The sequence below is a fragment of the Delphinus delphis genome, chromosome 13 (assembly GCF_949987515.2).
Source record: "Delphinus delphis chromosome 13, mDelDel1.2, whole genome shotgun sequence".
Classification (NCBI taxonomy): Eukaryota; Metazoa; Chordata; class Mammalia; order Artiodactyla; family Delphinidae; genus Delphinus; species Delphinus delphis.
The window spans coordinates 56,216,002-56,360,180 of record NC_082695.1 but is presented as its reverse complement, the minus strand read 5'-3'; positions in this window follow the sequence as shown (position 1 = coordinate 56,360,180).

The window sequence follows — 144,179 nt, the reverse complement described above, 5'->3', positions numbered from 1 at the left end:
AGTTCTGTGAAAAATGCCATAGGTATATTGAAAGGGATTTCATTGAATCTATAGATTGCTTTGGGTAATGTGGACATTTTAACAATATTAATTCTTCCAATCCATAAGCATGGTATATCCTTTCATTTATTTGTGTCATCTTCAGTTATTTTCATCAGTGTCTTATAGTTTCCAGAGTACAGGCTTTCATTTCCTTAGTTAAATTTATTCCTAGGTATTTTATTCTTTTTGATGCAACTGTAAATGGGATTACTGTGTTGATTTCTCTTCTGATAGTTCATTATTAATGTATAGAAATACAAGTGATTTCTGTATATTGATTTTGTATCCTGCAACTTTACTGAATTCATGCATTAGTCCTAGTAGATTTTAGTAGAGCCTTTAGGGTTTACTATATATAATGTCATGTCATGCAAATAGTGGCAGTTTTACTTTCTTTCCCATTTACCTATTTTATTTATTAAAGATGGCCTTTTATCTCTCTTTCTTGTTTAGTTGATGTGGCTAGGACTTCCAATACTGTGTTGAATAAAAGTGGTGAGAGTGAATATCCCTGTCTTGTTCCCAACCTTAGAGGAAAAGATTTCAGCTTTTCATCATTGAGTATGATGTTAGTTGTGGGTTTCTCATATATGGCTTCATTTTGTTGTGGTATATTCCCTCTATACCCATTTTGTTAAGAACTTTTTATCATAAATGGATGTTGAATTTTGTCAAATGCTTTTTCTGCATCATTTGATCCTTCATTTTGTTAATGTTGTATAACATGTTGATTGATTTGCAGATATTGAACCTTCCTTGCATCCCTGGAATAAATTCCACTTGATCATTGTGTATGATACTTTAATGTATTATTGAATTCAGTTTGCTAATATTTCACTGAGAACTTTTTCATCAGAAATATTGGCCAGTAATTTTCTTTTTCTTTTTTTGTAGTGTTTTCACATCTGGTCCTGGACTTTTCTTTGTTAGGATATTTTTAATTATTGATTCAATTTCATTATTGGTAATTGATGTGTTCATATTCTCTGTTTTTCCCTAATTCAGTCTTAGGTGATTGTACATTTCTAGGCATTTGTCCATTTCTTCTAAGTTGTCAATTTTATTGACGTACAATTGTTCATAGCAATCTCTTATGATCCTTTGTATTTTTTGTGATGTCAGTTGTAAAGTCTCCTCTTCCATTCATTTATGATGTTATTGATTTGAGCCCTCTTTTTTTTTTTTTTGGATGAGTTTGGTTAAAGGTTTATCAATTTTGTTTTCTTTTCAAACAACCAGCTTTTATTTTCATTGAACTTTAAGTATTGCTACCCTAGCTTTCTTTTTGTTTACATTTGCATGGAATATCTTTTTTTATCACTTCACTTTTAGTCTGTGTGTATTTTTCGATCTGAAGTGAGTCTCTCATAGGCAGCATAAAAATGGGTTTTGTTTTTATATCCATTCAGCCATGCTATATCTTTTGAGTCCATTTACATTTAAAGTAATTGTTGATAGATATATTGTCACTTAGTTAATTGTTTTCTGGTTGTTTTTATAGTTCTTCACTGTTCCTTTATTCTCTTGTTCTCTTCCCTTGTGATTTAATGACTTTCTTTAGTGTTATGTTTGTATTATCTTTCTCATAATTTATTTATTTTGGTATCTGTTACAGGTTTTTGGTTTGTAGTTACCATGAGGTTCACAAGGTTCATATATAACAACCTATGTATTTAGCAGTCTATTTAAAGTTAATGGTTGCTTAAATTCAAGTACATTCTAAAAGCACTAATTTTTACTCCCTCCTCCCATGCTTTATATTTTGACACAGCTTCTAAATCATTTTATTTTGTGTATTGCTTAACTAGTTTAGCTATAGATGATTTTAGTACTTTTTGACTTTCAACCTTCATACTAGTTTTATAGGTGGTTGATTCACCACATTTACTGTACTGTTACCTTTACCAGTGATTTCTTTTTCTTCTATAATTTTCTTGTTTCTTATTATGACCTTTTCTGTTTAAAGAATTCCCTCTAACATTTCTTGTAAGGCTAGTTTAGTGGTGATGAACTACTCTAGCATATGCTTGTCTGGGAAGCTCTTTATCTCTCCTCCAATACCGACTGATTACCTTACTGAGCAGAGTATTCTTGGCTGTATTTTTTTTTTTTTTCCTTTTAGTACTTTGCATATGTCATGCCAGTCCTTTCTGGCCTGTAAGGTTTCTGCTAAAAATCAGCTGATAGTCTTATGAAGGTTCCCTTGTATGCAACTAGTTTTTATTTTGTCTTGCTGCTTTTAAGATTCTGTCTTTAACTTTTGATATTTTAATTATAATGGGTGTTGGTGTGGGTCTCTTTGGATTTGTCTTTTTGGGATTCTATGTGCTTCCTGGACTTGGATGTCTGTTTCCTCACCAGGTTAGGGAAGTTTTCAGCTATTATTTCTTCAAATAAGTTTTTTATCCCTTTTTTTTCTCTTTTCTTCTCCTAAAACCTCATATAATATTAACATTGGTGCATTGGATGTTGTCCCAGAGGTCCCTTAAACTCTCCTCATTTTAAAAATTTTTTTTACGTTCTGTTATCTCAATTGGGTGATTTTCACTCAACTGTCTTCCAAATTTCTGATCTGTTCTCTGCCTCCTCTAATCTGATGTTGATTCTTTCTAGTATATATATATATATATATATATATATATATATATATATAGTATCAGTTATTGTATTCTTTAGGTCTGATTTTTTAAAATATATTTTCTATCTCTTTGTTGAATTTCTCACTGAGTTCATCCATTCTTCTCCTGAATTCAACAAGGACATTTCTGACTGTCTTTGAACCCTTTATCTGGTAAATTACTCATTTCCATTTCATTCAGTTCTTTTCCTGAATTTTGTGTTTTTCTGAGTTTTTTGTTTTATTTGGAAGGTATTCTTTTTTCTTCTCATTTTGCTATTTTTCTTTGCTTGTTTCTATGTATTAAGTATATATGCTACATCTCATGGTCTTGAAAAATTAGCCTTATGTAGATGGTGTCTTATGGGGCTCAGTGGCACATTTCTCCCTGGTCACCAGAGCAAGGTACTCCTTGGTATCCCCTGTGTGGGCTGTGTACAACCTCTTCTTGTGGTTGGGCTGCAATTGTTGTACGTGCACTGGTGGGAGTGGTTTACCTCCTGGCTCAACTGCTAGGGGTACATCGGTCAGTGAGGATGACCCCCAGCTCAGCTGGCTGAGAGGTTGGCTCTTGACTGAGGCAGCAGTGCTTATGTTTAGAGCTGGCCCCAGCACAACTGACTGCAAGGCTGAACTGTGATTGTTGTGGGCCTGTCTGTGTACTTGGATCACCCCCGGAGCAGGAGCTGCTCTGGAGGGGCTGGCCAGAATGGGTGGTTTGGGTGGTGCTGCTCCTCAGAAGAAGACTGGGGTAGAGTGTACGGTGTTATCTAGGTTGATGGAGAGTGACAGAAAAGGTGCCTGCCAGAGCCAGACCAGCTAGATGGAAAGACAGTAAAATTTTTAAAAATACCAACACTTTTTTCCCCAAAGAAAATTCCACCAGATTCCTACCCTTCTGGCACATGACCTAAAATTAGTCAATGAATCTCCATCTTATGTGATCCAGGCACTTTTCAAGCTGCTGCTTTGGTGCAGGAACTCACAGTGAGTTAGTTTGTGTGTGAGCTTTTAAGAGCAAAATCTTGGTTTCCCACAGCCCTCTGGCTTTCCCAGATGTAAGCTTCACTTTCTTTTTTTGGCTGCACCATGCACATGGTGGGATCTTAGTTCCCTGACCAGGGATAGAACCCAAGCCTTGGCAGTGAAAGTGCTGAGTCCTAAGCACTGGACCACCAGGAAATTCACAACTTCACTGGTTTTTATAGCCACTTCACTGGTTTTTATAGCCAGACATTGTGGGGACTCATCTTCCTGGTACAGGTTCCCCAGGCTGGGGAACCCAATGTGGAGATAGTCCCCTTGCTCCTCAGGGGGAACTTCCACAGTTGTGATATTTGTCCTGCTTGTGGGTTGCCACACCTGGGCTGTGGGTTGTGGTTAGAGCGCATCTCTGCCCTCCTACATATAGCAATGTGTCCTTTTCTTTATATCCTTAGTTGTAGAAAGTCTCTTCAACTAGTCTTCAGGTTGTTTTCAGAGGTACCTATTTTATGTGTAGCTGTGGTTTTGGTGTGTCTATGGGAGGAGGTAAGCTCAGGATCTTTCTACTCTGACATCTTGATCTGCCCTTGATGTACTTTAGATATTTTAGCTGAACACAGCTTTAAGTATATGCATCATTTTTTCAGCAATGAAATATTATAAAATAATGAAAATAATTGTGTGTTTTTTTCCTGATTTGGAGTTGATTATACAACTTTGTCTTTGCAGAGTAGTGGGAATGGGACTACAAAGTACATTGTGACTGCACTTCCTGAAATGTTCTGCAAAGCAAATATAAGATTGCCCTCCCTTGTGTCATTTAAATATTATAAAATTCTTATGAAAAAGAGGAATTGGAAATGACAGAAGAAGCTACTAAAATCACATAGCCAGTTAACCATGCAGAGATCTGTCATTTGTCAAGTTTTAGAGATTTATTAGTTCTTTTTTTCCGTATCTCTCCCCCTTCTTCCAGAAGTCTGAATTGTAAAGGCTCATCTGGCACTAGAATTTTCAAGGGCAGGAACCACATACTTCTATTCCTTTATTAAAGAATTCTGGTGTCATACTTTGAATTTCATATACTTGGGATGGGACAGTCAGACCCTTTTATTGCTTTGCTGATCTCTTGAATTATATCCTCTCTGCAAAAAGGCTCCTGTGGCCTAAACTCCTCTTCTTTCGACTCTTTAGATCCAGCATCAGAGACAACTCAAAATGTCTGATTTTATATAACAGATAATAAATGGGTACAAATAGATTGCAAGGTTATAAACCAATCAGGATTTTAATATATACAGGGCATGAGTATATTACCAAGGTCTCATCTAATCAGCATGTAGAAGGAATCATGAAAGATTAGCCCATTGAGGATTCAAATATTATGTTATTGTTACCACTGATGCTGCAGGAGAACACAAATAATCTTATAGAAATACTGGATGCAGGCTACATAAATATTCCTAGTGTCACCCTCCATATACAGGTAATCTGTCCAAGTCTCCAGTTTTGATTCTGTAAACCCACTTTTATCACATGATTCATTTGCTAAAACTTTTCTTGAATACCCTTTGTTTATAGAAGTAAGTAAGGGGCTTCCCTGGTGGCGCAGTGGTTGAGAGTACGCCTGCTGATGCAGGGGATGCGGGTTCATACCCCGGTCTGGGAGGATCCCGCATGCCGCGGAGCGGCTGGGCCCGTGGGCCATGGCCGCTGGGCCCGCGCGTACGGAGACTGTGCTGCGCGACAGGAGGGGCCGCGGCTGTGAGAGGCCCACATACAGCAAAAAAAAAAAAAAAGAAAAGAAGCAAGTAAAACTTTCAGGCTTTTGTCTTTTCACCCACCTGTTACACACTTCAGTCTTCTCTTCCATTAACCTTACCCTCCAGATGGACTCAAATGTTTACCATCCATACCTCAAATCAAAAAAACTTTTGAAGAGTAGTGACAATAACCACCACCCCAAATTGAAATAAAGCCACTTTACGCTCCTTTACACTTGTGCATGTTCAATTATCATGTCTTTTCATCTAGTCGCATACCCCAACCACAGCTTGGACCAGGGTGTCCATTGACCTATAAGTAAATTCTCTGTCAGATGGATATAAGAGAGTTTTATGATCTATGAGGTAACTTGACCATTTTCCTTGTCATAAAAACACCCATGTTTGGATCTTTTGTGTGAGTGTGATGAGGTCTTAAGATTTCCTACTTCCCACTGGAGAACCTAGGCACCTCTCTATTGATATTAGCAAGAACTCTCTGTCTTACATCACTGATTACAGCCTACTATAAGACTTCCCTCTTTGACCTCCTGGATCAGTTTTATTCAGATCCACTTATTTGATATTAGTCATGTGTCAGCTTTTGACAACATTTCCACCACAACCTGTGTTAAATTTTCACTGTATTTATATTTCCAGTGGGCTTAATTTTGATTTCCCAACTATATTTTAAATACCTTGAGGGTCTAGGGTATGTTGATTACAGGGTATTTTGAAACAACTGCTTTGATTTCTGGTATCTTTTGATTCAGCTTAAAAGCAAATGTTAAATTACTGGGAAGAGGAGTTTATGGTGGCCTAGGATTAGGATGACAGATGATCAATTTCAGAGATGACGTGAGGTTCAAAAATGGTATGAAGAACAGTGACAGGGCTTAGACACGGATGTGATTCAGATATGAGGCAAGGTTCATGAGTACATGTTACTGGCATGGTTAATTAGGTAATTTGTATGTTTTACTTCCATTATTGGGCTATTTACATAGAATGTATAAAAATGGTGTCAGTCACAATGTTCAGCTTTGGAACATGCCCTGAGCCTTTTGAACTCCCCCAAATAATGACTAGTTTCTCTAAAACCACGTATCACATGGAGTATTAACTGACTGACTATAGGGCCTCCTAGAAGAGGCAATTCTTATATCATACACACAGTTAAGGATTCATTACCTTGAATTATGCTTGTATTCTTGTTGAATAGTGCAATTGCTCAGCTGTAGTTAATGAATTTCAGAATCATTTATACACTGTTCTTAAACTACCCAGAGGCTGGGTGTAAAGGTGGCAGTAAATGCAAGAATAATTAAGGAAACCCCAATAGAAAAATATCCCTAGGTCATTAAAATGTCTTCTAAGAATGGGACAACCACATGTACATAATGAGAATGTTGTATCTCTCCATAGGATATGCAGGTTGGTGGGTGCATTCCTAGCTCCCTTTGTTCTCTTAACTTATTCTTTTATTTGTTTCAGAGCATTTCTTTGTGGGACTGTTTCAATCCTCATTCTCACCTCAAGTTAGTCCAACTTAAAATTGTCTTACTGGAGCATAGGGGCCCAGATTTGTTTCATTTGGTGGCAGTAGGTTCTAGGATCTGACACATTTGTCTTCAGGAGACATAAAATTTCTCAGGTTGTAGCTGCTGTTACTTGTAGGAATTGACTGAGTTGGAAATCATTTGAGATTCAGCGTGTTGGGGGCTCTTAGTGAATTTTTAAAATCATTTGCTTTTACTAGTGCCCTATAGTTTTATGGCCTCCTTGTGTGAATTGGAAAAACATGCCTTCCTTCTGTGAATCCATGGTGGGGAGAGTGGATATGCCTTCCTGAAATTTAAAAGGTTTGCCTCCCTTCTGCTGGCTGCCTCCTTATATCAGATGCATAGCTTGGTGAGTCACCACTCACCCTTTTGGCTATATCCTTGCAGGAAACACAATCCGCACAACCATATATGACAGTCCTGACTGGTTAGTGCAACATTATAGGCATCAGTCAGAAAATATTGGTATTTTGTATACAATGTGTGTGTTGATTTATATAAACATTTACATATTGTTTACATATATTTATGTATTTTTTAGCCAAATAAACATGTGTTTCTTTTGTTAATACACATCCCCAATCTTCTAGAAGTTCTTGTATTGGGGTTATATATACTAACTCCAACAAGTAGGATAAAAAAACATGTAACAAGAAAACCATCAGTAGTTCTAAGGGAAAATATCACCATCAATCTAAAGGGAGCTAAATAAATACACAACTTATTTTTAATGGGTTTATAATAATAGTAAAATGTTAATAGAAATTGGAGGCATAGTTTTAAACATAACAGGTCTGCTTAGTATCTACCATGATTCCCTCCTTTTTAAGAAGGCACTTCCTCTAACAAATACAGCTTACTTGATTTTCTGCATCATGTAAGTCAACCAATGTTTTCCCTATGTTCTAGCAACCACCTACCATTAACCAGTGTGTCCCAAAGGAACATTTGATTGACTCCTTAGTGTTGAGCAGTAGGAGTATCCGAAAAAGTAGAAAATGGGTCTCTTTCCTTGAAGAATTTATATATGGTTGGATCCATGATGGTACAACACAAGTCTTATAGTAATCAAGTATTAAATTTCATCTTATTTTTGATCTAGCTGTCAGATCAAACTCATTATTAGGATCCAGATGTGCTGAGTTTCTGGATAAGATAATTTAAATGAGTATTTATTTTTACTATTGCTAGATGCTAAAGATAGACAGCTGCACTGTCCTAGGGTCTCATTCCTGGAATAGAACAGTAGCAAAAGACTAGATCACCCAGCCCCTGCTTCCTTAGTTCTGACAACAATAGTGATTCTCTCAGATACCAGTTCAGGTGAGAATTAGCTAATAGAGGCAATGGTAAGAAGGGAAGTTCTTTCTCCAGAAGTGCATGTATGTGTGTGTGTGTGTGTGTGTGTGTGTGTGTGTGTGTGTGTGAGAGAGAGAGAGAGAGAGAGAGAGAGAGAGAGAGAGAGAGAGAGGTGTGCAGTGCACATATCAGACTTTTAGAGCTGAAAGATGCCTTAAAAACTGCCACATCTCATACCATCATTTTAGAGATAGGACACAAAGACCTTGGAGTAGTTAAGTGATTTGCTCAAGGTCACACATTTTAGTCTTCAGATCATAGAAATTATTGTTACTTTTGGTAAAGCACAATTCAGCACTGTTCCAAGGGACCAGAACTCTATCCCAAACTTTCTCTTTCCTTTTCCAGTCTCATCATAATCTGCCACTCTTTACTGTGGTTCCTCAGGAAGAAGTGAGGGAGTCTTAAAAAACATCCAGCTCTCCAGATTCAATTGGCAGGTTAATCGAAAACAAATTTTTTATAGCACAATAAAGGACCTGGGAATAGTGACACATTAATATTTGTTTCTCAAAGAGTGGACCCTGAGAGAATAAAGCTGCATGCAATTGAATTATGGTACCCAGAGTGTGGGGGATGCATTTTGCGTTGCTTTATTTTACACCACCATTAATCAAGCAGCAGAGAGTAAAGCCTGCCTCAACAACTGCTGCCAGGGCACCCCAAGAGAAATGTCACCCCCAATTTGGGGGAAGGAAGACAGCTCTCTGAAGTATCTTATGTGATTACAATATAGTTTTCATGATGTTTTCTTAATAAAACAAAAGATGGCCTTCTGACAAAAATATCATCTGGTTTTTATAATGTAAAATACAGCAATTTTATCAGCATTAACACTGATTGGCTGTCATTAGACCCTTGCCTTCTAATAAAATTTATGATACCTTTCAGGAGCCCAATTTGATAGAAAGTGAAGTGATTGCACCCTGCTTAGATATCTCTCTGGCATCTATTCCAACAATAATGTGGTAATTTTATGCATGAAATAGCACAATTGGCATAAATAGTTATAGTACTGAGTGCTGTCTAAGGAAACTGGCTGGTGGAAAATTAAAAAGCGCTTCACACTTTTGAAACAGGTAATTAGGATTTTTCTTCATGCTCATACAAGGCAGACTGGAGTTTCATTTTATATTTCATGTTTCATTAAAACATAGATGTTAAAAATAAATGTTGAATTTAAAACTGCACATATTATGAAATTAAAGGTATAGTTCAAAGGTAGGGGGTGCAAAGTATGTGATGGGACCTGGGAATGTTATATCTAGTTACAGTGGGATATCATTTTTTAAAATAGTTTTGACGGGTAATATAGCCTTATTTCAAGTATGTTACTTTGGAAAGAATTGGTTTAGAAATAAGTTGCATTCAATCTCCAGGTCTTTAGCCAAACAAGCAGAATGTTGCCTGGATTGAAACTCTAACTGAGGATGATGCCTTTCATTTAATTGGCAGGTGAAGGTAGGCTTTGGGTCATGTGGGATTTGCTGAGCAGTTTTGAACTTTGCATTGGGCTCAACTGTTCCCTGTCTATTCCACAATTCCACCCTGACCTTGGCTGCTTGATCAGACCTGAGCCAAGCCCCAGTGGAATCTTTTTGATTCTCTTGAACTGTGCTGTGGTTTTGGGAGGCAGGCAAAAGGCTGTAATGACACCATTGTATTAACCTCCACTTATGACCCAGCTGAGGGCAGGCTTTTAAGTTTTCCCAGCTGTGTCATTAAATTTGTTGCTCTGGCCCCACTGACATGACACCGTCACAATCCCAGACACAGACTAATGACCACAGTTGTGAAGGCAGCATGTTATAGAAGAGAGTACACAGGGCTAAGAGTATAGAAAACTGGGCTTCTGACTTGATTTTCCACAACTACACATGTGGAATTAGGAAGGACCTCAAACCTTTGTATGCCTCAGTTTCCTCCTATGTAAATGGAAATTGTGGCCACGTTTCCTTTTTTAGAAGTTTGTGTTTGAATATAGTTGCAAAACAAGTTGAAAAATGATAAAGCAAAATAGCACTCCACATATGCACAGGGTATTGCTATGTTGTAATGAAAAACTGTATGCAAAATGAAAAGAATTGTGTTTTTGTATAATAAAAAATGTTTTTTCTTATAATGTTTGGAGAGCAAGCTGTGTCAGTGATTTAGGAAGATATTACAAAATGTTCTCATATGTACATGTATAAGAACCATACCATAGAAAGAGCAGCAGCATTCATTGTGACAAAGTAAAATTGCAAAGTCCCGGGCAGTTTCAATAGAAAATCATGAAGTAGGAAAGAAATTCAACATTGCTAATAATCTCACTGTAAATTCTGCTTATTTTTCCTATCATATTTTCTAGTGATTGCAGTATAAAGCTGTGGCCTGTTAACATTATAATATGTTCACATTCTCAAGCAATTCTAGACAAAATAATCTAGTCCACCAGAGAGGTGATAATGCAAAGGATATTGGGGACAAACACAATTCTCATTAACCGTTATCAGTGATATTAAGTTCTAGATAGAAGTTCTAGATAGAAGTCACTTCACATTATAGTTATTGTGCATCCATAATTAGAATAACTTGCTCAAAGATTTTTGAGTATCTTTTATAAAAGTCATTGAGACTAATATGGACTTCTTCACTTTACCTTTCTTTATGCCAATAGGATGATGTTTCTAATTCACAAAGTTGATTATATTATTTTTCACATGTTGTGGAGAGAACTTATATTCCCCAAGAGGGAATGTCATGTGAGAAACATGCTAGCCTTCTTTCTCCACACCCTCTCACTTACTCCGCCCTGAAGGAAGAGGAGAATGGTTCAATAATTAATGAGACTAAGAGAAGAGCCTGTCTCAACATACCCTCTTTCCCATTTTTCAGATCTGCCTGGCTGAAGGATGGGTCTTATCAGCTTCTGTTTCACTGTAGTGAGAAATTTTGAGTCCGATTATTTTGTTTGGCTCACTATATTATCTACAGCATTGAGAACCTGGCACATAGTAGATGCTCAATCAATATTTCTTGGACAAATAAATGAGTAAAAACACCAGTGTGTGTGGGGGGGAGTGAACCTGGGTAAGTGTATCTATCAACCTTGAAGACAAAATTCTCCCTGGAGTACGTTGTCTTGAGGTGTAAACTAGGAGGAAAAATACTAGGAAGACTGATTATGGCCATCTATTTAAGACACATTCTCAGATCCAATTTTGTCAGATATAAAGAGGGTACTTGCTCATCAGCTTGACTCTTGTGTCTTTATTTTTTCAATTTAGTTCAAAACTTGTATAATAGGGGACTGTGATATACTTTTATCCCCACATACCAACTTTCATTAACTGCTTGAAACTAATAATTCTACTTGAACTAATAAAGTTCAAATTTGTTAGAATGATCAAAAAGAACTTTCATGACTTCACACAATTTTTCTGTAGGAGGAATGGTGGAGCTAGGGTGGGTAACTGAGAGACTCAATTAAAGGTAAATAAATGAACAGAAGCTTATGAGGAAGACTCACAAGAAATAGAGAGTAGAATTGGTATGTTTCAATAAAACATACACAATAAAAATTTGTTGATCAAAAATAATTACATAATACAGGAAAATATTGACATGATATGCTAATAATATATACAATTCTTATGTATTTTAATAACCTCTTTTCATCAATTTTAAACATGATTACATCTGACATTTTTCTCAGTTTCAAGATGGTTCAGTTTAAGCTCAGACACCTGGGGTCGGTCCATGTGTTTGTATCTCTAATATGAACTTTGGCTCCAGTCATGAAGAAACATACTATTACAATTCCAATAAAATAGTGCAGAATATGCCTTTTGAAGAAAGAGACTCATGCCATTGGGAACTGCCTTTTAGATATCTCAGATCCAGGCAGGAGGTTATTGCAAACTCTCTAAGGTATAAGTTAAGGAACATAAGAGTTTACAAAAAGGAGTCTGTTTTATTTCATCTAGATGGTATTCATCACACTGATTCACTTTGAAAATTATCAATGTGCCATATGCTCTAAAGAAAGAGAAATTGATCCATAGAGGAAGGAATTTCCACAGACAAGAATCAGAAATTATTGGTACACAAATTTCAGAGAGAACTAGCTACATTTAGATTTTGCTTTGAGTCACTTTCCCCAAAGAACAAAGTTTCCATATGTAAGACGAAAGAGCTAAAAAGAAACTGAGCTTATACTGAAACAGTTCACTCATTCATTAGTTTATTTATTAAGTGAATGCTTTTTGGGAAAAACAGTGGCATCATGAAAAAATGAAGGCTGTAATATGAGACAACTCACTTAGGTTTGGGCATTTGCTTTGTTCATAGTTTATTTGGCAAATTATTTACCCTTTTCTGGACTCATTTTCTCCATTTCATAAGCCAAGGATAATAATAACTTCATTATGTTATTGTGAAGATTAAATAATGTAAAAGAATCAGGTATAGTGTACACACAAAATTATTCCTTTTTATCTCCTTTCCTCACTCAACTCTTCCCCATCTCCCTATTCTAAGTGTTGGGAAAGCAAAGATGACCCAGATATTTCATTGCCCTTAAGTTTTGGCAGTTTAATGGAGGAGCCACGCAATTCAAAGCAAAATCACTTATCAATGTGGTAAGTGCTATGCATAGGACCCTGTATGCAAATCTAACTCTGCTTGGAGCTTCCAGAGAAGCATTCACAGAGGAGGTGTTACAGAGGCAATGGCACACACTAAGCCACAGGAGAGAGAGAACATGACAAGGCCAAGAAACAACAGGTATGTTAATATAACTAGAGCATAAGGTGCTTATGGAAGTGGTAGGAAACAGAGCTGAGTAGATAGACTGGACAAGCCATCCAATGACGTATAGGGGTTGTTAGAAGCAGGAGATTTTCCTCTGCAGGTGATAGGGATTCACAAAAGTGTTTAAGTAGAGATTAGCTGGGTCAATCTCATTTTAGAGAGCTCACTCTTGTGAACACATGGAAAGTAGAATAAAAACTGATTAGGAGGGCTTCCCTGGTGGTGCAGGGGTTCAGAGTCCGCCTGCCGATGCAGCGGACACAGGTTCATGCCCCAGTCCTGGAAGATCCCACATGCCGCGGAGCGGCTAAGCCCGTGAGCCATGCCTGCCTAGCCTGCGCGTCCGGAGCCTGTGCTCCTCCGCAAAGGGAGAGGCCACAACAGTGAGAGGCCCACTTACCGCAAAAACAAACAAACAAACAAACAAAAAAACACACAAAACTGATTAGGAATCGTTCAATGAGTTCAAGAAATTTTTTTAACAAAATAAATGCAGAAAAGGAAAGACAGATGTGAGAGACATTTAAAAGGTATAAGAGAGAGCTGTGGAATTGGAAATGTTATGAGGGACACACCGGGTACACTCTTCACTAAAGTAAAATGCAAGTATTAAAGTTGGGATCTAGCTGGTAGAAGCCATTGACATTGCACTGCCAAAGCCACAGGGGACTTACATACTTCTGTGCTGATTGCCTCTATTGCTAAAAGGGAAAGTTTAGTATTGTTTATAGCGCCATAGGTTACCTCTATGCAAAATGTCATTAGACAAACCCTAATAAGTTAAATGAGGGGTATGAAGAAGAGAGTTTTATGACTGCTCAGAGACAATTTATAGTGACAACAAATCCCAACATTTGTGTGTTAGAAGTAGCATTTGTACATGATTAGTTTTCTTCTGCTAATGTACTTAAACCATACTGGCATCTGGTTAATTAATTTTTTACTCAGTTATGTCTTCCTTCATAATATCCAGAGAAATTTGCTGCTTGACACATATACATTGATCTAGACAATTGTAACTCCTCTCCCACATGAGTGGATCTCCCTCTTCCCATTATGCTCCTCCCCTTCTTGATCCTTATTCATAGGTGATTGCACCTCCCCTTTTCCCTACTCCACTGTCCTGGAGATCGATTGGAAAGATGCACTCAGTATACCAAGGAGACTCTGAAATATTAACTATCCAGAACAGACATTTTTTTTTTTTTCTTAAACAACTTCCAGTTGTTATTTTCTATAATCTCCAATGTTAAGTCCATAATATTTTAAAAAAATCAAAATTCAACATCCTGGAAGTACTAATGTGTTATGCAAATACAGTTATTTAATATTGCACTTTGCTTAATAATCTTATCAGAATATTTTTGTAGTATTGACAAGTTTAGTGGCTGATGCCTTTTATGGAATTGAGGTGCATAGGCTTTGCCCTAGAGCCAAGAAAATGGAAAGCTATTTCAGATAATATTAAAGTGTTTCTAACTCTGGGATCAGAAATAATTGGAAGAAGCCCTTAATGCTTTAGAAGTACTGTCCTTGGGCTTTCCTGGTGGCGCAGTGGTTGAGAGTCCGCCTGCCGATGCAGGGGACACGGGTTCGTGCCCCGGTCCGGGAGGATCCCACATGCCGCGGAGCGGCTGGGCCCGTGAGCCATGGCTGCTGAGCCTGCGTGTCCGGAGCCTGTGCTCTGCAACGGGAGAGGCCACGACAGTGAGAGGCCCGCATACCACAAAAAAAAAAAAAAAAAAAAGAAGTACTGTCCTCCTTTACTTTTAAAGTTCTGAACACAATGTGAGGAACTAAGAGAGATAGTAAAGTAGACGTGGTTTCTGTGTTCAAAAGTCTTTGCCGTTTAGATGGGATAAAATATCCATGTATATGTAAAGCACCTATTATATAAAACAATACACAATGTTGTATGATCAACTGGTAGATTGTGTGGATATATGCTAAATAAAAATATAGAGAGTGAAAACACATACCTCTCAAACAATTATATAACAGAATGATGTTGAACTAAAACTTACAAAACAAAACTGTTCAAAGATGAGAGACTATCTTTCATTTATTTATTGTGAAAACCAATATTTACTACTAGGTGACAGATACAGTTCTATGCACTGGGATACAGTGGTAAATGACGTAGTAAAAGCTCCTGACCTGATGGGATTTATCAACTAGAAAGAAGAAAATAAACAAATAATTACGTAATATCTTTTGGGGAAGTGATGTGAGGTAAAGAGGCAAATAAAGAATCATAATTGGAACTAACTGAAATGTGGGACCATTTATGAAGGTGGGGAACAACTGTATTTGGATAAGAGTATGAAGTGGCAAAAAAAAAGGCCTCAAGAGTTCTGTATTCAACTATGTTGAGTTTGATGTTTATTAATCAGTCAATTTTTTTTTTTTTTTTGCGGTGTGCGGGCCTCTCACTGTTGTGGCCTCTCCCGTTGTGGAGCACAGGCTCTGGATGCGCAGTCTCAGAGGCCATGGCTCACGGGCCCAGCCGCTCCGCAGCATGTGGGATCTTCCCGGACTGGGGCATGAGCCCATGTCCCCTGCATTGACAGGTGGACTCCCAACCACTGCACCACCAGGGAAGCCCTAATCAGTCAATTTTAGAGTTAAGGGGAGACATAAATGTGAAGGTGTTAGTGAACAGATGATGCTCAAAGCCATGGATTGATGGATGATCCAAGGCGGAGAGTGATTGCTGAGAGAAAAATAAAGTCTAATCTCAGGTTGGGAAGAGGAGGAAAAACCAGCCAAGGTGACAGAGAGCAGCCAGTGAGGTAAGTGGAAAACCAGGAGGCTGACATGTCCTGGAAGCAAAGTGAATAAGTGCTTTAAGGATGAGGAAGTGATTAAGTGTGCCAAATGTTGCTATAGAGTAGAGAAAGATTAGAACTGAGAAGGGACTAGTGATTCAGCAACATGAAAGTTTTTGGTGACTGGACAAGAACAGTGCCATTGGACTGGATGGAAGCTTCACTGGAATGGCTTCAAGATAGAACTGGAATTGAGGAAATGGAAAGAATGAGCTTAAATAACATTTTCATGAATTTTCCTGGAAGAGGAGAGACATGTATGAGGGGAATGTAAGGCCGAGGAAGTTGTTAAAATGAGAGGTATTATGACCGGTATTTAGACTGATGAGAAGAATACAGTGGAGAGAGTGATTGATGGCACAGAGAGAGAAGTAAAATCGCAGGAACAAAGTCCTTTGCACATTTTACAGAGTGTGGGATGCAGTGTGCAAGGGGAATATTTGGCCTTCAAAGTGAGCAGGAAAAGGTCATTCACTGTAACAGAAGGAAAGCATTGAAATGAGAGTACAGGTATTTTGGTGACTTTGTTGATGGGGACGAGGATATTATTCTTTTATGATTTCTCTGTTTTATCACTAAAATTAAACATGAAATCATCAACAGGGTGAGGAATTGGAGAAAGTATTAAAGTTCTGAGGAGAAGGGAAAAGTAGTGACAGTGTTCTAGAGGATATTTGTAGAGTAGAAGAACTAGGGAAATGGAGAAAGACTGCAAGGACATTCTGAGAACTCACAAGAGATGGATGGTTATAAACTTAAAGTGAAACCAATCAGCATTATCATGTTGTTTTCATTTTTTCCCAACCCACATTCATAGCTTTAGTGGGGTAGGTGAGGAAATAAGTCTCACCAAGAGGAGAGGGGAAGGCAAAGGAGATGGGGTTGTTATGCAAGGGAACAAGTGATTGACCCTGGAGTCTAAGCTGGGGAAGGAGGGAAAAGAAGACATAAGATGGGTTTTGGACAATGAAAAAGGGATGGGCTATGGATTGGAAAACAGTGTTCATGAATTTTTGGTTTGGAGGTAGGGGCAGAAATGTATTGGGGGTTCATGAAGTGGGCTTACAGCTGAAATTTTGGAGGAAATGAAGATACTCATAGGGTAAATTCTAGGATGTGGTATGAGAAAGGGAGGAATTTTTGAGGTGGGAAAGTCACATGGTCAGTATAATCATGTTTGGGAATGGGTATTATGGGGAAAGGCAGATGTGAGTAAATATGTGAACAAATAGATTAAGCCTAAGTATTCATTTGAAGAGGAATTATTATTTTTTAACATTTTTATTGGAGTATAATTGCTTTACAATGGTGTGTTAGTTACTGCTTAATAACAAAGTGAATCAGTTATACATATTTTCCCATATCTCTTCCCTCTTGCGTCTCCCTCCCTCCCACCCTCCCTACCCCACACCTCTAGGTGGTCACAAAGCACCGAGCTGATCTCCCTGTGCTATGCTGCTGCTTCCCACTAGCTATCTATTTTACGTTTGGTAGTGTATATATGTCCATGCCACTCTCTCACTTTGTCACAGCTTACCCATTCTCCTCCCCGTATCCTCAAGTCCATTCTCTACTAGGTCTGTGTCTTTATTCCTGTCTTACCCCTAGGTTCTTCATGACATTTTTTTTTCTTTAGATTCCATATATATGTGTTAGCATACAGTATTTGTTTTTCTCTTTCTGACTTACTTCACTCTGTATGACAGACTCTAGGTCCATCCACCTCACTACAAATAACTCAATTTCGTTTCTTTTTTGGCTGAGTAATATTCTACTGTATATATGTGCCACATCTGCTTTATCCATTCATCTGTCGGTGGATACTTAGGTTACTTCCATGTCCTGTCTATTGTAAATAGAGCTGCAATGAACATGTTGGTACATGACTCTTTTTGAATTATGGTTTGCTCAGGGTATATGCCCTGTAGTATGATTGCTGGGTCATATGGTAGTCTTATTTTTAGTTTTTTAAGGAACCTCCATACTGTTCTCCATAGTGGCTGCATCAATTTACATTCCCACCAACAGTGCAAGAGGTTTCCCTTCTCTCCACACCCTCTCCAGCATTTATTGTTTGCAGATTTTTTGAAGATGGCCATTCTGACCAGTGTGAGGTGATATCTCATTGTAATTTTGATTTCCATTTCACTAATGATTAGTGATGTTGAGCATTCTTTCATGTGTTTGTTGGCAATCTGTATATCTTCTTCGGAGAAATGTCTATTTAGGTCTTCTGCCCATTATTGGATTGGGTTGTTTATTTGATATTGAACTGCATGAGCTCTGTGCAAATTTTGGAGATTAATCCTTTGTCAGTTGCTTCATTTGTAAATATTTTCTCCCATTCTGATGGTTGTCTTTTGGTCTTCTTTATGGTTTCCTTTGCTGTGCAAAAGCTTTTAAGTTTCATTAGGTCCCATTTGTTTATTTTTGGTTTTATTTCCATTACTCTAGGAGGTGGGTCAAAAAGGATCTTGCTGTGATTTATGTCATAGAGTGTTCTGCCTATGTTTTCCTCTAAGAGTTTGATAGTGTCCGGCCTTACATTTAGGTCTTTAATCCATTTTGAATTTATTTTTGTGTATGGTGTTAGGGAGTGTTATAATTTCATACTTTTATATGTAACTGTCCAGTTTTCCCAGCACCACTTATTGAAGAGGCTGTCTTTTCTCCACTGTATATTTTTGTTTCCTTTATCAAAGATAAGGTGACCATATGTGTGTGGGTTTATCTCTAGGCTTCCTATCATGCTCCATTGATCTATGTTTCTGTTTTTGTGCCAGTACCATACTGTCTTGATTACTGTAGCATTGTAGTGTAGTCTGAAGTCAGGGAGCCTGATTCCTCCAGCTCCATTTTTCCTTCTCAAGATTGCTTTGACTATTTGGGGTCTTTTGTATTTCCATACAAATTGTGAAATTTTTTGTTCTAGTTCTGTGAAAAATGCCAATGGTAGTTTGATAGGGATTGCATTGAATCTGTAGATTGCTTTGGGTAGTAATTTTCAAAATGTTGATTCTTCCAATCCAAGAACATGGTATATGTCTCCAGCTATTTGTATCATCTTTAATATCTTTCATCAGTGTCTTATAATTTTCTGCATACAGGTATTTTTTCCCCTTAGGTAGGTTTATTCCTTGATGTTTTATTCTGTTTGTTGCAATGGTAAATGGGAGTGTTTTTGTAATTTCATTTTCAGATTTCTCATCATTAGTGTATAGGAATGCAACAGATTTCTGTGCATTAATTTTGTAAGCTGCTACTTTACTAAGTTCATTGATTAGTTCTAGTAGCTTTCTGGTGGTATCTTTAGGATTCTCTATGTATAGTATCATGTCATCTGCAAACAGTGACAGCTTTACTTCTTCTTTTCAGATTTGGATTCCTTTTATTTCTTTTACTTCTCTGATTGCTGTGGCTAAAACTTCCAAACTATGTTGAATAAGAGAGGTGAGAGTGGGAAACCATATCTTGTTCCTCATCTTAGTGGGCATGCTTTCAATTTTTCACCATTGAGGACAATGTTGGCTATGGGTTTGTCATATATGGCCTTTATTATGTTGAGGAAAGTTCCCTCTATGCCTACTTTCTGCAGGGTTTTTATCATAAATGGGTGTTGAATTTTGTCAAAAGCTTTCTCTGGATCGATTGAGATGATCATATGTTTTTTCTCCTTCAATTTGTTAATATGGTGTATCACATTGATTGATTTGTGTATATTGAAGAATCCTTGCATTCCTGGGATAAATCCCTCTTGATCATAGTGTATGGTCCTTTTAATGTGCTGTTGGATTCTGTTTGCTAGTATTTTGTTGAGGATTTTTGCATCTATGTTCATCAGTGATTTTGGCCTGTAGCTTTCTTTCTTTGTGACATATTTGTCTGATTTTGGTATCAGGGTGATGGTAGCATCGTAGAATGAGTTTGGGAGCCTTCCTCCCTCTGCTATATTTTGCAAGAATTTGAGAAGGATAGGTGTTAGCTCTTCTCTAAATGTTTGATAGAATTCGCCTGTGAAGCCATCTGGTCCTGGGCTTTTGTTTGTTGGAAGATTTTTAATCACAGTTTAAATTTCAGTGCTTGTGATTGTTCTGTTTATATTTTCTATTTCTTCCTGGTTCAGTCTCAGAAGGTTGTGCATTTCTCAGAATTTGTCCATTTCTTCCAGGTTGTCCATTTTATTGGCATAGAGTTGCTTGTAGTAGTCTCTCATGAACCTTTGCATTTCTGCAGTGTCAGTTGTTACTTCTCCTTTTTCATTTTTAATTTTACTGATTTGAGTCTTCTCCCTTTTTTTCTTGATGAGTCTGGCTAATGGTTTATCAAGTTTGTTTATCTTCTCAAAGAACCATCTTGTAGTTTTATTGATCATTTCTATTGTTTCCTTCATTTATTTTTGATCTGATCATTATGATTTCTTTCCTTCTGCTAACTTTGTTTTTTTTGTTTGTTTGTTTGTTTTTCTTTCTCTAATTGCTTTAGGTGTAAGGTTAGGTTGTTTATTTGAGATGTTTCTTGTTTCTTATGGTAGGATTCTATTGCTATAAACTTTTATCTTAGAACTGCTTTTGCTGAATCCCATGGGTTTTGTGCTGTCGTGTTTTCATTGTCATTTGTTTCTAGGTATTTTTTGATTTCTTCTTTGATTTATTTAGTGATCTCTAGGTTATTTAGTAGTGTATTGTTTAGCCTCCATGTGTTTGTATTTTTTTACAGATTTTTTTCTGTAATTGATATCTAGTCTCATAGCATTGTGGTTGGAAAAGGTACTTGATACGATTTCAATTTTCTTAAATTAACCAAGGGTTGATTTGTGACCTAAGATATGATCTATCCTGGGGAATGTTCCATGAGCACTTGAGCAGAATATGTATTCTGTTGTTTTTGGATGGAATGCCCTATAAATATCAATTAAGTCCATCTTGTTTAATGTATCATTTAAAGCTTGTGTTTCCTTATTTATTTTAATTTTGGCTGATCTGTCCATTGGTGAAAATGTGGTGTTAAAGTCCCCTACTATGATTTTGTTACTGTTGATTTCGCCTTTTATGGCTGTTAGTATTTGCTTTATGTATTGAAGTGCTCCTATGTTGGGTGCATAAATATTTTAAATTGCTATATCTTCTTCTCAGATTGATCCCTTGATCATTATGTAGGGTCTTTCTTTGTCTGTTGTTAACAGTCTTTATTTTAAAGTCTATTTTGTCTGATATCAGAATTGCTCCCCCAGCTGTCTTTTGATTTCCATTTGCATGGAATATCTTTTTCCATCCCCTCGCTTTCAATCTGTATGTGTCCCTAGGTCTGAAATGGGTCTCTTGGAGGCAGCATATATACAGGTCTTGTTTTTGTATCCATTCAGCTAGTCTACGTCTTTTGGTTAGAGCATTTAATCCATTTACATTTAAGGCAATTATCAATATGTATGTTACTATTACCATTTTCCTAATTGTTTTGGGTTTGTTACTGTAGGTCTTTTCCTTCTCTTGTCTTTCCTGCATAGAGAAGTTCCTTTAGCATTTGTTGTAAAGCTGGTTTGGTGGTGCTGAAATCTCTTAGCTTTTGCTTGTCTCTAAAGATTTAAATTTATCCATCTAATCTGAATGAGATCCTTGCTGGGTAGAGTAATCTTTGTTGTAGGTTTTTCTCCTTCATCACTTTAAATATGTCCTGCCAGTCCCTTCTGGCTTGCAGAGTTTCTGCTGAAAGATCAGCTGTTAACCTTATGGGGATTCCCTTGTGTGTTTTTTGTTGTTTTTCCTGTGCTGCTTTTTATATTTGTTCTTTGTGCTTAATTTTTGATAGTTTGATTAATATGTGTCTTGATGTGTTTTTCCTTGGATTTATCCTGTATGTGACTCTCTGTGCTTCCTGGACTTGATTAAATATTTCCTTTCCCATATTAGGGAAGTTTTCAACTATAATCTTTTCAAATATTTTCTTAGTCCCTTTCTTTTTCTCTTCTTATTGTGGGACCCCTATAATTCAAATGTTGGTGCATTTACTGTTGTCCCATAGGTCTCTGAGACTGTCCTCAGTTCTTTTCTTTATTTTGCTCTGCAGTAGTTATTCACAATTTTTTATCTTCCAGGCCACTTATCCGTTCTTCTGCCTCAGTTATTCTGCTATTGATCCCTTCTAGAGAATTTTTAATTTCATTTATTGTGTTGTTAATCATTGCTTGTTTCATCTTTAGTTCTTCTAGATTCTTGTTAAAAGTTTCTTGTATTTTCTCTATTCTATTTCCAAGATTTTGGATGATCTTTACTAACATTATTCTGAATTCTTTTTCAGGTAGACTGCCTATTTCCTCTTCATTTGTTAGGTTTGGTGGGTTTTTGCCTTGCTCCTTAACCTGCTGTGTGTTTTTCTGTCTTCTCATTTTGCTTAACTTATTGTGTTTGGGGTCTCCTTTTCACAGGCTGCAGGTCGGTAGTTCCCGTTGTTTTTGGTGTGTCTCCCCAGTGGATAGGTTAGTTCAGTGGGTTTTGTGGACTTCCTGGTGGAGGGGCTAGTGACTGTGTTCTGATGGATGAGGCTGGATCTTTTCTTTCTGGTGGGCAAGTCCACATCTGGTGGTGTGTTTTGGGGCGTCTGTGGCCTTATTATGATTTTAGGCAGCCTCTCTGCTAATAGATGGGGTTGTGTTCCTGTCTTGCTAGTTGTTTGGCATAGGGTGTTCAGCACTGTAGCTTGCTTGTCATTGAGTGAAGCTAGGTTTTGGCGTTGAGATGGAGATCTCTGGGAGATTTTCGCCTTTGATATTATGTGGAGCTGGGTGGTCTCTTGTGGACCAGTGTCCTGAACGTGGCTCTCACACATCAGAGGCACAGCCCTGACACCTGGCTGGAGAACCAAGAGTCCTTCATTCACACGGCTCAGAATAAAAGGGAGAAATAATAGAAAGAAAGAAAGAAAGAAAGAAAGAAAGAAAGAAGATAAAATAAAATAAGTTATTAAAATAAAAAAACAATTATTAAGAAAAAAAAATTTTAAAGTTAAAAAAAAAAAAAATGAACAGACCGAACCCTAGAACAAATGGTAAAAGCAAAGCTATACAGACAAAATCACACACAGAAGCATACACATACACACTCAAAAGAAGAGAAAAAGGGAAAAAAAAAAAAAAATATATATATATATATATATATATATATATATATATATATATATATATATATATATATATATGTATGTATATCGTTGCTCCCAAAGTCCACCTCCTCAGTTTGGGATTATTCATTTTGTATTCAGGTATTCCACAGACACAGGGTACATCAAGTTGATTGTGGAGATTTAATCCGCTGCTTCTGAGGCTGCTGGGAGAAATTTCCCTTTCTCTTTGTTCACACAGCTCCCGGGGATCAACTTTGGATTTGGTCCCGCGTGTAGGTCGCCTGAGGGCGTCTGTTCTTTGCTCAGACAGGACGGGGTTAAAGGAGCAGCTGATTCGGTGGCTCTAGCTCTCTCAGGCTGGGGGGAGGGAGGGGTACGGATACGGGGCGAGCCTGCAGCAGCAGAGGCCAACAGGACGTTGCAACAGCCTGAGGCACGCCGTGTGTTCTCCTGGGGAAGTTGTCCCTTGATCACGGGACCCTGGCAGTGGCGGGCTGCACAGGCTCCCAGGAGGGGAGGTGTGGATACTGACCTGTGGTTGCACACAGGCTTCTTGCTGGCTGCAGCAGCAGCCTTAGCGTCCCATGCCCATCTCTGGGTTCTGCGCTGATAGCCGCGGCTAGCACCCTTCTCTGGAGCTCCTTTAAGTGGCTCTCTTAATCCTGTCTCCTTGCGCACCAGGAAACAAAGCGTCAAGAAAAAGTCTCTTGCCTCTTCAGCAGCTCCAGACCTTTTCTAGGACTCCCTCCTGGCTAGCCGTGGTGCACTAACCCCTTCAGGCTGTGTTCACGCAGCCAAACCCAGTCCTCTCCCTGCGATCCGACTGAAGCCCGAGCCTCAGCTTCCAGACCCCACCCGTCCCGGCGGTGAGCAGACAAGCCTCTCGGGCTGGTGAGTGCCAGTCAGCACCCATCCTCTGTGTGGGGATCTCTCTGCTTTGCCCTCCGCACCCCTGTTGCTGCGCTCTCCTCCACGGCTCTGCAGCTCCCCCCACCCACCCTCCACCTGCAGTCTCTGCCTGTGAAGGGGCTCCCTTGTGTGTGGAAACCTTTCCTCCTTCACAACTCCCTCCTGCTGGTGCAGGTCCCATCCCTATTCTTTTGTTTCTGTTTTTTCTTTTTTCTTTTACCCTACCCAGGTACGTGGGGAGTTTCTTGCCTTTTGGGAAGTCTGAGGTCTTCTGCCAGCATTCAGTAGGTGTTCTGTAGGAGCTGTTCCACATGTAGATGTATTTCTGATGTATTTGTGGAGAGGAAGGTGATCTCCACATCTTACTCTTCCACCATCTTGAAGTTCCTCAGGAATTATTTTTAATGACAATGAAAGGTGATCTTGATACCTGAGTGATAACATTGGCATAAAAATAATGATCATTTCTATTCTCAATCTCTTATTAAAACAAGCAAAAGCATATGACATCAGGAAGAAATACAATCTCCATGAAATATATTCTAAAGAATCGCTTTGTTTTCTTCTGAGTTCTTCTAATACCATCTGTGAGAATTAGAAAGCATCTGATTTACTATATATTGATGTAAGTGAATGCATACTTGTTTCTAGCAATGCTATCTTACTTTTGAAGTCCTATAGCTACTGCAAAATCATAAATAAAAATAATTATGTGATATTTAAGAACATATAGGTAAGTCCATACTGAAATTAAAAAAAAAAATTGTACAAATCAACAGAGATTGAAAATGCTTCAGGAATTAGCAAGAAAGATAACACATTGTATACCTAAGTCTTTATTTCTTTAAAACATATTTTAAATGTTGATATACTTGTTTATATTATTCAACAGTTCTTACTCTAGAAAGAATTTTAATTTAAAAGCAAGTTATCAGCCTCTCTTTTATCTATTCCCATTTTAAAACCTGAGTCTTTGTGCCATAAGACTCCAACCATGCACTGTTCTCTCTTTTACTTGTTGATGTGCCAATGGAAGAAATGCAGTGTCAGACTTGTGCCATGAATTATAAGGTGAAGACAAGTAAAGTCACCCAGATGTGGAATGTCTACTTGCCAAAGGCTCCTGTGACTCTTTTACCCCAGACCAGTCATGAGAACATTGCTATGAAAACAGGAACATATGCTCAAGGTACAATGATATTCACTAATAAAAAAAAAGCTGATTCAATTAATAAGTCAAACACTGCCCAAATAATGTTCTAAATATGTATATAAATACATATATATTATTCATATATATAATTTTTCTATGTACTTAAATGAATTAATTTTAGTTGAGAAACCATAATGAGCCTGAAAGAGCCAGTCTGGTCTCTGGGTTAAATACTTAATTAGGTTGTCCTGCCAGGTGCCTTCTGAGCAGACCTACAGCAGTTTATTGCATTGAGACAGGCTCCACTGATCTCAAAGGTAATGGTGGCCCAAGTGAGGACAGTTGATTAACTTAGCTACATTCCAGAAACTTCTTGAGTTTGCACACTTAGACTAGCCTACTCATGAAATTAGACTCCCAGGAACTTCTCTTCTTAAATGAAGGGGCCATCTGCTCAGTTCCTGGTTATAAACAGAATTGTAAGGTAAACACAGTTCTTAATTTCACTAAATGTGTACATTTGAATTTGTCTATCTACAAGTTAGGTTTTCATTTACTCACAGTGCTTTTTACGGAAAAATGAGGGAAGGGGTAAATGTTTATTTTTTTTTCAACACATTCTATGTGCCAGCCACTCCTAAGCAGTTTTCATACATTATCTCATTTAGGAATCTCATGTTGGAAATAAACAGAAATAATGGTCTCAATCTGCTTCTCTTCCATTCACTGCAGAACTTGTAGTTTTGACAGAAAATAAAACATAGACAAATTAACTAGCGGCTAGCATATTGAGTTAATGAAGTGTAAGACTCAGTTGTAGGCTATGGATTATGCATGTATGGTAAAGAAGGAGTATATGATTGCATTGGAATTGGTACATGAAGAAAAATATTAGTCTTGAATTAGAACAATGTTTATGAATTAAAAGATTTGTTGATGGATATGTGGAACAGAGGCACATACATACCAGAACTCATATAATCAGGATTTGAATTGGGGGATGGAAAAAAGAGAGTTAAAAATCTATCACAGTCTCCTGAACTTCTGGGTAGATGAGAAGAGCACCTCATCCTCTAATCAACAGAGCTTAAAATTGTTCTAGACTATTTCACAAACAGATTAAGAAGACTGGTCTTACTCATAGGATAAATCTTACCTACCATGGGGATGATATTCAATTAGATACTGTTTATGTAGTGTTTTCTCTCTGAACTTACTTTCTTAATGCAAATAACTTTGGGAAGAGGATCAGTTATGTCTGTAATCTCAGAGTAAACTAGTTTCTAAAGTCACTTTCCTTCTTGCCAGAAAAATAGCTGCATGAGTGAATTGGGTACATGTGGTATGTGCCTGCAGAAGCTCAGGACTCAGGTGGACCTGCCTGGTTTTTGATCTCAGCTCTGCCACTTATGTAGCTCTGTGTCATTGGGCAAATTCCTCCACCATATTAAGTCTAGTTTCCTTGACTCTCTGAAGTCAATACAAAAGTAATAACCAATTTCGAGTTGTAGTTGTGAAGATCAAAGGGCTAAATTATGAAAAGTTTTTGGTGTAGTTCCTAGTACATTTTAAGCAATTTTAAATGTTTGCTATTGTTATTTTTATTATAAGAAATGATGGCTAGAGAAAGAACAGTGAAGGGCATAAGGACTTAGGCATCAGAAATGTCCCAAGGATGCTGGCACAAAAAAAAAAAGAGAGAGAGAGAGAAAAACAAAGAACACTTCAGCTAACTTTATAATTTTCCATTGAACTTCCCTGTAGAGTAACTCAGAAAAGTGTTTGTGGCTGGCCACAGGATTTCTTACCAATATAATCTTATGCAAATTAGTAGCCATAATATCATGCACCTGTGGTATTCTAGAATGCCTCTGTCCCTTTTGTCCCTTCTTTTCTCCTCATGGCTCTCTGATGATCTTTGAAAGGTAGTGTATCCAGCACCCACTCCACCAAGTCTGAAACCATCACTCCCATGCAGCAAAGGCTCACATGCTGCTCTGGTCCTGGGGACAGAGGTGGCAGCAGGTTGCTGACCATGTGAGTGGTATTTGTTATTTCCCCACATAGCATCATCAATCACAGGCTGGCAGATGATCCCAGTACTGCCAGGAAAAGTCATACCAATTTATTAGCAAAAGGAACGAAGACAGAGCAAAAGCTGGTGGTATGGGCGTTGTTCAGCTTTATCAGGAATTTCATTGTTTCGTGGTTGGGACAACGTGGCCAAAGCAGGTTTTTGAGGCCAGCTGCCTCCTTGATCTTCCAAAATAAGTTTCTAATGAACTTGAGACTACATGTTGCTTTGGTCCAGGCAGTAGGACAATGTTTTCTTCCCATTACAGGAGTGTGGAAAATGCTCGAAGTTAATTTTTTCCTCCACAGGATGAGACATCTCAAGCCAGTTTGAAATATTTATTAAAAAAAAATCATATTTTATTTTAAGAACATTATTTCAGTATGCTTTCATTCATTTAAAATAAAAACCTTGTTGCAAACTCTCTCAATAATGCTAAGAATATATTATTTTTTGAGCAGAAAATATTAATTTTTTAACAATCCTTTTAAGGTTATCATTTTAGATATAGACTTGTGGATGAGTTATTTAATGTCTTGTGAGTTTGTTCACCTTTAAAATAATAACACTTAAAATATATTAGTATGACCAAATTTCAAGTTAAATAAAGTTCTAGGAAGTTCCCCATCTTTGATGGGTTTGCGTACAGGTTGGGGAGAGAAGAATACAAACAGAAAATAATTAGAGAACCAAACAGGAAAATTCTGATCTAGTGCCAATTTGTTAGTACTGAGGATAATTAAGGTGGGAGGATACACGTGGGAGGGATTAATGTCAATTTAGTAGCCAGCTATGGTTTCACAGAGGGTGTGAAATTAAACTGGGCTTTGCCAGATGGATAGACTATGGGTTGATGTGGAGAACATAGGAGGGCAATAGATTTAGAGATAACAGCTTAAGGAAAGATGCAGGGTTGAGAAGGAGCACAGTAATGTTAATAATGGCATTCACGCGTGCCATTAAGCAATACAGCTGAGACAGTATTCAGGCCTGGAGAACATTCCATCGATCATAGTGCTAAATATTCTCCATGTGCTTTACAAAATCCTTTCAAAATATAAGGAGATGGCATTGGCCAAAGCAGTGCTAAGATTGGAGTCAAATAAACCTGGGCTTCACTTTTAGCCCTGCAAATTACTAGCTGAGTGATCTTGGCCAAAGTATTTAAATCTTTCTGTATCAGTTTACTCGTTTCTAAAATGACAATAATAATGTGTCTATCTCATAGGAATTTTGTAGAGAGTGAAAGAGGGATGTAAGTGAAATATAGTGCTCACTCTGAAAGATCCATGAGTGGTTCCCGGTTTTATGATTGCCATTGCTGTTATCAATTTTAGGAGTAGCGATAGTGTTCTGACCTTTACAGTAAGATTAGATTGATTTTAAGTGGTGTTGGGATATGATTACGTGCATACAGTCTCAAATACAAGGTAGGGGGCTTATGTCTAAGGTGACCAGATACCCCTGTTTACCTGAGGCAATCTTCATTAACATCTGTGGTCTTGACATAAATATTGAAAGTGCTATTTTTTCACTCACAAATGTGTCCTGGTTTGGCCAATAAATTACATGGTCATATCTCATAACCAGTGCAGGACAATAAAAAGCAGTGTAGCTTTTTTTTTTTTTTTTTTTTTTTTTTTGCGGTACACGGGCGTCTCACTGTTGTGGCCTCTCCCGTTGCGGAGCACAGGCTCCGGACGCGCAGGCTTAGCGGCCATAGGCTCACGGGCCCGGCCGCTCCGCGGCATGTGGGATCTTCCCAGATCGGGGCACAAACCCGTGTCCCCTGCATCGGTAGGCAGACTCTCAACCACTGCGCCACCAGGGAAGCCCAGCAATGTAGCTTTTTCAAAAGGAGAAATGATGGGACAGAAGCAGTGTTTTAGGAAGATTTCTGTGGTCACGGCACTCAAGAGGCTTAGAGAACATGAAAGGCAGGAAGAAAAGCAAGAAAACTGCTCTTCCTGACAGCACCCTGACATTGCCCATCAGGCAATGATGGCAGAGACAAGAGAGGATTTCAATATACATCCTAGGAACAAAAGCAGGGCCCAGGCAGAAAGGGGAATGCTCTTCTTCCTAAACTGACCCCTAACCTCTGACCCCTCACATCCCTTAAGTAGTTCTCAAACCCTTCTTAATATTGATAGAACCCTAGGTAGAATCACAACTCTTTATTGAAGAAAACCCTATGATCAGGGAGCCAGCTCTAGTCCATCCTGAGAAGGGGAATTGAAGCTTCTAATCACTCTGACTTGATATAAGACAAATGGCATAAACAAGGCAGAATTATGTAAGAAATAGTTCTTCTGCAATGATCTCTGACCTTCATGGGTATATTATAACTTTTCCTTGTTCAAAGTGCTCTGAACATTTATGTTGAATGACCCAGCATCATGTTCCAAACTTGGGTCTGTCCTATTTGGTATTTCAGAGCATGCAACTCTTAAAGGGAGTAGACTTCCCCATGATGGTGGGGCAGTTTAATTGAGACAAAAATATCCACTTCTTATATAAAAGAAAAAAGCAGGAGGGGTAAGAGACGGACTCTGGTGGCTGGACAGCTCACTGAGCACAGTGATGGATGATAGTAGGAGGTAGAAGCTGGACTGAACAGGGCAGAATTCTCTGCTTGATTCGGGTGAAGGCAACGGGGACAGACTCCAGGAGGGTGGAGACCAGAGGCCAAAATCTGGGCATTGTGTTGGGGAGAGCAGGGAGGAGAGGATCAGTGAATTTGGAGAGAAACTTTGGAAAGATGCATCTCTGTTCTGGGTATCTGTATTGTGTGCTATGGGGTATGCACTGTAAACCTTTCTCCGTCAGCCAAATGTAATTACTAGAACATAGAAAATTCTACGTTGCTGTCTTATGCTTTCAGTGCTGGGCACTATGAGGAAGAGCAGGGTCCTGTGGCTAAGTGAGGATAGTGATGACATGGGGTGAGTCTGTTCAGATCAGGTGCAATAGACTCAGAGCTACACTTGCAGGTACCTTACCGAGATGAAATCTGGACCAGGAGAAAATCAGAAGCAAAAACTCTGGTTTTGGAATATTATGTCTTAAATGTTTTGTGCACAGACTTTTGACCAGTCAAGTCTGAAGAAGACCATTGTGTCTGAATGAGGCATTTCTTCTTTGGGAGTGTTTTCCTGAAAGCTCCAAATTAATTAAGCTTATAAACTTCCAAATGCTGAAGAGGAGCTCTTAATTTAAAGAAAATCTAAAGTGAACCCTCTAGCAAAGCACAGAATCCTTTTGTAATGCAAATAACCCCTCCCCAGTGCCATTACAAGTGCCATCTTGTGAGTTTCTGAGTTGGGAAAATGCTGGACCCACCTGTATTCCAGTCACAGCACAGTGAGAAAGCGGAGCATAATAGATGGTGAGCCCTAGGAATATTTCAACCCTAGCAGCATGGTTCACTGTTGTCTATGACATGTTGTTAAATTATTGATATTCAGCCAGGCTTTGGGACACAGGCTTTGTTGTTCAGAGCTAACATAGCCACCTGAGAGAATGCATGAGAGAGCAGGGACTTGGCCATGATGGGGTGAGGTTTCTGGGTGGCGAGTCCTGCCCAAAACAGGAGAGAGCTACAAATTATTTGGATTGACCATCCTTGCAAAAAAGAAGAGAAAATAGGTGCATTAATGAAATTCTTACAACAGATGGCAAACTGTCCTTGGATCCTCTGGTGGGGGAAAAGGGGAAAAAAACTCTCAAAGAATATTTTATATGAGTATATCACACAGAATCCACTTGCTCTGAGGACACAGAGCTAAGAGACATTCAGTTAAATTATTTAACAGAAGATGACAGAAAAGAATTAAAGAAATTTTCTCATCTCAAGTTAAAACAACAGTCCACTGTCTATCCACGGGTAAATCTCTGGGTCCAGATGGTTGCCCAACAGAATTTTAGCAAACATTTGGAGAGATAATAAGGCCTGTAACAGTAGATAATTACTCACGTATATATGGCTCAGTGCCCCCTCATCTACATTAGTTTCTATAGTAGGTTTTTGCCAAAAGAAAGGAAGCAGACCCCTGCTCTATTTTTTCATTTGTAATATTCTCTTGCTATATCTGTGCAGTTGCCAGGAACCATCCTTTTTATTTCAGTGTCCTTATGAAGACCTTTGAGAACAATGGGAAGGTGAGGAGATATTTAATATTACTGAAATAGGATACAAAAATAGCTACTAGGAAGTCCTCCAGGAAAATAGGTAAAGGTCCACTTTAAGATTTTCAAGAAACCTTATCCGATTAATCTGTTTAGGGGAGGGCGCTCCCATTTACCCATTCCCTCATTTTCGCCACTCAATTTCCCAAGGAGAGGAGTAAACATTGGCATTTGAGAAGTATGTAGGATTGAACATCCACCCTGGAGCATAAAGAGTGCAAAGGTCACAGATGTTTCTTTAGCAACCAGTTCACAGCCATTTTGCCAGGGGCTTAATGGAGGCTGATGAGATTAGCTACAATCTGTGCTCTAAGGCTGAGAAGCAAGGGTGAGGCTCCCAACTGCAGGCTTCACTGACCAGACTGGCTATAAATGTCTCTACAAATTATAGATGTTTCTGGGAGACCATAATCTGTAGCTCTTGTGGATGATTTTCACCTCTGCCGAGCATTTTACAAAGACGAAATAATTTATCCTCTCACCAATCCAATGATTTCAGACTGAGTGATTTTTCCCATTTTATAGATGGAGAAACTGAGCATCAAAAGTCTTGCCTTTTAGTCATCAACACTTTGAAGATGAAGCAAATATGGAACAGCCAATAATTACGTAGTCATTTCAACCTCAGACAAATATGTCTACCAGACATCCATGCACAGAAATCACAGTCATGTTTATTTATTAAGGCAATGATAACAGTTACCATTTATTGAGTATTTCATATGCACTGCACTGCCCATATGTTAGATTGCTCAATCTTCACCATCCTTTAGAACAGTTACTCTCATACTTGGCTGTGTGTTAGGATACACCTGGGGAGACATAAAAATCCTGATGCCCACTTCCTAGATCAATGTAATCAGAATCTCTGGTAGGTGGGGACCAGATATCAGTATTTTTTAAAGCATCCCAGGTGATTTTAATATGCAATCAAAGTAAAAAACATTTTGGATAAGAAAACTAGAAGAGAAATAGAGAAAGAGAAGGATATTCAGATTGAATAATACAGTGTTGTATTTTATTTTATTTTTTTCGGTGAAAGAGACTTGAGTTGTGAGATGAGTAGAAAGGGCTAATGGAGAAGAAACATAAAGGAAACAGAAGAGAAGGGGTCATTAACAGACCGATTTCCCAGAGGAAATAGGAGAATGAGGATTAGCCACTTCCTCCTTTATGTCTCTTTGTGCACTTACAGATTTCTGTTGGAGCATCTATTACCCTAAATATTTCGTTTGCACGTCTGTCTTCTTTCCAGACTACAAATTGCTTGAGGCATGGAACACTGGCCTCATCATATATATGTCCAGCACCTTCAGTAATGTCTGAGATATAACAGGCTCTCAGGTGCTGGATAAATGAAATAATGAATTTGGGAAATTAAAAAAAAAATCTTTACTTTGTAGAAAAGACACTCCAATTGTCTTTCACACAGTGTTTAAAACTCATGCAATGAATCACTCTTTTAGACTAAAGCTCTGATAACCTGAGTTAAAAATTGGTTGCAAGGACATTACAGTGCAGTGCTACCTTCAGCCATTTGTGCTTCTGCATAAATTATTTTGACTGATTGGCCTATCAGTCACCAAGAGGAACCAAAGGGAATGAGAATCAGGACACGATGGGGTTAAGAACAGGAGAGGGTAGAGCCCAGAGCACTGGGGTCAGCTTTCAGACCTCTGGGAGGCAACAGAGAGGTTTGAGACACCTAGAGCCAGGATAGCTGAGGCAACTCTGTGTGTGTGTGTGTGTGTGTGTGTGTGTGTGTGTGTGTGTGTGTGTGTGTGTGTGTGTGTGTGGTATTAAGGGGATGGTCAGGAAAGTCAGGTGCACCCAAACCCCTGGTATCTCAAAGGCTGTCTTGGAGCCAGATTTAGAACCGTACATCATGCTATCACGTAGCATCATTTGTGCTCCCCAGTTTTCTATGTACAGGCTCCTCAGGAAACTGATGAATAATAGACAATGCCACATTTCATTCAGATGGACCAATTCATCCCAGAGGGAACATTATTTGGTGATTTGTGGAACATTCTGTGAATGCAGAGAAACATCCCATGCAATGCTCCAGCTCACAACTATTGCCAGCAGGGGCCCTCACTTCATGGCATCACCCAACGTTGAGTCCTGCCATTGTTCTATACCCAAGGGTTAAGTCCATCTTGCTCTTACCCACTTATGGGAACTTGCACCATCTTGCCCAAATACTCAGTACTGCCTTGCTTTGACTCTAACCCAAACCCATTTTTTTCCTCTCTGGAATTGTCTGTTCTCTGATCAATATTCATAGTCTCAAATTCTTTCTTAAATATATTTTCCAGCTTCTTACCTTAATCATGAAACAATTTTACCTCCAATAGTTCAAAATTATTGCTCTCTGGCTGAAATTTCCCACCTTTCCTGCTTGCTTATTCAAGTAGCCTTACCATGAATATTCAGACCTTTACTTCTTTGACCCCTATTAAAAATTTTTTCCTTTTGGCTATCCATTGACTTTTAACCTGCTTTCACTCTCCTCCCTATCCAGCTTAGATTGTTTGGCCTATCATCACAATTAAACTTATTTACACAAGTGGTAAATTCCATTTCCCCTCTGTTCCTTATTGTGTTCATCTGGGACAAATTCAGCTCTTGGATAAAACTATTGCCAGGAAATGTCATGTTCTGTTGAAAAAGATATCACATAACAGAATAGTGTAATTCCACTGTGAATTTATGATTGTCAACCTCAACTGAGTCTCGATAATAGTACTACCCAATGATTCTATTATGTTTATCTGGTCAATTTTCTCTCCAACTTTTACAATGGCTATTTTAGACTTATTCCATTTTCATTAATCTTCTGACTCTCCCCTTCTGCCCCTGCCCATTCTCAGCAGAGGATTTTTTACTCATTTAACAGGGAAAATTGATGGGAGCTCCTTTGTCTTTCCACCTCCATGTCTATCTGTACTCATTCTTATTTCTCTCTGGCTTGTTAAAAAAGAGGAATACTTATCTTCTTATAATATCAATTCCTTTCTATGTATTTCAGAACAGTATATTCTTGGTCATACATTCCATCTACTGGAACATCCACCAGATCTTTTTATAGGATCATCCTAATTCTCTGTTAAACAAGCTCCAGTCTCTAATAAATAAGATTTTACTTTCAACTCCACTCTCACCCTTCAATACTACCTATATCCCTCCTTACATCAGAACTAAAATTTTTGAGAGATTTTCATGTTTCAATTTCTTTATATCCCATGAATTCTTGAGCTCATTTGATCAGGTTTGTATCAAAATCCCTATTACTCCACCAAATGCTCTGGTTGCCAAAGTCTACCATGTCCTAAAATCAATTTAACATTTTTTTGTTTCCTTTTTTCTTGACTTTTAAGTAAAATCAGACACTTCTAGCTTCTCCTCCTGGAAATTCTCTTTCTGTTGTTGACAACAACATACTTTTCTGTATTTACTCCTACTTCTCTGAAAATGCCTTCTCAGTTTTGCCTTTAAATATCATAATTCTTTAATATTTAATCTTAAGTACTCTTCCCTTTTTTTTTTAACCTTACTCTCTACTCTCCCTGGACAATTATATTCAATCATAGAGATTTCTCATTTGTTCACTAATGACTCAAATTTTAATTCTTACCCTAGGTTTTTCTCTGAACTTTATACCCATATATTTAACTGTCCAAGTGACATTTTCAATCATATATTTCATAGGTGCCTCGAAATCTTGTGCAGAACTAAATCTCTGATGTCCTATTGCCAATATGCTCATCTTCTATGATTTTCTTTCTTTCTTTCCTTATACTGACTGTTTTTCTTGTTATTTCATTGACTGGAAACTCCAAAAGAATTAGTAGAAGCAGTGACAGTGGACATTCCTAAACTATCCCTGTCTTTAATTGAAATGCTTCTAAAATGTCACCATTAAATATATGATGACAGTAATCCAGTAGTTGACACTGCTAGTTAGCTATGCAATATTCATTACTGCTTTCCTTTTACTAATAGATAATTGCTTTCAAAAAGGGCAGCAATGTGTCCATAATAATAATAATAATAAAATATTGCTTTTTCAAACTCCATTGCAGCTAAAAACACAGTTATGTTTAATGACATATAAATTGAGGGTTTCCAGGAGAGGTTTATGCATTCTTGACATAGGCACTGCCCCTTCGCCTTTCCACTTCCTTCTTTCTGCCTAGGATACAGATATGATGCCTATGAAACTAGCAGCCTGTTTTTTTCCATCAAAATTTATGTGGCAGAAAAGGAGAAAGATCTGGAGCCCCTGATGTCATTCTTGTATTGCCATACTGTCATGGGCTACTACTTCGTAGGCCTCTTATAGCATGGAACAAATGAAAACTTAACTTATTTAAGCCTTTTCTGATAGGATTTTGGTTATTCTCAGCTAAAAATGAACCTAATTTACATGTACCTGTGGCAGATAGAAGAATGGTCTCCCAAAGATTTTCACATCCTAATCTCCAGAGTCTGCAAATATATTACAATGCTGGCAAAGGGGGTTTAAAATTACAAATAGAATTAAGATTGCTAACTTTAACTGAATTTAACATAGGTAGATTATCCTAGATTAATCAGATGGACTTAATGTAATTACAAGCATCCTTAGAAGTTGAAGAGGAAGGTAAAAGAGAAGTTCAGAGGGATTCAGTGTGAGAAAGACTCGACCAGCCATTACTGGCTTTAAAGACAAAGAGGCCACAAGCCAAGGAATGTGGGCAGGGTCTAGAACTTTAAAAGGCAAGGAAGTAGATTCTTCCCTAGAGCCTCCAGAAGGAATGCAGCCCTACTGACATCTTGATTTTAGCCCAGTGACACCTGTGTCAAATTTCTAACCTACATAACTGTAAGATAATAAGGATATATGGTTTTAAACGATTAAGTTTGTCATAATATGTTACAGCACCTCTAGAAGACCAATATGAAATTCCAGAAGTTTCCTGCTATTTTTGTTAACAAAATATTTTATCATGAACAAATCTAAAAGCTAACCACCTGCTTTTCTGGTTCTACTGAGAAAAAATATGATGAGAAGATCCTATTTTGTATTTCTTCTCTTAAGTATTAATATGCTAGGTTACATTGGGATTACTTTAATAAATGTTCTGTTTTAATGATCACTGCATTCCTCAGATAAACAATATATGACATGATGAAATTGGTTTGTTAACATTTTATTTAGGAGTTTGGCCATATGCTCATCAATATGATTGGCCTGTAATTATCTTATACATTTTTACTTTTGCCTAGTTTTAGGATTAAGGTTAAATTAACCTTGGAAAACAACTTAATAACATTTCCTAGTGTTTAGAAATTCTGAAGATCAGATATACTTTTTAAGAGTTTGACAAAACTTGGTTATATATTCATCTGGGACTAGTTTCTTTTTGAAAGATTTTTATTATAATTTATATTTTTTAATTGTTATTGAGTTTTTATTGAGATACTTTGGTAATTTATATATTATTTTGGAAAACTATTTGTTTTCTCTAAATTGTATATTAACATTTTTTCTCTATTACTCTCTGTTATTTTTTGAAATCCTTATTATATCTATAATTTATTCCCTGTTTTAATTCTAATATTATAAGCACATGCCTTCTCGCTCTCTCTCTCTTTTTGTCTCTCTCTGTCTCTTTACCCACCTCACTTTTTTTTTTTTTTTATGTCCCCCTCCTTTTTTTCATCAGTCTTACTGGAGATTTGGCTAGAAATTGCTTTTAATTTCATTATTTTTTCTCTTTCTTTAATGTGCTGCTCTTATCTTTATTATTTCCTTCTTTATTTTTTTTTCCTTTTTCCTAAATTATTGCCTCTAGTGCTAGATATACCACTAGTCCTATGTTGGTTGTAACTTCCAAGCTTGGTCACATCAGCTTTAATTATCATTCAGTTCTAACTATTTTACAATTTTCATTGCAATAATTTTCACTTTGAGACAAGATATTTCAAAGTACACTTTTAAATACACACACACACACACAGACGAACTTGGAGTTAATTTATTATATATTGTGTAAGATGGAAAATCAAAAAGCATTTTTTCCCACAAGTACAGTCAATTTTTAAAAACTCCATTTAATAAATATTGTCACATATGTACACTGGTATGCCAGGCCACATTTGTCATCTATAATGAGTTGATTTTGAGGTTGTCTTTTTATTCTTTTTGTCATTTTTTTTTTGCCTATGCCAAGCCTTTAAGGACTTAATTCTTATAGGTTTATAATACAATATTTGGTAGCACCAGTCCCCTCTCCTCGTTCTTCTTTAAGAGTCTTGACTATTCTTCACTCTTTTTTTTTTTATATGTATGTTTTAAACTACAGTTTATCAAATCTATAGGTAAATTAGAGAAATAATTGAAAATTTTATAATTTCCTCTTTGAATACAGTATTTTTCTACTTCTTTAATAACTCTAAATAAATAAAATATTATAATAGTCTTACTACAAATTTTTCTTGTCTTTGCTACCTTTATTTCTAGATATTTCCTACTGTTCTTTTATGATGTTGTCTTCCTTTTAGTTACATTTTCTGGTGTATGGAAATGCAACTGACTTTGATCATCTTATCAACCAGCCATCTTGCTAAACTCCTCCATGATTCTAAAATTTATTCATAGTTTCTTTAAATTTTTTCATATAAAGTCTCATATAATTTATAGTAATGATATTTTGATTACTCTTTTCTAAACTTTAAGAATTTTTGTTTCAATTGCATTAGCTAGGATCACCAATACAAGGTAAAGGAGCTGTATTGATGAAAATGTGTGCATCATTTCATTCACCATTCTTCTAATATTCCTGCTTATAATGATACTTGTTGTACAGACACACACACTTTTTTTTTAGTGTTAAGACATCCTCTTCTCTTTTTAGTTTGCTGGAAACTTTTAACATGAATTTATACTTAATTTTATTTAGTGTATTATGGAGTCTATTGAAACATTTATATGGATATTCTTTTTTCATCTGTTAATGTTCATTTCTGTGATAAACCCAAATTGGTCATGGTAGGTTTCCTGTATGATAATGGTTTCAAATGGTTAACATTTTGTTTAGGATTTTTGCATCTGAATTTTTGACTTAAATGGGTCTATTGTTTTATTTGTTTTAGTATCTTAGACTAGTTTTATCTCTTTGTTTCTCTGTGCTCCATTTTGGGGATAAATTTTTCTATTTTTTCCCCAACTGTCTAAATACTATTTTGGCCTATTTTGAGTTTGCATTACTAATACATTTTATATTAATGAAAATATTTGATCAAACAAGATTTTCTACTTATTTCTTTTTTAAATACATGCTACATTATATCCATATGTATTTGTTTTATTTCTGCCCATTTTTTCATAAGTTTTTCTTCTAAAGTAATGAAAAGTATGTCATCTGTTATATCTTTAAATATCCTAAACACAATTATCTTAAATTCTTTATCTGACTATCCCATAACTTTAACTTTTTATGGAGAATTTATTACCAAGTCCAAGCTCACTCTGCTCGCCACAGGACAGGCCAATAAATTGGACATGAGGTGTTGAGGCAAGGAATATGACTTTATTCGGAAAGCCAGCAGACAGAGAAGATGGCAGAGTAAAGTCTCAAAATAACCATCTTATCAGGGTCTGGATACCAGTTTCTTTTATAGAACAGAGAGGCGGAGGAGATGAACAAGTAAAGTAAAAAGGCCGTAAGTTTTGCAAATATCACCTAGAAGGGCTAGCCTCAGGAAGGGGATGTGTTAATTTCTTCTTTTTTGAAACTTCTTGTAACTTCTTTCTTGCCCACAGGTAGACAGGGTTCGATGTTTACCTGAACAAAGGCACTTCAATTTAACATTCAGGCACAGGAGCAGGGTTCCCTGAGGTAGGCCATTAGGTATAGACGGTATCGTTTTAGTGAACAAAAGCAGTGGAAACCAAAGGTTAAAGTAGAAGAAACAGATCCAACATGTAGTCAGATTTGGCTCTTCCCTGTTACAAAATGACCCTCCTGGTAGGTTTTGTTTGTTGTTGTTATTATCTGTTTGCTTCTTTTTTATTCAATTGATATTAATTTTTTTCATGTGTTTAAAATTTTGAGTTATAGGTATATTTTTTTGTGGAGACTATTTTTTCTCTAGTCTTCTCTCTACCCCTACGCTCATCTCTTACTTCTAGTCATTTTGCAGCACCCTCTGTCTCCCTCACAGGACCAGGTCTCAAAAGTGTGGGAATGGTTTCCTGTTTAGTAGTAGTATTAAAGGCCTTGCAGATCCAGCCACACAGCCAGTGGGTGTCTTGGCTCTGTTCCTGATATAGCGTCTATGTCTGTGCCTTTCTGCACATCGGTATAAGAGCCACAACCCAACTTATTTTTTATTTTAAAATTAACCTATAGTAAAATTCACTGTTTTTGGTGTACAGTTCAGGATTTTGACAAATGCATGGGATCTTGCAATCAATACCACAATCAATATATAGAACAGCTTCATCATAACACCACCCGCCCCCCACCTACACACATTCCTTTCTGCTGTCTTTTTTTTTTTTTTTTTTTTTTGCGTTATGAGGGCCTCTCACTGTTGTGGCCTCTCCCGTTGCAGAGCACAGGCTCCGGACGCACAGGCTCAGTGGCCATGGCTCACGGGCCTAGCTGCTCCGCGGCATGTGGGATCTTCCCAGACCGGGGCACAAACCCGTGTCCCCTGCATCGGCAGGCGGACTCTCAACCACTGCCCCACCAGGGAAGCCCTGTCTTTTTTTTTAATAAACTATTTTTAGAGAAGTTTTATATTCACAGAGCAATTGAGCAGAAGGCACAGTAATTATCCATATACCCTCTGCCTTCACACGTGTCTGCTCGCTCCTATTATCAACATCTCCACCAGAGTGGTATATTTGTTAAAATCTACTCCCAATCTTTGACTTGTCTTTCCATTCTCTAGATAGTGTTTTTTGTAGAGAAGAATTTCTTTCTATTTTAATGAATTCCAGCTTATTGATTCTTTCTTTCATGGAACGTGGCTTTGGTGTCATATCTAGGAAATCATTGCCCAAACCCAGGTCATCTAGGCTCTCAACTATGTTTTCTTTTAGCAGTTTTATAATTTTGTGTTTTACATTGAGATTTGTGACTCATTTTGAGTTAATTTTTGTGAAGGGAGTAAGTTCTGTGTCCAGATTCATTTTTTTGCATATGGATATACAGTTGTCTCACCACTATTTATTGATAAAACTACTTTTCCTCCATGTTTTGCCTTTGTTCCTTTGTGAAAGATAAGTTGACTATATGTATGTGAGTATATTTCTGGACTCTACTCTGTTCCATTGAGCTATCTGTATGTTCTTTCACCACACTTGCTGTCCTTTTATAGTCAAATCCTCCAGCCATTCAACCCACAGGAACCACTGATCTGTTCTCCATCCATGTAGTTCTGCCTTTTCCGGAATGACATATAACTAGAATCATAAAGTGTGTAGTGTTTTGAATCTGGATTCTTCACTTAGCTTCATGCATTTTAATTCTATATATGTTCTATGCATATTTTATTCCTTTTTCTTGCTAAGTACTATTCCTTTGTGTGAATGGACTGGTTTGTTTAATCATTTTTCAGTTGAGGGCCATTTGGATTGCTTCCACTTTGGGCCAATTGCCTATACAGCTTCTATAAACATTTGGTATAAATAAGCATGTAGGTTTTCATTTCACTTGCTAGAAACCAGGTGTTAATAGTCAACAGTTTGTGGGTGTTTTTGTAGCTTATTTGTACCAATGAGGGGGCCCCCTCTTGTCCTTTCAAACAAAGACCCTGGATCCAGTCACCTTTCTAAAATCCAGGGCATTAAGTCTCACCCCATAGAAGCAGAATTATTGGCTACCATTATCTGTCTTTAATCTGCATTGAGAAGACCTACAGCTTTATTTTCTGTCTTCACCTTGTTTTCCTGTTCCATTTCTGGTCCATTAAGATATTGGTTTTCTCATGATATGTTCTGTCCATAATTACTATGTGACCAAACAGAAGGGGTGATCAAAGTGTCAGCACACTGGAACAAAAGCCCCTGGAATTCCCGGAAAGCCCTGCTTATGTGAATTGCATCATCATCCATCCAACTGAGCAAATCAGAGAACCGAGAATATTTTTGCTTCCATATCAAGCACAAAATTTTATTGGTTTTTACCTTATTCTTCCACTCCCTTCCATCTCCTGTGTCTACTCTGATCCAGGCTCTTGTCATTTCTCACTAGGCCTCTGCTGTGGATTCCTAAGTGGTCCTCCCCATTTACTCTTCTCCTCTTTTTCTTGCTTTAAATATTCTGTGGTTTCCATTGACCTTCCTTTATAAAGGAATAAGACCTGGGGAAGGGTTGGAAGGCTCTGTCTGTTGCCTACCTTATTAACCTTTTGTGGAGACCATTCTTTCATGTGTGTTCTATTCATACCAATCTCTTCTCAGTCAGTGCTTTGTAAATGGCAAGCCGGTCTTGCTTCAGGACCTTCACAGGTATTAATCTTTTCTCTTGAAGTGTTTTTTTTTTCTTTCTTGTCAAACTCCCTTTCATATATAATTTCTACTAAAACTTGGTAAGAAGCCTTCAAGGAAACACCCCCTGACTCCTCAGACTTCTTCACGTTCTGATTACATACTCTCATGACACTTTGTACTTACAGCAATTCTTTAATCTACCGTTGAATGTCTATCTTGCTTTCCTTGTTCATGACTGTAGCACCTTAAGCTTGACAACACTAAGTTCCAAACTAAATACTTCTATGTAAATTAATAACTAGCTAGGAAAACACTTATGTATTTGAGGAGTTATTTAAGTGGTATAATTTGATGGATGCCAAATAATTCTCTGTCTTCAAATATGTCACCGGCTGTTGTCTGAAAGTTTATCAATTTTCACTGCTTTTCATTAACCACTGCCCTGTTCAGACTCCTCTTTTAAAAGGCTATTCCTTCTAGTAAAGCTAATTCCTAAGTGTAATGAGATTATGAAATTGCTTTCATTCCTAAGGGACAGACTGTCAGATGACATAGATAACATCACAGGAAATTTCCCACGTTAAGCTCTTACAAAATTGGGGTGGTGAGGTAAAAGTGAAACTACACTGCCTAGTTCTTTCCCAGAGTATATATTTAGCAAATGCATCAGTTAGTTTTATTGTGATGGCTTCACTCCCACCCTAGAATAGTCAGCACAATTTGATTGAATTGATTGACGATGGTGTCTCTCTAGGCTTAAACAATGACACTGTTTGTTCAGAGTGAGTTAATCTCTTTGGGGCAAATGCTCTTAGAGAGCCTAGGATTGTTTCCTTCGACTTATTCTTGGAATTGGGTCATATATTTAGCATCTATGACCCCAACAATTTGGCTTATAACTTGGAAAAGTCCATCTTGCTGGCTGACATTCTTCTGAATGATCAGTGACTGTTTCATGACACACAAATTGCAGGATAAATACCAAGCTTATTATACATAGCTTATTATGACTTTTAAATTTTTATTTAATTTTATTTAATTTTTATTTATTTATTTATTTATTTATTTATTTATTTATTTATTTACAGTACGCGGGCCTCTCACTGTTGTGACCTCTCCCATTGCGGAGCACAGGCTCTGGACGCGCAGGCTCAGCGGCCATGGCTCACGGGCCCAGCCGCTCCGCGGCATGTGGGATCTTCCCAGACCGGGGCACGAACCCGTGTCTCCTGCATCAGCAGGCGGACTCTCAACCACTGCGCCACCAGGGAAGCCCCTATTTATTTATTTTTATAAGCAGATATTGAGACAAAGGACTTCTGAAAATGTTTATAATGCCTCTAAAGGAAGAGGTCTTCCTTTTTTTTTTTCCTGGGAGCTCCAGAATCTTGTTACAAGGGAGAATGATTGTTAAGAAATGTGTATTTTATTAACAGCTAACATTAATTGAGTATAGAATATGTGCTTAGTGTTACAAATAGCTCTTTATATTGTATTATTATATTTAATCCTCAACTCTACCGTCAAGCTGCTGTTATTACCTCTTTTTTTTTTTTGAGGAACATAATGATTTATTTCACTGAATTTATTTCAAAGAATGGAAAAATGATAGTAATCATTATTTGTAAAAGAGAAGGAATCAGTATAATTACTCTTGAAAAAATACATTTTACTAAGAATAAAATCCAGAATTATTTGTATTTTTATAGAGTATTCTTCATTATACCAAGGATTTCATAATACATATCCCAACTTACTCTATATCTGAAGACAAAATTTAAATGATTGAGCAAGAGTAATGTCTGGAGGTGAATGAGATTAAGTGGTTAGTAAAGTGGAATTTTAACATCCTTGGGGTCAGCCATGTTGTCATTTAGACCACTCTCCACTGCAGTCCTCACTTCTGTGTTTTTCACAATATATTGGGGAGGAATGGAATGCTTATAGCATTTAATGTTCTGAGCAAGGCTTTTAAAGTCATAAGCTCCAAGTACTTTGTTAGCTTATTGACATACTTGTATCCAATGCAAAAAAAAAAAAAAAAAATGGGGATTAAAAATCCCAAGGATTTTTAATTAATCCCAAGGATTAATAAATCCCAAAGGATATTCTTGCTGGATTATATAACAATACACATCGATGTAACTCATGTTTAGACTTCAGATCCAAACAGAACAAAGTTGGTTTTGCCACGGATAATATCCATCATATAAACATTGCACAACTTTGTATTGGCAACTTGATTTTTTTTTCTTTTCCTTTTGGTACGCGGGCCTCTCACTGTTGTGGCCTCTCCCGTTGCGGAGCACAGGCTCCGGACGCGCAGGCTCAGCGGCCATGGCTCACGGGCCCAGCCGCTCCGCGGCATGTGGGATCCTCCCGGATCGGGGCACGAACCCATGTCCCCTGAATCGGCAGGCGGACTCTCAACCACTGCACCACCAGGGAAGCCCTGGCAACTTGATTTTAAGTGATCTTTGGAAAGGTGTAGGAGTACTTTTGTAAGACCTCTTATGTGTCCAAAGTAGAAGGCTGGAGTAATGCAAAAATAGTTTTGATTCATTGAGTCCCCTCTGGAAAGTTATAAAATGCTGTAAGCAACAACAGATATATTATGTAGGGGCATTCCCAAGACACTATTACCTCTATTTTATTGATGAAGAAACTGTGTCCCAGAAAGGTTAAATAACTTGTCAAAAGTCAACTTGCCAAGTCAGGGTTGAAAGCCCCCAGAGTGATCTTCTCCCTAGGTGCCAACAAAAGTTCCAAGAGGCTTGGTATGCAGCCAGTCTCAGATGATTCTAATGTGGCTGACTTCCAGAATCGTGCTTGCTGTGAAAGAAATTATTGAAGAAAAAAATAGTCAACATTGTTACAGATATGAGTCATATGGATGAACTGAGAAAAAAGAAGCAAAGTGGTGCAAAAACTTGAGGTTAAACATTTGCTACATCTCTTCCAAATGTAGCCATTTGCTCCAGAGCATGGACGATGTGGCCTGGTTCTGGAGTTGGGCTCAGTGCAAAGGAAATGAAAACCTATTGTTTGCTTTTTAAGAAACAATGCCTAAAGGGCTAGAAAATAAATATAATTTTCTATAATGCGAGGACACATATTTAAGGTTCAGAATTTAACCCAAGGACTAACCTCTTGCCTCTGTAGCTTGATCTCAGGAATCTTGAAATGCCAACATGAATTTCTCACCCTTCCCAATGCCATGTGCCTGAAAACTTGCTCTTCACACTTTATTCCTTTAGTTTTATGCTCTAGTCCCTGTGACAATGCAATTTCTTCTTCAGAAGCTTCTCATTTAAAACAAGTGATTCTAAACCAGCACATATGAAAAATATGTCACATTCCCATCAGCAACTGTGGTTCATTATGGCAGCAATTGTCAGATGTTCCCACAACTTCTGAGTGCAGGAGATATCAAATTTCAGGGTGAGGAGTTGGTGGGGAGAAAATAGGAAGCCACACTGTCAAGACAGGAGCTAAATATGCATTTAAGTGAGGGGAAAAAGCCAGTAGTGGGCACCTGGAGCAGAAGGGTAAAGAAGAGAGTAGAAACCATAACAACAAACTATTTTGGCTTCACAATTTACCAAAGATGAATCTGTTAAATGCAATGATAGGACAATAGTTTACAGGTTTACTTAGGAGCATCTGGTGTCATCTAATAGATCTCAAGGCCACTTGAATTATGATACCAATGTTCTCAGCACTGCCCTTATTATGGGTGAGAAAAAAGGTGGACTTTAGCAGACAACTTAGATTCTAATCTCTGCATCATCATAGATTGGCTCAGTAATCCTGAGTATATTAATTAAACTCTCTGAGAATGTTTCTACTATACCACGGTACAGATGGGTAACAATAGTTACATGAGTGACCTGCTCAATCTATCCTTAGCAGTCTTTCAGCTAGGACTTGAAATGTTTTCATTTATGTAGCGTAAGTTGGACTTAGAAATATTGCTACCCTACTTTTGAATTTCTTTTCATGGTCCATTATGACCTACTCATCCCCCTTTACAATCTAATTATTAAGACTTGGAGTTTGGAGTCAGACAGGTATGAGGTTTAATTCCAGCTTCACCACCAACTAACTGTTATTTCACCCAAGGATGAGGTGTGGGGTTGGTGAGGAACAGCACAGTTGGCATCAATTAGTAGAAAGTGAGTGAACTTCGGCTCAATGGAAAAAATAACTTTCTCTTATACTGTGAGTCATTTACCAATGGAAGAGGCCACTTCACTGAAGTAAAATCATGTAATTTTATTGCCAGAGGCTATTCTGAAATCATGTTAGCTCCCTTTCTCAACTGACTTGTGAGATGACTGAAGCCAGGTTGTGTTTAGTGGCTTTCACAGAACCACAGAGGAGGGATATAGAATCAGGAAAGCTGGCTTGAGTCTGTACTCACTATTCTCTAGCTATGAAATCTCATTTCCACTGTTCTGATTTCAGCAGTCTTGAGAGAAGCTGAAGGTGTTAAGAGCCTGCTTCCCTTCATCAAAAATGTGGCTCGGGGGGCTTCCCTGGTGGCGCAGTGGTTGAGAGTCCGCCTGCCGATGCAGGGGACACGGGTTTGTGCCCCGGTCCGGGAAGATCCCACATGCCGCGGAGCGGCTAGGCCCGTGAGCCATGGCCACTGAGCCTGCGTGTCCAGAGCCTGTGCTCCGCAATGGGAGAGGCCACAACAGTGAGAGGCCCGCGTACCGCAAAAAAAAAAAAAAAAAAAATGTGGCTCGGAAAGCTTGGAGATGCAAGCAGAGCAGGGGAATGATGCTTTTACATCATAATCATATTAGCTTTGTTGTTTCAGCTGTAATTAAAGCAAAGAAATATGTAAGTAGGAATAATATTGATGTCTTGTACGTACCACTTTTCAAGTAACTCCTCAATTATTGTGAGAATCAAGCTTTGACCTCCTCTGTCAGAAACCAGGTGAAGAATAGCTTTGATATTTATCAGAGAGGAGAGTAAGAAAATTATCAGATGTGTAAATAGATTTAGGCCTTAAAAATTTCCGTGCCATGTTCTAGGAAGGGGAGAAGGGATGCAGGAGAGGGTAGTGATAGAAGAGAGAGCGTTGCAGAGGGTGGAGACAAAGAGGTGAGGGTTGGGCATAGAGGAGCGAACACTGAGGCCAAACCTAGAGGCCTGGGGGTCATCCACTGGCCCCTCCAGAGACTTAGGCAGTAAAGTCACTCTCTTTTTTAATGTTACAGACAAATTAAGTAACTAGAGGAGGAACATCATCATTCCATCCCTCACTCTACCTTGTGTGGCTTTGAACCTGACAAATATATGGACATAAAAGTTCTGAAATCTTCCTTGGAGCAAACTTCACTAGTTTCTGTGAAAGAAATAGGGATAGTCCCTCCTGTTTGGTTAACTAGGGTGTCAGGTTCAGTGTGGACAGTGAGACATGCCAGAGGCAGTAGCCAGAGAGGTTGTAGAGTCAAGATGTTTTATTTCTTATTCCACCCTTCCAGTCCACAGCGTTGATGGAAAGCAACCATGAGGGGCAAAATGTGGCCATCTCATGAGTAGCAGTTGAGAAAGTCACTAAACTTAGTAGGTTAATTTTCCTATTTATGAAAATAGTACCATGGCTGCAGGTCTTTTTTGGTTGTTATTTTATGCTCACATTAGATAATGTGCAGTATTGTAATGATAAATTTGACCCATCTAGTAGAGCTGTTCACACTGGAAGCAGTCAAAAGATGGGTTATCTGGTTCTCTGGCATATGAGGATTGTGATTCTTACATTGGGTGGGACATGGCAATCATATGTGTGAAGATGCTCTGAAAACAAAAAAACACCACATATTTAAAGACATCTTTTTTTTTAAGAATGAGAGAAGAAGGAAAGCAGCTTGGTATAAGAACAAAAACCTAAGATTTGTAATTTGAGGGTCTATCTTTCAATTTCAGTTTTCTCATTGTTATTTGGATAATTTTGGACAAGTCTTCCTAAATCTCAAATGATGGTAACACTTACACCCAACTGAGAAATAAAAAAGCTGGTGGGCTTAAAAGTGTTTTGTTAACTATAAAGTGATACACTACTGTTATTTAGAGCAAGGAAGGACACTTATAAAGCATCTAGTAACTTACTATGTTATTATTGTAAAAAGTTTATCCATAAGATGTACAGAGATAGATGAATACAGAGTAGCTCATCATTTATCTCAGTCTAGACAGACTCAGCCAGTACAGGCAAAATATTAGATTCATGTCTTATAATATGAAGACATAATAGGTCAGGGAGAGAGTTTTATTTACTGCTTTCCTTCCTATAAATGTGGGGCTCAGACCTACCCAAACACTTGTTCTAACAACTGTGACCCCAAAAATTTGCTATTCTAAGATCTAGGAGGAGAGATTCAGATATACTTTGGCTTGGGTATGAACAGGGGGAGGAAAGCTATGTTATAGTGAGGTGCCACTTCAGAAACTTCAGACTTCCAAGACAGCCCAGTGATCCTTCGCTCTGTATTCAGTGCACGGCTCTCTGTGGTGTTGGCTGTATCAGCTGCTCTTAGCCATGAATCAGAGCATCTTGGAGAGAATCTACTAAGTAAGTACTGGGTCTGTAGCATGGAAAACATGTCTGTAAAGTTAATAGAGAGCTTCTGTTTCTGTGGGCTGAGATATTTTAATCACTGCTATTGTCAGTGAATGGTGATGACTGGGGCCATGGTGTATCCTTGTCTGGAAAAAAAAGAACAGGAGCTTAAAAAAAGACAACCAAAAAAAGAAAAAACCCAACCAGCCCAAGTAGGTGCCAGGTCCAATTGTGAGCTGTGACAGGTGTGTAAGCTGACTGGAGCTGGACCAGTTTCCTCTGAGGGAGGGTGTCCCTCCTGTAGGGCTATGCAGCTCACCACAGCTCCACTGCTTAGAAACAGGGGGTTAATTAGCCCAGCGTTTAATGAGAGTGTCTGGAGGAACTGCTGAGAAAATACTAAAAAATAAATGAGATGGAGACACAATGAAGAAAAGGCAGAGGGCTGTGATGTGTTCTCAAATGGCTAGTGGGAGAAATAACATGGCTGAGACAAATTGAGAATGACTGTGCAGCTGAGGCCTGACCCCAGCACCACAGGAGGTGCACTCTGTTAATAAACCAGCAGCACAGAGACGGGGGAACTTGTGAAGCTGGGAAGCTCTGGATGGTGAATCGAAAGTGAGAGTGTGTGCGTAAGGGGTAGTGTAGAAGGGGGAGAGCTCTGTTTTCATTTTGAGGACTTGAGAATCATAAGACTTCTAAGGCAAAGAGACAATTATCTTCTATTCCTCAGATTATTTTTATTGACTTTCTATCAAGCTTGGTTCTTAGTCATTGAAACTAAATATTTGTGGAATAAATGAATGAATAGAAAATGAAACGACTTTTGTTAAGTCAATGCCATGATTTCACGGCAGTGATTTTCAAACCATTCTCTGAATAGTCCAAAAGTTCCATGGAAGTATGTCAGAAAACTCCATGAAACTGTTGGCCAAATTGCTTGGATGAGTGTATGGCTCTTTGGAGAAGTGCTTCAAAGACCAGAGACTCAAAAGTGTTTGATTTCGAATTAAGGTCTAACTGAGCCAAACTTCAGCACAGCCATCAGAGCCCAAGGCCATTGGGAGAGCAAGTAGCTTAGTTAAGGAGTAAGTCAGGAACTTCTGATTTATGTTCCAGTGCTCTTTCCAATTCATCAGGCTTGAGTCTGCATAAATATTAGAAAAATGAGCCCAAAATACACTAGATATTCATAAAAAAATTGTTAGTGCCTTGGAAATATGTCAAGACTTAGGAGGGCAAAGTGAGAATTTAGCCAAACTTTCAGGCAAATGAGTGTCTAGAAATAGGGACTTAGACAAAACCCAAAGGAGTAAGGACAGAAAATACAGTATAGTGTGAGACAAATGGTTCATGGGCCTGTTTCATTGAACTGATATTTAAAAGGAGTCACAATAGACAAAGAACCACCACAGTCACCACAAGAGATGACAAAATATAAGAGTGAGAAATCAGAAAGAAGGTAAAACATGTAAGCAAGCCCACTTCATGCAGGGAAACCGGGCAAGGGAGTAGGAAGCAGGCAGTTACCACTTTCTCTGAATGTGGAACTTCTTTAGGTTCTACAGAAACAAATTGAAGAGTTCTCTTTTTGCCCCTAAATCCCTTAATGTGCTTTCAAACCAGTGATGTTCTCTGTCCTTTGGTGTCAGTTACATCTTCTCTGATTGCTTTCCAGTTTATAGAAATTTTCAGACATTTCTTTTAAACTGATGATTCTACTCACATTATATTTGCTGTCAGTTTTTACATTTTGTGTTTGTTTTTTATTGCCTTTTTTAAAACAACATTTTTAATTTTTGCGGGGTGTTGAAGAGAGGAGATGAGCAAAAGATGAGCATGAGTATTGATCCACAACCTTCAACTAGAAGACCTTGCTTACAAAAGCAAACACTTTTAATTTTAATGAAGTTCAATTTATGAATGTTTTATCTTATGGCTCACACTTTTGTTGTTGCCTTAAGGAGCTTTTAATATGATATCATGCTTAAAGCCTTTGCCTGAATATCCATTAGATATGTTAAGTGGTATATGAGTAATATAAAGTTCTATAAGTGTTCAGGGGAGGGAGATATCACTTAGAAGTAGGTAGTTTTGCAATGTTGCTTAACAGTTTTCCAATAAGCTACTACTAACTCCTGAATTTTCTAAGTATTGAGATATATTGTTAATGTTTTAAGATTTGGTTTGGGTACATTAAATTTTAGAAATGTATCTATCTGTGGCCAGTGAGCTCTAAACAAAATCACTTAGTGATAAAAAGAGCCAGGAATGTTCTTAAGCTCTCAGACTCTGCCCAGCACATCCACCCTTGCCAACCATATACTTTTTTATCCCACAGGAGTTTCTTTAACATTTCAATGGATGCTTTAGGTTTCATACATTCTCTTCTTTGATTTATGAGGAATAAATCATCTGCTTATTTTACTTATTGCTGTGATCTTTTTTGCTACATTGAGATCTTATATTCTGTTTATTTTGAACATACTTTTGAGGGACTGATGGCATGTCTGAATAAAGAAATATATTTTTTATTAATAAATGCCCTATCATAGCACTATGAGTACTTTGAGGTCTCAGTGTTTGCATTGTCAGAATTTAGCATATAGTAGGTACTCAATAAATCTTTCATGAAAGAATGAATAAGTGATTGAACTTCTGACACAGATCGGAAGAGAGCTGAACAAAACTTTTAATCCTATACCTCTATTTATCTATTCATATCGATATACATATGAGCAGTAAAACCAAGGCTGCTATGGAAAATTCTGACGTTCAAAGAAATGTTTTGTTTCCCTAATGCTGCAGAGAAAAAATCTAGTTTCTCTAGTTGTAAAATGAAGGACATTTTTTTTCTTTTAGCTATTAAAAAATATCAGCTTTATTATGAATGCTACTTTGCTTAGCTATTTCTAAGTTGAAGAAGAAATCTAGGTGTGGTAAAGGAAAAGAAGCCCTAGCATCACTGCCTCAGTATCCATCATTGATTGCAGTGGTCTGCAATCAAGCCCTGGTCCTTGTCTTGCACTGGTCACTGTTTGTACTCATGCTGGGGGAACACAGAGCCCCAGCCCCTTCTTTTACTTGCAGCTTCCCAACAGTGCTCGTAACTAGCATATGCTCTGGCTGAATGACCTGGCTTCATTCACAACTAAATCAGTACTAAAACAGTCTGGATGATAGATAGCAGCTTATCAATAATTGAAAAGAAAGGCTCAGAGATGTCCCATTATCTGAATAATTAATGCTCCATTTGGGCTTTGTAATTCCTTAATAAAACTGACTGATTGATTTGCTTAATTAATTCCTTCTTTGACAGGCGTATTGCTTTCTTTGGAGACAGGGATGGGCAAAAGAAAAAAAAATAAAGATAATTTAAGCTAAAAGGAAATATTTAAAATCTTCATAAACTTTAAACTGCTTAAAGCATTATGAAAACAAATTCTCCAGCAAACCTCCCCCAATCTCTGCTCTGCCATAAAAGACCCTCAGACTACTGTCAATAGACACCACATGTCACTTGGGTGTGTTTGGGGTGGCAGCTGATGAAACATTATGCTGCATTGTAACGGCCTCAACCACATCTGTAGTAATAAACTAAGCTCAGCCTTAAACACCTTTGAATAAGTGGATCTGAATGAATGTTTACAGCGGACTTCCATTTAAAGCAATGAACTCTGAGCAAGGCGGTGGCAACTACCTCAGTGCTGAATGAGCTGATGGCTTTGCCTGCACAAAGCATCCCTCTGACTTTATGTGCACCTGATAGCTTCTGTCACTGGAATTTGGTCCCTTACCAAGTCTGCTGCCATCCTTCCTATGATGACTGGTGTTGATCAAAGGATTGAATCACTACAGAAAATTAAATTAAAAATGGAAATAAACAGGTCATATAGGTTAAGGGTTGGACGGTGGGGATTGAGAAAAAGAAAACTGTGAATTAAGAAAATGGGGCTTCCCTGGTGGCGCAGTGGTTGAGAGTCCGCCTGCCGATGCAGGGGACACGGGTTCGCCGCCCGGTCCGGGAGGATTCCACGTGCCACGGAGCGGCTAGGTCTGTGAGCCATGGCCGCTGAGCCTGCGTGTCCAGAGCCTGTGCTCCACCACGGGAGAGGCCACAACAGTGAGAGGCCCGCGTACGGCAAAAAAAAAAAAAGAAAAAGAAAAAGAGAAAGAAAATGAATGTGAAGTAGTACTTGGCAGAGGGCAGAGAATTAATGTCATTTCTCTTAATTCTGGAGCCCACATACAATTTGCAGCTAGAAAAATAACACAATCATTCTTAGAAAATATTATAAAATTATAAAAATATTGAAGATAAATTATTCAATTGGAAGAAGAAGAAAACAAGTCTGTACTAGCATTCGTTTCAATGATTTTATCAAGTTAAATATCTAGGATACACAATAGAAGGTATTAGTGTTGGGTGCTATTTCATTCACCTGCAGTACCATGACATTGATCCCTGTGGTTTTCTCAAGAACTTTGTTTTAGTAACCCTGGGCTACTATAACAAGATGCCACAGACTGGGTGGTTTAAACAATAGGCATTATTTCTCACAGTTCTGGAAGTCCAAGATCAAGGTGCTGTCCTGTTCAGTTCCTGGTGAAGGACCTCTTTTTGGTTTGTAGATGTTTGCCTTCTTATAGATGCTGTATGCTCATATGTCAACTGGGAGGAGAGAGTAGGGCGTGGGGAGAGAAGAGAGACAGAGAAGAGAGAGGGTAAGCTCTTTGGTTTCTTTTTATAAGGGCATTAATCCCATCATAAGGACCTCATGACATCATCTAAACTTAATCACCTCTCAAAGACCCGCTCCTCCCACCTCCTGATACCATCACATTGGGGATTAACGCTTCAACATTTGAATTTCAGGGGAATGCAAACATTCAGTCCATAACAAAATTAGCTTAGGAGAATTTTTGGTAAAAGTGAGTTGGGTTTTGTGTATGGAAGCCCATTTCTGCTGGGGGTTTCTGTTCAAGGACTCTGGGTAATGGCAGTGTCTGTGGAAGAGTAAGGACAGGTTTATTTCCTTCAAATTTTCATGAAAAAAGTAAACACATAATAAAATGAAATATATTTCCTGGTAAGGCAACACACAATTTCACAGTACGGGCAGTTTAGCTAACTGGCTGGAGGAGGTTGAAATGACCAGGACTGATCCTAAGAGAACTTGAAACAGACATCTCATAATCTTGACTTTTGTCCTAGTGAAAGCTAAAAATTTACCTTGGTTTTCTCATTTTTAATAAACTGACTACATGTCTCATACACAGGAGGTACATACATCATAAAAGAATGAACAAACAAATGGTTGAGAATACTGGAATAAACATTCTGATCACAGTTCCAGGATCTGTCACATGCCATCTCAGTAAATCTTCATAGCAGTCCTGGAAGATAAATAGCATGAGTCACATTTTACAGGTCAGAAATCTGAGACCAAAAGGTATCAGTGCAGAGAAGTAAAAGCCAAAACTGGAGCCAGGTTTAATTCATCTTTTTTTGAGCCCATTTATTTATTATAGTTACTTCGGTTTGCACCAATTCTTTACACATTTACTCAGATTCTCTCTGTCCTTCTAGGCCTCTCTCCTCCACGAAGACTTCCCTGATGGCATCAGTTTATATCAAGCTCTCCTCTCCGAATTGCTTTTGCCGTTGTCGTCTCCAGTTTAGCACTAGTTTTCTTCCTTTTTTATATGTTTCATTTTTATCTTTTCATCTAGTATATAAACATCTTTACCATTATAATTTCTCTACAAATAACACAATATTTAGTACATTGTTGGTTACATAGATACCTCAATATATTTTAGACAATCAATTGATTAAACAATATTAGATCTTTCTTTTGAAAACGTTAAAATTAAAATGTATTATACTTATCACAATATGGTTGAGTAGGCTTTTTATTGAATGTTCACTAAATGATTGCTTCTATGTGAAATATGCAGTGAATTAATTGTAAAGGGAATAATAACACCAGACAAAAATGTAAAAGAATCCAAAATTTAGTACAGGATTAAATGTCTAATAAATTAAAATGATAACTTTCTGAAAAGCTGTTCGTAGGTTCAGGTGACTGTAAAAACGTTGACGTGTAGTCTTCTCAGAGGCGTTTCCACCAAATAGGAATATAAGTCAGTCTTCCAAAGCTTTAAAACTAGGCATACACTTTTTAGTAGTGACATTCTATCATGAATAATTTTCCAGAAAACACCAGTTCCATCAATATTGAAAACACAGGAAGGACGCTCCTTCCTTAGTGACACTGCAGGTTTCATAGGAGACTCATTAGGTCACTAAGTGAAGGAGCCACATTCACATTCTCACTGAACTACTCACCTTGACTCAAAGAACATTAAGTTAATTGAAATCCAATATTTATTTGTTCATTCACTCAAAAATATTTATTGAACTTCTATTCTACATCAGGCAAACTTTTAGGAATAAAATATGTTGGATGGAGGAAGCTAAATTTCAGATTAGCTAGTGGGAGGGAGACACAGAGAGAGAGAGAGAGGGGAATGGAGAGAGAGAATGCCATGAAGATTTTTTTTTTTAATTGAACAAGTCAAATCAGTTTTAACTGCATTACAGTAGTTAGTTTCAACAGTTAAATGGGGTTCATGAGACTATGTGACCTAGATTGGATCCTAATATTCAGTAGTAACATTCAGGGCATGCTTTCTTGGGCAACATTGCCATTCAGACATTATTGTGGAGATGAACTTTCCTGGAAAAGGGAATTTCAGATGCCCTGATGTGGAAGAGCTCTTGGCAAGTTCCAGAAAGAGTGAGGAGGCCAGTGTGGTTAGATTGATGGGGCAAACGGGAGAGCAGAGGAGATGAAGGGAGAGAGTAACAGAAAGCCAGTTCATACAGGAACTTGTAAATCATAGTACAAAGAGGAAGTCATAGTACAGTTTCATTCTGAGTGATATGAGTAGCCATTGGAGAGATTGTATGCCTGCTGTACCACATATGGACACCACAGCTTCAATAGCCACTCTGGACCATCCCTTCAGCCTATGAGAATACTCACTGGCAGTACTATTTGACCTTTGAAGACTGCACATAGCAAGGAGCCTTTAGAGAGCTTGAAACATTTTCAATTACATGATCCAGGAAAACTCTACCAAGAATTTTCTTCGAAAATATGCACAGTTTAGAAAACTACAATTTTATAGAAGTTTTGTTGTAGATGCAAATGGAAGGTATTAGGAGTTAAATTAGGTAAGGTAGTATATAATTTATTCTGGATTCAATAAAATTTAACTCCAGAAAAAGACTGAGAAAACTACAACTATGTTCAAAAAAAAGCATCATTTGAAGTGCAGTTCGTTGGAGTTCACAGAGCACAGGCTTTACAGAAAACAGACCACCCCTCAGTCTACTCACAACACGTTATGACTTTGGCTCAGAGTTGAGGGCTGTGAACATCACTATCCTCAACAGCAATGTTGTTGGGTGCCCAAATTATAAGGCTGCTGGGAGGAAAAATAATTATATATATATTATAATATTATATTTATTTATATGATATTTATAATTATATATTTATCATATGTAATATATCATATATAATTTATATATAGTATGCAATATATATAATGTATATTATAATAACATATAATATGTAATATATATTGTATAATATATATATTCACATATTAATAAGGGGTGCATTTTGTATCAAGTGTCATTTGTGTGAGATATAAATATATATATCTCACATATATATATGTGTATATTTACATATATATTTACATATTTATAAATATGTAAATTTTACATGTTAAAAAATATATATTCTTATATATACTTATATATAAAATACATATAACATGATATATTATATAATTTATACAATATATAAGATATAATATTATATATAATATAAAATTCATATATTATAATATGTAATATATAAAATATAATTTACTGTATAATATGTATTTTATAATTATATTTTATAATTATATGTAATACATATTAATATATTATATATTACACATATATATTAAATATGTTATCATATATAATATTATATATTATAATACATATATGATCTACATTATATATGTGTTATATATTTTATGTAATATATATGATGTATGATATATAATTATATGTACTATTAATATAATATGAATTATATACACTGTATATTAATATAATAAAATAATAATATACATTTATTAGCATAATCAATAATAATATATAATATAATAAATAAAATATATTAATAATTTATATATAATATAATTTATTATGAAAATTATATATATACTATATTTTAATAATATATTACAGTAATATGTACATTACATATATAATATATATTTTGAAGCACAAAAAATACATTTATTCTATTATATATAATAAAATATATAATATATATTACATATATTATATATAATATGTTATATGGTATAATATAATACATATTATATATTAATATAATATACTATAGTATGAAAATACAATATATATAATATATATATTATACATAATATATACATTCTATTATTATACATCATATATAATATATAATATTATATGTTTATATTACATTGTATCATGTATATTATATTTTTATTACATTATAGTATCTTGTAGTAAGTTATATATAATATGTATTGTATAATATCATAATACATTACATATCATAATAATATGTAATATATAAAACCTATGATATAATATAGATATATAATATTATATAACATCATATATCATATATAATATATAATAACATTATATATCTTATATTTCAATATATTATATTTTCTTTTTTTTATGCAGCAAGTTCTTATTAGTCATCCATTTTACACACATCAGTGTATACATGTCAATCCCAGTCTCCCAATTCATCACACAACCACCCCCACGCCCCGCTGCTTTCCCCCTTTGGTGTCCATATGTTTGTCCTCTACATCTGTATATATATCTCATATACATATATATAAATATATATATTTATATACATAAATATATATATATAATATATATATCTCATGCAAATAACACTTGATACAAAATGCACTTATTGATGAATGATGGATATTAATATTGTAACAAAGACTTAGATGTTAGTGTATTTAAGTATAGGGAAATAAGAATGTGCACCAAGAATTAAATTGCAAAATCCATACCTTGTGGACTAAATCAGAGTGATCAAGGTTTCCTGAAAGAGACAGTTTCTTTCTTAAGCTTGCAGCAGTTGCCTGCAACCTGAAAGATTACAGAAGTTGCAAGGAATAAGGATAAGGTTCAAAATTATGAACAATTTGATGTATGTTGGTAATGAATTTCAACACATTGCTGGAGAGGACAGCACTTTATTTTTTAACATCTTTATTATGGTATAATTGCCTTACAATGGTGTGTTAGTTTCTGCTTTATAACAAAGTTAATCAGCTCTACATATATATATATCCTCATATCTCCTCCTTCTTGTGTTTCCCTCCCCACCTCCCTATCCCACCCCTGTAGGTGGTCACAAAGCACTGAGCTGATCTCCCTGTGCTATGCAGCTGCTTCCCACTAGCTATCTATTTTACATTTGCTAGTGTATATATGTCCATGCCACTCTCTCACTTTGTCCCAGCTTACCCTTCCCCCTCCCCATGTCCTCAAGCCCATTCTCTATGTCTGCATCTTTATTTCTGTCCTGCCCCTAGGTTCTTCAGAACCACTTTTTTTGTTGTTTTTTAGATTCCATATATATGTGTTAGCATATAGTATTTGTTTTTCTCTTTCTGACTTACTTCACTCTGTATGACAGACTCTAGGTCATCCACCTCACTACTCAATTTTGTTTCTTTTTATGGCTGAGTAATATTCCATTGTATATGTGTGCCACATCTTCTTTATCCATTCGTCTGTTGATGGACACTTAGGTTGCTTCCATGTCCTGGCTATTGTAAATAGAACTGCAATGAACATTGTGGTACATGACTCTTTTTGAATTATGGTTTGCTCAGGGTATATGCCCAGTAGTGGGATTGCTGGTTTGTATGATAGTTCTATTTTTAGTTTTTTTAAGGAACCTCCATCCTGTTCTCCATAGTGGCTGTACCAATTTACATTCCCACTAACAGGGCAAGAGGGTTCCCTTTTCTCCATACCCTCTATGGCATTTATTGTTTGTAGATTTTTTGATGATGGCCATTCCGACTGGTGTGAGGTGATACCTCATTGTAGTTTTGTTTTGCATTTCTCTAATGATTAGATGTTGAGCATCCTTTCATGTGTTTGTTGTCAATCTGTATATCTTCTTTGGAAAAATGTCTATTTAAGTCTTCTACCCATTTTTTGGATTGGGTTGTTGGTTTTTGTGATATTGAGCTGCATGAGTTGCTTGTAAATTTTGGAGGTTAATCCTTTGTCAGTTGCTTTATTGGCAAATATTTTCTCCCATTCTGAGGGTTGTTTTTTGGTCTTATTTATGGTTTCCTTTGCTGTGCAAAACTTTGAAGTTTCATTAGGTCCCGTTTGTTTATTTTTGTTTTTATTTACATTTCTCTAGGAGGTGGGTCAAAAAGGATCTTGCTGTGATTTATGTCATAGAGTGTTCTGCCTATGTTTTCCTCTAAGAGTTTTATAGTGTCTGGCTTTACATTTAGATAATAGGCTTTTTTGTGTTCTGGTCTCTTTGGCAAAACCATCCTGTGAAGATGAATGCCGAAGAAGATACCCAATAGATTTCATGTGTTCTGGTCATACTGAAAAGACCATTCTAATCTCAGAATATTAATTCCATTAACTATTTTTTTCTGAATCTAATATTCACAGATTCTGATTATTATTTGGTTTTCCACATATACCTGTCCCTGAGAAGAAAAGAGTTTTTCCTATAGACTTTGCATATTTCATTTCCTATGAGTGGAATTTATTCTCCTAGTAGAAAGATATTGTTTCCATTAAATGAATAAACTGACATCCTGGGTTTATTCTTCATTCTCACAAGTTTGGTTAAAGTGAATATGGTTGAGAAAAATGGATACAGGCACAGTGTTCTGACAAAGGCAGATTTCTGAGGCTATAAGGATAAGAGCCACTGGAATCATTGTAAGAAAATTTATCAAGAAAATGAATGCCACTCTGTGAGGTATTTTGGAGGAGACATTTCTTTCATTTTCCTAGAGGTCACATGCACACTTCCTTGATACAGTGTAGGACAATCTTGCTTGAATTACTGTAAATATTAATTCTATACACCTGTGTTTCATCTTTACCATGTAGCTAGCATTTTGTTAGTCAGTGAGAATAGAATACATCTTGATATGGTGTCTGCCTACAAAGACTTCAAAGTCTACTAGACTACTTGTCAGCAAGGACATTCTGGAGACAGATGGCTATTGTAGAGAACTATACATAGTCAAAACTTAAAAAAATAAAATAAAAAAACAGTTTTGAGGCACAAAATTGTATGTCGTAGTCTCTGGAAGGTTCAACTTCCCATAAGCTGTTCAAGCTTAAATAGTCCAAATGTAAGCAGTGGGTTTTTTCCTTCTCTTGCTTCCCTCAGGATTTGACCTACTATATGTCTTAAATGTGTGGAATGATCATGATTTCAAATGTCTTAAAATTTCTGGGTCAATACTGATTTCAAGTAATCAGTGTTCTTATTCCAAAATACTATAGAGCACCCTAGAAATTACTGCCACACTACAACAGTCAAATTGTGTCAAATTCCTAGGTAAAATAAAAACAAGATTTAGAGGAAATCTGATTGGGTGCCTAAAATAACAAAGTCACCTTATTCATAGCATCTACCATAATGCCAGTTACAAGATAGATGTTCAAATAATAACAGTGCCTGGGTTGATTTTCAGTATATCATGATACTTCAAGATAGATTCATTAAACATAAGGAAGAGTATAGGACTTTCATTGTTTTGTCACATGATGACCAATTTCATTCTGTGTCTCATAGGAGAGGTTGCACTGCCATCATTGGGCATCATCACCACCAATGTCTAACATCTCATCTGCACTGATGAGGAAAAGCCAGGAAGTACATTTCCCAGAATCCCCTTTTCTGTTATAGTTCAGATTTAGAAAGTGGAAAGGAACAGAGAAGTCATGGAAAACAAATGGGGTGGCTTCACAGGCTCATCCATGCACTCCCACTCTGATGCAATAGACTGGGACAGTGGTTGGCTAGTTCTGTAAACTTGAGAATTAAATGAATTTCTCAGCCAACCACCCACTTCAGTATTTCAGGCTGAAGTCATCAATGACTTATGCCAACCTTGTGACTGCAGCCATTCTGACACTCTTCTTGTTCTTCTTACATATGTGTAAGCCCTAATTCCCATATTACATTTTTATTCCTGTAATTCTTAGAGAGGATTTGATTCCATGGCTAAACCCAGACTAATTTACAGGGAATAACCCATATGAAGGACTCTAAAGCCTTTTCAGTTACTCAAGTAAAAGCAGTGTAAGGATTCAATTCCATGCTGACAGTCAGGTGTGCTCCAACCAAGCAACTTCCTCTGATGAAATCTCCCTTTGGAAATCATAGGAAGAACTAATACATAGACATCCTTCAAAGAGGCCTTTCACTAAAGAGACTCAGACCTAAGCAAACCTAAAGAAAGCTCAGCGAGATACCTGCTTCATGAATAACTTATAATGCTCCAAATATCATTTTTTCAGCATTTCCAGAAGAACTAAATTGCATAAGGCAGAACTTTTCCCAGAATTAAAAATTAACTTAGATGTCAAAATAAAACCCTAGAACTTAATTTATTATAAAAGCTATATTCTCAAATAGAATCTAATGGACCAAAACAGATAAAGCAATTAAATGGGAAATGCTATGAATTAATCTTATTTAAAGAGGCAGTCTAGATGGAATTCATAATTTTAAAGATACAATAACCAGGGGAAAAAAAGCCTTCCCAGCTCAGCTAGTGGTATCATAATTTAAAATAATAAAGTATCATAAGTACCTAATTTATTCATTTTCTGCGGGTGCTATTTGTTAATTTTGACATTCCCTTCTCAGTTTTGATTGCTGGTGACTTTCCTCTCTTTGGGGACATTTTACTTTTTTTTCTGTTACTTGCTAATTTTAGTGGTAATAGTGTATGTGCTATGTAAAGTAGAAGAGTATTGAAGCCCTGAAAAAAGTTCAAACTTAAACCCAGTGCTTCTAGGATATTCTATCAAATAATTTCTCTGTGCCTGAGTGATGAGAAACTCCCATCAAGTGATGAGAACTTCCCATTAAGTGATAAGAACCTCATGTAATAATACAGTGGTGAAAGCAATCTTTAAAAGATTCTATAGCATCCTAATTACTGCTGTTACTGTTATTAATAGAGTGACTGTTTTACCATCTTCCTTTTTATAAGAATTGTATATAATTAAGGTGTATATACCTTAAGGTGTATTAAGGTGATGTTTTGATATATGTGTACATCGTGAAATGATCATCACACTCAAGCTAATTAACATATTCATCACCTCACATAGTTACTTCTTTTTTTTTTTTATGATGAGGAAAAAAATCAACCCTCAGCAAATTTCAAGTATGCAAAACAGTACTGTTAACTGTATTTCTAGAGATTTAATGTCCATCAGAGTGACTATGTTTTGAAGCTTGGTGTTAGATTTTCTTTATTATTGCTTTTTGGGCCATGCTGTCTGGTGGTTACCAGCATGGTCTTGGAGGCAGACTGCCAAGGTTCTCATCCTGATTCTATCATTTCCTACCTCTGAGATCTTGTACAAATTTATTCTCTCTGTGACTCTCTTTCTCCATCTATATATACTGGGAATATTAACAGTACTTGCCTTGTAGAGATTTTTGTGCTGCTTAAAAAGATTTCACAGGGGAAGTGCTTAGACTATTAGCTGGTACATAGTGAACAATCAGTAAAGGTAAGCTATTATGTTATTATTATTTTATATAATTTTTATTTGATTTAATTCTAAATATGTGTGCTATAATTACAAAGAATTATTCATAACTTTTATAATTTCCTTCATACTTACATATATAAAAACAGACTAATAAAAGTAAACAAGAAAAACTCAAAGCATTACCTTAGCAGTTCTTAACCTTAAAAATTACATTCAAAATATAGTAAAGTCTAATGTTTATGAAATCTCACATATATAGTGTGACTAAAAGCAAATCAACAGTGAGACAAAGGGCACTGCCCCTCCCCATCCACACAGTGGAAGCCTGACATTCCCTCCTCTCCCTACTTTACACCACAAGAAAAGTGCGCTTCATGAGGACACAACTTTTATTCATTGTTAGCTTTTCTCTCTCTTTTTTTCTATACTCTCTGTCCCTCCAGAATATTTTCCATGTTGTCACCACTCTTCAAAGCCTCCACAGGCAGCCTGCACCTGTGATTGACTACATCTGCATTACTGCTCCTCTATTCAGCATCAATGCACTTCTTCTTATTAGCTGACATTCTTCTGAGCCCCTCTAGTCATATCCGCCACAGGCCCCACTGTGTTGTGAATCTTTCTGTCCTTGGACTTTCTGTCCTTCTCCACACTTTATCCAATCCTATTCACCTTTCAAGATGACACCCAAATACCTAAGAAAGCCTCCTCTGTGCCTTGACTCTCTCAGAGGTTTCTGTTGTGAACCCCATAGCAATTATAAAGGGCAAACCTCTGGTTCATATGATTTTAACCCCCCAATATGTTTTAAGAAACTTTGGAGTAGATTCTATGAATCCTATATCTAATAACACAACTTACCAACTGATATTTTACTATATTGTTGTTTAATTTAGTAGGGATAATTTTTTTTTAATTGAACTTTCCCCCACTCCTGCTTTTCCATTCTCTCATGTTATGTATCTATGGCTGATGATAATGCAGTCTCCTGTCACAACAACACTTTTTTTTTTTTTTTTGGTGGTATGCGGGCCTCTCACTGTTGTGGCCTCTCCCGTTGCAGAGCACAGTCTCCGGACGCACAGGCCCAGCGGCCATGGCTCACGGGCCCAGCTGCTCCACGGCATGTGGGATCTTCCCGAACCAGGGCACGAACCCATGTCCCCTGCATCGGCAGGCGGACTCTCAACCACTGCACCACCAGGGAAACCCACAACAACACTTTTTATTTATTGACATTAGCTCTTACATGTTTTTACTATCAACATATATTTTCTTAATAGTTACTCCTAGGAGTCATATTAAGTTAATGGAATTTCAAAATTAATATTATGGATAAATAGCAGTATAGCTAAATTCAAATTTGTTTATATAACAAGTTTGGCTTTATAATCTGTTTTGCTTCTGGTATAAGATTTAGAATGGCATTTAACAATGGAGAATAAAATAAGTACATTGATTATAAGAGAGCATTGACTCCATTTTTTTTCCCCAGAAAATGGATAGACATCTAGATTTGATAAAGGATAAATAACTATTAAACAGTCATTAAAGAGACATCTCTGAGGTAACAAAGCCCAAAACATAATTACTTTGGCTCCTGGTCATAAGGAAAAAATAGTGGAACTGCCTAGACTGATGAATGTTATCTGAGAATGAATGATGGATGCATATCTGAGAAACAAAAAAATAGGTAACATAAAATTGTTGGTCAGATTGTCAGGCAGTGTTATCTTGCCTGAGTAGAACTTTTTCATCGTCCCAAACAGCAACTCTAAATCCCCATTCCCGCATCCTTCCAACCCCTAGTAACCTTTATTCTGCTTTCTATGTTGAGTGCTTATTCTAGTTAGCTCATATCAGTGAAATCATAAAATATTTGTCCTTTTTGTCTGGTTTGTTTCAGTTATTATATTCTCAAAATTCAATCATTTTGTAGCATGGATCAGAATTTCATTCATTTTTAACACTGAATAATATTCCATTGCATGTATATATCACACTTTGTTTATCCATTCTTTTATTGATGGATACTGGGGTTGCTTCCACCTTTGGTTATTATGAATAATGCTGCTATGAAATTATTTTGGATATATTCCCAGAAGTGGAATTACTGGATTACATGGTAATTCTATGTTTAGCTTTTATAGGATCCTCTGTTTTCCACAGTATCACCAACAGTGCACAAAGGTGCCAACTTCTCACATCCTGGTAGACATTTGTTATTTTCCACTTTTTAAAATTAATAACACTTAATAGGTAGAGGTTACATATGATTTCAAAAGTACCCAGTGATGCTGGTGCACCTGTCTACACAAGAGTAGTCACCACTATAGCCATACTTGAGGAATCACCATTTCCCATAATAAATTAAGTTATTAGTTAATTTCCTTGCTATTTATCAATAAATGCCTACCATGTATCTCTTTTTTTTTTTTTGTAGGTAATTCAAAAGAAGTATGTTATTTGTGCATTGGTAGAACTCATAGTCTCTGAAAGCAAAGTTGAACAGCATAATATGACAACATATAATTAGGTGTTGGAATCATACGGTACTAACTATAACTGTTGCAGGAATTATGATGAAGGAAGACAAAGATGTGAGGAATGCTTCAAAATAGAGGTAAGATTTGTATAGGACTTTGAAAGATGGGAGGAATTTATTTAAGTGAAGGAGGAAAAGATGAGCATTCTAGTAGTGATGAAAAACATGAACAAAGACGTAGAAATGGTGATATGTGAAGGGGGTGCTTGCAGAATGTAGACAGTTTAACAGAACTGAAATAGATATACTAGGACGCTGTGGGAAATACATAACAGGAAGTCAGTTTATGAAGGTCCTTGATTATTTAAAATGATATACGAACAAATAGGACATTTTGGCTGGTGGGGCATTGGGGCAAGACAAATTTCCAGTTTGCCTAGAGTAATGCTGTTCAGAAGAGCAGACACTTGTCTACTTTGTTCCTTGTAGGTTGGGTCAATAAAACCAGTTGCCATTTACCTGGAAGTGAAGATTATCTGATGAGAATAATAGATGTGGTATTTATAGCACTATGCTTTTTTTTTTTTTTTGAAAAGAGAGAACTGGCCTAAGAATAAAAGTGGGAGCTCTTCATTCCAAGAAGCTGATAGTCCAAGTTATGAACATAAAACTCTGTTTCTTTCTTATCCATTCACTTAAGAATGAACACTGCTGCTAAACAGTAAATGAAATCTTATTACAAGATTCAAAAGCAAATGAAAATGTATGTAATAATGCTCTGCTTTTACTCTTCATGAAAGAACAATTACTTTAGACAGAGATTTAGAGAAAAATCACTTTTCTAGAATTTCAGAAATGTATTTTATTCACTAAAGAAGGGAATGGAGAAATCTGGTACTGGGGGTGGGGAGTGCTAATCATCATGTAACTCTAAGATATGGGCTGCTTTGCTTTCTCCCTAAGGTCTGTTTTTTTGGACAATAATAATGCCATCTGAGAACTGCTAGAATAAAACTCAGTTAGAGAAAAACTGGTTCCTGGGAGAAGAAGGAGCACAATGAAGACTTTCTAACCCATGGCTGTGCCCTCCTTCTCTCATACCTCACATTGGTGGAAGATAAACTGACAATGAGACCACACATCCATCAACCCTTCACCTTGAATCTGAGAGATGGATTCTGATAGTAGTGAGTACCCAGACATAGAAATAAGAAACCCCTGCTCTTTCCAAACACCAGGCTTCATTTAAGGACTCTTAGAAGTAACACTCGAGATACGGAAGAGAAAACTTAAAAGTATATGTATTGTAGCACATGTTGATATTCGATTCCCAAGCTCCCCTGCCCTCAATTTCATGTTTAAATACACAGCATTGCATATATATTTATGTATAACATGAAAATAAGTTATCTTTTAATTAACAATTGATTATATTATGCTGTTATTGTAATTTTTCCCACTTAAAATACATTGTGAAAAACAAATTTAAATAAAGCAAAACAACAATAACACATGTATTATGGGAAGATTTTCAGTCAGAAATTTGTAGATCTCTCTGATTATTTTAACAACTACCTTATTTTTGTTGTGTGGTTTATTCCATGACATATCTGTCTCTCTTTTATGCTTTGAAAGACATGGCAACTGATATTCTTTTGCTTATTTGTGTGAATTTTTCTATCAGATAAATATTAGAAAGTACTGCTGGGTAAAAAGATACATTTTCATATTTTGATGGACACCATTGCTCTCCAGATAGATTTTATCCATCTACCCTCTAGGTAAGAATGTATAACAGAGATTATTTTCCCACACGTTCACCAAACTAAGGAGCTATTAAATAAAAATTGCCAATCTGGCTTTAAAAGGATTCCTCTTGTTTTACTTTGATTTTAACTATCTTTCTCTTTACTTTTCCCTAAGCTGCAGTGATACTGGCCTTCACACAGTAGTCAAGCCTGCTGTGCCCATTTCTACCCTAGGGCTTTACATTTGCAAAGGCCTTGGCCTAAAAGGAGCTTCTCAAAATTTTACACGACTGATTCCTATATATTTCTCTTTAAAAAGTATTTGGCATCACCTTATTGAAATTCTCCACTATTCCTACCCTGAGAAACACTCTCCACCCCTTTAGTTTTTCTTTATTTTCTTAGAAATCTCTGAAATTATCTTATTTGTCAGTTTGTCTTTTCCCATTAGAATATGTACTCCTGGAACAGGTCCTAGACTTAACTTTATATTTTCCAAATATGTAATTATCTTTCTCAATATCATTTATTGAATAATCCATTATTTCTTCTCTTATTTGAAATGCTAACTTTTTCATCTACAGAATTTTATGGCATTCCTGAGGCTGTTTCTTAATTTACTCCTCTTTCTCACTGTTCAGATACGTATTCTGCAACAGAAACACATTTTTTAAGTTGTTGCACTTTTTAATATCTTTTGATATCTAATGGAGAAATTCTTCCTTAATAATTTTTCTTTTACAAAATATTTCTGGCAAATGTCATGCATCTATATTTTTAAATAAATTTTAATAATCATTATCAATAAGACAAATTGATAATAGAGAAAAATACAGGTTAAAGTACATATTTATTTTTCAAAATGTAAAAATAGCTACAAGTAGAATTTTAAATTAAATTCTTACTTCCCAAGTTATAGCAGGGAGTCAGGAATAGTAGGTAAAATATAGCTCAATAGCAAAAGATAGAAAATCAAGAACATCTCAAGGAGGTATAATAAGCAAAAACTATAACAGTAAAAGAATGATGTAAACTAGACATAATTGTTTAGCTAATATTAATAAGAAATTTATCTGATTTATTAGATTATTATGTTTAAGTTAAATAAATCTTGGAGAATCATCCTGTGTGGCAAAGAAGATTATCCTTATAAAATAAAGGGTAATTTTTTTTTAAAGGGAACACTATTTATTTGTTTATTTAGGCTGTGTTGGGTCTTTGTTTCTGTGCGAGGGCTTTCTCTGGTTGTGACAAGTGGGGGCCACTCTTCATCGCGGTGCACGGACCTCTCACTGTCGTGGCCTCTCTTGTTGCGGAGCACGAGCTCCAGACGCGCAGGCTCAGTAGTTGTGGCTCAAGAGCCTAGTTGCTCCGCAGCATTTGGGATCTTCCCAGACCAGGGCTCGAGCCCATGTCCCCTGCATTGGCAGGCAGATTCTCAATGACTGCACCACCAGGAAAGCCCCAAAGGGTAAAATTTATCATGGGGTTATCTTTCTACCATAAAATAAAGTAACTAAGGCAAAAAGTGGGAAATTTTATACAACTCTCTTGGTCTTTTACAGATTAAGGAGATAAAATTATAAACTGATTAATAGGTATTTTTCAAACTCTCTATTTGTGGATAGGAGATAAAAAGCAAGAATTATCTGGATCTTATTCCAAGATCCCACCCAAAACACAATTCAAAATAATTAAAGTTCAAACAGAAAACATGAAAATTTAGAAAATATTTCTCTGAATAAACCTTCAATCAAACTATGGACTCAGGGTTGTGAGGAAAAAGAAAATAATGAGATCCAAAATAAAAAGATTAAAAACTAAGAAGGCCAAAAAAAGTGGAATTGATGTGTTAGTTTATCTTTGATAAACAAATAACTGAGAAGTAAAACACTAAAATAAGCAGTAAGAAAAATAAGAACATAAATATTAAAATTAGTAAAGGAAATAAGAAATATGCACACATAGGTGAGATGGAAAAATACTAAAATAAAATTACATACAATTATATTTGAATACTGTATATGGAGAAAATTACTAATTTTCAGAAAATATGATTGTAATAAGCTCAGGAAGAAATAGAAAATCTTATAGTCAAAATTTATTTTAAAACATTTTAAACAGTCAAATAATTATTTTTAAAATGCTACTTGACCTGTTTAAATGAGTGAATTATTCTTTCACTGAAAAGATAACTTCCCTGTGATATTGGAAGATGAAAAAAATCCCTTAATTAACTTTAAGATGCTAATATTACACTGAACTTAAGACAGATAAATGAAAGTTAAAAAACGAAAACTATAAATAAAGTTCAGTTCTAAGTAGAGACACAAATTATAAATAACCTAATTTTAATATTAGGCAAAAATGTTTAGTGAAATGAAAATAAAATATTTCCTAAGTACAATGCAGAATATTCATTTCAAACTAAGGCCAAAATGTATATATTGGTGGCTGCTCTTACCACCATTTAAAAATATTCTTTAAAATAAGAGTACAATAAAGGTGGAATGACAAAAAAATAGAATAAATAATGGAAAATTTGTAAGTTATAAATATTGGCAGGTGATGTGATTGCCCATTTAGAAAACTAACATGAAATCTACTAAAAATAACAATATACAAAAATATGTAATACCACATTATATTATTAGAAAATATAATGAGAAAATATAATTTGTAAGAATTGCTTAAAATATAAAATACCTGGAAAGAAATGTGAATGAAGAATGTTTTTCTAGGTTCTACATGAGAAACTACCAGACATTACTTAGGGACATGTTAAAAAAAATTGGTAAACTGAGACATCTATTTCTGGTGATTGAAAAGTATCAGCTTGATATTATTTATAAGGGGACCTTTCTACACATTAAGTTAAATATTGGGTTAGCCAAAAAGTTAATTCAGTTTGAAGTAAAAATAAAAGACACATTTTTCATTTTCACCAATAATTTTATTGAACAAAGTATTCATTAACCAAATGAACTTTTTCTCCAACCCAATATTTAATGTAATTCTATCTCAAATGTCAGTAAACATTGAGGAGAGTGAACTGTAACAAAATAATTATGTCTCAAAAAAATAAAACAGCTGACAATGCCCAGGATATTTTTGAGAAAGAATATCAAGAGACTTATCAAGCATAAAGTCATATAAAGGTAGAACAATTAAAACAACATGATATAGATCTGAGGATATAATTGTTATCCAAGCTGTCATCATCTCTCTCCCAGAACACTCTGCTTTCAATCTCATCCTTCTGCAGGCTGTCCCCACACACAGCAGCTGGAAGCTTTATTAGAAGGTGAATACAGATCATGCAGTCCTTTCATTTCAAGATATTTGATCACTTTTTGTGCACTTAGATTGATCTAAACTCCTCTCCATGCCTCAAGGTCTTAGCCATCCTGCTTGCTCAGTGCCCTGTACTCACCTGCCCTTCTGTCAAATATGTGGCTGTTCCCACCACCATCCTGGGATCCTTGGTGCCCTTCAGTTATCTGGAGTGCTATTCCCCACTCCAATCATTTCTGTTCATTGCTAAAATTTCAGCCCATATATCACCTCCTTGGAGTCTCTTCCTGTCTGTTCTACCTGAAGTAGCTGTTCTTGCTATGTTTTTTCATCCTGTCCTATATTTTTTACTTCTTATCACATTTTGTATTTCTTTTCTTTGTTTGCTTGTGTACTTGTATATCTGTCTGTTCCACTAAGAGTTCAACTCCACGAGGTCTAGTTATTTAAAGGAACCAACAAGGCAGGCTTTACTCTTGATTGTTTCTGGGGAAGAAGCTTCTGATGTGGGTGAACATCCACAGGAGGAGCATGCCCACACCACCAGACAGTCTGCCAGAGATGACCCAGTATCCCCTTTGTTCCAGGGGGTCATCACTACAGATCCCAGGGACCTTCCTCATATCAGGGTTGATGAGGGTCAACATCCATTTTCTCTGGGAAACTGTTCTCCAACTTCCTTCTTCCACCATTCTCTGATCATTTTGATTTAAGAAAATCATTTCTTCTGACAGTGTTGAATTTTGCTTGAACCCTGTGCTTCTGGCAAACAGTGAAGGTTAATAAATCCCCCACTCTTTTGTATTCTGGAAATAGTTTACTACGAAGAACCACTCTTCCACATATGACACAGATGGTATTATTCCCTGATCCCCTCCCATCCCCTGTTCACTTCTGACAAAGGACACAGACCCTCCAAATTCCCATTCTTTGCTTCATAAATAATTAGCTGAACTATTTTGTCCACAGTGATCAACGATAATAAAGTGCTTGTCAACCAAACTTCTGTTAAGTTTCCCTTCCCCCTAGGCCCCTGAACTTTAGCCCACCCTCAGCCTGAGTCAGAATACAGCCCAGCCTTAACTACTCCTCCTGAGAACAGACTGGCCTCAGGGCAAAACAACCTCTCATTTTGTGTCTTATCACACCAAATCCATTATCCCACTTCCCCACACTGTTCTTTTTAACCTTGTTTACTCAGATAAATGAAAAATTCTTTTGACCTAACCCTAGAGATGCTTGCAGATCTTAAGGTGAGAGAATTTTCCATATGTCAATGGTCTAACTCTTCTTATCGGGATAGTCTCTTTCCCTACCTTGTGATAACCCTTTCAAAGAAAGTCTCTCTACCAAGTCTGGATTTGATTTCTGTTTGACAATTCCCTCTTCTCTCAAGGGCAGTTGCTTCCTCTGGCCTTCTCCTTAAAACCTTTTTCTTATTCTTTCACCATAGATTTCACTGTTCCTTAGAACCCAGATACCAAATCATTAGAAATTTATAGCAAAAGAAGGATGGCATCATCTTCTATCCCTGCAATGTGAAAGAAAATGTGTGGAGTCAATCCTTCTGGAATAGCAAGAAAAAAGAATTTTAAAAAGTAAGTTTTGTTTTTAACTAAAATACAAATCTGTGTATTTACCCTAGTTTATGTGTATCAAAAGCTTTCAAAATATACATTCCCTTTAATCCAATGAATCTGGTTATGGAATTTGTTCTAAGGAAATAATATGATAGAAGCAAAATTTGTTTAAAATATGGATATACTTGTTACTTACAACAAGAGCAACACTGAGGAAAAGAAACAAAACTAATATTCAACAACAAAATTTGGTACATTCTTTAATAATTTATTTGCAAAGAGTATTTTATGACATAGCAAATGTCTGTGATAGACTAATAATATACAAATATATTAGAATGATAAACAATAAAATCTTTAAAAACTCATTACATATGTGTAATTTATATTTTTATATTTAGTATTTATCCATATTTTTCAAATTAAAAATAATGAACATGCATTTCTCTACATTTAAAAATTTTTTGTTTGTTTGTTTTGCTAAACTTCTGGTAAACATGCAAGAGTTTAGCTATCTGTCCCTGTATCATTCCCCTACAAAGCATATCTATTTATTACCACACACAGATTTTTGCCTTGTCTCACATATAGGAAAAGTCATTTTCTCAGTCCTTGCCTCCACTCTGTTATCTTCAAGAAGCTTCTAGTATCTGTGAAAGCCCAGTTTAGAAACAACTGTAATGGGCAATAAGGAGCCATTTCAGATTCTTGAAATTATGTGAGCAAGGTTTTAGGTTGCTTAACACAAGGATGAAAGAAGTAGAGGCACAAAGGTCCTTACTGGTCACATTTGGCTCTGTACAAATTTAAATCCATTTGGTTGATCCTAGAGTTGTTAAATCCCCTTTTCTACAGTACAGAAGGTGAACCATGATACCTCTATTTTTCAGAAAGAGCTACTTAAACAGCTTTACCTTGTATTCATAGTAGTTCCTGAGTAGGTAAAATCTGTTTTTATCTACCAGAAATATAGCACTAAATTTGATATACTATAATAATGGTATTGTCATACTAAATTAAAAATAAATAAATAAATAAAACAAGAACCAAAGAAGACTTGCATCCTTCCCTACTGAGGTTTGCACCCTACTGGGGAGGCTGACACATTAATAGAAAGATAATAGTAAGATCATACAATACGAAATGTCAGATACTCCATAGCAGTGCTGTCCAATAGAAGTGTAAGGTAAGCCACATGTATAATTTTCTAGCAGTCACATTAAAAAGGTAAAAAGAAACAAGTGAGCTTAATTCTAATAATATATTTTATTTAAGCCAATATTTTCAAAGCACTATCCAAAATATTATCATTTTGTATGTAATATGTATAAATGATTAATGAGATGTTTTGCAATTTTAATATTAAGTCTTAAGTGTACATTCTACACTTGTGGCACATCTTGATTTGGACTAGCCATAATACAAGTGCTCAATAACCACATGTGACTAGTGACTACTGTTCTAGACAGAACAGGTCTATAGGAGGGTTATAACTAAAACATAATAAAATAAAGGAGGTGGGAGGAGTTATTTTGTAGTTGGGGGTCCAAAAACTTCTCTTGGAGGACATGCCAGTTCAGCCCTGCTTGCAGGGATGAGATCAAATAGTAGGAAAGGCATTGGAGGGAGGAGGAAGAGCAGTAAAGAGACAGAAAACAGACAGAAATGCAGTCTGTCCACTGTGGTTGAATTAGGTTGTTCAGGGGTCTAGAGAGAAAGGTAGACAAGGAGGAAAAGCTGGACTAGATTGTAAAACTTTTCTAGCTTCTTCCAACCCTTTTTCCTTCTTTAAAGAACAATTTTTTTTCTCCAAAGCAAGCCAGTCCCTAGCAGACTCACTCCCTTTAGAGTTTTCATCAGCTTCCTCTGACCTACTTAGCCACTGATTTCCAAATTGAGGCAAGTTTAACGCAAGGCCCACAGGCCCTCTCAGAGGGAAGCTCGCGGTGGTTTGTGGTGTCTGAAGAGCTGCGAGCAGGTGCCGGGGTCTGGCGTCTGCCTCAGCATGGCTAATTCGTGAGTCCCCAGCAAGTTAGCTAGAGGAGGAGATAGCCATGTCGGGGGACTCCCCTAATTGGCCCTTTCAGTTCCTGGCAGGCACTACTGGTGAGAAGCTCCCTGGGCTCAGACTTCTTATGTCCTTTTCAAAAGGCAGAGAGACAGCTTAGGCTTGATAAATTAAAAAAGTAAACAAATGAGAAAAGCCCCCAGCTCAGAGGAGGTGTTGTCACTGGCTTAATCCAGCTGTGTGGCCATCTCATGACTTGGAGAAACCTTGCCCCTTGATAGAGGCTTTTGTTCCCTGCAAGCAGAAAGGGAGCACATTTCTTGCTGTAGGTAGAGGAGTAATCAGGCCAATTAATTTAGACCCACATGTATCTGATTCATGACTTCAGCAGCTATTTGAAGCTCAAATGCAGTCTGGAGCAGCCCAGAGATGGTAGTTGCCAGGCCACAATTCAACTCTGGTCTACAGTTGATGGCTATCATGAGGTGCTAGATCTGAGGATGCTCAGGTCACCACAGGGAACTTCACAAGGAGGTGGTAAGAACTGAAAGAGGACTAATAACACATTGTCATTCTACCCCCTGCCCACACCAGCATCTTGGAGTAGAGTAATGGGAACAGCCTTTACCCTAATTGCACTGTTAATTTCTTCTTTCTTCCTATCTTCTACAATACCTCAGTATCTACTTTTGTTGTTTTTTTGACCTACTTTCACCAGTACAAAAATGATGTCAACTGAGGCTGCTGGAGTGTGAGTGAACATGCTAAGTAATGATCCATACTGTTTGCTCCGGAAAAGACCTCTGGCTCAAGGAACCATTGAAGGAGTGGTTAGTTTTTGTGGAAATTAAAGACTTACTAGACTAATATTCTCTTCCAACATTTGAAATAGACAATTTAAAGGGAGACACAATCACGGTTATGACAACAGATGAAAATACTTGAATTTCCTTTAAAGACTTCTGAACCTACATTGGCTGGTGAGGATAAGGAAAGGTATTGGGTATTTGTATTATCAATAGATTGGGGTTATGATACATACACAGATTAAACATTGCATTGCTCCAGAAAGTAAGTCCCTTTACAGAAAATGTTAGTTATTCCTTTCTAAAAGCATTATGGTCAAACAAGGCTAAATGCAGTGTTGGTGATGAGAGCTATTACATCTGAATATAATACTGAGTGTAAAGTCTTAACTTTGCCTAAAATTATTACTATTGTGTATTAGTTTTAAAAATTCTTTTCATATTTCTCATCTAATGTCTTCTCCACAACGAAGCTGAGAGAAAGTAATATTACTAACTATAATGTCTAACATTTATTAGGTAACCACATTGTGCCAAGCACAGTGCAAACAAATTACCTGTAAAAGCTTGAAGACTAATAGATATTAATTCAATTTAATTTTGACAAGCCTTTTGAAGGAAAGTTTACAAATGTGTGTGAAGAGACTTGTATTATCTGTTCAAGCCTTCACCAACTTAACCAGCTGTGTGATTCTGGGCTAGCCACTTAATATTTCCCAGCCTCAGTTTCATTCTCATAGACAACAACTCATATTCCCATGACCCATCAGAGTGTATGATAAATTTTCACATAGTCTATTCTACTTTCTCACCCCAACTGTGTGAGGAAAACAAGGCCCAGAGAGGATAAAAAAACTTGTTTAAGATCACAGTAAATCTGTATGCCTGGACTTGAGCTCCAGGTTTCTGATGCCAGTTGCTGTGGAATTTCCCCTTCATTATCATCTCAAAGGCTAATGTGTTAGAATTTCACCTATATGGTATTTGGTGAACTGAGGAATAATTTACAGTTTTGGCAGGACCACAAATATTGAGGTGGTTTGCTTTTGAGAGCACAGGCTTTGGAGCGTTCCACTTGGTGGAAAATTCCGGCTCCTGTGTTAGCTGTGTCCACTCTCCTGGACCTTCTAAGCTTATGTGTCTTCATGTACATGTGATAGTTGTAGTAGGGTTTCCTGCATAGGACTGTGGGGAGGATTCAATCTGAGGCCTTAGCTCATTGTCTAGCATTATTAGAGCAGTTGGTCAATATTAGTTACTACTTTTATGACACAGAGAAGGATCCTAGCTTCTTAGCCATGTGTAATCTGTCTGTTTTAGAGATGTGACATAACACTCGCTTCTGGTCAGGGAAAAGAGCTAAAGGAGCTACAAGGACCACAAACCCACTGGTAGAAAAGTGCATCCTTTTCCTCTGGATTCTATTTGGTTTGTTCCCTTAACTGAATACCCTTGCTTTAGAACACATACTCCATGAACCAGTTGATGGGCTACCAAAAGAAGATTGAGAACTTGGGCATGTTAAATTAAATTATGCCATTGCAGTATCAAAAAGAAGCCCAAAAAAACCCAAAATCCCTCCAATCACATCAGTTTCACAAGGCACTCTAGCTATGGGCTTATGTAGTGTCCACATATTGATAGTTTTCTCCTAAATTATTGACTGGGTGTCTCCAGCACATTGTAAAATATCTACTGTGACCCTGTAGGGGTCATTCTTTAAATCTTCTTAAGCACTAAGCACATTTCTGTCTTTATGTATCCAGAGCTGTAATTTTAATAACAGTAAGAAGGGAGAAAAAAAAAAAAAAAAAAAAAAAAAAAAAACAGAGTCCAAGATCAAGATCCTCTTCTCTTGCAATCTTCTTTGGAATTTCTCAAAGTCCAAAATGCAATTAATCACTCCTGTAAGGAAATTTGGAATGGATCAACACATTTCAACATTGTTTTAATTATTCTTGACACTGTTTGAGGATCAAAGTTTCCAGCTTTTCAAAAATAAATGAGTAAACAAATTTCTCATTAAGACTCTACTCCCTCTCCCTTTCACCTAAGATAGGGCTATGGACAAAGACACAATATAGATAGGAAACTATTTTTCCTCTTTTTCCATCTCTCCCCCACCCTCTCTTCTTCTTTTCCTCTCCTTTTCTTCTTTACATTCCTTCCTTCTTTCTTTCTTTCAACTCATCCTCTCTCTCTCTCTCTTTTTCTCTCTCTCTCTCATTCTTTTCTTAATGAGGAAATTGGAAGGTGATTTTCTTAAGGCACCCTAACTAACAAGTGAAGCAAGTGACAGGGCACTGAGCTTGCAGGCTAATTCTTGATTTCAGTGGTTCAAAGGATGAGTACAAACTGAAGGAGAGAGGAAGATAGTGGTGGTGATGAAGCATTTGGATTAAGTCTCAAAATTCACCAAATTTATCATTCAGTACATTCATGGGGGAGTTTCAAGACAAAGGCACCAGGCAGACCACACTGAACAGATAACACAGCAGTGTGCATTGAAATTTTAAAGTGTAGACCAAGCCTTTTATTTCCTGGTTTTATTTTAAAATAAAACAGATTCAGCAACCCATATACAAACAAAATGCATGACTTTTACTTACTTACTATAACTCAATATTCCTGACCAACCAACGGGTCAAGAAATTTAACTTTGCCATCTAACATAGAAGCTCCTCTATGGGCTGAGTCCCAATTCAGCCCCTCCCCACCTCCTTCCAAAAGTGACAGATATCATGATTTTCTTAGTAATTACTTCTATGCGTTGCTTTATGGCTTTATTACCTAAATGTGCATCTCCTGATTAGTTTAGTTTAGTTAGTCTTGCTTGTCTTTTTTTAAACAATATATCTCTTTTGTTCTACAAATTCTCCCTTCATCCACTTCTTGTCTTTATAATTTATCTATTGAAAATCTGGCTCATTTGACCTGTAGAGTTTCCCACAGGTTTCATGCTGCTGAGTGCATACTCACAGGGCAGTTCAACATGTTCTTCTGCCCTTAGAATTTCCTACAAACTGGTAGCTGGATCCATGAATGGATCGAACTTGTATTTGAGCCCTTTGAGCCAAGCCCCTTTAACAACATGTACTAACAATTGAGGTAAACACATCGAAACTGCATGACTCTGATTTACAGTTTTATTTAAAGTTACCTTGATTTAGAGATAGTGATTTTTTCTGTGGTCTCCTCAATTCATGTCCCACTAAAAACAATAAAAAAATTAACAACTAAATAACTCACTAACTCAACAGATATTTGTTAAGCTCCTATTAGTTGTTGTTCATATCCCCCAAAGTAACACAAACTCCATGTTCTCATGGGTTTTATTTTCAGTTGGGAGAAACAGACCACAAAGAAATAAATGAATGAATAAAATGTCAGATGATGATAAATTGATTAAAAAAGAAAAATGCAGGGTCAGGGAGATTCTTGAAGGTTTGTGGAAAAACACAGGGGGCCATGGCAACTAGAAATGAATATGGGAGTGACTAGAAAGAGATGATGTCAGAAAGCTAGTAAATGGACAGATCATGGAATATTTGTCATCTGTTCATCTAATAAAACTTCATTTATAGTGTCTGTGTGTGGAGCCTAATTCCATGCACAATTAAAGAGAGAGAGTTGGAGTGAAAAAGTGTGATTTGGGCTAAGAAGAACATGTTCAACAATCAAGGGGGTTTGGAGATAGACACTATTGCATATTCCTAACTTACATGCAAGTAACCACAATTCAAGGCAGCCTGCAATCAATGTCACATCATTAAAGGTCCTTTAGAATTCACCAGAAAGTATTTTTCTGATTGTGACAATAAAAAAAAGCTTCCAGAAGGAGATAGAAGTTCAGTGAGGCACTGAGAAGAAGTAGAATTTTGAAGCTGAGAGGACTTAAGTAGAGGAAATGCCATGAGCAAAGATTCAAAAGCAGGAACACAGAGAATATTTTGAGAATGGTCAGTGGATCTATTTGATGGGACATGTCAAAGGAGTCATGTCTTAAAAGGCATGTAGAGGTTAGATTGCGGATGGGCTTGAATGCTATGATAAACAGCTTTATGCTTTAGAAAGGGGAAACTTAAGGAAAACATTTGAGCTAGCAAATGGCTTGATTGAAATGGAGTAGGAGGGATCAGAGAAAAAAGAGGCAGTGTTTGAAAGAGGAAATCATCAAACAATATACAATCTAATGGATCAATCCAGAGCTGAGGGACTAAGGACCTCACTCACTGAGGGTAGGGGAATTTAAAGAACAGACAGAAGAGATTAAGTTTCAACTGGGACTTCAGTTAATGAAGGATAAGAGGGATGAACATGTGCTACAACCTCAGTTCTAAGAGTTAAACCACTGCACATGCGAGCATAAATTGTAATGTAGACTATATATGCATATATATAATGAAGAGTATTAGTTACGTATGCAATATACAGTTGGCCCTCCATATCTGTAGATTCTGCATCTATGGATTCAACCAACCACGAACTGAAAATACTTTAAAAAATTCTAGAAAGTTCCAAAAAGCAAAATTTGAATTTGCCATGAACCAGCAACTATTTAAATAGCATTTACACTGTATTTACATAGCATTTGTATTGTATTAAATATTATAGGTAATCTAGGGATTATTATTAAAGTGTACAGGAGGAGGTGTAGGTTACATGCATATACTATGCCATTTTATATATGGAACTTGAGCATCCTTGCATTTTGGTATCTGTAGGGGGTCCTGGAACAAATCCCCTGTGGATACTGTGGGACAAATGTTCCTATATATATCTGTGTATATATTTGCCAATTCCTTGCTTTTTCTATTACTTTTCTTGCTTTCTTTCCCTTCTGAATTCCAGTGCCTTCTATTTATCCCAAGACTCCTGAAGCTTCTTACCAGTATAATTTCATCTTAATGTGGCCTTCCAGATAAGTCCGTATAGGGTCTGGATGTTTCTAGCTATACTACCAAACACATTTCAAAACTTACCTGTCCTGAGTGTGTTTCCTTTAGAGCTTTGCATTTCAAAGTGACAATTATTTGTAATAAAATGTGTAGTGGTAATAAGATTAAATAGTACTTTTCTTACATAACACATTTGCAAAATGTCCATGGTACATTAATTTTGCAGGCAAAAAAATGGATTAGTTGTTAAGAAAGCAGCCCCTGGAACCCTACTGCTCAGACTGCAATTCTACTCCTGTCCTTACTAACTGTGATATTGGACACATATCCTGAATCTCAGTTTTCTCTTTCTGTAAAGTGGAAACATTATGTTAATTATAACATTTTTTGTATGAAAGATCACATAAGGTTAATATTTAAAAACACTTACAAGTGAGACTGGCAGAACAAGGATTCCATAAATGTTAGCAGTTTTTGTTTTACAGGTAATCCTTTTATGAAGTCTCACCTATCATCAGAAACTAACATGTTTCATACCAGTAGCACACCAGGATGCCTGTGAATAGCAACTCCTAGGTATGGTCCTCAGTGTCCTGAAACCCATAAATCACTATAGTAAATGTACAAAATTAACTTCAATAGTGATCTTTGATTAAACTACCAATCTACTCCAGCCACTGGAAACCCATCAGTGTTTCGTCTAAGGGCTGTTATGGGAGAAGGATCAATGGATTGCTGCCAAGCTCTGGTTCTGCCATCAAAAAACAGCGCAATTGTGGACCATACATTTCACCCCCTGGCCTTCTGGCTTCTAGTCAGTAAAATGAGACAGCTGGATGGGAAATTCTCTGGGATTCCTTTCAGATCAGCCTCTCTATGTTTTTATTGTCTTTGTCTTTAGACTAAGTTTAGGGAATACAGGAAAAAATTCTAGAAAAATGAGTTGCTTGTCAAATGCCTTCTTTCAATGAAAGTATATACACACACACACGCACATACACACACACACGATGGACCGTGTTCTCTTTGTTTATCATATTTCTTGTTGCAGGAAGTTGAAGTTGTTTCTTGTTCTTTCTGTTGTCAGTGTCAGGTGGCACTGATTATACAAATTTTGGTACATAGGCTTTATGATCTCTTTGGCTTTTCACTTTAAATAAATGCAGGTTGACATGAGAGCAGATTACATTTGTCATATTTCTTCTTGTATGTATTCCTGGTCTGGAGGAAAAAACTGTAGTGCAAGAAAAAGGCAGAATATATTTCTAGCCCTCAGAAACAATGTTAAGAGAGCCGTGAGCTAGGACATATACACCATTTTATAAATAGTATAAGCATACATGAAACCTAAAGCAATACTAGATACAATCAAACTGAGAATGTATCCCAGATATCATCTAAATAACAAATGCAACCTCTTCTGCCTCTGATATCACAGAGACATATGTGCTTCAGGGAACTGAGTCCTCCTAGCATTTATTTCCACATTCAACATTCATTCAGACCTAGAGTTTGGCAAATGCCATCTTTACCTAACAGTAAGGTGAGTTACATCAGTGTAAGTCCTCTTCCTTTGGAGCTATGTCTTTAAGAATCTGGACATTAAACTGAAACTGTAGAAGAGTCATTGACTTTCAGATAAAGAGGGACTGATTTCCCCAGGTAACTTTATGAACCACTCCAGCCCTTACATGTGAGTGTACTATGTCCTTCCTGGTCTTTCAAACTTTACTTCTGACTCCCAGTATCCTAAAGCATCTCAATCCACATAATCCAGAGCTACTCTTTAGAGGGTTCTTCTTCATCCTTGGCTGAACTATATCACCATGTCACTTTCATGGATAATAATTTCACATACGAGAGCTCCAAAGAACAAGTCAAATTTCTCTTCCATATGATAAGATCTCATATATTTGACATGGACTGACTTGGGGTTCTTGACTTTTCTTGACTTTAACTTTGAGGAGGCCCAGCAGGCAGGTTTAAAGAGAACCTCTGCCATATGGAGGCATGCTAGGAGTTAGAGAAGGGACTGACCCCGAAGTGAGAGGACACAAAGGTGAATGAACCGGATCTTGTAAAAGAGCAACTTAATTCATGAAAATATCTGTCTCTATTTGCTCTTTGTTATTACAGATCCTTGGTACCAGTTACATAGTTTAGCTTTGTCTCAGTTTTGGTACAGAATACTAAAGGAAGGTGATGTGTGATTTTGGCGGACAGAGCATTACAGAGAGAGGAACGAACACTAGAAGACAACACTGATTTTGCCATACTTCACTGGTGCTCCTAGAGAAAAGGGAATATCACTGGCAGGTTGCAGGAGGCACAGACAATGCCTCTTGCCACTACAAGGCGCTTCCTCCTGTGCCAGCATCTTAGATAACTTTTTTCTCTATACACGTAGACGGTATTGTTTTCAAAAGGTAGTCTGGTGGAGGACTGCAAACTTTGCAGCTAAAATCTCCATATGCCCAATGAATTAGCCAATTTTAACTCAGGGATGAAATTAATGAACAGAAGAAATTCTTTACTGAAGAGATTGGAAATCTATAAAAGAGCCCAACAGGAATCTGGATCTGAAAAACTCAGTAAGCAAGATGAAGAGTGCATTAGAAAGGGCTGGAAATAGAGCAGACCATATGGAAGAGAGGATTAGCAAGTTCAAAGATAGAAATCTAGAAATGATACAGTTAGAAGAGGAGAGAGAATTAAGATAAAAAAAAAAAAGAGAGAGAGAGAGAGAGAAAATTCTATGAGAACTATCAAATTCTTTTAAGAAGGGCAACATTAAGATAACTTATGTCCCAGAAGCAGGAGAGAGATAGATTCAACACTCATTTATAAAAACTCTCAATAAATAGTATCGAAGGAATGTATCTCAACATAATAAAGGTCATATATGACAAGCCCACAGCTATCCCTATAGGATCAGGAATAAGACAAGGATTCTTACTCTTGTCACTCTTTTTTTTTTTTTTTCTGCCCCTTCTTTTCCCTTCCTCTTTCTGGTCCACCAGGCTCCACTCACTCTCCACTCTTATTCAACATAGTATTGGAAGTCCTAGCCAGAGCAATTAGGCTAGAAAACGCATCCACATTGGAAAAGAAAAAAAGTAAAACTTTCACTATTTGTGAACGACATGATTTTATATATAGAAAACCCTAAAGATGCCACCAAAAAAACGATTAGAAATAATAAGTGATTACAGGAAAGTTGCATGGCACAAAATCAACATGCAAAAATCTGTTGTGTTTCTATATGCTAACAATGAGTTAGCAGAAAGAGAATTGAGAAAACAATCCCATTTACAGCCACAACAGCAACAAAAATACCCAGAAATAAATTTAACAACAACAAAAAAACCTTCTGAGAACTCACTATGGCAAGATTATCAAGCAGGGATGTTCAAAATGTACCTACACACACACACACACACACACACACACACACACACACACACAGAATGGAGAAATGCAAGAATTTTTTACATCATTTAAGGTCCAACCAACAATTTGAATGTTAAATTCACATACATTATCTTTCTCTTTTAAGTGAAACTCTCCCTTATGTTTTCTTGCCTAGTATTATGCAATAATCAGGGATAGCCAAAGAAGCTTGAACAGACAATTTTGATGGAGTTTGACAAGATGAATGCTGAATCACATTTATACTTATTGCCTTTGGAAAGGTCAAGAGTCAGTCCTGTGTATTACAAAGAAATTGCCTCCTATGCTTTGCGTTAGCAAATCTGTCCCCATTTTTCTCTCTCATTGTATTATATTCTTTACTTCCCAATTTAAGATTGATTCACAAGAATAAGGTCATATTTGCAAAAATATGTAACTCTGGGAAATGTAAATTGGTATAAATTGTTTATTTTTCTTCTAGCATCTCATAAGAATAAGAATAGATAGAAAAAGAGAAAATGGGATGTTTCCTGAAAGAAACACTACAATGCCACAGTGAAGGTGTCAGGGTGGCTGATGGCAGGAATGTGGGCAAAGGACATCTCAGGTGTGCTCAGGTGAAGGTGCATGCTCTGGCCCACACAGAGCAGCACAGAGTCAAACGAAAGTGACAGAATGAGATCCCTGCCATATTTCCCTGTGCACTGCTTCTACCAGCCAGAGAGCACAAAGGATCCAGGACTCCTGTGGGTGATTGAAAAGAAGAGCTAATTTTTAAGCATTTTACTTTAAAACATACATTTATCTCTGTTTACATCTGCATATATCTTCCCCCGATGTGGCAGCTTAAATGCTTTATTTACTTTTTAAAGCTCTACAATTGGCTTTTAAGTTGTGGTTACAGCTCCTGTCCTTTTCCAGATGTGAGCCAATTGTACACAAACACGTAAACAATGAAAATGGCAAGATGAGGTGGGGAAAGGGGCAATAAAAATGATCAGAGTCAATTAAACCAGTGAAATAAGAAAAAAAATTACACCATGGAATGGTGTACACAATATCCCATATTTTATTATTTTCCCCTTACAACATTGTAAAAAATACATAAGCTCTTGATGTATGTATGTTTCCTTGAGAAAGGTGCTGTATGGCTCAGAGGTGGATGGGCAGCATGTGATGTGGGCAGCTGTAAGGTAACAACATGTTTTCCCATAAAAACAGAGGAAATAGGCACATAAATTCCATATAAACTGTCAGTGTGTCAGCTATGCTAACACTAGAGGAGCCGGTGCACTGGAGCTATGCTAACATATGCACTTCATTTTTCAAACACACACTACTTGAATTCACAAAGCTAAGCTGCAGTCAGGTTACTTCTTTTCTTCTTTTCCCATCTACCAGTTGACCCCACCCCCCACTCCTTCAGATATCTCTTGCTTTAATAAGGCAAAAACAAAGGACACTAACAAAAGAGGGAAGAGGGTATCAAGAAGAGATCCTTACGTGTGGTTGCCGTTTTGGGCAAGCATAGCACTTTCTTTGTCCTTTGTACTAAGAACCAAACCCCACTGAATTGAATCTAAAGAGCATCATGATATTAAGTCTGTGGTTATAAAGGTCAGGAGTACAGAGGGGACTGGGAGGAGTTCTTTCTTCCTCTTCTTCCTCTCCTTCCTCCTATTTTCTTCTCCTTTTCCTTCTTTTGTTTTGCCATTTCTTGGTCATTTGGGGATAGTTTTTAGGATATAAACTAAATTTATTTGAGAATAGCACCCAGGATCTAATAAAAACATTTTTCTATGGCTAGTAACTTTATGTATAATGTTATTGAAAGTTAACATCACAGATCTGAATTCAGGATCATTTGTTAAAGTGAAGCAGAGTTGAAGCTAGCTTCTTCCGGCCTCCTCCCTGGGATGGACCAGGTTTGCTGAAGTGTGCATATGTTGTGAGGGGTGGTGGTTGGGGGAGTACTAAACCTGGGGTTCAAATTTTAATTCCTGTTTTAAAATTTCTCTATTTGAATGTTTTGGTAGGTATTTTGTGAAACTATAACTATATCCAAACTCCAAATTTCCCTTATATCATGACAACTGACTACATGTCTAATTCAACCATGGAGGGTCTCAGGGTCCAAGGCCCTGATTTTCTATGTAAAACATTTTCCTGACCAACCTGGGATTAAATTTCTTTGTCAAATCACACAGGCTCAGCATGTTTATGCTACAGAATTATAAGGCTGCTGTGATTACTAAGTGAAATATGAAATATGAATAATATATAAGAAAAAGTTTCTTGTGATCTTCAGGCAGGAGGAAGCATTGGGTCTTTGACAAATTTTGAGCTCATGATTTTGAAGGCATACTTAGACTAATTGGATTCTAAATATATTTGCCATTTTCTCCTTAAATATGGAGTTCTAGGGTCCCACAATTTAAAATGTGTCTGACAGTCTGTTTCTCATCTAGGATTATGACAATGTTAAAATGAAGGAGAGCAGGAATTACTGGTTCAAGATGGCAGAGTAGAAGGATGTACCCTCACTCTCACTTGCAAGAGTACCAGAATCATAACTAACTGCTGAACAATCATCAACAGGAAGACACTGGAACTCATCAAAAAAGATACCCCATATCCAAAGACAAAGGAGAAGCCACAGTGAGATGGTAGGAGGGGCACAATCACAATAAAATAAAATCCCATAACTGCTGGGTGTGTGACTCACAAGCTGGAGAATATTTACACCACAGAATTCCACCCACTGGAGTGAAGGTTCTGAGCCCCACATCAGGCTTCCCAACCTGGGGGTCCAGCAATGGGAGGAGGAATACCTAGAGAACCAGGCATTGAAAGCTGGTAGGATTTGAGTGCAGGACTTCAACAGGACTGGGGAAAACAGAGACTCCACTCTTGGAATGCACACACAAAGTAGTGTGTGCATTGGGACCCAAGGGAAAGACCAGTGACCCCATAGGAGAATGAACAAGATCTACCTGCTAGTGTTGGAGGGTCTCCTGCAGAGTCAGGGGGTGGCTGTGGCTCACTGTGAGGACAAGGACACTGGCAGCAGAAGTTCTGGGAAATACTCCTTGGTGTGAGCCCTCCCAGAGTCCACCATTAGCCCCAACAAAGAGCCAGGTAGGCTCCAGTTTTGGGTTGCCTCATGCCAAACAACCAACAGGGAGGGAAGCCAGCCACACCCATCAGCAGACAAGCAGATTAAAGTTTTACTGAAATTTGCCTACCAGAGCAAGATCCAGCTCTACCCATCACCAGTCCCTCCCATCAGGAAACTTGAACAAACCCCTAGTATAGCCTCATCCACCAGAAAGCAGACAGCAGAAGTAAGAAGAACTACAATTCTGCAGCCCATGGAACAAAAACCACATTCACAGAAAGATAAACAAGATAAAAGGGCAGAGGTCTATGTACCAGATGAAGGGACAAGATAAAACCCCAGAAAAAACAACTAAATTAAGTAAAGATAGGAAAACTTCCAGAAAAAGAATTCAGAATAATGATAGTGAAGATGATCCAGGACATCAGAAAAAGAATGGAGGCAAAGATCGAGAAGTTGCAAGAAATGGTTAACAAAGACCTAGAAGAATTAAAGAACAAAAACTTAGAGGAGTTAAAGAACAAACAAATAGAGATGAACAATACAATAACTGAAATGAAAACTACACTTGAAGGAATTAATAGCAGAATAACTGAGGTAGAGGATCGGATAAGTGACCTGGAAGACAGAATGGTGGAATTCACTGCTGCGGAACAGAATAAAGAAAAAAGAATGAAAAGAAATGAAGACAGACTAAGAGACCTCTGGGACACCATTAAATGCAACATTTGCATTATAGGGTTCCCAGAAGGAGAAGAGAGAGAGAAAGGATGCAAGAAAATATTTGAAGAGATTATATTCGAAAACTTCCCTAACATGGGCAAGAAAATAGATACCCAAGTACAGGAAGTGCAGAGAGTCCCAGGCAGGATAAACCCAAGGAGAAACATGCCAAGATACACAGTAATCAAAAAAAAAAAAAAAAAAACAATTAAAGACAAAAAATATTATTGAAAGCAACAAGGGAAAGACAAAAAATAACATACAAGGGAACTCCCATAAAGTTAACAGCAGATTTCTCAGCAGAAACTCTACAAGGAAGAAGGGAGTGGCATGATCTATTTAAAGTAATGAAAAGGAAGAAACTACAACTAAGATTACTCTACCCTTCAAGGATCTCATTCAGATTTGATGGAGAAATCAAAAGCTTTACAGACAAACAAAAGCTAAGGGAATTCAGATAAACCAAACCAGATTTGCAACAAATGCTAAAGGAACTTCTCTAAGTGGGAAACACAAGAGAAGAAAAGGACCTACAAAAACAAACCCAGAACAATTAAGATAATGGTAATAGGAACATACATATCGATAATTACCTTAACGTGAATAGATTAAATGTTCCAACGAAAAGACATAAGCTCACTGAATGGATACAAAAATAAGACCCATATATATGCTGCCTAGTGCTACCACTTCACGTCTAGGGACACATACAAACTGAAAGTGAGGGAATGGAAAAATATATTCTATGAAAATGAAAATAAAAAGAAAACTGGAGTAGCAATACTCATAACAGATAGAATACACTATAAATTAAAGAATATTACAAGAGACGAGGAATGACACTACATAATGATCAAGGGATCAACCAAAGAAGAAGATATAACAATTATAAATATATATGCACCCAACATAGGAGCACCTCAATACATAAGGCAACTGCTAACAGCTATAAAAGAGGAAATTGACAGTAACACAATAATAGTGGGGGACTTTAACACCTAACTTACACCAATGGACGGATCATCCAAACAGAGAATTAATAAGGAAACACAAGCTTTAAATGACAAAAATAGACCAGATAGATTTAATTGATATTTATAGGACATTCCATCCAAAAGCAGCAGATTACACCTGCTCAAGTGCACATGGAACATTCTCCAGGATAGATAACATCTTGGGTCATAAATGAAGCTTCAGTAAGTTTAAGAGAATTGAAATCATATCAGGCGTCTTTTCTGACCACAATGCTATGAGATTAGAAATCAATTACAAGGGAAAAAAACGTAAAAAACACAAACATACCGAGGTTAAACAACACGTTACTAAATAACAAAGAGATCACTGAAGAAATCAAAGAGGAAATCAAAGAATACCTAGAGAAAAATGGCAATGAAAACACAAATATCCAAAACCTAGGGATGCAGCAAAAGCAGTTCTAAGAGGGAAGTTTATACAAATAAAATCCTATCTCAAGAAACAAGAAAAATCTCAAAAAATCAATATAACTTTACACCTAAAGGAGCTGGAGAAGGAAGAACAAACAAAACCCAAAGTTAGTAGAATGAAATAAATCACAAAGATCAGAGCAGAAATAAATGAAATAGAAACAAAGAAAACAGTAAGAAAGATCAATAAAACTAAAAGCTGGTTCTTTGAGAGGATAAACAAAATTGATAAACCATTGGCAGACTCATCAAGAAAAAGAGGGAGAGGACTCAAATCAATAAAATTAGATATGAAAAAGGAGAAGTTACAACAGACACCACTGAAATACAAAACATCCTAAGACACTACTACAAGCAATAAAATGGACAACCTGGAAGAAATAGACAAATTCTTACAAAGCTAAAACCTGAGACTGAACCAGGAAGAAATAGAAAATATGAACCAACCAATCACAACTAATGAAATTGAAGCTGTGATTAACAATATTCCAACAAAAAAAATTCCAGGACCAGATGGCTTCACAGGTGCATTCTAGCAAACATTTAGAGAAGAGCTAACACCAATCCTTCTCAAACTCTTCCAAAAAATTGCAGATGAAGAAACACTCCCTAACACATTTGATGAAGCCACCATCACCCTGATAATAAAAATAGTCAAAGATACTACAAAAAGAGAAAATTACAGACCACTATCACTGATGAATATATATACTCAACAATCCTCAACAGAATACTAGCAAACAGAATCCAAGAACACATTAAAAGGATCATACAGGGCTTCCCTGGTGGTGCAGTGGTTGAGAGTCCACCTGCTGATGCAGGGGACATGGTTTGTGCTCTGGTCCGGGAGGATCCCACGTGCCATGGAGCGGCTGGGCCCGTGAGCCATGGCCGCTGAGCCTGCACGTCCAGAACCTGTGCTCTGCAATGGGAGAGGCCACAGCAGTGAGAGGCACGCATACCACAAAAAAAGCCAAAAACAAACAAACAAACAAAAAATAAAAGGATCATACAACATGATCAACAGGAATTTATACCAGGGATACAAGGATTCTTCAATATATGCAAATAAATCAATGTGATACACCAAATTAACAAATTGAAGATTAAAAAACATACGAGCATCTCAATAGATGCATAAAAAATTTTTGACAAAATTCAACACCATTTATGATAAAAACTCTCCAGAAAGTGAGTATAGGGGAACCTACCTCAACATAATAAAGGCCATATACGACAAAAAAACAGCAAACATCATTCTCAATGGTGAAAAACTGAAAGCATTTCCTCTAAGATCAGGAGCAAGACAAGGATGTTCAGTCTCGCCACTATTATTCAACAGAGTTTTGGAAGTCCTAGCCAAGGCAATCAGAGAAGAAAAAGAAATAAAGGGAATACAAATTGGAAAAGAAGAAGTAAAACTATCACTGTTTGCCTATGACATGACACTACACATAGAGAATCCTAAAGATGCCACAAGAAAACAACTAGAGCTTTTCAATGAATTTGGTAAAGTTGCAGGATAACAAAATGAACGCACAGAAATTTCTTGTATTCCTATACACTAATGAGGAAAAATCTGAAAGAGAAATTAAGGAAACACTCACATTTACCATTGCAACAAAAAGAATAACATACCTAGGAATAAACCTACTTAGGGAGACAAACGACCTGTATGCAGAAAACTATAAGACACCGATGAAAGAAATTAAAGATGACACCAACAGTTGGAGAGATATACCATGTTCTTGGATTGGAAGAATCAATATTGTGAAAATGACTATACTACTCAAAGCAATCTACAGATTCAATGCAATCCCTATCAAATTACCAATTGCATTTTTTAGAGAACTAGAACAAAACATCTTAAAATTTGTATGGAGACACAAAAGATCCTGACTAGCCAAAGCAGTCTTCAGGGAAAAAAGCGGAGCTGGAAGAAACAGACTCCTTGACTTCAGACTATACTACAAAGCTACAGTAATCAAGACAGTATGGTACTGGCCCAAAAACAGTAATATAGATCAATGGAACAGGATAGAAAGTCCAGAGATAAACCCACACATTTATGGTCACCTTATCTTTGATAAAGAAGGCAAGAATATACAATGGAGAAAAGACAGCCTCTTCAATATTTGGTGCTGGGAAAACTGGACAGCTACATGTAAAAGAATGAAATTAGAACACTCCCTAACACTGTACAAAAAAATAAACTCAAAATGCATTAAAGGCCTAAATGTAAGGCCAGACACTATAAAACTCTTAGAGGAAAACATAGACAGAACACTCTATGACATAAATCACAGCATATGACATAAATCCTTTTTGACCCACCTCCTAGAAAAATGGAAATAAAAACAAAAATAAACAAATGGGACTTAATGAAACTTAAAATCTTTTGCACAGCAAAGGAAACCATAAACAAGATGAAAAGACAACACTCAGAATGGGAGAAAATATTTCCCAGTGAATCAATGGACAAAGGATTAATCTCCAAAATATATAAATAGCTCATGCAGTTCAATATTAAAAAACAAACAACCCAATCCAAAAATGGCAGAAGACCTAAATCGACATTTCTCCACAGAAAACATACAGATGGCCAAGAAGCGCATGAAAAGCTGCTCAACATCACTAATTATTAGAGAAATGTAAATCAAAACTACAATGAGATATCACCTCACACCAGTTAGAATGGGCATCATCAGAAAATCTACAAACAACAAATGCTGAAGAGGGCATGGAGAAAAGGGAACACTCTTGCACTGTTGGTGGGAATATAAATTGATACAGCCATTATAGACAACAGTATGGAGGTTCCTTAAAAAACTAAAAATAATATTACCATATGGCCCAGCAATCCCACTACTGGGCATATACCCAGAGAAAACCATAATTCCAAAAGACACATGCACCCCAATGTTCATTGCAGCACTATTTAAAATAGCCAGATCATGGAAGCAACCTAAATTCCCATCGATAGATGAATGGATAAAGGATCTGTGGTACATATATACAATGTAATATTACTCAGCCATAAAAAGGAATGAAATTGGGTCATTTGTAGAGACGTGGATGGATCTAGAGACTGTCATACAGAGAGAAGTAAGTCAGAAAGAGAAAAACAAAGATCGTATATTAACTCGTATATGTGGAACCTAGAAAAATGGTACAGATGAACTGGGTTGCAGGGCAGAAGTAGAGACACAGATGTAGAGAATAAATGTATCGACACGAAGGGGAGAAAGTGGCATGAGGGATGGTGGTGTGATGAATTGGGAGATTGGGTTTGACACATATACACTAATATTTATGAAATGATTAACTAATAAGTGCCTGCTATATAAAAAATAAATAAATTTAAATTAAAAAAATGATGGAGAGCAATAAACAAAAACAACAATAATAAAGACTATGAATAAAAAGTACTTTAAAAGACCAAGTAGAATAAATTAAATTGGATTATCCCATGGTTATTATTTTGTACATCAGCAATTCAGTAGCTTTTAACTGTGTCTTTCAACATTGATATGTAAAGAGCTGTGACCTTATTTTGTGTATTGTCCAGGTTCCTTCCTGCTATGCTGTGGCCATTAATAAAACCCTATAGTTCATATACATATATGGCTTGTCAAAAGCAATTGCAGACAGCAGTGGACTTCTAAGCAACATATATCCAAAACTGCCCAAAAAATCATTTTTTAGCATAAGACCTAATTGATTATTAATTAATCACTCTGCATCACAAGATCATGATTAACATTTGTTTCACTATCATGCAGACTGAGCAACGGAGACACAAAAATGCTATTGGACTCTTCATGAAAGACTGGAAAAAGTAACCACGTCAGGATTAAAACTTTAACTTCAGACTATGGATAATTCTATCTACACATTATCTTGGTATGAATCTCCAAGGTTTTTGACACCTTCAAGTTGTTTGTTAATAATTTTAAAACAGATTAAGAGGGAGATATGATGTCTAACACCATAAATAACTAAAATGATCATAATAACCTTTGAAGTTCAAGAAAAATAAAGCAGGGAAAGGATGATAAGTGAATCCCAATAATTTGCCTTCCTTCTCTGCACTTGCTCAACTCTCCATTTATACCTACCTGTGTAACTGAGAAGCCAATTTCTTACTCTCAGAGTCAGCTTTGCATATGGGTCTCTTATGTTCCCAGCAGGCATATCTTGCACTGCTGCTGGACCAAAATGGTTTAAGTTTAATTATCTAGATACATTGCTCTCTGCAGTAACCTCACTATTGTTCTCACTGTAATCTACCACATTGTTAATGCCAGATTTTTTCCTATTAGCCTTTAAACTGTTCTTTTACACTGAGTAGTTTGCCACTAAATTGTTGCCAATAAAAATCCCCAAATGCCTAAAGGTTATTTTAAACACAGTTTGAGCAATGCTTGTTTCATTTCACCATTTATTTTGTTGAGTCATTATCTGTAGGCATTGGGTGAACTTATTGTAAGCATTTTTTATGCTGCTGGAATGGCAGTATATTTTTAACAAGCCTGTTTTAATACGACTGTCCTAAAAAAAAAAAAAAAAAAATTAAACCCAGGGTTTAACAAGGACTATACAAACTTCACCTATCATCTCTCCTTGTGTCAAATACTGCTGAGTGATAACTTCAGGAACCTAATATATTTGGAAATCTTGACTTCCATTTCTTTTAGAGTTATAATGCACACTAAAGGATGCTATAAAAGAACATTTTCCTTGCAGTAAGTGTTCTCTGCATCATATTCTTTAGGAGCCTGATAACCAAAGAGTTCAGGCGTAGAATAAACTTCTTTATAAATATCAAAAAAACTTTAGTACCTGGTACACATTTTTTTTTTTTTTTTTTTTTGCAGTATGCGGGCCTCTAACTGCAGTGGCCTCTCCCATTGCGGAGCACAGGCTGCAGACGCTCAGGCTCAGCAGCCATGGCTCATGGGCCCAGCCGCTCTGCGACATGTGGGATCTTCCCGGACCAGGGCACGAACCCGTGTCCTTTGCATCGGCAGGCAGACTCTCAACCACTGTGCCACCAGGGAAGCCCCATGGTACATATTTTAAGAAAACTTTTAAGTAATTGAAAATTTAATTTGAAATCTATCATAAAAGTCAGTCATATTTTTATTAATACTGTTTCATATGGATATATACTTGGACCTATGGCCATATCACTTCTACCTAAAACCTCATCAGGTTTTGTAAACTGAATAAAATGGAACTGGGTCCATAGAGATTAGGACTTCTAATGGAAACAAAACAAAACAATTAGAACTGGGATGGGAAAATGTGTGGTTGAATGTTTGTCACCTAGATAAATCACTGTGTTACACATAAATTCAATTCCTCAGAAGACAAAGATGAGCTATAGAAGGATTTGATACTTCACCTAGGTTGACTAGAATCATTTATAAATATTTTGTCCAGGTTCATGGTCTTAACTCAAGCTGACTTGCAGGCCAGGTTCCCTGGCCAAATGGTGCCCCTGGACTTGCTCTGTGGATGGTCAGCTCAGCCTGCTGCCCTTTCTGCCTGAGTGTCACTAAGCCATGTGGCTGACAGGATGTTGGTGCTCCAGCCGGGTGTCAGGCCTGAAACTCTGAGGTGGAAGACATGAGTTCAGACATTGGCCCAGCAGATACCTCCCAGTCCCACGTAGTATCAAATGCTGAAAGCTCTCCCAGAGATCTCCATCTCAATGCTAAGACCCAGCTCACCTCAAGGACCAGCAAGTTACAGTGCGGGACACCCTATGCCAAACAACGAGCAAGAGAGGAGCACATCCACATCCATTAGCAGAGAGGTCATCTAAAATCATAATAAGTTAACAGACACCCCAAAACACACCATCAGACGTGGTCCTGCCCACCAGAAAGACAAGATCCAAAATTATCCACCAGAACTCAGGTACCAGTCCCCTCCACCAGAAATCCTACAAAACCCACTGAAACAACCTTACCCACTGGGGGCAGACACCAAAAACAAAGGGATCTATGAACATGCAGCCTGTGAAAAGGAGACCACAAACTCAATAAGTTAGACAAAATGAGAAGACAAAGAAATACACAGCAGATGAAGGAGTAAGTGAAAAACCCACTAGACCAAAAAATTGAAGAGGAAATAGGCAGTCTATCTGAGAAAGAATTCAGAGTAATGATGGTAAAGATGATCCAAAATCTTGGAAATAGAACGGAGAAAATGAAAGAAACATTTAACAAGGACTTAGAAGAACTAAAGAGCAAACAAACGGTGATGAACAGCACAATAAAAAAAATTTAAAATTCTCTAGAAGGAATCAATAGCAGAATAACTGAGGCAGAAGAACGGAAAAGTGACGTGGAAGATAAAATAGTGGAAATAACTGCCGCAGAGCAGAATAAACAAAAAAGAATGAAAAGAAATGAGGACAGTCCCAGAGACCACTGGGACAACATTAAATGCACCAACATTCGAATTATAAGGCTTCCACAAGAAGAAGAGAAAAACTAAGGGACTGAGAAAATATTTAAAGAGATTATAGTTGAAAACTTTCCTAATATTGGAAAGGAAATAGTCAATAAAGTCCAGAAAGCACAGAGTCCCATACAGGATAAATCCAAGAAGAAACAAGCCACCACTCAAAATAATCAAACTATCAAAAATTAAATGCAAAGAAAAAATGTTAAAAGCAACAAGGGAAAGGCAACAAATAACATACAAGGGAATATCCATAAGGATAACAGCTGATATTTCAGAAGAAGCTTTGCAAGCCAAAAGGGAGTGGCAAGACATATTTAGTGATGAAAGGGGAAAACCTACAACCAAAATTACTCTACACAGCAAGGATCTCATTCAGATTTGATGGCGAAATTAAAAGCTTTATAGACAAGCAAAAGCTAACAGAATTCAGCAGCACCAAATCAGCATTGCACTAAATACTAAAGGAACTTCTCTAGTCAGAAAACACAAGATAAGAAAAAGACCTACAAAAAACAAATGCAAAACAATTAAGAAAATGGAAACAGGAACATACATATCAATAACTACCTTAAATGTAAAAGGATTAATGGCCCCCAACAAAAGACACAGACTGGCTGAATGGATACAAAAACAAGACCCATATATATGCTGTCTACAAGAGACCCACTTCAGACCTAGGGACACATACAGACTGAAAGGGAGGGGATGGAAAAAGATATTCCATCCAAATGGAAATCAAAAGAAAGCTGGAGTAGCAATTCTCATATCAGACAAAATAGACTTTAAAATAAAGACTATTACAGGGGACAAAGTACACACTACATAATGATCAAGGGATCAATCCAAGAAAAATACATAAAAATTGTAAATATTTATGTACCCAACATAAGAGCACCTCAATACATAAGGCAAACACTAACAGCCATAAAAAGGGAAATAGACAGTAACACAATCATAGTAGGGGACATTAACACCCCACTTTCACGAATGGCCAGATCATCCAAAATGAAAATAAATACAGAAACACAAGCTTTAAATGATATATTAAACAAGATGGGCTTAATTGATATTTATAGGACATTCCATCCAAAAACAACAGAATACACTCTCTTCTCAAGTGCTCATGGAACATTCTCCAGGATAGATCATATCTTCAGTCACATATCTGCATTGGTAAATTTAAGAAAATTGGAATCATATCAAGTATATTTTCTAACCACAATGTTATGAGACTAGATATGAATTACAGAAAAAAAAAAAACTGTAAAAAATGAAAACACATGGAAGCTAAACAGTACACTACTAAATAACCAAGAGATCACTGAAGAAATCAAAGAGGAAATCAAAAAGTACCTAGAAACAAATGACAATGAAAACATGACAGCCCAAAACCTATGAGATGCATCAAAAGCAGTTCTAAGAGGCAAGTTTATAGCAATACAATCCTACTTCAAGAAAAAAGAAAAATCTCAAATAAACAATCAAATTTTGCACCTGAAGCAATTAGAGAAAGAAGAACAAAAAAAAAAACCTCAAAGGCAGCCAAAGGAAACAAATCATGAAGATCAGATCAGAAATAAATGAAAAATAAATGAAGGAAAAAGAAGCAAAGATCAATAATACTAAAAGCTGGTTATTTGAGAAGATAAGCAAAATTGATAGACCCCTAGCCTGACTCATCAAGAAAAAAAGGGAGAAGACTCAATACAACAGAACTGAAAATGAAAAAGGAGAAGTAAAAACTGACACTTCTGAAATACAAAGGATCATGAGAGATTACGACAAGCAACTATAGGCCAATAAAATGGACAACCTGGAAGAAATGGACAAATCCTTAGAAAAGTACAACCTCCCAAAACTAAACCAGGGAGAAATAGAAAATACAAACAGACCAATCACAAGCACTGAAATTGAAACTCTGATTAAAAATCTTCCAACAAACAAAAGTCCAGAACCAGATGGCTTCACAGGTGAATTCTATCAAACATTTAGAGAAGAGCTAACACCTGTCTTTGTCAAACTCTTCCAAAATATAGCAGAGGGAGGAACACTCACAAACTCATTCTAGGAGGCCACCATCACCCTGATACCAAAACCATGAAAATATGTTACAAAAAAAGAAAACTACAGGCCAATATCACTGATGAATGTAGATGCAAAAATCCTCAACAAAATACTAGAAAACAGAATCCAACAGCACATTAAAAGGGTCATACACCATGGCAAGTGGGGTTTATCTCAATAATGCAAGGATTCTTCAATATATGCAAAGCAATCAATGTGATACACCATATTAACAAATTGAAGGATAAAATCATACGATCATCTCAATAGATGCAGTAATAGCTTTTGACAGAATTCAACATCCATTTATGATAAAAATCCTTTAGAATGTAGGCCTAGAGGGAACTTACTTCAACATAATAAAGGCCATATATGACAAACCCACAGCCAACATTGTTCTCAATGGTGAAAAACTGAAAGCATTTCCACTAAGATCAGGAACAGGACAAGGTTGCCCACTCTCACCACTATTATTCAACATAATTTTGGAGGTTTTTGCCACAGCAATCACAGAAGTAAAAGAAATAAAATGAATCCAAATCAGAATAGAAGTAAAGCTGTCACTGTTTGCAGATGACATAATACTATACATAGAGAACCCTAAAGATGCTACCAGAAAATTACTAGAGCTAATCAATGAATTTGGTTAAGTAGCAGGATTCACAATTAACACACAGAAATCTCTTGCATTCCTATACACTAATGAGGAAAAATCTGAAATGGAATTTAATGAAACACTCCCATTTACCACTGCAAAAAAAGAATAAAACACCTTGGAATAAATCTACCTAAGGAGACAAAAGTCCTGTATACAGAAAACTATTTGACATTGATGAATGAAATTAAAGATGACACATACAGATGGAGAGATATACTGTGTGTTTGGATTGAAAGATTTAACATTGTGAAAATGACTCTACTACCCAAAGCAATCTACAGATTCAGGGTAATCCATATCAAACTACCAATGACATTTTTCACAGAACTAGAACAAAACGTTTCACAATTTGTATGGAAACACAAAAGACCCTAAATAGCCAAAGCAATCTTAAGAAAGAAAAATGGAGCTAGAGGAATCAGGCTCCTGGACTTCAGACTATACTACAAAGCTACAGTAATCAAGACAGTATGGTACTGGCCCCAAAACAGTAATATAGATCAATGGAACAGGATAGAAAATCTAGATATAAACCCACACACTTATGGTCACCTTATCTTTGATAAATGAGGCAAGTATATACAATGGAGAAAAGACAGCCTCTTCAATATGTGGTGCTGGGAAAACTGGATGGCTACACGTGAAAGAATTAAATTAGAACACTCCCTAACACACTACCAAAAAAAAAAGAAAAATAAAAAAACAACTCAAAATGGATTAAAGACCTAAATGTAAGGCCAGACACTATAAAACTCCTAGAGGAAAACATAGACAGAACTCTCTATGACATAAACCCTTTTTGACCCACCTCCTAGAGGAATGGAAATAAAAACAAAAATAAACACATGGGACCTAATGAAACTTAAAATCTTTTGCATAGCAAAGGAAACTATAACAGGATGAAAAGACAACACTCAGAATGGGAGAAAATATTTGCAAACAAAGCAACTGACAAAGGATTAACTTCCAAAAAATACAAGCAGCTCATGTGGCTCAATATCAGAAAAACAAACAACCCAATTGAAAAATGGGCAGAAGACCACATAGACATTTCTCCAAAAAGGTATACAGATTGCCAACAAACACATGAAACAATGCTCAACATCACTAATCATTAGAGAATGCAAATCAAAACTACGATGAGGTATCACCTCACACAGGTCAGAATGGCCATTATCAAAAAATCTACAAACAATAAATGCTGGAGAGTGTGTGGAGAACAGGGCACCCTCTTGCACTGTTAGTGGGAATGTAAATTGATACAGCCACTATGGAGAACAGTATGGATGTTCCTTAAAAAACTAAAAATAGAACTACCCTATGACCCAGCAATCCCACTCCTGGGTATATACACTGAGAAAATGATCATTCAAAAAGAGTCATGTACAACAATGTTCATTTCAGCTCTGTTTGCAATAGCCAGAACATGGAAGCAACCTACGTGTCCATTGACAGATGAATGGTTAGAGATGTGGCACATATATACAGTGGAGTATTATCCATAAAGAGAAATGAAATTGAATTATTTGTAGTGAGGTGGCTGGACCTAGAGACTGTCACACAGGGAAGTAAGTCAGAAAGAGAAAAACAAACACCATATGCTAACACATATATATGGAACAAAAACAACAACAAAATGGTTCTGACGAACCTAGGTGCAGGACATGAATATAGATGCAGATGTAGTGAATGGATTTGATGACATGGGGAGGTTGAAGTGTAAGTTGGGAGGAAGTGAGAGAGTGGCATAGACATATATACAATATCAAATGTGAAACAGATGGCTACTGGGAAGCAGCCACATAGTATAGGGAAATCAGCTTGGTGTTTTTTTGTTTTTTCTTGTTTTTTTTTGTTTTGTTTTGTTTTTGTGGTACACGGGCCTCTCACTGTTGTGCCCTCTCCCATTGCGGAGCACAGGCTTCGGACACGCAGGCTCAGCAGCCATGGCTCACAGGCCTAGCTGCTCCGCGGCATGTGGGATCTTCCCGGACCGGGGCACGAACCCATGTCCTCTGCATTGGCAGGCAGACTCTCAACAACTGTGCTACAAGGGAAGCCCCAGCTCGGTGTTTTTTGTCCACCTAGAGGGGTGGGATAAGGAGGGTGGGAGTGAGACAGAAGAGGGAAGAGATTTGGGGATATATGTATATGTAAATTTGATTCACTTTGTTATACAGCAGAAACTAACACACCATTGTGAAACAATTATACTCCAATAAAGATGTTAAAAAAAATAAAACAAATAAATATTTTGTCCAGGGGTCCTGTAAAATAGATGAGTTTGATGTGTTGTAACAACACCTTAATTCTAAGGAGCCATTTAAAGTTATTATCTTGGGGACCAGTTGTATGCAGTGGGGAGAAAAGAACAGGGTAGTCCAGTCAACAGGCATTCCACTCAACCATTCTTTCAACCTTTCAGTCTCCCAACATTGATTCAGATTAATCAAATATTTATTGAGCACTTACTGTACATCATGCTCCATAAGTAGCTTTCAAATTATACCGATGAACAAGACTGATGGACTCTAACGACAAGAAAGATGGTTTTGTAAAGTGAATTTTTTCACTTCATGAGTAATGTAATCAGGCATGAACATGTCAAGGTTACTAGAGTTCTTCCATTCATGACATGATCACACACCACAGCTAGAGACGTGAGAACTGTAATCTCTTAGGACTTGGTTCTCAAATTTTGAGATGTCATAGGAAAACTGCAACCCAATCCAGGCCTACCAATCAGAATGGAAAACGTTAGGGATGGGCAGCAGAGCAGGAGGAAGCAATTTTCCCTGATGATTCTAATGAACTGTGTGATAAACCCTGCTCTATTTGGAGGGACTGGTACTAGCTGGGCAGAAATATTTATCCTAGCTATAAAGGCTAAACGTCCTGGAGTGTCCTCAACAGGAGAGGAAGAGTGAATTAGGAGAATGATAAAATGGGATTCAAGGCAGACATACTATGGGTGTTAGTTTAGCTGAGGAATAGAGGAGAAAAGAAAATAGCTGTAAATTCCTCCAAAGAAGCTACACCTATAGGTAGGAAGAAGTTATTAAACCTCACCTTGTGACTGAGCTTTCTCACCAGTTCCTCTTTCCTGACAATGCATTGGAAACTGAGGTGGTTTGGGTCTACCTAAGGTGCTTCTGTTGGATATAGCTCACGTGAAAAACAAAGATTGGAAGGATGAGGCTTCTTCAGCAGACCACTCAACACTTCTGTATGTTCACCATTTCAGAGATCGCTCTCAAGTCTGTTTAGAGAGTTTGAACTACTGCAGTGGTAAGAGAGCTATTTAGAGGGGAGTGCTATAGCCCAGTGCCAAGTGCTGGCTTTAGGGTCACAGATCTGGTTTGAATCCCAGTTCTAACACTAAGTAACCATGTGGCTTTGGTGAAAGTTACTTAATGTCACTAAGCCCCAGTCTTCTCACCTTAAAAAAAAATAAAAGAAAAGAACTAGGAACTAGGAAAATAAAATATTTTTTCTAAAGTGCTTGGAACAAAGTAAATGGTAACTATCGTTAAGCTTCTCTCCCTTCCATTAACAATAAAATGTATTCTTTAGGTCACTGTTATGCAAAAGTTTAGTCCAATAAATTACTGGTGAATTAAATGATTACAATAACCTCTTTGCTTTTACCTACTTTTACCAGTGTAAACAAATATGATCACACTTCTTGTTGGCTGACAGGTAATAGAGATGTATAATTCAAGCACCTTGAACGTGGCTGTATTTTGATAATAGCTGAGAAGTGTCCTTTGGTAGAGCAAGTACCATCAGTTTGTAAATCATCAAAGAAAGGAGCAGGGTAAAATGTTTGATGAGATTTTCATGGCATTATCATATAGATTACAACATAAGGAAGAGTTTGAATATATCTGAAGAAGTGTTTCAGGGTTTACATAATGAATTAAAATAAAAAGGCAGACTTAGGTCTGAATACTTTAACCAACATTCATGCATACCAGAGTCAATGGTCTTCAGTGAATTCCATCTGCATTAAAGGGACCTGATATGTCTTGTTAATGGTTTTAGTGGTGGAAGAATATCTAAAATTGAGAATTAACAGAATGTTCTTAACATTTAGAAGGACAGATAAATGGAAGGGACTCAGTAACTCAACTGTCTCTAAATGCTGTAAAATCTCAGATCTCTTAGGTAAATTGTGTAGGCAGTCCATTGGCTAGATTGTGGAAAATAATAAATTGGGTCATTACAGTGCTAAACACTTTCTTTTAAAATTGCCTCCCTTCCCAAATACCCATAGAATTGTCTTGTGAACCTCTCTCGATTCCCATTGTAGATCTCTCAAATCAGCTATTTTCATCCCAGCTGCATCTTTTATAATCCTCCAACTTTGTTAAAATTTATCTAATTTATAGGATAAATCTAACCATAGATTTTATATCAGCCAAAAATTGAGGTTGCTGATATACATGAATGTCATCCTACAGGGAGAACATTTGCATCTGAATGTTTGTCTTAGGCAGGGCTGACTGATGCAGAAACTTCTAACTGCAGGGAGTTACACTTTTGGAGATCAATTAGGGATGTGGGTATGTTTCAAATGCCCCTGATAATACACAGCCACATTCTTATCCAATATGTAGAGCTAGACCTAGATTTGAGATAAGACATGGGCTGAATAACCTGCTTTATATATATATATGGAGTAGTTGGCCAGGAGTGATCTATTCATTGATAGTGTGATTTCTTTGGTAAAGTGATTGCTCTACCATGAGAAAAGGGATGACCTTCTTGCCTGGATGGAGTACAAGCTGGCTTACATGGGCACACATAATAGCTACACCTAAGACCCAGGAAGGGGTGCTGTAAACCAAACTGGTTACAGTGAACCTGAGGGGAAAACCAGAGGCAGAAATTAGCACTACTTAAAGTCCATTTATGGCTACCTAATAGGCCCAAATATCAGTAGGAGGGTCTCTCAACAAATGAAAAAATATGGGCCTCGAAAAAATGTGGAGATTGGGAGGGATGATAATGGTAAAGAGCCTTCTTAGAAGAGACCATGGAGTTAGCTTCTTTGAGTATGTTTGCTCTTGATATAGGGTGTGATTACCAAGTCACAGGGTAGAGCTAGGTCATCTCTTTCACTTCTGTGAATCATTTTCTTTGTGATCTTAAGGTTACAGTCAATGCCTAAAAAAAATAATAATAACATACTCTTTACTTGGAGTTCACCAAGCAGATGTATAATTTTTCAGATTTGTTTTTGTGCAATTGTAATATGTTGGTAAGAAATACTCTAAGCACTCAATTCACAAATATACCTGTGCAGCTTATATGATTAACATTCTGACATTCCTAACAGGTGTCACTTGCCGTTAAATTTGGTTTGTTATAAGGATGAAATTACCCAATATTATCTGAGTCATTACTTGCTATATACTCATGTATTTCCTTATTTTTTTTTTTACTAGTGAACTGCTATTGCTCATTTTTTTGTTTGTTTTTTTTAATTAATAGAGCTTCCAAATGATTAAGTCTAATCCTGTAGGAAGATTTTAAGTATTTTCAAAGGGAGGCATTATTTGTAAACTCCTTGGTATCTAAAGAGCAACATAATTTGTTCTTTTTATAGCATGTATTCAATATATATTTGCTTTGAATAGCAGATGCCTGATTGATATCTGTTGCAAATAGCCAGTACTTAACCTATCATTGCTCAGTGAGTGTCCAGGAATGACAGGAACTTGGGTTCAAATCCTGCCTCTGGCATTAAAATTAATCAATGAAGACTTATATTTTATGATGTCAGTAGCACTCATACTCTGCCTCTTCTTGAATGGCTCTCTGTAGCTTCCAGAATACAGTATGGTCTTCACCTCTGATATTTGAGGACCACCCTTAACTGATCCAAAACAATGTCTTCAAACTTAACTCATCTACTCCCCAATGCATATGCTTAATCTAGTCATCATAGAGTCTTTAGCATTCTTTAAACAACCATGTTTACTTCCATTGCCATATCATCAATCATGTAGAAGCAGTATGGTGCACTGGAACAGTACTGACTTTAAAGCAAGATAGATCAGTTCCAAGGTGTGTCACATGTTTTATAAACTAGGTTGATGAATATTGACTTTCAGGGTTGTGATGAAGATCAGAGATAAGATACAATGTGTCTAGCATAGGATGTAGACAAAACAACCTAATAAATGCAAATCTATTTATGAGAATAGAAGGTAGAAAATAAGGTCAATATAGAGATAATTTAGGTGTGTGGCTACCTAAGCTAGAGAAAAACACTGCACACACAGACTCCCCTTCCTTTTTTACTCACACAAATTTCTTTCCAGCTCAGCTCAAATCTCAAATCTTCTGAGCTCAATGGTTTTCATCATGCATTCTTATATTGATTTACATTGCTCTAATTACTAAAGTTAAATAAGAGCTCAAAATGCTAATAGATTCAGTATATATATATGTATTTTTTTGAGTATCGACAAGAAAGATGATCCAAAAGAAACACTTGGCCCTTCCAAGAATCTAATTCACATGCTTTCTATAAAAATGAAAGAATTCATAAAATTGTATAAATCAGGAAAACAAAAGGAAAAAAGGGAAAAGAAAAGTCTCATTTTGAGACCTTGATAAATGTACTTCCATTTATCAAGCATCTAGTATTTGTTGGATTTTCCTTCATTTCCTGTTGCTTAGTTTCCGACCTTTGATTTCTTGAATAAAGTAGGAAGATTGCGGTCTGATCAATTGTAGCAGAGCGAAAAGGAGTCCTAAGGTAATTTTCAGGTAAGTTGAAGCAAGAAATACAAAGCAAAACTCTCTAAAGTATATAACTCTCTAAATAAAGCATTTTTAGGGTCCAAAGTCTCTAGGTGATGCCCCCAATTCCCAACTAGATTGTGTATAAAGAACTGTCCCAAGCACAGGAATTCTAAAGAAGAAAATGAGACTGCATAACTCCTGACCTTCACCTCATCCCCTTCCCTTTTAAAGATGGGGCTGAGGCTCCTCACATAGACTCTGCCCCAGATGAGAAAGAACAATCAATGTCTCAACTACAAGAGGTTTTCCTGGGGTTAATCTTACTAGTTATTGAAAGCCACCCAGGACAATTGCTATTCACTCCTTTCTTAAAGGAGAGAGGACTCCAAATTTTACCGTCATCTTTTTTCCCAAAACTGTGGTCACTCACGTTACCATTTCACTTTCATCTAACTTCAGGGAGGCAGTGGTTACAAAACAAGCAAGCAGACAAACAAAGAAAAAAATGTAAGGCAATCAAGGTCTCACAGTTGGAACACTTTGTGGCAAAATGATGATAAGTCATGTCACCCAGATGTCTTGCTTGCCTTACTGTCACCTTACATTTTTTTCTTTTTTATTCATTTTTCAATGTTTTAATAAATAACTGAGAACCTGTACATTCATCAATTGCTTTAATTTTTCATCTGCAATCCAGATTTTTATATGAATAAGCTTTAATTAACAGCCACAACAGGACTACAAATGTCGATGTATTGCACACTACAGGTTTAATTATTTTTTATTTTAATAGTTTCTTGCATTTGGTGAATGGGACAGATTTTATAAAGGGAAAGAGAGAACCCAGGCAGACATGTCTGTTCAGAGGAATTTAAAATAAGCATAATTCCAGTCCCATCCTTTAAGAGTGGAGAGTACTGTACTACTCATCAGCCAGGGCATTTGACTGTGAAGTTGAAGACAGGAATATTTAATTACTATCAGTAAACAGAAACCCAGTGAAGAGTGTTTGTGTCAGTTAGATGCCAATGAAACTAAGCCTTTCTTAGATGGAGAGGATCGATTTAAGTTTTTTCCCCTTCTCCAGATTTTTGCTATGACAGAATGACATACTCTTCATTCAGCCACTCAAGCAAAAGAATGACTAACGATCCAATGAAGGTCAAATAGTTTTCCAGTCAGCTGATGCTGTTTCAGACTGACTTAACACTCCTCAACAAAATGGCTGGACAAAAAGTTTGGCTCTGAAGACCTTAAGGGGTACCTTTCTGGAGACAACCTGCCCTCACTTTCTCTGTCCCCAAAATACACACTTAAAGAGAACTTTCCAGTGGGTGGTTTTACTTTCTCACAAGGTCCCGCCCTTTCCTTTGTGTGAAGTTGAAACATCTTGTGACTTTCATTCTACAATGCTGACACTTTCCTGGTCTCGCACCATTGTTGGGCTCTGGCTTTATTTCTCATCAATGTCAGTGCTCCCCAGGAAATTAGTTTTTCTCTTTCCCTGAATGAACAAATGTTTTGCCTAAATGAAATCTGGCAATATATGGCCTTTCTAACAAAGTCATAAGGGAGGACTCTCCAGGAGATAGGAACATTTACATAAAACAAAATCTCAAAGAGACTAGCGAGTCATTCTGTTCCAATCTCTATTAACAGGCCAGAAGAGCTCCTTGCCTCTGACCTCTGATACTTTAGACTGTACATTTTTCAAAATAGCTTCACATTCTTGAGAGGTACACGGATGGCAGAAAGTCAGGGAGGATTTTGCCAAATATCATCTAGTGTGCAAAAATCTGACAAAGGCCAATAGGCAGCTGAGTGTAGAAGATCTTCTCATTTTGGGGTATATAATCCTAGACATTATTAGCTGAAGTTAGTGGGTTCTTGAAGTTTTATTTTTGTTGTCTTGAAAAGCCGCCTGCCAGACAGCCTGCCTAAGCACAAATCCCACTTGGCTGTTTGGCTCCTAGGACCCTCTCCAGACTCTAATTCCTCTACCAGCCTCTTGAAAGATATGTCTTCTATTTTTACCCTCCTCTTTCTATATTTTTCCACTTTAAAAATGTGAAGAATTAGTGGATTCTTTTAAAATGTCTGTCAAGGTAAAGAACAGCAATGTATAACAGTGTGTTTTGCATTTAGCTAAAGCAATTTCACACATATTTACTCATTCATGTCTTTGCTCCTTCTTTTACAGATTAGAACATGTATTATAATTGATATATACTTGATATATAAAACTTTTTAGAAGACCTGAGTGGTTGCATTATTTGCACATTATTTGCATTATTTGACTTCACCTTATAAGTCGTTGATAAATCAACATATGAGTAGAACTTCCTAACTCCTTTTATGGGATTTATTCTACTACGTGTTTAGAGTTCCTCTCTGTTTTCAAGTCTAGTTAAGTATTACTGATTGAATAAGTCACTCTTCAAGTGAGCTGTTATTAACTCTAGTTATAACCAACACTAAGATGAGGAATATGGTACCCACTGAAGGAGAAAGAGATTAAGGAAAATAACAACAGATCTGCTGGATAAAAGTTGCCAATGACAGAAATTATGTAATTTAGTAAATCATAATTCTACCACTTCAAAAAAGCAATGTAGCATTTGTAACTGAGCTTACCAAATAACCTCAATTTCTCTACTAAGTTGGAATTGCTTGAATATCAATATTACAATATACCTTTGAAGTGAAGAAAATGTTAAGTTTAAAAGATGATTGTGCTGGTTGATTTGGGTTTTGTGAATGTACTACATATGTGAATAAACCTGGAGTGTCCTACTGTTTCTGGCTGCAGCCACAGAATCTGGTCAATGACCTTATGTCTTTTCAGGTAGACCTGACATGGAAAACTCACAGATATGAATTTAGTTCTGTTTGCACCATTTTCTAGCAGTGTAACTGTAAGCATATTACTTAATCACCCTCAGCTTGTTTTCACATTTATAAAATAAGGAAAAGAAAACCTGTCTGCAGTGAGAGAATTAAGTAAAATAATTCACATACAGGAGTTAGTATTTAATAAATACATGGTAGTATTATACTACTATTTTATTTTCTCTGTGTTTACTTCCTTTTTCCACAAAGACAAAGAAGATAAAGCAGCTAAGAAATATTGACATCACTAGTGTGAGTGAACAGCCTTTTTCTAGACTTGCCTTTGGATACAGTGCTCTGATCTTGAATCTTCCACTACCTGACTCAAATCATGGGCTACTCAGTTTATTAGTTATGTACCCCATTGCACAACGATGCAAAATTACTGAGAATGTGAAGGTCAGTAGTCAGTAAAATTCTAAGTAATGTGTTGAGTCAGGGGGAAAATGTACTGTTTTTTAATCCAGGTGTCAGTAGTCAGTAAAATTCTAAGTAATGTGTTGAGTCAGGGGGAAAATGTACTGTTTTTTAATCCAGATGAAATCAGTCTAAAATAATTTTGTACTTTTAAAAACACAAAAATCGCAAAAAATGAGGCCTTTTTTGTCAGAAATGCTAAAGTACATAGGATGCAAGCAGGGACTAAGAAGAAAAAGATGGCCTGACTTTAGATGCTAAAAATACCTGAGGCTCATTTATATATTAGAATGCTAAATTTTGTCTCCACCCCAAAGCCCCAAATTCCTGCAGCATATATCTATTTTATTGTTTTGCTTTGTTTCTGTTCAAGTGTTCAAATCTTCCCTTTCTTTTAGAAACTGTCACATCCAACTCCACCAGTCACATCCCACTCCACCAGTCACATGACTACCATTGGAACTGCCACGTGAGTATAAATATGGTACAACTCCAGGTGACATCTCCCACATTGCCTGTATATAGTTTATAATGTAAATGCTATGCCATATGACTATGTAAGCAGTGGCCCTGGTACAATATGAGCCTGCTGTTGACCACAATTCATTGATCCAGGAATTTACACATGATTCAAGAATTAAAAGATACCAAAAGTCCTATTATCCTGAGCTACTAAAACCCATTAATCCAAAATAGTTCTTCCTTTCCTAAGGTTTGGATATTCAAAACGTGCTTGGATACTCTGATAAGTCCTAATATCTTTCTGGTAGTTTCTCTCTTTCTGCATGAGGTAGCAAGATTCAACTTTCCTCAACCTGAGTAAAACAATGAAGGACCTAGACTGATAAACCATTCTAACCTCACATTCACATCCTCACACAAACCAGACATGTGGAGCAGATGTACTGCCTGTTCATTTTTCAAGACCCAGATCATTATACTGAGGATGTAGGCTCTGGGGTTAAATTTTCTTTACCTAGATCCTGATACCACCATTTATTCAAACGGCATTGTGCAAAATACTTAATATCAGCGCCTCAGTTTCTTCATCTGTAAAATAGGAATAATAGTACCTTTTGGGGTTGTTGAGAGGGTGAAACATTTGTACGTATCCTAGTTTGCTCTTTATATATAGTGCCAGTTATTATTCAGACCCTGTGAAGTCGTCTGAAATATCTTCCGTAAATTCTCCAATCTCCATTTGGTATAATTACATTTTGTGTGTGGGTGTGTGCTGCCACTTTCTCCTGAACTCTCTTCCATTAAATGTCTTAATACATTGCTTTAAAATTACAATTACTTATGTATCCATCTCCCTTTCCTATTTGTGATCTCCTTGAGGGGCAAGGCCTATGTCTATTTCACTTTTTACCCAGAATGCCCAGCTAGAACAATGTCTGTCAAATAACAGTGCTCAATAAATACATTTGATAAAAGATAATTAACAAAATTAATGAAAAACTACTATACAAAATCACATTCAGCTGTTTATAATTATGTTTTTTTCTCTCATAATTGATCCAAATATTTCTCCATTCATGCACTTATTTGGAAGATTTGTAGGTAGAAAGCTACAGTGTGGTATGTTCTGTGGAAATATAAAATGAATAACAATCTCTATCCTCTAAAGCATCTTGCAATACAAGAGGGGATAAAGCAGATACCCAAATTGCTGTAATATAAAGTGGAAGGTGATGGGTTTCATAATAGAGGCACTAGGAAATTACTCTAAGATCTAGAAGATGTAGAGATCATTTTAGGCTGCAAACTTGAAAAAGTCTTCAAGGAAGAAGTGTATGTGAGGTAGTTCTTAGAGAAATGAGTATGCTTTCAATAGACTGAGAAAATATTTCCTCAAATCGGAAAGGTCTGCAGGTTAATGAATTTCTGCTAAGTATGACTATTACTGTCAGACGGTTCCTGTCTGTCAAATGAATGCAACCACAGGCTTTGGCTTGGGTTTAATAAGGGTAGAGGTCAGGCGGAGAGATCTGTGTTTGCTTAGGCTTCTACTTTCCCAATGAGCCACATTAACACTACCTAAATCTCTCTGCAGATTGAAAAACTTGGTCTGTTTTAGTTTCACTCTGAACAGAAATCAATACTGTAAAAATAATTTTGATATCCATTATGAACAATGATTATGCAACTGACATTTTCTTTGAGTTGTTTCCTTAATGTAGTTCTTTGCAGGAAAAAATCACTATCTGGGATTCTACTTAGGATTATTCCTAGGAAGGAATTATCATCCAACACATATTTACTGAGTGCCTACTATGTACCAGACATGCCCTCCATTGGATTTTTTTGGTCAAGAATATTTGATTGAGGTATAACTTATGTTCAGCGAAATGCACATTTTTAAAGAGTGTGGTTTCATTGGTTTTAACAAAAGCATGCATCTGTGTATCCCACGCCTCTATCAAGATATAGAACATTTTATCACCCCAGAAAGTTTTCCTGCCCTATAAGTCCCCATCCCCTGAAAACAACTATTCATCTGATTTCTCTTACCATAAATTCATTTTGCCTGTTCCGATATTTCTTGGAAACAGAATCATGCTGTATTCTTTTGTGTCTTATTCTTTCACTCAATATACTTTTTTTTTTTTTTTTTTTTTTTTTTTTTTTGCGTTATGTGGGCCTCTCACTGTTGTGGCCTCTCCCGTTGCGGAGCACAGGCTCCGGATGCACAGGCTTAGCAGCCATGGCTCACGGGCCCAGCCGCTCCGCGGCATGTGGGATCTTCCCGGACCAGGGCACGAACCCATGTCCCCTGCATCGGCAGGCGGACTCTCAACCACTGCGCCACCAGGGAAGCCCCAATATACTTTTTTGAGATTCATCTATGTTGCTTCATGTATCAGTAGTTCCTTTTAATTGGTACATATTATTCCTTTGTGTGAATTAAACATAATGTATTTTTAGTATGTTTTTCTACTGCTGGACATTTGAATTGTTTTACCTTTTAGTTATTATGACTAAAGTTGCTTTGCACATTCTTGACAAATTTTTTTATGGACATAACATTTCTTTTGGGTAAATACCTAAGAATGCGATTGTTAGATCATAGAATATATGTATGTTTATGAGAAATTGCCAGATCTATTTCCAAAGTGTTTGAACAATTTTACAATTCCACTAGCAAAGTTTGAGAGCTCTGATTGCACAACATTCTTTCCAACTAACATCTGATATTGTCAATTTTATTTTTATTTTATATTGGAGCGTAGTTGATTAACAATGTTGTGTTAGTTTCAGGTGTACCTAATTCAACTCAAAAGCTTTTGCACAGCAAAGGAGATCATAGACAAAATGAAAAGACAACCCACAGAATGGGTGAAAATATTTGCAAATGATGCAACCGACTATTTTTAATTTTAGCCATTTTGGTGGGTGTATAACATTATCTCATTGGGATTTCATTTTACATTTCACTGATAAGAAGTAATGTTGAGTGTTTTTTCATGCTTTTATTATAGATTTGTATATCTTCATTTATGAACTGCCTGTTAAAGTTCTTCACACATTTTAAAAATTGTGTTGTCTTTTTACATTGACTTTTCTAGGTTGCTCATTCTGGACAAATACTTTATCACACGTATTACAAATTTATTTTTTTCTCAATATGTGGTTTACATTTTCATTTTCTTAACAATGTTTCTTAATGAAAGGACTTTTTAATTTTGATAAAGTAAAATGTATCAGATTTTAAGTATAGTTATGCTTGCTATGCTGTAAGAAATTGTTGCCCACCTTATGATCTCCTATGTTTTCTTCTAGAGCTTTATATATTTAACTTTAAGTTTATCACTATAAGTCATCTAGAATTTAATTTTGTGTGGTGTTAAGTTAGAGGTTGAGTTCTCTCTGTCTCTCTCTCTTTTCCCTCTATCTGTGCAGTTGTTCCCGAAGAGTTTTTGAATGTTTCTTTTTCTTCATTGCATTGCTTTGACATTCTGAAATCAATAGAATGGATGTTAATGGGTCTATTTCTGAAATTACCATTCTCTTCCATGAATCTATTTGCATTTCTTTATGTTATAACACATTGCTTAGATTAATATATAGATTGACCTGAATATCAGTAGCATATCCTTCAAATTTGTTCTTTCTCAAGATTACTTTGCTCACATTAGGTCCCTTGCATTTCCAAACAGATTTTATTTTTTTATTTTTATTTTTACTTTATACACATCTTTATTGGAGTATAATTGCTCCACAATGCTGTGTTAGTTTCTGTTTTACAACAAAGTGAATCAGCCATATGCATACATATATCTCCATATCCCCTCCCCCTTGAACTTCCCTCCCACCCTCCCTATCCCACTCCTCTAAGTCATTGTAAAGCACTGAGCTGATCTCCTTGTACTATGCTGCTGCTTCCTACTAGCTATCTATTTTGCAGTTGGTAGTGTATATATGTCGATGCTACTCTCACTTCGCCCCAGCTTCTCCCTCCTCTCCCCACCCCATATCCACAAGTCCATTCTCTATGTCTGCGTCTTTATTCCTGCCCTGCCACTAGATTCATCAATACCTTTTTTTTTTAATTCCCTATACATGTGTTAGCATACGGTATTTGTTTTTCTCTTTCTGACTCTGTATGACAAACTCTAGATCCATCCACCTCACTACAAATAACTCAATTTTGTTTCTTTCTATGGCTGAGTAATATTCCATTGTATATATGTGCCACATCTTCTTTATCCATTCATCTGTAGATGGACATTTAGGTTGCTTCCATGTCCTGGCTATTGTAAATAGTGCTGCAATGAACATTGTGGTATATGTCTTTTTTGAATTATGATTTTCTCAGGATATATGCCTAGTAGTGGGATTCCTGGGTCATATGGTAGTTCTATTTTTAGTTTTCTCAGGAACCTCCATACTGTTCTCCATAGTGGTTGTATCAATTTACATTCCCACCAACAGTGCAGGAAGGTTCCCTTTTCTCCACACTCTCTCCAGCATTTATTGTTTCTAGATTTTTTGATAATGGCCATTCTAACCTATGTGAGGTGAAACCTCACTGTAGTTTTGATTTGCATTTCTCTAATGATTAGTGATGTTGAGCATCTTTTCATGTGCCTTTTGGTCATCTGTATGTCTTCTGTGGTGAAATGTTTATTTAGGTTTCCACCCATTTTTTAATTAGGTTGCTTGTTTTTTGATATTGAACTCCCCTCCTAGAGTAATGAAAATAAAAACAAAAATAAACAAATGGGACCTAATTAAACTTAAAATCTTTTGCACAGCAAAGGAAATCATAAACAAGACAAAAAGATAACCCTTAGAATGAGAGAAAATACTTGCAAATGAAACAATGGACAAATGAATAATCTCCAAAATAATCAAACGGCTCATGGAGCTCAACACCAAATAAATCTTAGACATAGCTTATCAGTTCTACAAAATGCCTGCTGTGATTTTTGTTTGAGATTGCATTGAACCCATAGACTAATTTTTGGAGAAGAGACAGCCTAATGTCATTTCTACTCTATAAACATTTATTTAGAACATCTTTAATTCTTAAGCTTTTTAAGTTTTCAGTGTGCAGATATTGCACATATTTTGTTAAAGCTATACATTTCTATTCTATGGATTTTGTTCTATGATAAATAAAATTCTCTACTTAATTTTTAATTCCAATTTTAAAATACTCATAGAATTGCAATTGAATTTTATGCATTAATCTTGTTCCTACAACTTTGCCAAGTTCACTTATTAATTCTAGTACTACCTTTTAGAGATTGTTTTCTACATAAATTATCAGTTGTCTATGAATAAAACACTTTCATATTCCTTCAAATTTATATGCCTCTTCTTTGTTCCTTTTTTTACTGAATATTCTTAAACCTCTAGTACAATGTTAAATAGAAGGTGTGAGAGGTAAACTCCTTTCTTTTTTCTTGATCTTAAATGTGAATTTAGCTACAGGTTTTGCAAAGTTGCCCTTTATCAGGTCAAACAAATTTCCTTCTATTATAGTTTGCTGATTGTTTATTTAGTTTTTTAATCATAAAGGGATATCACGGTTTTTCCAATGTTTTTTCTGCATCTATTGAAATGGCATGTGATATTTTTGCTTATTTTTGTTAATGTGGTGTATAACATTGGTATGTTTTTGAATGCTAATCAAACCATGCATTGGGATTTCATTTTACATTTCACTGATAAGAAGTAATGTTGAGTGTTTTTTCATGCTCTTATTATAGATTTGTATATCTTCATTTATAGACTGCCTGTTAAAGTTCTTCACACATTTTAAAAATTGTGTTGTCTTTTTACAACATATATAATTTCAGATTACATATATAATTTACATATATAATTTCAGATATTATATTTTGCAATTCTGGAATTTCCACCTGGATTTTTATATATGATTTCTATTTCTCTATTGAGACATTTCATTTTCCTCCATCATATTCATTTCTTTTTTTTATTTACATTCTTGAACATAATTGTAATAGCTCTTTTTAAAGCCTTAGTCTGCCAGTTCCATCATCTCACGGTCTATTTCTCCTAGTTTTTAGTTTTCTTCACATGTCTAGTAAATTTTAAATGTGTGTCAGTTATTATGATTTCTATGTTGTTGAATATCTTTTTTTTTAATTTTTCTTTGAATAGTATCAAGTTTCATTCAAGCAGAAAATTAGTTTACATATAGATCAGCTTGCTTCTTTAAAGGCTTGTTTTTATTTTATTTTTTTATTGAAATATTGTTGATTTACAATATTGTGTTAGTTTCAGGTATATAGCATAGTGATTCTGTATTTTTGCAGGTTATATTCCATTTTAGGTTATTACAAGATAATGGGTATAACTCCCTGTGCTATACAGCATATCCTTGTTACTTGTCTATTTTATATGTGGTAGTTTGTATCTGTGAACCCCATACCCCTAATTTGTCCCTCCTCTCTTTCTTCTTCTCTTTGGTAACCACAACTTTGTTTTCTATATCTGTGAGTCTGTTTGAAAATATTATGCTTATGAAATAAGTGAGATAGATAAAGACAAATACTATATGATATCACTTGTATGTGTAATTTACAGGCTTGCTTTACATTAGAATAGACTGAGTCTAGATTAGCCTTTACTCTAGGATCAGATAAGCTCTACTCCAAAGGTTTGGTCTTTCTGGGATTGCTACTGAACATGTTAGCTATTCAACAATTTCTCTTTACTCTGACTGTCAGAACTCAAAATCTCCCAGTACTGTTTAGTCCCAGAAATTGTTTTGGTCACAATTCCCCCATAACTATTCTTTCCATGGTAGTGCTTTATATAATTTCATCCTGCACATGCTCTGTTTAACATTGATTTAAAAATTCAAAGGGACCTTATGTAGATTTCTGGAGCTTTTCCTCTCTGAAACCATGCTCTGTGAATTTCAGCCACCTTCACAGCCCCAAATTTTATTCTTTGTCTCTTGTTTCATGATGCATGCTCTGTTTTAGCTTCTCACATTCTGTGGTCTGGAAGGTGTTTCCAGGAAGAAATACTGGGTAATTCTGGAGCTTGTCTTCTTCAGCAATTGTAATCTTCTTTTAGGCTTATAGTCATGTACGACCTCTTACCCTTTTTCTGAAAACAGTATGCTTCATATGCTTTGTCCAATTTTATAATTGAGAAGGGTAGTCTGGTACCAATTATTCCATCATAACTATAGGCAAAAATCTCCATGGGATCTTATAAAATGCCTTGTGAAGGCTAGTGATGTGGTCTAGGGTTACAGAATTATGGCAAATAAAGTAACCAAACAAATAACCTGGTAGGCTCAAAAGTGAACTTGTAATGGTTACATGGTTAGTTTGACAGAGAATATGGTCACTGGAATCATTATCACATAAGGAACATAAGGATCATGTGCTACTTTTTTTTTTTTTTTTTTAACTCTATCATGGAAAAGCCATATTAAGGTCTGGAAAACAACAAAAGCTCATGTGTATCATGTGTACTTTTTAGATGGCTCTTCCCTCTAAAATTTAAAAGGTAGCTAAGTCTATTGTATAGCTTGTTATACAAAAATTTAACATCATGATAATTTTATCATAGCATGTCTGTTTAATTTTTTTTTCCATAAGTAGACCAAAATTAGACCTAACCTAGATGTTGTTTAGAGAAATGAAAGTTGAACACTCTGGTATAGGGAATATTTATTCCTTCTAGAGAAAATCAATGGTCCAGTTTACAGGAGTTTAATTCAGCATGCTCCTTCCAAGCTTTATAACTCAGAAATACCCCCTTCTCATTGTTGTTCCTCTACATGTACAAATGGTTAAATAGTGTTATTTCTAATGATATTTTCTTACAAATTGGTTTCTAGGGCAGAAAACTTATTCCTCAAAATGGGACTATTACATACAAATCTTTGGATTCTGCATGTAATGCAGATTTTCAATGTGTCATGATTTTTAAATATGTTGTGCAAAATAGAGTAAAAATGCAGAGCTTTGGTGTTAAATAGATCTGGATTCTAGTCTTGGCATGTGAATTATAAATTTTGTTACTGGGGGAAATTTATTTTGTTTGTCTCAGACTTGGTTTCTACATCTATAAAATTGGAGTCATGAGAATACCTATCTTGCAAGATAGTCTTGAGAAATAAATTAGGTCACATATGTAAAACAAGTACTTGCTAAACACTAAACAGATGTTTACTGTATTTTCAATGCATTAATATAAGTAAATACAATGAGATAACCAGTGATAAAACAGAAATTATATATATATATAAATATTTGTACACATATATTTAAGAACCATTTTCAGCAGTACCAAGTGTGTTGATTAATTGTATGTGTCAACTAGACTGAGTCACAGGGTCGAACATCATTCTGGGTGTGTCTGTGAGCGTATTTGTCAATGAGGTTAACATTTGAATCAGCAGACTGAGTAAAGCAGATTGCCTACTCTAATGTGGGTGTGCCTCATCCAACCAGCTGAAGACCTAAGTGGAACAAAAAGGATGAAAAATAGGGAACTCGTCTTTCCTGACTACATAACCTGGGACATCAATCATTTATTGACTTCAGACTTGAACTGGAAAATCTGTTGTTCTTGGGTCTTGAGCCTGCTGGTTTTCAAAAGGAAACTACACCATTGTCTATCCTGGGTTTCCAGCTTGCTGACTACAGACCTTAGGACTTCTCAGCGTCCTAACTGCATAAGCCAATTCCTTATACTAATTCTCTTCCTCTCTTTCTCTCTCTCTCTATCCTATTGATTCTGTTTCTGAGAATCCTAACTAATATACCATGTCTGTAACTTTGGTAGATCATGGTGAAAAGAGGGATTTTCTGCATTTCCAGGTACTAAAGACCCACAGCATTCAGGCTTATGTCCTATTGTTTTCTGCAATTCTTACCTTGCTGCTCTTACTCTGAAAATGAGAAGGATAATGTCATATTTATTTACATGTACTGAGCAGTCATGATGTAAATAGCCTGGGGAGGTGGAATAAAACTGCAGCAAGAAACAATTGTTTTTCTATTCCAGAGACCCACAATATGAATTTATAATATGAACGGTAGGGAGCCAACCCACCTCTGACTTGAAATGCATTTGCCTTGCATACTTACTCATCTCTTTATGATATCAAACTGTCTTAATCACCTTTAAAAGCAAAGCAGAGTTCATTTTAAGGGCATTAAGGTGAAAGGCCAGGTACAATTATTCCTCAGACACATTTAAACTGCCCCATTGACAGGAAGTTAGCACTTACCAGAGTGGCACAAGTTACAGAGAAACAGTGCTTCACTAAATCTGAGGCTGAGAAGCAGAACTTGAAAGCAAACATGAAATGCCACAATAATAAATGACAACGTCTTTCTTTAAAAGAAAATTTTTGAGGTACACTATTCTGATGAAGGAAAAGGTAAATGTATGTTGTCTGATATATTTCTCATATCACTTAAGTGCCTGGGTTGTATATCTGAGCCCCGAACATTGAAATTAGGTATGCTCTGTCCTAATTTAACATTCATCTTTTAGAGTTTAGCTCATGTATTTCCTCCTAATTTTAAAGCAACAAATAGTCATTGAGTTCTACCTATTTCCAAAGCATTGTTTTCAGCATGTTAAGGATGTAAATGTGACCAAGATATAATTCCCTCTCTCAAAGCAGCTTAGAATTCACTGGAACACTTTAACAAGCATTTATTCATCACCCTTATATGCCAGGTTGTGTTCTAGGTAAAGGGGATACACAGATATATATGACCCATTTCTTGCTCTTGATAAATACCTACTGAGGGACACATCAAATAAATAATTTTTTATAAAATAAAAGTATATACAAGAAGCCTAGAATGAGGAGTGAGTAATTCAGTCTGGAGGAGGAGATAAACATGGTTACAAGTAAAATATTAAGATGAGAGAGTGGAGAGATGTGTATTCATGAATCCAGCACCTTTCTAGGATTCACATTAAAAAAAAAAAGAAAAGAAAAGCATAGCGTATGTAGGAAAAAAACCTATTTTACTTAAATCCAATCTCAGGAAGGAGAATATTGACAATCCTCCATGGGTCTGGTATGTCCCTTCTAATTCCAGATCTGGAAGAGGCTCTCCTCCAAGTCCTCAAGTGTGGATGACCTTTTACATACAATTTACTTCTTACAAACCACTGTTGCTTCATAGGTGTTAGTCTTAAGACTCTATAGACTTGTTCAGAATTTGAGGGCAGAAGCTATGACCAACGTTTCTTCTGCGATCACAACATTTTGTACAAAATGAGCAAGACAGATACCAGTTGACTGGTAAAGATGTATTTTCCTCCACAACACTGACATTCAAAGTCCACCTTCCTCAGAGGTGATGAAAAGACTCCTTGGGGTGATGCAGGGCCTTCCCTCAGCATCCATGCTGTGAAATGCCCTCAAGGCATCATCCATCTTCATCCAGGGCTTTGGCTTTCCATTGTGATCAGGTGTGTGACCAACAGAAACATAAGGGCCCTATTTCAGAAATAATTCACCATGCCATAGTTAAGGAAAGAACATTCTCTTAGAACATAAAAGAAATATAGAATGACTTCTAGATGGATAATGTACAAACAATGATTTTTGGATATACATTATTCTTTAGCCAAATTAAAATAAATGAAATGTAGGTATGTGTAATAGGGAGCAAAATGTATATACTGGATACATTTGTGGCCTAAGTGATTGTCAGGAGTTATAATAGTTCTTGGAGCTAAGTTTGCTTCCAGTAAAATAGGGTATACGAAAAACTGTGCACCAAAATAAGACTTTTATTTTATGATTTCAGTTTATGTAAGATTTATAGATATTTAAAATAAATTTTTAAAAAACGTGTAAATATAGCTGGGAGGTGTAAGATAAGAGATAATATAAAAAGCCTACTTATTTTTGCAATAGGGACTGGCTACATATTCAATAGTACATTTAAAAGTGAAAGTGCCTGCTTTGCTGCAAGTCAGACTTATTCAATTACTGGCTTCTTAAACTATCAAGAAAGATGCCAGATATAAGCAATTGGGTGCACAAAACCTGGAACACTCATTTTTTTGTCAATGCAACCAATCAATATTTTTTTAAAATTTAGTACCTCATAGATACAAAGCATTATCCTGTCACAAGGAGATTCAAATAGGCATAAGATGTGCCTTCAAAAACTTATAACCCAACTGAGTTGAAAATATGAGACACATACATACACAGATACTGAGGTAAAATGGAATCATCCCCTATAAAGCATATATCTTCAATGAAAATTGACACAATCAGCACTACAGATTTATAAGAGGGAGTGAATGCTTCAATGAATGGGTTGGTCAGGAGTGCCATCTACAAGGCAGGTGGATTGCAGGTGTATCTTGAGGGAGCATATCATGGAAAGAAAGCTCAGACTGGTCTTGGGGATGATGAATTGAATGCCTATCAAGGTCTGGAAAGGACAGTCCCTAAATGGGATTATTGGGAGAGGGGCTTAGGAGCAGACCTTCAAAGACCTTGGTATTGGGGTTGAGAAATATGATTGTTAATCTCTGAATGATGAGAAGAACTTAAATAATTTTGACAGGAAGTTATTTTTTGAAGGAGGCACTCCTGGATTTGGGGTCTGGGTGAACTATGCAAGGTGATTTTCAGAGAATAGATAGCAAGTAGTCAAGATCATGAGAACTAACCCAAATTTGAAGCTATGAAGGTCAGAATTAAAGGCTCCAAAGCAGAGTGTATGGACTTGCTTGGATCCTGGAGTTAATCTGAAACATCAAAATGTCTCTTCCTTTCTACCTCCATTCTACTTACAACATTTGTTTTTCATAACGTCATAAATTTGATTATAAAAATCTACATCCTTACAGGGCACAGAATTTGGAGTATACATTTTTCTGATCTTTTCATGCTAAAAGATCCACACCAATTCCCCTAGACAAAGATTTGCTTAGATCTCTAGCTCTGCCACCTGAGCTATGGATTGTCTATTCCCAGGATACGTCTCTAACTGAACCTCACACATCTAAGGATTGAGATTTAGTTGACAGTGGAATTTAAGAAGTTTCTCTGTGTTCATTCCCTCATCCTTAGTTAGCCAAGGTCATGCTTCCTGGGAGTGAGGCTGTATTTGTCTGGAAAGAATCCAAGACTGTTGAGCATTCAGAAAGAAATAGTAAGAATATTACCACACATTGTATTTAATTCTTTTTTAAAAAAGAACGAGCTTAACAGAAACCCAAATTCTCCCCTAGCTTCTCATTTATTAATCTGGTGCTATAGTTTATAAAAAAGCAATAAGAAAATGGCAGGGGTGAGGAAGTCTGAAACAGGGATCCTGGACCCAGGGTCAACAAGAGCCTTTCAGATGTTTGCAATCCAGGCAGGAAGCATCTAAGAAAGGACAATTAAGTGAGCTGCTGCATCTTCCTCTGTTCAAAAAGGGAAGCTTTCCCCTTTTCCTTCCTGCTCTCTCTTCCTTTTCTCTTTCCCTCTTTCCTCTCTACCTCTCTCTGACATCCCTTGTTATACTCCTTTTCTCCCTCCATTCTTCCCTTTTTTCTTTGTGTCCTTCTGATTAGGAAAATAATTTAATTTTTTGGTTTAACTGAACAAAAGGTTGAAGATGCAGTGCATATTTCTAGTTGTTGCCAGTTTTCACATCCTTTAGCAAAAAAAACCTTTCCCTTTAGAAGCCCAAAAGGTGGAGCTGTTGCAAAAGGAGAAAGCCAAGCAGGCCAGCCAAGCCGGCGGGGCTACCGACACACAATGCAAACATACACATGCGAGGAGCCACAGATCCTGGAGGCTTTGCTTTCAAAACATAAACATTTCCTTTTTTTCCCCAAAGAGAAATAAAAATCCTGATTACAGCAGATGCATTACTGCCAAATTGTGCAAAATAGAACAAGTATTAAGTGACTGCTTAACCCCTTTTAATTGTTAATTCCATGCACTTTAGTAGATTCCAGTATTATCAAAATAACTGCAGGGAGAAAGGATGCATATTCATTTGGGTCATTAATACCACCGTTTACAGCATAATGTTCTATGGATAATGATGGGAGGGTCATTCTATTTACTCCATTTCGACTCTTGTCGAAGTGTGCTGAAATGCTTTCAGTTATATTTCTTCAGTGGGGACGGCCTCGACAAGTGCTCATTTTGGCAGCTGAAGATAGGCTTCCACCTCCGCATTTGTTGACCTCTCACAACATTTTCCACAGAAACAGCATTTAGCTTTTAGGATCATAACATGATATTTTGTTTTCATCATCTTGAGAAGAAGCAGCAAATTCTGAAAACCCATTTTATGGAAAGAAACAGGTACAGAGCTTGCTGAATTGTTCTAGTTTCATCCAGAGATGGGATGAGTTATTACTGTTCATTTCCATTGACTTTTAGCTCTCGGCTTTATCGAAGAGTTTTGACTGTTCTCTTCACATGAATTGTTTACTTCTTTCTTTGTCTCTATCCCTAGAGCAAAGGCCTTCAGATTCATGTCTTGAAAACTATTGAAGCAAACAATTTAGCTAATTTCAAAATGTCCTCATTTGCTCTCAAAATATGATTTCACCCTCATCAATTTAATGTGTACTTTCAACCCTGAGTTACTGGAATAAACAGGGACAAAGTAACCTGATATGTTTTATGCCACAGAGACAAAAAGGTATTGATCCTTTTTGCCTCTGGGAAAAAAGGTTTCTAATAATTTCTAGATATAGTGTAGATTGCATTGCTATCTTTAATTAAAACATGACACAGGACAAATAACCAATTATTTACTTTTAAACCATAGGGCTACCTTTGTCCTAATGGATTCTGATGTCCCATTTGCAAATTGGCAAGTTTGTTTTCAGTACAACTGTGAGTCTGTGTGTGTCTGTGCGCGTGCACGCCCACATGCACGTGTGTGGGCGTGACTGCTTGTGCTACCTGTACTTGAATGCAAGTGTGCTTGTGAATTTATTCTTGGCTTTGCTACTGGTGACATTTAAATTTGGGTTTATGTTGGGTAGTTAAAAACATATAAAAGGCTGAATTATAGCAACATTGCCTATCACGTATGCCCCTAAGATGACTGAGGAGGGAGTTTCCAAAGTGGTTTTATTTGTGACGTTTTGATGAACTATGAAACAGGACTTAGGAAGCAGGGGCTAAAGCAAAGTCTAGTAAAAAGAAATGCCTTGAAAGGGAACTGATCTCAGATACATTAATAAAGCAACCTTATCCTACTATAAGAATGCTTGAACTAGCTCAGTCTCTTATTTCTTATTCTCTCCCAGCTGTTTCAAAAAGCACATCTCCTCATATGTCTCTGGGGTTTTTCTTCTGATCCAGACCTGGCCTGTGTTCTGCTCTTTCCTTTCAGACGCTGCTGGTCTCCAAGACATCTCCTCGGCAGCTTTTGCCATCTGGAGCTGTCTGCCTTCAACTCTGCTGTGCAGACTCAGGCTCCTTGAAACTGTCATCTTGAAACATATTTATTACCTCCTCATGCCTGGGTTTTTTGGTGCCATGTTCCTTCCGCAATTTGATCATGCAGGGCAGAGTCAGTACTATTTTACCATCTGAATTAGTGCTAAGAGGTGCTGTTAGCATGAAGAACACAGCTTCCAAAGGAGAGGTAGGCATAGCACAAGGCTGCCTCCCAACAGCTCAGGCTGCCCATGCTAGGTGGTACCCCTTGAATCGCCAAGGCTTCAAGCAGGACATCTTTCTCCTCACTTTGTTGCTACTGTCTATGTTACGCAATACAATTGATGTGAAATGAATCTAATGTGACTGTTTCTTCCTCTCACTAGCCTGATAATGTACCCAGACACCTCAGGTGACAATGCTTTTTAGGTCATTGCCCTTATTGACTCCATCCCGTGGAAGAGCAAATTCACTCACAAAACAAAGGAGAAATTGTTTTAGAGACCAGAAAACATGGATGTTCTGAAACACCTTTTCCTAACAGAATGACAGACTTGCTAAAATATTACAGACAAGATTGATTTAATCCACCATAAACAGAGAAATCCCATTTGCACATTTGTATTTGTAAAACTATCCTTGAGGTCCATGCCTTGTGACCTAGTTACAGTTAATCCCATGGTACTGAATGGTTCTCTCTGCACTTCTAGTAACAAAATCACATTTCAGGGACCCATTATAGATACACTGAACCACAAATTAGAGCACATCCTGTAATGGCAAGAGTCACATCTCACAGACATAGGGCAGTGATCAAAATATATTTTATTTTAATATTATTTTAAAAAATTAAATTTCATTTGGCTCAGTATGTTCATTTATACCATCACTTCTTTGATTATGGTTGCCCCTTAATTGATAACATTAAATGAATGAGGGGGAAAGACTGCCAAATGTGTCCCACTGCAATTTTTGACAGATGCTCTGATGTGAGCGGCTGTCATAATGCACACAGAGGAGAGAGCTCCGGAAGGACTTCAAAGTTCAGCTTTGGTTGAAGAGCTATCGTTGGTCACATGTGAGAAATATTAATATTTTCCATTAATTCCAAAGAACTTCCCACATGTATGTGGATTTCCATGGCTAACATTATGGTGGAAATGCAGTGAGGTCTGAGGAAAGGAAAGCATCTAAAGTCTTTGAGGGTTAGCTAAATGTGGGAACAATTATATATCTTACATCTATTACACTATTTAATCTCATAACACCCCCTCAGCAACCACACAAGGTGAGTATTGTTATCTTAATTCTACACATGAAGAAACTGAGACTTAGAGGCCTCCTGATGAAAGAAAGCATATTCTTAAGGTGTTAGTCTATTAGGAAAGCAGCTCTGTTGATCTATCTTTTCAGAGATCCTGGCAAACAAATCATGACCATAAAATTAAAATCCCACGAGAGCAAAGGATGAAAAATAGGGACAGTGAAGGGCAATGAGGCACAGGTATATATGCTGAATTCTGCTCAGCCCTGGGGGCTGCAGGAATAAACCCCCTGGATGTATCTAATGGCTCACACTTCCCTTCCAGGGACCAGGCTGAGGACCACGGCAGTGTGGAGGAGAGTTCTCCCAGATCACACTCAGGGGACATTTCTGAAATGGAATAAAATTATTTTGGCTGATTCTTGGATAATCTTCCCTTAAAAAAGAAAGAATTCATACTGGATGGGGAAATAAAAGGGCAAGATACTAACACCTTCCTGGACATGAAGGATAGTATCAGGTTTCAAATGCTATTAAAATTTCACCTAAGCCTGAGGGGAAGTGAAAGGCCTAATGTTGAATTATTATTATTTTTTAATCTTCATTTTCATTCATATGCTCTTAAGAAAGAGGTGGGCCAATGCCCTCAAAAGTAAAGAAAATAGAAAATAAGTGAAATGAAACACTCAGACAAATAAATAAAACATAGGGGAAATATAAATAGTGCTTTCTGAGTGATGGGAAATCCAAAGGGTGCTTGTTGTCATGAGCTTTATAAACCCAAGTATCACAGATGCCCTGTTTCTTTATTTACACTGTTAAGGGAGAAAGGCGGCCCCTAACCATCAGCATCCAACCTTAAATCATTAAAGAAGCATTATTGTTAAAAAGACAGGCTTTAAAAAAGACACACACATATACACACGCACATTATTGTACAGTTTTATTTTACCAGAACTCAGAGTGTTTAGATACTTTATGTATTACCTAGGCAACACATAGAGCTTTCAAGGCTACTATTTTAGAGAAATAAATACATTCAAATAAAATTAAAAAAAAAACACTTTTATTTGTTTTCTTTTTCCAATCTGATCATTGTTTGGAAACCTGGATCAAGGGCAGGTTTAAAATGGGTTGAGGGGAGATAGATGGAATGGAATGAGATGCATTTATTTTATACCAATGCTACATTTAAGAATGCTAAACTGATCACTATGTCTGTGCTTATTGATTAGACCAGTTTTAAGAAGACCACCATATGTGTGCCTACTGACTATACCATAAGAAGAATTTTGGTCAGGAACACTCCCACCTTCCTCTAGTCTTGACACTAGGACTAAGATTCTTCTCCACTAACTGGATTAACATACTACACATACTACTTGAAAGTTGCATGGAAGGGCTGTTGTGTTTAGCACCAATTTCCACCAAATTTTCTATCTTGTGTCCTAAAGCAAAGCAAAGATAGGTGGTAAAAGTATAATCTGCCTTCAGATTATACTTTTCAGAGAGTTGCTTCACCCTAAAGAAATGGCATCTTCAAGTCTTTACAACTGTAAAGCAAATACTGTGCTCACATTGGTAAACATTATGGTGACATAATAATACTGAGTCTCTTGGCTTCTTTATTAATGAACATTCCCCAGCCATTAAGAATTAAGGTCACCCATCTTTATTTTTATTTATTTATTTTTAACACCTTTATAACAAAGTGAATCAGCTATACATATACTTATATCCCCATATCTCCTCCTTCTTGTGTCTCCCTCTACCCATCTTTATAAATGGGTAAGTGTAAATTAGCACAGTTTACAGCAAATTTTACACATTAATCAAAGGGTAGCTCAAACTTCACTTCCTGGGGGGAACTTGCAGATCAATCAGGCTCCCATGACTTCTGCATTTCCACCTTGAAATCTTATAGCATCATTATGTCTACTGTCTACTATCTGTTTGGACCTTGGCATAAGCTTATATTTTAATTTAACTGGACATGGTACTGAAACCTCAGATAAATGTCAAACTCCTCAATGATGAAAACTTGGTCTTAAATTTTCCTTCATTTAACTCCTGCTCCAATGAATCCCCATCACCATGTTTCACAGTCTCATTTAATCATTCTTTCATTTGATTATTTGTTCTTCAAATATCATTGAGTAGCTATTCTCACTGCTTATTGAAAGTGGAGTACTACATCCACATAAATGAGATATTTAAAGCAATATAGTCTACATAAAACTTAAAAGAATACATTTACAGTATTGAATGCAACTATCCCCAAATCAGGGTAGGGAAAAAAGCTTCGATAAACAACTTTGTCTGTGGCAGATAGCAGAGTCCTCCAAACACTACAGGAATTTCCACATGAAATTTATAAGTGGCAAGACAGTCTTGTTTGCAAATGTATTCCATGGTCTGAGATTTGCAGAAATCCCAGGTCACTTACATTGTTTACTCAATGCATCTTTTTATTCATTGATCATTCCACTATTTTACAGAATTTCAAAAAAAACGAAGTCCTTAAGAATTCCTTTTTTGTTTTTTGGATGTCCTAGAGGAGAGACAGCTTAGTAAACAATTAGAAGTACAAATTAGGTGGCACTGACTAAAAGAAGGAATGAGTAGAAAAGAGTTACATTATGAATTTTGTATCATTTCACCTAATTTAGAGCTACCTGTGGTGAAGATGGGAGGAGGTGAAAGGTCACGCTGGGATGCTAGTGATTTTCTGATGAAAGACAAGACTATTGCTGAGAAGGGACCTTAGGTGCCAGGTGGCCATGCTGCACAGCCTCGGGGTGCCAATCATATCAGAGTCCACGTGAACGGAGCTGGGCAGCAAGGAACCTGCAGGACCACCTAATTCATGGCCAGGCTCTGAACTTAGGGTGGATATCTGGGTGTCACCACCAGGTCATTTTGAGGTCCCATGTGTGAAAGTTTTTATCCTGGGAAGTGATGCTATTAATGCCTAAACTTTAGAGACAGTGTCTGTAGAAAAAAACCGTTCACCTATCACTACTCCAGGAAATTATGTTTCTCCTTTGAAAAATGTTACTGTTCATACGCATAATCTTTGCTTTTCTATCCCTTGGGTGCCACATACTGGATGTGAGGCTTTTTTTTTTCCTTGACTTTTTGACAATTAGAGTGTAAAGGTGCCCATGAGAGCTGAGGGTTTGGCAGAATTTTACTAGTGAACACAGGGGTGCCTACTGCTGGCAGATAGAACGACCACTTATTTTGCAAACATTCATTTGGGCTAAAAATGATAAATCTGTATTTATCTTCTTAAAATGCTCCCAAAGAGGAAGAAAATGGAAAAGAGAGCTTAGATTTGGAAAGCATAGAGACCAGAGAAGAGAAGAAGGTGAAATCTGTCTTTCCCAACAATTTAACTTCCTTGATATTTCCTAGTGGGCATTGGGTACATTTCCAGTCTGTATTTTGAAAGATAAAATGAATATTCCATTTAACCAGCTGTATTCCAGGATCTGCAACTATCCAAAGCCTCATTTTGGAGAGCCAGAAGAGGTGCTTTACTTCATTGTATATAGGTTTCCCCCACTACCTGAAAGTAAAGCATGTCTATGAAACATTTTGTAAACCAAAATAGCATAAAGCAAAGAAGCAGTTACCTTAGGACACATGTTGCTAACAGATGCACAAAATAAATCGAGGTGAAGCACAGATGCTCACAGACACAGCTCAAAGCTCTGAGGGCTTGATGATGCTGAGTGTAGTTCCAGGAGAAGAGGCTTTAGTGGTGCCTTTCTCACTGCTTGGGGTGGGCACTGCCTCTATAACAGACCCTGCAAAACAAATGCTATTTTCACTTTTCCTCTTTCTTTGCAAAAGCAAAAAACCCCTTTGGATTTTGGTTAGCAAAAACAGGCATTAATGTAGATCTTTCATTAAAGTAAAGTGGCATAAAACAAACTTTTGGAAAGTTGAGGTTATCTGTGTAAGCCAGAAGAAAATATTTTCTAAGTAAGAAATGGTAGACACCTTCCCTGGGCATCATCCTAGCTGGCACTTTGACAGCTTTGCAATGCTTTCCAGCAAGTCTTCCTGGTTAAGTTAGTCATGGTGTTTAAAATGCCATATATGTTACCTTGGACCATTTTCCCCCAAAGTTTAAATATTTTGTATGCAAGAAGTAATTAAATGTTTTGAAAGATAAATTGAAATAAATAAAGGAATCTAGGATGTTCATGGTAAAAGAATCAACAGCTCAATTTTCCCCCAAACGGGTAATCCAGTGTTAAGAATTAGCTCAGTTATAATATGATCATATTATAATGATATGCTAATAAGTATACAAATGAATATTTTTTCTATATAATCTAAATAAAATTCTATGGTATTTTGTTCTTAATCTTTTTCTTAGTTAAATGCTAGTGATTGTCTTGTTTTCTCATACAGAGCTTATCTGACTTTAATGTGCATATGAATCAACTAGAGATCTTGTTAAATATGCACATTCTGATTTGGGTAGGGTCTTAGTTTCTGCATTTCTTTTTTTGTTGTTATTTTTTATAATTAATTTTTATTGGAGTATAGTTGCTTTACAATGTTGTGTTAGTTTCTACTGTACAGCAAAGTGAATCAGCTATACTTATACATATATACCCTCTTTATTTGGATTTCCTTCCCATTTAGGTCACCACAGAGCATTGAGTAGGTTTCCTGAGCTATACAGTAGGTTCTCATTAGTCGTCTATTTTATACATAGTATCAGTAGTGTATATATGTCAATCCCAATCTCCCAATTCACCCCACCCCCTCATTCATTCATTCCCCCCTTGGTTTGTGCATTCCCCCCTTATGTTTGTGCTATGTGCCTGTGTCTCTATTTCTGCCTTGCAAACCAGTTAATCTGTACCAGTTTTCTAGATTCCACATATATGCGTCAATATACAATATTTATTTTTCCCTTTCTGACTTACTTCACTCTGTATGACAGTCTCTAGGTCAATCGACGTCTCTACAAATGACCCAGTTTTGTTCCTTTTTATAGCTGAATAATATTCCATTGTATATATGTACCATATCTTCTTTATCCATTCATCTGTCAATGGACACTTAGCTTGCTTCCACGTCCTGGTTATTGTAAATAGTGCTACAATGAACATTGGGGTGCATGTGTCTTTTTGAATTATGGTTTTCTCAGGGTATATGTCCAGTAATGGGATTGCTGGGTCATATGGTAGTTCTATTTTTAAGTTTTTAAGGAACCTCCATACTGTTCTCCATAGTGGCTATATCAATGTACATTTCCACCAACAGTACAAGAGAATTCTCTTTTCTCCACACCATCTCCAGCATTTATTGTTTCTAGATTTTTTGATGATGGCCAGTCTTCATCAAGTGAGTTGATACCTCATGGTAGTTTTGATTTGCATTTCTCTAATAATTAGTGATGTTGAGCATCTTTTCATGTGCCTCTTGGCCATCTGTATGTCTTCTTTGGAGAAATGCCTATTTAGGTCTTCTGCCTATTTTTAGATAGGGTTTTTGTTTTTGATATTGAGCTGCATGAGCTGTTTGTATATTTTGGAGGTTAATCCTTCATCAGTTGCTTTGTTTGTTGTTGGAAAATATTTTCTCCCATTTGAGGGTTGTCTTTTTTCTTGTTTATGTTTTCCTTTGCTGTGCAAAAACTTTGAAGTTTCATTAGGTCCCATTTGTTTATTTTGTTTTTATTTTCATTACTCTAGGAGGTGGGTCAAAAAAGATCCTGCTGTGATTTCTGTCAGAGAGTGTTCTGCCTATGTTTCCCTCCAAGAGTTTTATAGTGTCTGGCCTTATATTCAGGTCTTAATCCATTTTGAGCTTATTTTTGTGTATGATGTTAAGGAGTGTTCTAATTTCACTCTTTTACACGTAGCTGTCCAGTTATGCCAGCACCACTTATTGAAGAGGTTGTGTCTTCTCCACTGCATATTCTTGCCTCCTTTGTAATAGATTAGGTGACCATATATTCATGGGTTTATCTCTGGGCTTTCTATCCTGTTCCATTGGTCTATATTTCTGTTTTTGTGCCAGTACCATACTGTCTTGATTACTGTAGCTTTGTAGTATAGTCTGAAATCAAGGAGCTTAACTCCTCTGACTCTGTTTTTCTTTCTCAAGATTGCTTTGGCTGTTCGGGATGTTTTGTGTTTCCATACAAATTGTAAAATTTTCTGTTCTAGTTTTATGAAAAATGGCATTGGTACTTTGATAGGGATTGCATTGAATCTGTAGATTGCTTTGGATAGTATAGTCATTTTCACAATATTGATTCATTCATTCCCAGAACATGGTACCTCTCTCCATCTGTTTGTGTCATCTTTGATTTCTTTCATCAGCATCTTATAGTCTTCTGAGTACAGGTCTTTTGCCTCCTTAGGTAGGTTTATTCCTAGGTAATTTTTGTTTTTGTTGTTGCAGTGGTAAATGGGATTGTTTCCTTAGTTTTTTTTGCATTTCTAATATCTTCCCAGGAGGTGCCAATGCTGTTGGTCCACAGCTCACACTTGTAGCAATTTTCCCCATCTCACTACTTAGAATATTGCTTGGCTCCTAATAGACACTCAGTAAACATTTGCTAATAAGTGAATTAATGAATAAATGAATTTCAATCATGTTCATATTTTTAAAATTCCTTTTGATATTGTCTCATAGTTGGGTTAATTACTGAGTTTAGTTAACACAAGTATAATTGATATTTATCCTAGACTCTAAAGTTCTGAAATGTATAGCTTTCCAAGTGAAAAATAATACTTTCTTTTTACAGGGTAAGTATAATTACAGCATGTGTTCAGTTATAGAACGTTATTCAACAGATAAGGAAAGGAGAGCCAGAGAAGTTTTGTTCAAGAAAAGTTAGGTGAGGAAGGTGGTTATGTTGGACAGACATGGGGTCAAACCTTCCTTACCTTGTCTGCTCTGTGGCCTTGGGAACTCACTCCACAAACCTCAGGATCCTTCTCCAAAAAATGAGGAGAATGCTTCCTATGTAAAATTATGAGGAAAGACTGAAATAAATTATGTAAATATTAAGTTTCTATTTCTCTTCCCTCACCCTTGCTCAAAGTGACATCATAAGGAAGTGTCACAGCAAGTTGGTAATTCGAGATCACTTAGTTGCCAACCCTCTGCTCACAGAAGAAAAAGCAGATTTCTGTAGAGATTCACCTCCAGCTTTGGAGATCAGATGGAAGCAGGTGGTAAATACTCTCAGGAGTGTTTATTTATCCAGCATTAACTAACTTTTTACTAGTTTTAGCATAAGAAATGGTCACTAGCTTTATGTAGCCTAAAAGTCTGAGAAAGTTCCTCCATCCTTGCTACTTCAGAAGGATTTCCCAAGTTGAAATCAGAATTTTGGACCTGAAATGCCAGAACTTTTCATACATTTTCTTTTTTTTTTTAAGAAATTTTTGTAATTTTCCTCAATAACACATTACTGGTTTGTTGTCTTGATGGCAAGAACTTTTCATGTGCAAATTCAGTGATTTAAATCTATTTCCTTTTCCCTTTTTAGATGGAAATAGATGATACTAAGTAACCCCTTCCTTGAGGAGAAAAGGATGCAATATTTAATACGTTATTCACTTCATATTTCCTCATTTAATTCTCTCAACAATCCTGAGCTGAGTGTTCTTAGATTTATCTTATAGATTATGAAACTGAGTTTTAAAAAAGTAAAATATCTTTCCTAAGGTTGTAGCTAGTAAATAGAAGTGAGGATTTGACTCAAGTTATCACTTGTTTGAAAAATATGTAAAGATAAAGCATGGTCAGTTTGGTGATCTACAATGGACATAATGGGGGCAGGATCAAGGAGGCACCTCCTCTCATGGATATTATAGAATCAAGAAGTGAACCAGCAAGCAACCATGTTGGCTCATCAGGGTAAGTGTTCTTGTGAGGAATGTCCTTGCCCTGAGCTCTGTGATAGGAGCTCTTGACAAGGGAGCCATGAGCTGTTTGAACCCAAAGACCCCACTTTTTCCCACAGTGTGTCACTTCTGAATGTTGATAGTAAAATGAATCATTATAATATACTGGAACACATGAATTCAGTCCCATCTACCCCATAGTTCAGGCTTACACAAAAAGTAATACAAATACTTTTAATCTTTAGTCAGCCCCTTCATTCCAGAACTTTATTGTTTTCAGCTCTTTCCCTCAAGGAATAAATGGAGTTTTCAAAAAATTCAGACTTAGTAACAAAAAAAAAAAAAAAAAAAAAAAAAAAAAAAGGAGAAAGACGATTACCAGGAGTCAAACATTTTATTTTTTGGTAGATAATGAGTTGAATATCAGGTCTTGATTATGGAGTGTCCAATAGGACATACAAAATAGGAGTGTCCTATCAACCCTAGGAGAAAGCACTATTTTTGTTTTCATTTTTTATTTTTAGAAAAATGCCTAACTTGGTTGATGGTTGTTACAATCTATAGAACTTTCTCCTAATTTCAAAGACATTACAATCTGTGTCATATAATTGTTTAGTCTTTGAGTCTATTCTCTGATATTTTTCCCATTGTTTCAAGGTCTGATAGATTTGTCATCTCAGTAAATTTACAAATTATGTGAAATCAAGTGTTGTGACTTCTTCCTCCTTCTCTTCCTCCTCTTCTTCTCCTTCTCTTTTTACATCTACCTCTTGTTTTTGTGAAAATAAATGAAGACCAACAAATAAGTAAAGCAAAACCTATTTGAGCTTCTGTGTCAAGGGAGTCAGCCATCTCACTTGCATTTGGGCACAGACTCAAAGGCAGACAGAGGAGTGGCAAAACTTCAGAGTGGAAAAAAGGGATGACTTCAGGTATGTCTTGATTAGAGCCTGTTGGCATGAGAAAGCTGTGATTAGGCAAGCTAGAAGTGGGGCATATATGTAATTGGTTAGCAGTGGCTATTTAACTTTCTCTAGTTGGAAGCAGGGATAAAAATTAAGAAATCTGTAAGTTAATAATCAAGTCCTGGCCATTTTTGGTCAATTATCACAGAAGTTAATATTTAGCTTCCTGGATTGTCAATAAAGATAAAAATTTGGCTTCCTGCAAGTCTCACTTATACCAGCCTGGTTTCCTGGTTTGTTTGTTGTACATAAGGGGGTTGCTTTCCTGTGCAGATTGCTGCAGATGTTGGTCAAAGTTCTATTTTAAAATATGATCTGATCATTGTACATTTATACATTCAAACTCTTACCTTCCCCCTTCTCTCCTCTCCCTCTCCCCCACTTTCTGCTTCTTCCTACTTTGACATTCTCCATACCAAAGTCACTACAAATATGAGTTATTAAATATTTTCTTTTCTTTTATAGACTTTAAAATTATTAAATTTGTGCTTACCTATTGAAAAAAGTCACCCAATATAGAGTGTGTAAAGGACAAGGGAAAGGTTACCCTTTTCTCATCATTGTACAACAGCCATTAATTAGCAGTGTGATGCATATTTTAAAGATATTTTAGATACATATCATTATTTATTTAAACACCAAAATTATAGCATATTATATTTTTCAACTTACCTATTATTACTTATCAAAATATCATAGATGTCCTTCTAAGTCATTACCCACCAATCTATTTTATTATGCTTTCAATAATTGAGCTCACTAGAATATAAACTCCATGAAAGCAGGGATTGTAATTCTACTGTTAACAGCTGCCTTCACAGTCTTGAAAAGCACCTGGAACATTACAGGTAATCAATGATGTCTGATGGATGAGTGAATTTAGGTTGCATCCTCTTTTTGTATTATTATTATTTCAAATAATAAAATAATATGTAGTCTTGAACTTAAATGTCTGCACATGTATTTCTGTAGGGTAGATTGCTAGAAGTAGAATTGTGGCAAAATGCATAAATATTCTAAATCTTTATATAAGTATCAAACTTTGCTCCAAAATAAAATATTTTGTTATTAACTTTTTATTTTGTTATTATTTGCATTAATAACAACAGAGATAAGATTAGGTATTATTGGCTGCTTACCCAGAATCTATTACCTCCCCTAAGTCTCACCAATCACTCTCTTGAAAATAGACCAAATTTTAATTTGAGGTGTCTACTCCTCCTCCTGAAATCCTGTTCTTTAAAGAACTCTGACCCCAGCTTGGCCCCAGTTCAGGGACATGGTTAGCATAAACCAATCCGCACATTCTATTCTCCTGGGTATCCTTAAAGAATTTCTTCAGGAAGAAATTATCTTCTAAGCAACTCACCTTCCAAAGTACCTCTAAGAGAATCTGGGTAACCTGAGAGCTTCTCCTTGTGCCTTACATCCTATCTTCCATTATGTTCAGTTTTCTATTAAAATGCTTAGCAGTTGCTTAGGTGTAGGGGAAATTGTGCCAAATCACATCTTAGTTTTATTTTCCTTGATCACCTGTGGAGAACAGCCATTTCCTCTCTTGCTGTTGACCTCTACACACTATGTTCTTGGTCACAGTCTGGCTCAAGATCCAAATTTTAAGCCTAAGGCATGGGAAAAACTCCCTTGTACCCAGGTGACTCAGATGCTGTTGTTAATAAAATTGTGTCTGAAAATAGAGTTTAGCTTCTGAGGCATTGTAGAGCCAGATTATTCTCTTACTAGATTTGTCTAATCAGTATTAATAGATTAATTATTAAGATCCAGGCTACAGAGGGACTTAAGATGAAGAGGGAATGGAAAAACCCTGAGAAAATAGTGTCTCAGTTTCTTGACATGAGTGTGGTTCAGGCTGGCCCCTGCTCAGGGACAGCCAGCACTTGTCACAAGAACTGGTGAGAACACAGCATAGGCACTGATGGTGGTGGACAGAACTTGGTCTGGGAAGTAGAAAGTGAAGGCCTGGAGGTGGTTATCTGCTGTGACTCCACATACAAGTAGTCTGTCACTAGCTGCCCTGCAGGGCTCACCCTGGTATAGGACTGATCTTGGTGTGCCTACTATTGTTCTCTTCCTTTTCCTGCCACCTTTCCCTATCCAAGATGTGTTCAGATACAGTCCAGGGGCAACATTAAACCAAAGAAACTTTAGGCTGGATTTGAGAACATAATATGGTGCAGACTTTGTAATATCAAGCATCTCTACTTGTTTGAAAACCAGGCACAATATTTTTCAGGTCTCTGGTCTCAAATATTTCTTGACTCTATCAATCCATATATATATATATATATATATATATATATATATATATATATACACATATATATGGTAATATCATATATATATAAGCTACTATATATAATAAGGGTTTATGTATATATATACACACACACACACACATATATATATATATATATGTGTGTGTGTGTGTGTGTATTTAACTTTTAGTTGTAGTAACTAAACTCCAAAATGTCCCTGATAATCCTTATTTCCTAGTATTTGCACATTTGGATAAGCGCCCTCCCACATTGTGTGAAGGTGCCTGGGGGTGATGATTGTTGATGGTTGACCTTTGTTTTCTCTAGTTGTGGGAAGCCAACACTAAGAGAACAGATTCATAACCAAGAAAGTAAGGTCAGAGCCACTGGAGATGAAATGGTGAAGAAGAGGAGTGATTTTTTTTGTTTGTTTTGTTTTACTGAGGCCAAATGGAAAGAACATTTCTAGCCCTGTCTGAGGTTCAGAACATGCAGCAGAGTCCTAGAAAGCTGGGAGATGGACACAAAATTAATTACACCACAAGATTTTACATTTTAGCTCAAGAAAATGAATAAAATGTGAGAGAAAAGGAAGAATGGCTCTTGTGATTGAGGTCATTTGGTTTTACTTAGTTTGTATATGCATGGAATCTATTCACATAATGGGTGATAAATATATGGTAGAGCTCTTACATAGATTTAACTTCTTCACATAGCTTTGTGGAAGGAAGGAATGCTTTTTCTCATTATTTCATGACATTTACAGTAGGGCAAGAAAAGGTGACATATGCCATATAGCAAGATTCCATGGCTCAAATTATCTGTAGAGATCATTATAATAAAAATGCTCTTTCTTGTACTTTAGAAGGATACATTAGCAGATATTGATTGTAGTGTTTATTTCACCACTTGTGGAAAAGTGTTTTTTGGTAAACCTTTAAATCTATTTGAGACTCAGCTTTTACATAAATAAAATGGGACTCCAAAAAAGTGTTTTGAAAGTTCTTAAATAGTTCTAAATTCTGAGTTCTGTCTCCATCATGCCATGTATCTTTCAGTTCTAGAACCTCTGTATACAATTACAAGAGAAATAACCCCCTCTACCCTTGTCTATTAGATCCTTAGCACATTGAGTCTAATAGGGTGAAAATAGCCTGGTGCAAGAAAAGTTCCAGGGTGATCAAAAGGGGCAGAAAATAGAATATTTTTCCCTTAAGTCAACAGTACAAGTTTGTTTCAGGAGTTCTTGTGTTACTAAGGAAAGTCTGAAATTTTAAGTGACTTGCACTTAAAAGCATACATAGTTGTTTCATTGAAGTAAGTGAAATGGATCCAAAGATGAAAGTTTCATTTTTTAATACTGTCACAAATCCAAATTAAGGAGCAGTGTCTGCAAAAACCTTTGATTATAGATCATAAAATCTCCAGCTTATATCAGACACTGTAAAATTGCTCAGTGACAAATGAAATGCCTACGCACTAAATATATCTTTTAAGCACCTTGCAGTTCGGGTACGTTTATCTCTGAGATACAATAGTACTTCTGCAGGTCACAGGTACAAGGTCAGAAATTCTGGTTCTGTTGGCTTCGAATGTAATACTTAATGGCCCATTATTTGAGGACATGGTGCAGAGGTTTCAAGCAAATACCCAGGCTATATTTCATGTGAAAACTTCAGAAGCCAATAGACCAGCCATATTTAGAAATAATGATAGACCAGACTCAGCATGCGCATGTATGGCTCAAAAACCACAGGGACCCACCGAGATTCAGCTTTGTAACAATAGCTTGCATCTGTGTAGTGTTTTGTAGTGTTTCAAAGAACTTTCACATACAGTATCTCATCTGATCTTCACAGCAATATTGTGAAGTTGGCAAGGCAGGAATTATTATTCTCATTTTACAGAACAGGAATCTAGACGCAGAAAGGTTAAGTGACTTGGCCAAGGTCACCCAGATGGCATGCAACAGAATCACAGGATTTGAATATACACCTTCTGACTTCAAGTTCCATATTTGTTCCATTACAACAAGCAAGCAGAAGCTGATAATATCTATTCAACAACGTTGTTGGCCATTTCTGGTTCTAAAAGTCTACACTATGGAGTTAAGCAGGAAAATATCATAGGCATTTGACAAAATTGTTTTTCTCTTCCCTTGCCATCTCCAAATGCCTAGAAGTGAAACAGGTATATTTTGACAATTACAGTAGCAAAATATCTCAGATGGATGGCCAATGTGAGAGGTTTCCCCAAGAGCAGATTTGGATATACAAGGAGAGAAAGCAGAGAACCACTGGATACTGAAATGTGAGAATGGCAGCAAACAAAGAAAGCAAGTTGATAGTAAATGGGAACAGAAATACTGAAAACATACATCTCGATTTAACATTCTACTCCAATGAACACCTGCCTTACCCTCCTCTAACCCTTTCTTCAGCCATTTCTCATTTAGTGATGCTTTTGTGTACCTTCTTGCTATTTCTTGGCTGTTGTGGAACCTACAGACCTATTTCTCTCTCTTCAAGTGAATGAGATAAATTTCACCCCACCACCCTCTGCCTTGAAGTTACCAGTCTTGAATCTCACTTGCTCAAAGCTCTCTTTTGCCCTCTGCTAAACAAATGAGCCAATTTACTCCATACATGACATACAAAGCATAGTCTTCAGATCCTGTGCTGGCATCCTAAGAAGAAATACCAAATCTAAACCTACTATGGCTGATTCCCATCCTGGATACTTATCGTCCTTATTCTTACTCTTAATGGCATGCATCATCAATAGATCCCAGAACTTCTTTTCCTTATTGAGCTCAGTCACAGTACCAGATTCCTTCTCTGTCCAATGTTTTTAAAAACAGCCAATAATTAATCAGAATAGACATGAGAGATGAGAACTATTTAACATCCTTGTTCATCCAAATATCTTGTGGGTGGGACAGGTAGGGGACTTTTCCATAACCCTTTCCCCACCCAAATCAAACCACATATGCTGCCTAGAAGACAGCAGCTGTTGTAAGCTTCACTCTGCTTTTCTTATCCTCATTCTAGTCCATCTCAGATTAGTATATTCAGAAGCACTAAAATAATACCTTGCAACCCATGAATGAGAATCCAAAATCTTACATGTAAAAAATTAAGAATCTGTGACTCAAAAGAGCATTTTGTTTTTAATACTTCTTTTGCCCTGTTATTCTAACTCATGCAACCAAAATAAAAATGCTAAGCAGTGGAGAAAGGGATAGCTGTGTCAATCAGTGACTCGAGTCTTAATACCTCCCATTTTCTCTGAATTTTTCAGAGGTTGAAAGAAAAATTCTTCCTTCAAATTCTGTTTGTTGAAAACTAAAGAGAGGTCATAGACGAGTGTTTGGTAATTTCTTGCTTTTCTGTGTAGTGAAAGGAACACAGACACTCCTGTGACTGCACAGTGAACCTCTAGCTTCCATCTTTCTTTTCACCAAGGAAGCTCAGGGCTCAGATTGTAAGGAAGCTTGGTTGAGATGATCAATAAAGGATTCCTAATTTCATCTTGCATCTAAAATAGCAATCCGTAAAGGCATTCTCAGAGGGTATTGGACATAGAACTAAGCCTCCTTACAGGAAGGAGAGACACCAGTTTTCCTGCCAGGACTGCTTGCATTACATACATCTCCAAAGGGACTTTGCTAGTGAGAGCTTGCTCCTCTAAGGTACTTTGTATTAAGGCATGAGCAGGCACCCAGGGAGGCAAGGAACAGAAATACAGAAGGAAATACATTGAATAAAAAAGTGAATAAATTCAACTGGAAAAGAACCTTATAAGAACTCTGTGTTCGTTTTTGTTGGTGATTTGCAGGGAGCTGTGGGAAGAAGGATTTGTAAGGCTGTGCATTGAAATCAAGGTTTCAACGTAGACTGTGAATAAGCAAGAGAGGGCAGTGTTGGCACATCTAAAGCACATCTTGGAGGCTTACAGGCTGAACTATGAGAGACATTTTTTGTTCAAAATTTATGAATTCTTATTGCTGTTTGTCTCATCCCCCCAAACTCTACCCCCTCACACACACTTCTCTTGGAAGTTTTGCCTGACCCCCATCAAATAAGAAACCCTAAAGTAACATCTAGCTGGAAACTTAGCCAAGATTTAACTGTGAGAGAATGGAAAACAAACTGAACCTGGGAAGGGAAAGAAAAACATGATAGATTACTTGTAACTAAATGGAATCATTTCAATCAAAAGCATTTTTTTTTAATGAATGAACTTTCTCCTTTTCTTGATTCTAGCTTTAGCAAGAACATCAAAGAGATTTATGACCTGTGTCTCTTCAAGCCTGGTGCCAGAAATGAACACGTTCTCATTAATAGTAATTTTCTCATCAAAAGAAGGCTGTTATGCAGACAATGTGCATTGCTTTCATAGCTTGCTTGTTGGCCATATTTTTTATTAGAAGTTGGATGGCTCATCTTAGGGAATAATGCACTGTATGCTTGTGTGTGTTTTGGGGGTACTCAATTTCTTTTATGTTTCAAATGTTCCAAACTTATGTGGCCCATGAACATTTCAACTTTCAGATACCTGCCTATTTTGTTGAGGCGGTAGATTCACTGACATAGTGAGAAGTTCAACAGACAAAGGTAAATCTCTAGTCTGTTGGATGTTTGAAGTCTGATGATATGAGAGGATGGACTTTCTCTGGGAGTTCAAATTTTGCACATTTTTGTATAGCCAACTTCACACTGAGATTCCACAGAATTACTTTTGTGAAGACTTAATTATCTGCTGAATTTGAGCAACAAAAATACAAAAAACAGAATAATGAAAAAATAAAATAAATAAATACAAATCTTTCTTCTGCTTTTAGGAACAGGATGTTTTGTTCCTCTTCAATGAGTAGTTTCTGTTTGCCTGTTTGCTGAGTATATTGGCCCCAGTCTGTGGATGTGTATATATTTAGACACACAAAGATATTATCAAGTAGAAATAACTGAAAAGTTTGATTAAACAGCCAGTGTGAATTTTTGTCACAAAATTAATTAACAGACCAATTATGTGGGACGTTATATAACCACACATAAAGTAATGACATATATTTGGGGGAATTTTTCATTTTGACTTTGAATCTAAGATGCTACGAAGACATAATATCACCTATGGGCCTCAAGTAACCTCGGGCGGACTTACGCCTCTGCCCCTGCCTATGACCATCAGATTTTTTAACCTTATGTTACTGTACAGATCATTCTCCCAAATCGACTGCTTGCTTTCTCAAAACATTCCATATTTTGCCTTTTCTGTTGCTACATACGCCTAATTTTCTTTCCACTTCTCTGGCCATTTTTACTCAGCCTCTTTCTTGCTTCTTTCCCCTCATCTAAATATTGAATCCCTTCAGTATCAGTCCTGGGCACTTCTGTTCTGCAATTCCTCCCTAGGTGAATTCATCACTTGCCATGCCATTAAATGACATAGATGGAGTTCAAGACATGCTACCCCAAAGTGTGGTACCTTGGCATACTGAATATTTTAATCTAAAGAAATTTGAGAAATGGCAGGTGCAAGAAGGACTCTCTGACAGCCCCCACCTTCCCATAAGTAGATCATGAGACCGTCATCTGAGCGGTGCTCTCCCCATACCTGGAGGAAAGGCATCCTTATATCAGAAAATGGAGGGATGCCAAGAGGAATTGGAACAAACAGATCTTGTTAATTTTCCTCCAGATTAATACTACCCTTAGCTCATAACCTTTTTTCCTGTCACACTTTTCCATGACTTCCCACTCTTCACCAAACCTAGTATAAAAACACTCAGGTTCAATAATTACTTTGGGGCTTCAGGTACTTATGAAGTTTCCTATATCTCAGAAAATTTATATTAAATAAATAGGTCTGCTGTTCTCTTGTTAATCCATCTTTGGCATTCAGATTTACAGAGTCCCAGCTGGAGAACCTAGGAAGGTAGAAGGAAAATAATTTTTCCTCCCCTGCAGCATCTATATGCTGATGACTCCCACAGTTCGACTCAACCCTGGCCTCTCTTTTGAGCTCCCGATTTGCATAGCAACTGCCTACCTGATGTCATCACTTGGATGGCTCACAGACATCTCAAAATTAAAAGGACTTAAATGGCATTTTCAATTTTCCTCTTTCCTAATACTGTTTGATCCCAAACCTTATCAGAAAATGCTACCACCATTCAGCCATCTGCTCAATTTGCTTCCTTCTCTCATCACCCAGCTCTATTCATCTGCATGTCCTGGTGTGGATAAGCTTATGTGTATTTCGATAAATATATTCCTCCCCATCTCCACAGCTCTCACCCTACTCCAAACCACCACCATCATCTCTCACTCAGACTACTGCAATTTTCCTAACTATTCTCCTGTTTACTTTCTTAGCCTCTCCAATCCATTTACTGTATGATAATCAGAATAATCTTTTTAACTAGTTGCATGATCACTTTGCATCTCCACTTAAAATTATTCAACATTATCTCTTTTGCTTTGAAATATATTTTACCTACCTACCTTGGCTTACAAGGTCCTTGCCTCCCTTTCCAACCCCATCTCATGCCTCTCTGCCCCGCATTCACTCAGGGACTACAGCCCCTCAGACTTCCTTTGAACATGCTTGCTAAATTCTTTTTTAATTCAGGGTTTCTGCACATACTCTTACCCCTGCTCTTTCCAGGAACAGCTCCTTCTCTGCATTCATGAATAAGTTCAATGTCACTTCTTCCTAGAGATGGCCCCTGACCACTGAGCATCACTAGTCATCACTGGGCATCCTCCCTGTTCTCTCTGTCACTGTACCTGTTCTGTTCTGGCAACACCATACAGGAGAACAAAGCACGTTTTTTTTATTCACTGAGCACTCCCCCAGTTTCCAACAGTGCCTGCTACATAATAGCACCTCAATAAATAGATACTGAAGCAAGAAAATTAAGAAAGAAGAAGGAATGGATAAACCTTCATGACTAGTATAATGGCTACTTTTGAAGTTGGGCTTGAAAAGGGTAAATTTTCTTGATAAACTTAGGGCTCTTTCAGTCACACATATAGTTTATTTATAGAACAACATAGTTTTTGTGATTTGTAGGTACTTTAACATGTGCTGCTTCCTTGTCAAGCCTGGGGCTATCTGCTTGTGATATGGAGGAAAGAAAGGTCACTTGAAGATACTATCTGTCCCCAAGATCATGGCATTTTTTCTCTAATGAATATGAAAATTTCTGCTTGAAAACATTTAATGTGTCAGTGAAAATATTATATTTAGTTAATACTGAAATAAAGATATTGATTCAAAACCACCTGTCTATGTGACAAGGACAATCTAAAACAGAACTTATCTGACCAGGCATATATTTTGGGGGTCAGCAATTGCTCCCTTGAGAGTGAGACTGCACTCAAGGTTTGCAATTCAGGGTAGCTGTTCCTAGTGGCATGTGTCTTGTTCATTTATACAGCCAAGAGATTTCTAAGTGCCTCACTGCTCTAAGTGGATAGTGAGAAATTGTAAGAGCCAGATAAACCTAAAATGTAAAGATAAAAAGCAACAAAGAATAAAACTTAGACTTGGTCCAAACAGAGAAGACTATAGAATGAGTCAGAAAATTTCAAAAAGTAAACAAAGCAGGAATATGTTCTACTTTGTGATCTGTACAATACCACTCATTCTGGTCACCAGTGTTTTCCATCATTCTTTGGGCTGCACTTAGATTTTTTAGCAACCTGTATAACTTGGCCTTTCTATTTTGTTCTAATGGGAAAGGTGAGGTTACATTCAAATAAAATACTAAGTAAAATTTAACTAGAAAAAGAATGTAAGAGAGTACAAAATGAAAGGAATTATGATGCTGAAGTTGCTAATCAAGTCAATTAAAAAATTTGTTCATTATTTCAACATTATATATACATATTAAATAGTACATTGAGCAAACTTTTCCATATTTAAATCACATATTTTCACATCAGAATGATATGGGACACTGAAATAAATCAATACAAGGACAACATCTTTCATTCTGAAAAAAATATATCAATCTATGAATATTAGAATGTGTAATTATCCAACACATTCAAAGCCAGTGTTAATATATGATTAATGGATGAGTTTTGAGTGGAATCTGGTCCAGAACTTGCTCTCTGGAAGGGTGTTGGTAACGATGTATACTGTCAAAGATGTGGTGGGGGACAGAAAACAAGGAACCAGTGTGTGCACTGTTCAGACAGAATATTTCAGATCTGCAATAAAAGTGAGTTTAAGAGAAAATGTCTGCCTGTCTTCCATGTTAAATACACAACACAGAGCTACATTCTAGGGCTATCTGTCCCAAACTGGAACCCTCAGAGGTTTCCAATCCTATTTCCCACCACACCTTTTTACAAATCCTGTTTTTCCACCACTTCCTAAAGGTGGCTGTACCTCTCCTCTGGTTTCACTCACACTTTTCTTCCTGTCTTGAACAACCCCCCTCCTCCAACTCTTTATCTAAAGCAAACCCACCTTCTGTGGCCAAGAAGACAGCTCACATCTTTTTATCAAACTTCCCTGGCCGTTTCATTTAGAGGTAAAATCTTTCTCCTTTGAATTCCTATAAAATAATTATATGTACAGTGCAACTGACATTTAATCACACACTGCCTTTTGACATATCTTCTTTTGCTATCTTGAACTCATATTTGCATTTTGAACTATTATTTTCATTTGCTTTTCACAAAATTGGATTCTAAGTCTTGATGCCAATGTCCATGATTGATATTTACTTTGTAATTTTCACAGAATTCAGTAGTGTTTTGTGAACATCCATTTACAACTGCTAGTTTCCTCTTTTTTTTTTTGATCCTCCTGCTAAATTTCTTGCATAAAAGTCCTATAGGGAGGATTTTGCTTCAAACCCTCCACATTCTTTTGCTATAGGTAGAGACACATCTGAATTTAATTTTTTAATTTTTAATTCTGTTTTTTTTAAAATTAAATTATTTATTTATTTATTTGTTTTTGGCTGCGTTGGGTCTTCATCTCAGAGCACAAGTTTCCTCTAGTTGTGGCGAGCGGGGGCTAATCTTTGTTGCGGTGTGTGGGCTTCTCATTGAGGTGGCTCCTCTTGTTGCAGAGCATGGTCTCTAGACACACGAGCTTCAGTAGTTGTGGCACACAGGCTCAGTAGTTGTGGCTCGTGGGTTCTAGAGCACAGGCTTAGCAGTTGTGGTGCACAGGCTTAGTTGCTCCATGGCATGTGGGATCTTCCCAGACCAAGGCTTCAACTTGTGTCCCCTGCATTGGCAGGTAGATTCTGAACCACTGTGCCACCAGGGAAGCCCCTGAATTCTGTTTTTTAAATTAATTTTAGCATCCTTTCACATCCTCTCAAATTCTAGCACTGTAGATTTTACTCCTCGGTGAAGACCAGTTGGGAGATACAAGGAGAGGAAAGGACTCTGGAGATGAGAATGGACTAAGATTTCTTGGCTGGCTGGGGAGATTGTTTAGCAGTTTTCAACTTTCCTTTTCTCTTTTTCATTTACATTTTTACCTTTCCTGGTTATCTTTATTTGTTTGTGTCACAAAGAGTGGAATCTGATTGGCAGGAGCAGATCTTCTTTTTGCTCCTGTCATGTATGGTGGACACAGTAGTGCATCAAATGCTCAGACTCTTCAGACAGGTGTGTCTTTTTGTCTCACTTAATAGATTAGAACTTGGGACTTAGAGAGGGTGTTGTCTAGGATGTCAGAACTAAAACTGCAGGATTGATGTTTTGTTTTAAAAGAATATGAAATTTGTTATATATTGAATGCA